We start from the raw sequence: 121,896 nt of genomic DNA, 5'->3' as shown, positions 1-121,896 counted from the left end.
GCAGCCGCCCCCTGGCAATGGAATACATTGCATAAAACCGCAGGAAATTGGTTCACACACATTGCAGAGCACCCATTTCAGCAGGCAGACATTCTGGAATATTTGCATGTTGCCACACAAATTAGCGAGAACTAATTGAAAACTGTTTTAGCCCCATCAGGCATATTGTACATCATGTGCTGCAGATGGGCTCTGTGCTTCTCGTGCTTCTGCTCCTAAAAATGAACATCAGTCAAACACATGCTCACTCCCGAGTGACACCTACATCCATTTCAGTGAGCTGAAACTAGCAAGCAATAATGAGATGCTACCTGTGCTGTCCCTTTTTCCCCTGTGTAAAACAAATATCCTTGGTGAAACAGGAAGCCAAGGCCTATTTAAGCCAATGAAAAGGGCCAGATCTTACTCCGGAGGGGTTTATTATGGTACTGTTGGGCTAACTGAGGTGATTGATTGTCCCCATTTCCCCCTGTTTCGTTTTCAAACAGTAACATGGCTTGCTTTAAAAGTACGAGGGAGTGTATGCAGCATTTTGTATATGTGATGGGTTGCCAGCACTTGTCTGGGAGATTTGGGAGTGGACACTGGGAAGGGCAGGGTTTGCAGAGGGGAGAGATCCTCAAGGGGAGGGTACAATCTCATTCGGTTGAGTCCACTCTCCCACCAAAGCATCTATTTTCTCCAGGGAAACTGATCTCTGTAGTCTATAGTTGTGATTTCAGGAGAACTCCAGCCCCTACTTGGTGTTTGGCAATCCAAGGGGAAAAGTCTTGATCAGGATAACCGTGTAAGTCATCCTGAACGAATAAAAATGTATATATGACTGTAAAGCAATCATTTACTCACAGGCTCTGATAGACTCAAATAGAGTTGATAACCCAGACAATAACTACAGTCTAAACATTTCACCATCATATTAAGGTACATTGTATACAGCAGTGGTCCCCCCGGTCTGGGGACTGTTACTGGTCCGTGGATCATTCGGTACCGGGCTGCAGCTCTTCTTTGTCCTCCTCCCTGGCTGCTGCCTCGGGGGCTGCCCTGCCACTCTGCCGCCAGCTCACCTTTGGTGCTCTCCAGCAGCTGCCATGGCTGGGGCTCCCCCTCGGCATGACACTGCGCAGCTGCTGCTGGGAGTGTCCCCCAGTGGGCGGCGGGAAGTCAGGGGCACCGGTGGGAAAGCAAGCAGAGCAAGGGCTCAGGCAGCAGTGGCAACAACCCTCGGCAAAAGACTACCTTCCCTCCCCAGGTCTCAGTAAAATTGTCAAGCGTTGACCGGTCCCTGGTGATAAAAAGGTTAGGGACCACTGCTATACAGGATGTAGCTGGAGTCTTTAATGATCCCCACCGGCTCTCCCACAAATATCTGCAAAATGTTATCTCATTTGTATTGAATCATAGAATCATAGAATCATAGAACCATAGAGTTGGAAGGGGCCATACAGGCCATCTAGTCCAACCCCCTGCTCAACGCAGGATCAGCTGAAAGCATCCTAAAGCATCCAAGAAAAGTGTGTATCCAACCTTTGCTTGAAGACTGCCAGTCTTGCTTTGTTCATGAAATATATTACTCTGCTGCACTGTTTCTCACATTTTGCAATCCAGTTTTTGTTCCATTTTTTTGTTGCTGAGTGCATTATGCTGTTTTGATTGTGTGTCGTATATTGTGTGTCTAGTGCACTGGCCTCTCATTTTGTAACCCTGTTTTATTGCATCGTTGGTTATCTGTATTATACAGCTGTGACTGAATTGTTTTTAATTGTGTATTCTGCCTCGAGTTTCAACGTGAATGGCTGACTATAAATGAAGTAAGTCAATAACATCTTTCTCCTGCACTGTGCAATTCAGCTCAACGCTTCCCAGAAATGTGAATTAAAAATATTGAATGGTTAATCTCGACTGTTTCATCAACGCAACACAGTTGTTCAGGCTAAAAGGGAATTACCTCATATTGGTATAATTTATAGGTAGGCACTATTCCATTTTCCCTGTTGGATCGAGGTGACCTTAAAGAAAACATGACCATAGTCTTTATTGCAGGGGATCGCTTGGAGATGTACAGCTCTGGAGAAGAAGAGGAACATACAGGAGTCAGATTTGAAAAAAAAATTCCTGCATGGTATAAGGATGCTTTGTGTTCAGGTGAGGTTTACATGGAACTCATCACTTTGCAAATAATGCAACCTTTGACAATCAGCATTGTATAGTCTGTGTTAACTGTCCTGTGAGATAGATCTCTGTGCCAGGCAAGCTTTAGACTGGGTGATTTCTGCTAGGGTTCATGTGTGGTTCCTGAAAGCCATTTGAGTTGTTAACAACTCTGGCTTGAAAAACTCCTGGAAATTTGGGGTGATTGTCGGGGAAGGTGGAGTTTAGGGATGGAAGGGAACTTGGAGAGGATGTGATGTCCTAGAGCCAGCCCTCCAAAGCTGCCATTTCCTCGAGGGGGCTGATAGGGGTTGAGGACATGGGGGTGCTGATGTCACATGCAGTGAAACAGGAAAAAACAGATGGCAACTCATTCTAGGAATCACTGGAAACTCCATTGGTGCAGCCATAGAGTGTCTGGTGATTCCTAGAGTGGCATGATGTTATTACTGGATTTTCCCAGGAAATGACATCAAGGTACACAAGAGGTTTTAAATATGTTTTCTCCCACTGCCTGAAGGTGAAACCATAGGGTTTCTGGAGATTCCTAGAGTGCCATGACATCTCTTCTAGGAGGGGCTGGAAGTGACATGATATAGCATGTGATGATGCTGGCATTTAATTCCCCCCCTCCTGCCACCAAAAGAAACAGCAGCAGGAAGAGCAGCTTGTCGGCTATGGCAGGAGACATGGCCACCCTGGGAGCTGACCAGCTGTAATTCCAGAACTGGTTGCCTCACTTGCAGGTTGGCAATTCTACCTGGACCCTCCCCCCCCCTCCCAAAAAACCTCTCATGATCATTCTCCTGCTGAAGTCCAAGACTGTGCAAGTGGACTGCGCTCTTTGGCAACAGAGGTCTTAAAAAGAAAATCTTGACAGTGGCCTAATTTGAAAACCGTAGGTGAGATATTCCCTCCTATTTTGCAAGCCCTCAGTCAGAAAAGGTAGTTAGCTATGAGCTACTGGGACTCTTTGGAAGAAGGTCAACTGAGAAAGGAAGGCAAGCACCTACCAGTCTACAGAATGACCCTTTCTGCAGTGTCTTAACATGGGTGGAACTGAAGAGCATTAAGAAAGACAGTGCAGAGCTTGAGACCAGAATATACTCTTCTGCTATGTTGGGGTGGGGCATGGCAGAGAGAGCCAGGTAAGGGGGAATAGCAAACAAGCGTCATGAGGAATTATGATTTAGCATCCATACCTCTATTAAGAGAACTCCATAGCTATGAGATTAGTAACTAAGAGATTTCTACTTGTACCATGGAAAGTTGCCAGGTGCCCTTGGACCAGTCACAGTCTGTCAGCTTAACATCTCACAGGGTTCTTGTGAGGATAGAATGGAGGAGCAAAGCATTGGGTTCCCTTTGGGGAGAAAGGTGGAGTACCCCTCTATAATTGAAGCACTTTTTTGGGGGGTAATTAAGTTTAAACCCTGGGTGCAGATTTCCCCATGCTCAGTATACTCCCATTGGTTTTGGACAATGGTGCTCTCTCTGCATGAATCTGCCCCACTGATTTGTGATGATGCTAAATCGCCTAAACCTCCCCTCCACCCCCGAGTGCTTTTGGGAAGGCAGATTCTCCATCCCTCCTGAAATCTGGTCACAGAATTACTCTCACCCAAGTGGTCCGATCTGGGGCACTCAAGAGGGCTTCTAGGTTAAGAATGTTTAAAATTAGCATTGAACGCTTTTATATTTATTTGTATATGTATTTTATTGATGTTAGCCACCCCGAGCCTATTCTAGGGAGGGGAAGTCAAGAAATCCAATAAATCAATCAATGATAAATATGATCTATTTCATTTTTTTTTAAAAGCCAACAATACCAGCTTTGAGTGGGTGTCTGTTGATGATACGAGTGGAAATAATGTTCTATGCTTCAGCCAAAAAGCTTTTGGCTGAACTTACTGTTAGGAACAGATGGTGGAGATCTGGAACAGGTGCCATGAAATCTTGATCAGGGGAGGTCTGAAGAGCAGGTTGGACCGGCATTTCTGAGATTAATTGAGGTAGACTCGGTCTATGCAGCAGGATGAGCTCTTGGGAAGTCATTCACATCTCATATATTTATATCCTGCACTTCTTCAGAACCACTTACCCGGAATCCTCCCAGTTTAAAAGGCCGTACATACTTAGCTTCAGCAGGAAATGTTGCATTATGTAGACTCTGACCATTCTCTGGGCAAATAATGTCCATCACCAGAAGCATGAGTAGGGTGGAGTTTTGTGTGTGCATGACAAAAATGGTTTAGGTAGGAATCCTGCTTGTAGGGCATTGGGCAAAACATTTCCTAATTTTACCTATATATCAATGGGTTCTGAGCAGCCAGGTGAAAGATATCCTGTGCAATACTATGCAATGTATGCAGGCAAAGCAAAGTTATTCACGAAGTTACTTGGACAAATGATTAGGGGGATGGTCTGTAACGTGCGTCGTTTGCTGTAATCTGGATCCTGCTATGTAATTTTGCATCATTTAATGTGTCCATGTTGGTTCTATGACCCAAATCGTAGTTCATTATTTATTGAATGCTCCATCTGGTTGATTGTTTTGACTCACACCATGTAAATTGCTTTGAATCCCAGTGAGCAAGGCGGACTGTAATACAGTATATAATAAGTTCTTTTTACCCTGTCTCAGAAAGGCTATTGCAGAAGTGCAGAATGTTTAAGTCTTTTCAGTTTGGGAGGGGGGAAAAGGTGGGACATGACAGAGATTTATCAAAATTACACATCAGGGGAACTATAGAGGAACCCCCCACCCCCATTATCATACTAGAACTTGGGGGTGCCCATTGAAATTGAAGGGAAGTAATTTCTGGATAGACAAACGGAAGTTTCGTCAGACTGGAGGGAGGTGAATAGCGGGGTACCTCAGGACTCGGTGCTCAGTCCGGTACTTTTTAACATATTTATTAATGATCTAGATGAGGGGGTGGAAGGACTACTCATCAAGTCTGCAGATGACAGCAAATTGGGAGGACTAGCAAATACTCCAGAAGATAGAGACAGAGTTCAACGAGATCTGAACACAATGGAAAAATGGGCAAATGAGAACAAGATGCAATTTAATAAAGACTAGTAGTAGAGCCCGCTGAAACCAAAATTCAGCGGGCGCTAGGGGCCTGGGGAGCTTTTTTCTCCCCCCCCAATCTGGGAAAAAGCTCCCCCCCGATCTTGAAAAAAGGCGGAGCGCCTTCCCCGGGGCCTGGGGAGCTTTTTTCTTTCCCCCCCATCTTCAAAACGGTTCCCAGGCCCCGGGGAAGGCGCTGAGCAGGTCAGCGAGCCGGCCAGCAGCCTCCCCGGGGTCTGGGGAGCCGTTGCCGGTTAGAAGGCAGGGGCCAGAGAGCATACCTTTGCTCTCGGCGGCCAGCAGAGCAATGGCCGCTGGAGCGAAGGTAAGCTCTGGTGGGGGGTAGGGCGGGTTGGGAGGTGCTTCGCACCTCCCAATTGGTTGTAGTCTGGCTGCTGATTGGCAGTTTGGGGCTGGACTGACAAGCAGAGGGCCCAATCGGGAGGCGCTTTGCGCCTCCCAATTGGGCCCTCTGCTTGTCAGTCCAGGCGAAGGGGCCTATCGGCACCCTTCCTCATCCCGGACAGGGCCTGCCCTCGGGGCCCTTACTGTTTCTTCCGCTCCGCCAGGAGCGATTAAAGATAAGTCTAAAGTTCTGCATCTGGGTCAGAAAAATGAAAAGCATGCCTACTGAATGGGGGATACGCTTCTAGGTAACACTGTGTGTAGGGGTAAAAGTAAGCTGGCGTAGACTTGTACACTATACTGGTATAAAAATGGCTGAACTGGGACATCTTTTGTTTCCAGAATATCAACAGTAGTGGTACGAATTGAATTAACTTGAACCATTGGTTGTGGTCCTTCTGGTTGGCTACTGTGGGAAACAGGATGCTGGACAAGATGGAATTTTGAGCACCTGGGCTGTGGTTCTTCTGAGATTCTTAGAGATCTGTTTTGATTCAGAAAGTCTTTGCATATTGCAGCAAGTAATAGAAATTAGAAGTACATGTAAGCCATTTACGTGTTGATGTTTCACGCGATATGCCAAAAATTTCCTCAGACAAATTATGATCTCACCAAACTAATGTAGAAACATGTGATAAAATCCTGACAGTGATTCTTCTCTTCCATGTAACTATTCCTTCTTTCTACAACAGCCACCCTGTGAGGTAGGTGGGGCTGAGAGAGCTCTGACAGAACCGCTGTGATAACAGCTCTAACAGGCCTGTGACCAGCTCAAGGTCACTGAGCTGCCTGCATGTGGAGGAGTGTGGAATCAAACCCAATTCTTTCAATTAGAGGCCACCACTCTTAACCACTACAGTTTAGGCTCAATGCTTGCTTGTTTTTTAAGTTTTCAGATGTTTCAGCAATCCTAGGGCTTTTTTTTCAAGTTTGTAGAAAGATCCATCTTGTCTTTCCATGCCTCCAGTCTCCAGATTTAAGTAACCACAGATGGGGACATATTGAGAGTTAGATAAATTGATACTCAAATGTATTTACAGCCTAGTCTTCTTCATGTTGATTATCTCCCATGGTGCTTTCTGTGACTAATTCCTTTGTGATTAAATGCATTCTTCATGGATACATGGAAGAGCTGGTGAAGTATGTTAGCAACATGACATAAATCTGCTTATCAACTGGTTTAGTCATTAGAGCAAATTTCTCTCTCTTTTTCTCTGAACCCCCCACATACACACACACACAAAAACCCAGAGCCATTTCTATTAGATCTGGCCGGGAAACAAAACAACACCAACAAAAAGGGGAGAGAACAATATTTCAGGGGATTTGTTGCACTTTGATGAGCAATGAAGGGTGGATTCAGACAATCATGTTATTCTTGGGATGCTATAAGCATTTCCCCCCTTTATAGTAGCCTGGATTTCTTCCTATATACGGTGAAAACTCCCTTTAAGTAGTGACTCAGTAGGATCTGTCTCTGGATGGGTGAAAGAGCTATGAAAAGCAATTTCAGGTCCTGGAACTGTCGCGCTATTTGGCATAGATCCTGGAGCAAGAGGGGCTGGCTGGAGTCTGCTAACTTGTGCTTAGGACGAGGTAAAAGACCCAGGCATGATGTACAAAGGGATTTATTTAGTCATGTGTTTGAAGTTGTAACCTACAACTCCAGATATTTACAACATACAACGATACCCCGCCAACATAAAGAGTATTCCCAAACCCCATTTCTGGCTGAAATACTGTTCATGCTTATTGTACTTACTATTGTTCTATCCTTGCCATTCCAGAACCAGTCAGAAAAACTTTTTCTTTGAGGAAGAGCTTTAAACCCCTGCAACATGTCAATGTATTCTGGAGATTTCTGCATTTCCTTTTGACAGATGGTGAAAGCCCTAAAATTCTGCACTAACGATTATTCAGCTGTCCACCCATCCCAGTGCACCCAAAAAAGCAGTGTTTCTAAAAAGATTGTGTAAATATTGTGAAAGACTTATGGGGGGGGGGAGGAAATTGGCATGTGTTTGTATTCCTGTTGTTGGGGGGCTTCTACAGACCATTGTTCAGTCTGTCTCCCCTCCCCATCATTTGGAGACAGCCACCAAAGATCACTGTATAATCTGGTCCAAAGGAGACACTATGTTAAGAGTGCAGTTCTAAGCCAGGTTGTTCTGTTCTATATATATAGAATGAGGTTGCTCTGACTTGGATGGGCCAGGCTAGCCTGATGTCATAAGACCTTGGAAGCTAAGCAGGGCTGGTCGTGGTTAGACCTTAGATGGGAGAACACCAAAGAAGTCCAGGGTTGCTACACAGATGTAGGGAATGGCAAATCATCTCTTGTCTAGAAAACCCAATTGGGTTGTTATAAGTCAGCTGGAACAGGGCATTTTCCACTCCTGAAAAGAGAGTGCAGAAAAAAAAGAACAGTAATATAGTGACTCAGCTGTTTACAATTTGTTTGTATAGCATCTCTCTTTCACACACCTATGCATATGAATTCCACAGGGGTATTGCTCACCTATTGCAATGAGATATGGAAGCTTAGTGGCACCTGAAGGATTAACAAAAAGTATCCCAGCAGAATTTTACAAGAGTCGGATCTGAAGAGGTGAGGTCCAGCTCATAAATGTTTATGCGGGTATCAATTTTTTTTAGTCTAAAATGCCACTAATTTTCCATATCGTATATGTCTGCCTAGTGAGGCACATTTGACATCCATCTGACAAAGTTGGCCGCATTCCGTCACCTCCAGTTTCACGGACTTCAGTTTAATAGCAGGGCTCTCCAGATGTCCATGGACTACAATTCCCACGAGCCCCTGCCAGCATTTGCTGGTTGACTATCCCTGCCAGGTTGACTATCCCTGCCATAGGTTGACCATCCCTGCCATAGACTGAACTCTAAAATTTCAGAAACCTGATAGGATTTGCCATAAGAATTTGTTCCACATAGATGCTCTATCCACAACCACCAAACTGATCTTCCTTTGAGACAAAGCTTCATATGGCAGATGCTGAAGCATTAACAGTGATCTTTGCTTGTCCTATGGGAATTAATAGATTAGATTGGGAAGGGCAGTGACTCAGTGGGAGAGCATCAGGGGTAGTCAACCTGTGGTCCTCCAGATGTTCATGGACTACAATTCCCATGAGCCCCTGCCAGCAAACTCGTGGGAATTGTAGTCCATGGACATCTGGAGGACCACAGGTTGATACCCCTGGACTAGTTGACTTGCAGCAAGACCCAGTTTGGCCACCCCTGATGTATGGTATATTCTTTGATGCTGGATTTGAGTTCAGTAGCATGTCAGAGACCAATGACGTTTTTTGGGTGTAAGTTTTTGAGGCAAACTTCCTTTGTCAGAGATTTGACTCCCTCAAAAGGTATGCCCCTAAAATCTTCCTGGTCTCTCAGATGCCACTGGAGTTGAAACTAGCTGTTCCCCTGCTGACCAAGTTGGCTGCCCTCTGAAACTGTATTATTTCCAGTTCATGAAGTAGGGCCTCCCCTCTCCCCCCATCTTTGTGCCTACTAAATCTTCTTTTCTCCGTTCACTCCTCCCTTCTCGGAGACATATGGGCCTACAAAAGTGATGCTAGAACATGTGAAAATTCCGCACAGTGTCTTAAAATATCTGTTGCTGAAAAGCCAAGGCTGGTGCCTGGGAATCTCAAATATATCCTTTCAGTTTTGCACAGCTCCCTGTGTTGTCAGCCAACCCTGCCTTCTGTCGACATGCTGGTGACTGAAGTGGGGAATCCAAAGAGCACCCAGCCTCAACTCACTGACAGGAAGCAAAATGGTCCACAAAGTTCACTTTAATGGTAGTTTGCCCTCAAAACCTTGGGGCTGGAGGAGGCATGTCCTCTTCTGTGGCCTTTTAGACTGCCTATACTATTCCCTCCCCTGTTATTCCCCACCCAACTGGAAAATGCACCAAATCTTAAAATTGGCAACCCTTCCTTTGTTATTTCACATAGCAGACTCTGGTTCCTTCTCCCGCCATTTAAATATTGGTTTTGATTCCGACTAGGGTTGTCAGGTTCCCACAGCCCACCAGTGTGTGTGTGTGTGTGTGTGTGGGGGGGGGGGGATGGTGTCAGGACTGTGAGATCCTGGCTGGGAAACAAGGAGAAATTTGGGGATGAAGCCCAGGGAGGACTGAGACCACAGTGGGGTACAGTGCCATAGAGTCCACCCTCCAAAGCATGTGGTCTGGCAATGAGCTGTAATTCCAGGGGATCCCCAGGACCCCCCTGGAGGTTGGCATCCTTAATTCTGACCTTCCTGGAGAACAGGAATTTGGCTTCTGATTCCCAGTCCCAAAGAGAAGCAAGATGAGCGGCAGGCACCTTAAGACACCTGAAGTCTACTCAAGGCTCCCCTCCAAAAGGCACTGGGGGCTTGGGGTGCAGGCCAGGCCTACCACCTACCTTTTACTTGGCCCCGCCCCTTTCCCCTCCCAGCCCCCTCCCCCCCCCGCTTAGCTTCTCCTCTCCCCTCACCTGTCTCCTGCCACTCCCCCGCCAATTCTGCCCCCCTCCCATTCCTTGGGTCCAGCCCACCTCTTTAGCTCCTCCTCCTCCTCCTTTCCCGTTAGGCTGTCCCCCCCCCCTCACCCTTAGCCAGCCGGCGCCCCCAGCCCTCCCGGAGCCCACCCACCCCTGGCTCTGTTCCCCCCTCCCGCCCCCCAGCGGCGGAATCTCAGGGCTCCGATTGGCTGCTCGGCCCGGCGGGAGGAGACGGCGCGGCACGCGGCGGAGTGGCGGCGTCTGCGAGCGGGGCGGCTGGGAGACGCCGAAGGGGAGCCGCGCGTCGGGGGGCAGCGAGGGAGGCCGCCTGGGAGGACCAGCCAGGCAGCCACCAGCCATGCCTGCGGGCAGCGACGAGCCCGACTGCCTCCTCAGCTACCAGGTAAACGCCGGGCAGGTCGCTTCCCGGCGGAGCGGGCTGGGCGCCCAGGGGACGTCGGGCGGGCTGGCGGGCTGGCGGGCGAGGGGGCCGCCGCAATGTCACCTTCACGTGGGCTGAGCCCCGGGCGGGGGCGAGGCTCGGGATGCTGCGGCGGCGGCGGCGGCTGCTGGGACTGGGGTTGCTGCAGCCTGCTCGGGGAAGGCAGACGGCGGCTCAATGCGGCACAGCCATTTGCCTGGCGCCGAGCGAGAAGGGGAAGGGGGCGGCGGGGTGCCTGCCGCGGGGGATGCGCGCCTTCCTCCTCCCCTCCTCCGCCCGCTTTTGGGATGGAGGCGCTCCTAGTGGGTGGCTGCGGGGGAGGGGGCGATCTGGCCGCCTCCCCCTCGGGAGAAGCGCGCAACCCCCCCCCCCCGCCCAAATTACACCTGCCCAGGAAACTGGCGTCTTGCGCGCTCAGCTTGCCGTAGTCGCCCTCTGGGGAAAGGAGCCGGTTGTTTTCCAGCTGGCATCCCAGATAGTTCAGATCGGACCCGCGTGAGATGCGACCGGCTGGGCCAGGCGGAGGAGTGAGCGTCCCTTTCTGTGGTTCTTGACATCCTTCTGCAGTCGGGATCCGTAATCTCCGGGATTGGAGATCTCACCTTCGGAGCTTTCTGTGCGAGGTTTAGATTGAGTGCGGTGACCAAGGGGGTTTCCAGGGTTCAGTGAGCCAGCATCATCTTCTGGGGATGGTCCTCTGTCATTGCGCCTTGCAGCGCCTTCTGAAGGGAGCTGATGTGGTGTTCCGTTTAAATCTGGAAAACAGACTCCCCACTTGGGTAACCAGAACTGGATCGTGAACCCATTGCAGATGATGCTGTAAGAGGAAAAGAGGCCAGCCCAGGTGCAAGAACTTACCTGTTGAGATATTTCCCCCCCTCTCTGCCTGTGCCACCATATAGAACGTTGTCTCTGTACAGTTTTGTTTGTCTGAAAAATGGACTTGTGGGAGATGTAGCTTTGTTTAAGATGGTTTGTAGAAAACTCCAGAGGAATCTGAGTGCTTGTGTTCAGTGCTAGAAATAAAAAGTCAGTGCTGCTTTTTAGACCTGCTGTTTGGATCGCTTCTAGGGTATATCTTTTCCTTGTTTAATTTCTGATCTACATATCTACACTTTGTTAGAATATAGCATTTATAATAGCGTTATTTCCAGATGTTTCAAATGTTCAAAGCATTTCCTATATGCCTAACAGCCCGGTTAGACATTCCAGTATTATTACTCCTGTATTAAAGGGGGGGGGGGGAGAGAGAGAGATCATCGTAGAAAGAAAAGAAGAAAGCTTTATTTACCTGCTGAGTTCATGCCTGAGATTAATTGTCCTCTAGACACATCCCAGGTATTAGACTTCAGAGGTGATGCTTAATTTTGAATTCCCCCCCTTGCGATGCATGTATGAGACAGATACGTGGTTTAAAAAGGTGTTCATATCTGTTTTTAATTTGATCGATGGGACATGCGAACAAGGGATATTTCTATTCACTTCATTTACACCCTTCTTTCTTCCACACTGGAGACTCGAGCGTGGCTTACGTCATTCTTCCGTCCTTTGATTTATCCTCACCACAACATGATGAGGTAGCTTAGGCTGAGAAAGCGTGACAGGCCCAAGGTCATTCAGCAAGCATCTACGACAGAGTGGGGAGTTGAACCCAGGTCTCCTAGGTGTGTCTGACATTTCTAACTCTAGATTTGAATCTGAGACTGCTGACCCATACACCATATTTCTACGATGGTACCATCCCTTGGTGTCCTCTGTGACCTGTAGTTTATATGCAACAAAGTTTTAGTCCTTGGCTCTCTATTCCCCCCAACCTCCAGTGGTATACATGTGGGAATGGCTTCACATTATAGCGTGCCATCCCTTTACCGATCTGTATTGGGAGGGGGGTAGTGGAACAGAGGGAGCACTGACTCTTTCCCAAAAAAAACGAAGGGGGAGAATGTCCTTCATGACAACATATCTCTGCTCTCTGCTCTTCTGAAAAGATTGGGGAAGCCATTGCAATTTTACGAATGCTAGGAAAACTTCAATGATCTACTGTTCCAAAGGGAGAAGTGGTAATGGGGCAATAGTGACAGATACACAAGAACTCTTCAGTTTTTAAGAGACTGTTGTCAGGACTTTGTTCTGAGATGAAGCAGAACAGGGGCTGGTGAAGAAAACAGTGTTGGAGTAGTCCGGGAAGATATTTGGGGACAGCATCAGAGATTGTTTGCAGGGCAGGAGGGTTGTGATGTTAGTGGTGGTGTAGTGGTTAAGAGCAGCAGCTTCTAATACAACAAGCTTGGTTTGATTCCCTGCTTCTCCACATGCAGTCAACTGGATGGCCATGGGCTCCTCATAGTCCTGATTGTGTTGTTCTCACAGAGCAGTCCTGTCAAAGTTCTCTCAGCCTCACCTCCCTCACTTGGTGTCTGTTGTGGGGAGAGGAAAGAGAAGGCAGTGATATCAGGGCTCTCTCAGTCTCACCTCCCTCACAGGGTGTCTGTTGTGGGGAGAGGAAAGGGAAGGAAGTGATATCAGGGCTCTCTCAGTCTCACCTCCCTCACAGGGTGTCTGTTGTGGGGAGAGGAAAGGGAAGGCAGTGATATCAGGGCTCTCTCAGTCTCACCTCCCTCACAGGGTGTCTGTTGTGGGGAGAGGAAAGGGAAGGCAGTGATATCAGGGCTCTCTCAGCCTCACCTCCCTCACAGGGTGTCTGTTGTGGGGAGAGGAAAGGGAAGGCAGTGATATCAGGGCTCTCTCAGCCTCACCTCCCTCACAGGGTGTCTGTTGTGGGGAGAGGAAAGGGAAGGCAGTGATATCAGGGCTCTCTCAGCCTCACCTCCCTCACAGGGTGTCTGTTGTGGGGAGAGGAAAGGGAAGGCAGTGATATCAGGGCTCTCTCAGCCTCACCTCCCTCACAGGGTGTCTGTTGTGGGGAGAGGAAAGGGAAGGCAGTGATATCAGGGCTCTCTCAGCCTCACCTCCCTCACAGGGTGTCTGTTGTGGGGAGAGGAAAGGGAAGGCAGTGATATCAGGGCTCTCTCAGCCTCACCTCCCTCACAGGGTGTCTGTTGTGGGGAGAGGAAAGGGAAGGCAGTAATATCAGGGCTCTCTCAGCCTCCCCTCCCTCACAGGGTGTCTGTTGTGGGGAGAGGAAAGGGAAGGCAGTGATATCAGGGTTCTCTCAGCCTCCCCCACCTCACAGGGTGTCTGTTGTGGGGAGAGGAAAGGGAAGGCGACTGTAAGCCGCTTTGAGCCTCCTTCGGGTAGGGGAAAGCGGCATATAAGAACCAACTCTTCTTCTTCTTCCGGCAGAGTTGTTGTTAGGACAAATAAAATGCTTACCAAGAAATGGCATTTTTCATACTTTATTTGCAGCACAAGCAACTTGAGAGGGGAAGGGGGTTCCAATGTAATAGAGTTACCTCTGAAATTGGTGTTAGGAGTGGTGCACATTTACACTCACCATTGGGATGCCATCAAAAGTATTATGGGTTGGATTATGTAACATGTCAGCATTGTTTACCGTTATCAAACATTTAGCATGTTGAATCATTGCATCATGTGCTTTAACTTTCTTATCTTGTTCATCCACGAAGCTATTATTTTAGAAGTGTGGGTGGGGAAGTGAGACTGAAATATGGGCAAGATTAGCAGATGCCTCCAAAAAGTGGGTGTGCCAAACCACTCCGACCAAACTAGTCATTCTGCAGGCCATTCTTGCCTGTAGCTTACTGCCATTCTGGCCTTTGTAGCTATTTGAGGATGTGACTTTCCATGAACGTTTCAATTTGTTGATCTGGTTTCTTATGCTTCCCTTAGAAGGAGGAGGAGGCAGTACTGAGTGTCTTCAGTAATAAAGACTCCGGAGACTTGTTACTAAAAATTGTATGAGAGAGTCTCAGAGCTCTGTTGCAGCAGCCCCCTGCAAAACCAAGAAGGTGGAATTAATTGTCCAGGAAAAACGCAAGAAAAATTCGAGGATGAATGCAAGTGGGCTGCAAAATGACCTGTTGAAGATCACGTGAATGGCTGAACCACATAAAACGTTTCTGGTTTCAGCATAAGACAACGATGCTTGATAAAATAAATAAGCAAAGTTATTTTGGCTGCAGCTAGAATAGGACGTGTGGATTCATCTTGCACAGGAAGAATGAAAAAAAAAAAAAAAGGGAGGAAAGATGAGCCGGGAAACTACAGACCAGTGAGTCTGACCTCTGTTGTGGGGAAGATAATGGAGCAGATATTAAAGGGAGCGATCTGCAAACATCTGGAGGACAATTTGGTGATCCAAGGAAGTCAGCATGGATTTGTCTCCAACAGGTCCTGTCAGACCAACCTGGTTTCTTTTTTTGACCAAGTAACAGGTTTGTTGGATCGTGGAAATTCGGTTGATGTTGTTTACTTGGATTTTTGATAAAGTTCCCCATGATGTTCTGATGGATAAATTGAAGGGCTGCAATCTGGATTTTCAGGTAGTTAGGTAGATAGGGAATTGGTTAGAGAATTGCACTCAAAGAGTCGTTGTCAATGGTGTTTCATCAGACTGGAGAGAGGTGAGTAGCGGGGTACCTCAGGGCTCGGTGCTCGGTCCGGTACTTTTTAACATATTTATTAATGATCTAGATGAGGGGGTGGAGGGACTACTCATCAAGTTTGCAGATGACACCAAATTGGGAGGACTGGCAAATACTCCAGAACAGACCAACCTTTTTATCACCGGGGACCACTCAATGCTTGACAATTTTACTGAGGCCCAGTGGGGGGGGGGTAGTTTACTCTCAACCACTGCCCTAATGCTCTCTGATCGCTATGGTAATGTTTAAACATCCCTTCAAAATAAGATACAGACACGCCACAACAATGAACATAAGGAACATTTTATTTTCATGGAAATTTTGGCTCATGACAATGACAAATCAATGGGAACCCTGAACTTGTTTCTCTGCAACGAGATAGTCCCATCTGGGAGTGATGGGAAACAATGACACCCGAACAATGACACCCGAAGTAAAGGGCCGGGGGGGGGGGAGAAGGCGTCCTTTGCTGCCCACCTCCAATTAGTCGATGGACCACATGTGGTCTGCGGCCCACAGGTTGGGATTCGCTACTCCAGAAGATAGAGAGAGAGTTCAACGAGATCTGAACACAATAGAAAAATGGGCAAATGAGAACAAGATGCAATTTAATAAAGATAAGTGTAAAGTTCTGCATCTGGGTCAGAAAAATGAAAAACATGCCTACTGAATGGGGGATATGCTTCTGGGTAACACTGTGTGTGAACGAGACCTTGGGGTACTTGTGGATTGTAAACTAAACATGAGCAGGCAGTGTGATGCAGCGGTAAAAAAGGCGAATGCCATTTTGGGCTGTATCAACAGGGGCATCACATCAAAATCACAAGATGTCATAGTCCCATTGTATATGGCACTGGTCAGACCACCCCTGAGTACTGTGTGCAGTTCTGGAGGCCTCACTTCAAGAAGGATGTAGATAAAATTGAAAGGGCACAGAGGAGAGCGACGAGGATGATCTAGGGCCAAGGGACCAAGCCCTATGAAGATAGGTTGAGGGACTTGGGAATGTTCAGCCTGGAGAAAAGGAGGTTGAGAGGGGACATGATAGCCCTATTTAAATATTTGAAAGGTTGTCATTTGGAGGAGGGTGGGATGCTGTTCCCATTGGCTGCAGAGGAAAGGACACGCAGTAATGGGTTTAAACCAGTGGTCCCCAACCTTTTTATCACAGGGGACCGGTCAACGCTTAACAATTTTACTGAGACCCGGGGGAGGGTAGTCTTTTGCCGAGGGACGTTGCTGCTGCCACCTGAGCCCCTGCTCCATGTGCTTTCCCACTGGTGCCCCTGACTTCCTGCTTCCCACTGGGGGGGCGCTGCCAGCAGCAGCTGCACAGTGCCTAGCCATGGTGACCACTGGAGAGCACCAAAGGTGAGCCGGCAGCAGAGTGGCAGGGCAGCCCCTGAGGCAGCAGGTGGGGAAGAGCCGTGGACCGGTACTGACTGATCTCTGACCAGTACCGGTCCCCGGACCGGAGGTTGGGAACCACTGGTTTAAACTACAAGTACAACGATATAGGCTAGATGTCAGGAAAAAAAATTTCACAGTCAGAGTAGTTCAGCAGTGGAATAGGCTGCCTAAGGAGGTGGTGTGCTTCCCCTCACTGGCAGTCTTCAAGCAAAGGTTGGATACACACTTTTCTTGGATGCTTTAGGATGCTTAGGGCTGATCCTGTATTGAGCAGAGGGTTGGACTAGATGGCCTGTATGGCCCCTTCCAACTCTATGATTCTATGATTCTAAGAAAAGGCCTCCAGAGCTACACAGAAGCAACAGCAAGGAGGCCCAGGTAACAGCACCAGTCCATTGAGAGGACTTTGGAGAGAAGAGGCAGCAATGGGAGCAGCCAAGGCTACTGATTCAGTAGCCCATTGGCATTGCTGGCCATGCATATATCATCTGCATGATGCCAAGAGGCCAGGAGGTGAACAGGTTCTAGGGAGGTAAATAGCGATACTAAAATCTTTGCGATACTTGTGGCTCCACTGGCACGGTGAATATTATGGACTCTCTTGGGGATTGGGGATAGCACTACTTCATTCGGTGACAGCCTTGAAAAACAATCCCTGACATACTGCCTATTTCTTTGTGGGCCTCTTTCTTTTCTCCTTGCACGGATTTTCCTTGCCATATTGCATTCCTTTTAAAACCTCAAAAGAATTGTGTTCTGTTGCTTCTTCTTACATTTGCTCCTTGATTTCTCTTCGTGGTGCATTTAGATATCCATCTTTTTACTTAGGACAAAGATTATATGTTATGATCTTTCTACAACCCAATCCCCACTTGCGATTTGAAGAACATTTCAAGTCATTAGTTTCAGGTTTTCCAATGAAGGCTGATATTTCAATTTAGGATGTTTCTTTCAGTGCCCTTCCTGAATCCATTTCTCCTCAATGTTTACTTAGTTGTAAGCAGGTAGGATTTTGTTGTTTTGAATTGTTTTTACATCAACTTAAAAAAAAACATAACAATAATAAAAAACAACAGAACAGCAGCAGCAGCAACAATAACAACCATAATAGCTCCCTATATAGATTGACATTCTCACTGACACTTGAGGAGGATTGCAAAATTATGCCGTTGCTCCGTTGCTAATAGAGAGCCAATGTGGCATAAGGGTCAGGGCATTTCCGCACATCGTTAAAAATAACGTCATGCCAGCTGAGTGGCGTAACGTTACATATAATTGTGCCTCCCAGCCCCTCCTCACCTTTTTTGCTGTCTTGCTTCCTATTCTCTGCCACCATTTCACCCTTCTCCCCCTCTACAAGAGCTGCTGGAAATGGCAGAAGAGAGCAATGAGATTTATACGTGACTCTCTTCCACCTGTCAATCAAGCCAGGCAGCCAGTCTCCTTTCTCCATGCTTTAAAGCAGTGGTTCGCAACCTTTTTCAGGTTGTGGCCCTTTGCCAAGGGGTGGGGGGGAGAGGGCGATCCAGGGCCCTGCGCATGCTCAGCCATCAGGCACAAGCGCACATGCATGGCAGGACAGCTCATGCACGTTTGCGCTGCCAGTATGCCAGCAGCTGCACTTCCCTCCCCCCCCCCCTCCTGCAGCAAGAAGCTTGCTGGGCTGCAAGCTAATCAGCTGCTTCGATGGTCGATTTGCTCGTTGCTGATTTGCTCGCTTCTCGCTTGGGGGAGGGGTGCAGAGAGGGAGCTGTGGCCTGTTGCGGAAGCTCTCGCGGCCTGTCACTGGGCCGCAGACCAGGGGTTGGAGACCACTGATTTAAAGGGCCCCTGATGCCCGTTAAATTTTTAAAAATCAATAGTTCTCCATTGAAATGTCTATGCATAGAGCTTTTTTATTTCCACCACTTATGGAATCACGAGTCTTGCTTCTTTTAAAAATAAATCTCATTCCTGATTTTTTTTTGGCGGGGGAAGCTTAGAGTGGCATGCTTTGTGCTACAACTTTGGGGGAATTTTCTTTTTTGCCTTTGCATATATGATTGGATGCCTATTCGTTGCTCCAGGTAGTTCACTTAAAAACAAACAAACAAACTCCTGTCCCCAGGAGTGCTTTCTCCTGGCGACCGAGCAAATGTACCCTCACAAACTTCCTCTCAGGATTCCCTTGTTACACGTCCGTGCTGTGTTACTTCTCTTTTAAAAAATTCAGCATCCTCTCCTTCCAACAAGAAAAATTATTTTGAAATGCTCACAACAGTACTTTGTTCTGGACTGAGTCCATTTGCTTCTGCTTTGGCAAGCTTATAATCTATCCCTTTCAGCAATAGCTGCATGACTTCCAGGTTTTTGGAGGAGTTCTGAGCCAACTGGGCTTTTAAACTTTTGGCAAGAACTCAAAGCCAGGCTGGATTACTCCCCCCCTCCCCCTTTAGGCTCCAGTTTAAAGGCTGAATTTCCGAAAGCACTGAGCCACCAGTGAGCTTCTGTTGTATTCTGTCTGGCCACATGATGAGAAGACGTCAGTTTACTGCATGAAAAATGTTAAAAACTCAAAACATAATGAGCCGCAAGGTCGGAACTGCTTTAAGAAGCTCGCTTTTAAAGTTGAGGGTGGTCTTTGCAAAGATTATACTGGACTAGTGTGAGGAAGAAGCCCAATAAGTAGAAAGACACACACATAAAAATTAAGCAGTTGGTAAAAGAACCCTGACCACATTGACATATGAATCACTTATTGGGTTGCAATCTTTTTTTCCTTCTGCTACTGCTCTCGTCAGCCAGGGATGAAAAAATCAGCAGGGGGATTACCTCTCAAGACTGCCTTCATGCAAAAAAAGAGGGGAAAGCAAATAGCAACCAACTCCTGCAACCAACAGTGCAATCCTAAAAAGAGTTGTGTCTTTCTGAGCTGACGTAGAGTGGTGAGCTTAGAATGATGTTACTTTGCTTGGGACTGCACTGTTAGTTTCTTTGTGTTAGGCTGCTGCTAAGGTCACAGGAACAGCCATAGAACTGAAGAGGTGATGGGCTAATCAAGAATCCTATAGTGGGTAAACACTTGTCTCTCTGTTGTCCTATATTGCTCTAGACAACAGGTATCAGCTATGACGTAGTTATTTCTTATCCTCCCACCATTTTTCCAACCACAGCCCCTTCTACTGTCTATTTGCTTAGTAAACAGAGACTGCAATGAAAAAAAAAATCTATTGATGAAAGAACCAAGTTTCCACTTCCTCCTTCTGCTACACAACAGGATACAAAGGGAGGGAACATTAATTTTTGCCTATAGTAACAGCAGGCCCTATGGCCTTGATGAGTACTGTTTAGGAGGCTAGGCTATCGGCTTACCTATTCCCATGCACCAGCATTTGCTTGACGGAGCAGTCGGAGGAAAAAATAGAGTGGGGGATGAAAGCATGAATATCATTTCTGATTGAGGGACCAAAAGTGATGTCACACTGTTGGCGATGCTCTAAGACAGTGGTTCTCAACCTTGGGGTCCCGACCCCAATTGGGGTCGCCAGGTTGGTGGCTGCCATGGTGGCGGTGGCGGGCGGCAGGTGGCAATAGCGGCAGGCGGAGGCGGGTGGTTGTGGCGGAGCCATGGCATTGGCTGCCTCCATGCCACCTCCAGATTGTTGTGCGCCTGTGCACAATCGCCTGCCCGCCGCCCGTGCACAAGTGGGCGCCGCTGCCACCGCCCCAGTTGGGGTCGCAGCGTGATGGCAGTTGAGAACCGCTGCTCTAGGAGGTTCTCAAATCTCTTTGGTATTTAACAAAGATATTGGGGAATGCCTAAAATGCCATGGACAATATGACTTTATTTCTGGCGAGGTTTACTTTTGAGCTGCTGGGGATGGAAGATCACCCATCCCCAGCATTGGTTGCTGGTCAGTGTTGTGGCAGTCGGTTGGATAAGTTTTTTTTTTTTTAATTGCTATTAACATGATGTTGTGATGTCACTTCTGGGGAAAACCTGGAAGTGATGTCATACCATTCTAGAAATCACTGGTACCCCTAGGGTTTTATGGTAGAGGTCCTAGCATGTCATGATATCACTTCCAGGTTTTCTTCAAAAGAGATGTAACCTCATGGTGTCAATGGTACCTCCTGTGTTCCTGCCCACCAGACTCCTCCCAGGTGCCAGCTGCTGGCCACCAACACTACTTCCAGCAGCAAAGAGAGCCAGTTTGGTGTAGTGGTTAGGAGTGCGGACTTCTAATCTGGCATGCCAGGTTCGATTCTGCACTTCCCCACATGCAACCAGCTGGGTGACCTTGGGCTCGCCACGGCACTGATAAAACTGTTCTGACTGAGCAGTGATATCAGCGCTCTCTCAGCCTCACTCACCCCACAGGGTGTCTGTTGTGGGGAGAGGAATGGGAAGGCGACTGTAAGCCACTTTGAGCCTCCTTTGGATAGGGAAAAGCGGCATATAAGAACCAACCTTCTTCCTCAAAACCAGAAGTGATGTCACAGAGTGTCCTGCAAAGTACAGAGGGTTGGACTAGATGACCCAGGAGGTCCCTTCCAACTATTATTCTATGATGCGCCCCTCCCCCCACTCTTCCCTGAAGCACTCCCAGGGACAGCTGTCAATCCAACTGGGCTGCCTGGAGCTAGAGCTTTTGCTCCTGCTTTAGAACTTCTTGGAGATTGGAGATATGGGGGCGGAGCTTGGGGAGGGAGCACAACAGCAGAACTGGGGAGGATCTGTTCTTAGAGTGTCATATAGTGAAATCATTGAGGGACTGCACTGGTACCCCCACCCAGTACTTTTATGTTCTCATTGCTGAGAACTCTCCTTCTCTTCCTCCCCCCCTTGACTTCATTTCCTTTCATAAGCACCCCCCCCCCCAGGTCTCGGTATCATTTCTCGCACAGTCAACATTCACTAAAGCAGGGGTAGTCAACCTGTGGTCCTCCAGATGTCCATGGACTACAATTCCCATGAGCCCCTGCCAGCATTTGCTGGTAGGGGCTCATGGGAATTGTAGTCCATGGACATCTGGAGGGCCACAGGTTGACTACCCCTGCACTAAAGTACAGTTCAGAAGTCCTGGAAAAAAATTGAGTTTGTTTATGATGAATGAACTTGTAAGTTGCCAACTTCTCTTTGCTAACTCTTGTATTTGCATGCTGATTTGACAGCCATTCACAAGATTCTGATCAATTTGCCTCAATTTGCCTCAATTTGCTATCCCAGTTAATTATGCATTTGAAGTCTTCCTGGCAATTAACCCTTCCCCAGCATGTATACCTATAAGTATGGCTGAGGAAATTCTGTTTCATTATATCCAAAGAAGTGTACTTGCAGACAAAAGCATGCATCTTGAATAAAGCTGGGTTGGTTTTAAAGGTTCCATTGAATGAGCAGTATACTAAAGGAGCTTGTTTGGTTTTAGGGATGCCTACCCTGTCTCTTTAATAGAGGCTTAATGGTTGGAAGTGGACAGCTGAAGGATTTTGTGGCAGGAAGGTAAAACAAAGCTCTATTAAAGGAATAAGACATCCCCCCACCCACCCCAGCCCTGTTGGCAACCTGAGCTAGTTAACAGTAAGCTGCTGTCTGCTGTTTCTAATTTAAGAGATTAAAAGGGAGTAATCCTTTTAGGTAGTAGCTCCTGACTGTAGAATTCCCTCCACAGATATATTTTAACCCAGACTCTCTAGTTTTAAAGATAGTTTTGTTGGCCTTAGTGTTTTAAGTGAGGATATAATTCTGTTATTCTAGAGCTTTTTGCTCTTCCTTTGTTTTAAGTGGGTTTTTAAAAAATGATTTTATCTTGTGTTAAAAGCCACATCGGAGATCTTACTAAGGGCATGTAAATATTTTAGACAGCCAAAATAGCAACCCCAAGCAGAGCTACAGCCTTCTGAATACATTGAAATGTGGGCTTAGAAGGGTATTGCTCAGCGTTGCACTGTAGAAGAAGAAATGCTGTATTTGGGCCTTGCAAAGAAATTGTTAAATATTTGCTTCTTATTAAAGATTCAGATTTATTTATTTTATTTATTATTTGGATTTATATCCCGCCACTTCCCAGCAGGCTTGTGGCGGGTCACAGTAGTCTAAAATCCCATTAAAAACTCCCCAATAAAAGACTCTAAAACATATAACATGGCGGACAACAGCCCACTCCCACCCCTACAACCAAAGGCGTTGAGAAAGCGGAGCAAAGATGTTAACCACTGTATGTCCCGGTGGGGGAGGGGTGGCAATAGATCTACTGCCTAGCCCTAGACCTGGTGGAAGAGCTCCGTTTTACAGGCCCTGCAGAACGTTGCCAAATCCTGCAGGGCCCGCGGTTCACCCGGGAACTCATTCCACCAGGTAGGGGCCAGGACAGAAAAAGCCCTGGCCCTGGCCCTGGTTGAGGCTAGGCGCGCTTCCCTGGGGCCGGGAACGACCAATAGCTTTCCCCCTGCAGAGCGTAAAGTCCTGCGGGGGACATAGGGCGATAGGCGGTCCCGCAGGTATGTGGGTCCCAATCCGCATACCCATGTGGTCCAAATAACTGCGTGTCTGATTACCAACAAATATTTAAGTTAGTTGTTTGGGCTAAATGGGTAGCCTGTATTTTTTAAAAAGAAGCAAATAATTTATAAGTTACAAAAGCTTTCTTGCCTATTCGTAGCCTGAATTTTAAAAAGGAAGCAAATATTTTAAAATCTGCAAAAACTTTCTCGCCTGTTTGGTTAGAGATGACGTCCCCCTTGCCACAGGTATCTAAATGAGTGTCTGTATATGACTGGGTGGAGCGAGCCTCTTGTGGCGCAGAGTGGTAAGGCAGTGACATGCTGTCTGAAGCTGTCTGCCCATGAGGTTGGGAGTTCGATCCCAGCAGCCGGCTCGTTGACTCAGCCTTCCATCCTTCTGAGGTCGGTAAAATGAGTACCCAGCTTGCTGCTGGGGGGTAAACGGTAATGACTGGGGAAGGCACTGGCAAACCACCCCGTATTGAGTCTGCCATGAAAACGCTAGAGGGCGTCACCCCAAGGGTCAGACATGACTCGGTGCTTGCACAGGGGATACCTTTACCTTTATATGACTGGGTATAGCCATTCACAAAATGAGAAAAACAAATGCTCAAAGATTTAATTATTTTAAGCCCGTTCATAGGGCCTTTCTGTTTGTTTGACCAGCTTTTGTATCATGCTTAGAGGTAGGTGCAATACCTAAAAAGTTGTGATTCTCCTATTTCTTCAGTCTCAATTTCACCTGCATTTTTGCACTTCAGCTGAATTTCTCCCCAGATATTTATACTGCCCTCCTTTTGAATCTTAAGATTTATAGTGTTTTTCCCCCTCCTTAGATTAGCTTGAGAGGACTTTTATAACTTTTACTGTAATGTGCTTAATGGTAAAATGCTGATGCTTCGTATGCTGAAGCAGGCCCAGAGATATAATTAATTTTTGTGTATATATATGCCACAAGTAACACAGTAATATGTCATATGGCAGAATAATAATTGCGTCAGGGAGAATAGCTATGAAAACACAATGTGCATTTTGATTGTGTGCGTGTAACTCATGCTATGATAATTGGGGTTTTCTGTTAGACAGTGATTATTTATTTGTATCCCGATGAGAATTTTGATGTGCAAAAGGGAGGGGGTGATTTTTGCTCATTCCCCTCCTACAGGAGAACTCTGATCCCTCCCAAAGTATTTCTGGGGGTCCCTCATCCCCTGGGAGCAGCCTTTGGAGGGCATTTTGGGCTGCCAAGGGATGGAAGAATTAATGAAAATTACTTATACATATGGAAATTCTAGGTGGGATTCAAGACATTATTTATTTATTTATATTTATATTTTTATACCGCCCTTCCCTACGGCTCTGGGCGGTTTACATAAAACATTTTTGAACATTCACATAGAACATTATCAAAATCAATATCAAAAATCAATATAACAATATAACAATAACAACAACATATCAACTGGAACAATTAGAACGGCACTTCAACAATAACTTGACAATCCCACAATAACTTGACAATCCCTATTTCTAATCAGACTTTCTGTTGGAAGACTGAGATGGGTGACAATTAAAGCCACAGTAAAAAAAAAACCCTACCCCAATAATAATACTAACATTCTAGATAAGAATAAGTCCCTGTTTCATATTATGGGTCTCCATAATACACAAAAGATTGCAGCCTTCATGTATGTTAGCCATCCCATTAATACACCTTCTTGTACCACACACATACAATAACTGGAAAGGGATAAGGGTATGGATTTGTCAGAGTACATTACTAGCCTATGCTTGCAGGTGGAGAAGAGGTTCTCTGGTGAATTCGGAATTCCTTGGCTCCATCACCCACCCAGCTTGGTGTAGTGGTTAAAGTGGTGGGTTTTAAAGTAGAGAGCTGGTTTTGATTCCCTGCTCCTCCACATGCAGCCAGCTGAGTGACCTTGGGCTCGTCATAGCCCTCATAGTGCAGTTCTGACCAAGCAGTCCTGTCAGAGCTAAATCAGCCTCACCTGTCTTTTCTGGGGAGATGAAGGGGAAAGTGATTGTAAGCCACTTTTGAGACTCCTTCCGGCAGTGAAAAGCGGAGTATAAAACCCAAGTCTTCTTCAAAAGGGAGATGCAACTAAGAAGGAGAGCGAGACTGGGAAGGGCAGCCATGAAGACACAGAAGATTCTTAAGAGTCAAGATCAAGATAATCCATGCTATAATATTTCCATTACTATGTATGGGCGTAAAAGTTGGACAACGAGGAAAGTGACAGGAAGATGGATGATTCATTTGAAGTGTGTTGGAGGAGAGCTTTATGGAAAGCATCGAAAGGAAAGCTAGCAAGGCTAACACCATTTTTGCACACCAAAAAATTCCATTATTTAATCATGTTGGAATAAACAAGTATCAGCACAGCAAGTATTTCTGGTCAATATGCACAACAAGCATAACTAAAGGACAGGATGTGGTAAAAGTGGGACAGAAAGGCCAGACCAAGCAAGAGGACTTATGGCAAGGACAAAGTTATTTCTGCTGAGGATCTATTTGAAGAGCCTGGAAAGTCCTTTCTGCCGAACTAATGATCAAAAAGTGATTACCATATAGATATAGACCTGACTGCTTGATGAAGATAGGTCTGTGAGCTGAAGAGACACCTTAATAGGCATGAGAGATGCTGGACAATTGAGTCATAGAGGACATCTGAGTATGTCCATGATTGCTTTGCTTGAGTGTATGAAAAACAAATGGCAACATGAGTCTGGTAGACTTATGGTTTCTCTGTAACCCAAAGTCCTGTTTATTCAAATAAAGTTCTGCCTGCTTCTAGAATCTCCCTGTTGTGTCCTTCATTACACAACAGGCAATAGACCCCATTTGAGTGACACCATTGACTGCCCAAAAGATGAATAAGTGGTTTCGAGATCAAATCAAATCTGAACCCCCAGTAGAAGCTATTGCAATTTGGTCACATTCTGAGAAGACAAGAGTCACTGGAAATGACAATAAGGCTAGGAAAATTTGAAGGCAGCAGGAAAAGAGGAAGACCCAACATGAGGTGGATTGATGCAATCAAGGAAGCCCTGAACCTCAGTTCGTAAGACCTGAGCAAGGCTGTTAACAACAGGATGTTTTGGAGGACATTAATTTATAAGATCACCATAAATTGGAAGCAACTTGATCGTATTTAATGTGCGTGCACGCACACCCTCACCCACTTCTATCCGTACTGCGGTGCTTTCCCATGGTTTCTTTCTGTTGCTTTGTCAGATCCATCCTCAAGTCAATGGAGAAGGTGGAAGCTGGCCAAGCTTCCCAAGCAGGATGCCCTGACAGTGAGCTGGCTCTGGGAAGACTGCAACAGCAGTGGGATTATGTTTTAGTGCAGATCTGGGCATGCGTGTTTGCTCGGGGGCTGCTGCGCATGCGCAGGGCCCTGGGTCACCCTCCCCCCCACCCCTTGGTAGTGGTCCGTGATGGAAAAAAGGTTGCGGACCGCAGCCCTACAGAATGCAGGGAACTCGCAACCACCCACAGTAACCCCAGTTCCATGTGCAGATGATGCCCCCCTCAAACCAGAATCCCTGGTCAGTCTGGGCATGCAAGAAAGGGCACAATCCCTTCTGCCCACCCACTCACAATCTGCCTAAATACACAGAATGCTGTTTTAATGATTTCATTGTATTGCTGTTACTTTGTGAGCCTCCTCTGCTAGGTCCCTTGAAAGAGAGAGATGGCATATAAATCTCTAAATAAAAAGAAAGCTAATTTAAGAGTTTAGGTGTTTTATTATATCTTGCACAATTGTTAGAAAAGTAAATAACAGCAGCAGCAAAGAAAGTATCTTCCCCAACTTGCACTTAAGCGTGGAAATTGGTCCCCTTTTTAGATTGTGTTGATCTGACAGGAAAAATCTATGCTTTTGTAGCTGCTGAATTGATTTGGAAGCTTCAATAATACAGAATATGGCAGCTCACTGCTTGATGAGAACCCTAGGCCTGAACAGAAGCAGGCAGGCGGGCAGGCGAGCAGGGGCTTCCTGGCGGCTGCCTCAGCAACTTCCTGGTGGTGCTTCTGGGCTGGTGGGCGCGGCGCCGCTTCACTTAATTCAAAGTGAGCGAGTCTTAACGTCCTCCTCGCATGAGGGCAGAAGAACTGGCTCACCAGGTCAACCAGGCCTCCTCCCTGATGGCAGCTGCGCCGAAAGAAGCGCCCCCCAAGTATAGCCAGAGGCACTGAATAGCCAGCCAGTCAGCCAGCTCTTCCTTTCCCTCCAGACGAGCATCCCCGTCTTCCTCTCCAGTTGAGGCTCTAGGTGCCTGGCAGGTGGGTATCCGGCAGGTTCTGCTGCCCCCCTCCTTGCTCCCATGCTGCTCTCTCTACCCCCCCCCCGTGCCTGCCATCACCGCCGCCCAGTTGGAGGGAGGGGGGGGGGCTGCTGCCGCAACCGTGGTGACGGCTTGTCCGCCTTCCCTCCCTTCAAATCTGGTCACCTTACACTTGGCAAGCCTATCTCAGACACATGATTGGATGAGATTATAATGGTTGGACTATGCCAGACCGGTAGTGTGCATAATTCAAAAACATTTTGAACAGGGGGCATCATAGGAGATTTAACATATTTAGAGTAGCAACTTCTTGACATTTTTCAATTTATCTCCTCCTGTGCCCTGATTGCCTCATTTGGAGACTTCCTGCTATTTGAGCATTCTTCCTCCCTGCTCGCCTCCACAATCGACGGATTGAATGCAGAACAGAACAGTTAGGCTGCTAGAGCCCTCTCTCTCCTCTGTCTCTTTACAAATTTGTTTCTATTTTTAATAAAGCTGCTTATTCTTTAAGCAACTTGTTTTTTCACTTCTTTGCATGTTTAAACTCTGTTAAGAATATTTACCTTGGACTATTATTTGTTTAAAAGTCAGTAGTCTTTTTCAGGCATAGCAAAATAGTCACTTGATCACTTAGCAGCAGGAGACCCTCGCTGGAGATGGACCTCTCGCATTCTAATGGGCAGAATATTTCATGGAGTCTGCAAAACAAGACAGGGCTGAATGACCTATAAATGGAAAGCGTCTTTGGCAGTGGTCACCAACCCCCGGTCCGGAGACTGGTATCAGTCCGTAGGTGAGTAGGTACTGGGCCGTGGCTCCTCCTCGTCCTCCTCCCCGGCTGCTGCCTTGGGGGCTGCCCTGCCACTGGCTCACCTTTGGTGCTCTCCAGCGGCCACCATGGCTGAGGCTCCCCCTCGGGATGGCACTGCGCAGCTGCTGGCATCGCCCCCCAGTGTGCCGCGGGAAGTCAGGGGCGCCAGTGGGAAAGCAAGTGGAGCAGAGGCTCAGCTAGCGGCCGTGACATCACTTGGCAAAAGACTACCCCCCCCCTGGGCCTCAGTAAAATTGTCAAGTGTTGACCGGTCCCTGGTGATAAAAAGGTTGGGGACCACTGCTCTTTGGTCACCTCCAGCGCCACCTTGCGGAGGCTTGCACAATGTTTGTGTGCCTCTGGCTGCCTTGCATGAAAAATATATCAGAATCAGAATAATAAAAAAGGAGCTGAGTTTGAAATTAAAGGTAAAGATATCCTGAAGCATTTTTTTAAATTCTTTCCACATTCCTGAGCTCTGCCCAAATCTGACTCCCAGTTAAAATTGGAGTTGAACACTCCCATCCCTCCAGAAAAGAAACAAGGGTAGAACTAGGTTGAATCTAGCCTTCAGAAACGGCAATGTATCCATCAATCCACTGGAAACAAAACACTGATGGTTCATTCATTCGTTCATTTGTTCATTCGTTCGTTCATTCTATTTCTGTACCACCCTTCCTTGCGGCTCAGGGCGGTTTTCACAGTACAGTACAGTTCATAACATCAGGTAAACAACAATAACTCTGTTTTTCATAACTGAAGATATGATTGTTACCCCCACTCTGCAGTCCTCCTTGACCCTGGGAAAGTTTATTCCTGGGATAGAATCATAGAATCATAGAGTTGGAAGGGACCTCCTGGGTCATCTAGTCCAACCCCTTGCACTATGCAGGACACTCACAACCCTATCGCTTATCCACCATCACCTGCCACCCCCTTGAACTTTCACAGAATGAGCCTCTCTGTCAGATTGCTATCCAGCCTCTGTTTAAAAATTTCTAAAGATGGAGAATCCACCACCTCCCGAGGATTATAGGACTTGAGTCTATTAACAGCCATGAAGGTCAGCCGGTTAAAGTAGTGAAGGGGACAAACTGATCATTTCTGCCATCAGCACAGGACTGATGTTGGAAGAGGAAGAAAAGCATGCTCTGTTTCCCTTCCCTGTTACAGACAAACAGTCTTTATGGCTTTAATAAATGTGTGTCTCACTGTGAATAAACTTCCCTAGGGTTAGAAGGGACTGCTTGGGTGTGTGTAGGAAAGATCCATGTCCCCTATATCTGTGGATTGCTGGATCTAACCCAGTGGTCCCCAACCTTTTTATCACTGGGGACCGGTCAACGCTTGACAATTTTACTGAGGCCTGGGGAGGAGGTAGTCTTTTGCCGAGGGACTTCGCCACGGCCGCCTGAGCCTCTGCTTCACTTGCTTTTCCGCCGGCACCCCTGACTTCCCGCCGCCCGCTGGGGGTGCTGCCAGCAGCAGCTGCGCAGTGCCACGCTGAGGGGGAGCCCCAGCCATGGCGGCCGCTGGAGAGCACCAGAATCAGAATCAGAGTAACTTTATTGGAGAGCACCAAAGGTGAGCTGGTGGCAAAGAGGCAGGGCAGCCCCCAAGGCAGCAGCCGGGGAGGAGGACGAGGAGGAGCTAATCCACGGACCGGTCCCGGTCCCTGGACCAGGTGTTGGGGACCACTGATCGAACCCACTATGAGGAAGGAGGTGTCCCACAGAGAAAACCCCCCATCAAACTAATTTGTAGATCAAACTTAGATTAAAACCTGGAACCTGTGCCCTATAACAGAAAGTTTCTGACACCTAAAAATTACAATAAGCAACACGATTCTTAAAACTTGAAATCATTCATGCATTAGTCTGACCTAGCACATGAGAACAAAGCACAATTTCCTCAGGGATTGAAGCCTGCCACGCTCACCAGTGTGCAGGAGGAGTTGTTACAAATGCCTGTATGTAAATGAAAGAAAAAATGTTATTCAAATAATAAAATGTGAGGAAACGCTGGCTCCAGATGGTTTCCCCCATTGATGGCAACAAAGAACTTGGCAGATTCTATCTTTCCCACTCATTTTGTCTATTCTGATGCCCTGAAAATGAATAAACTGCCTCCTACAATGTATGATGCACTCATTTTCGCAATCCTGAAGCTTAATATGGACACACAGCCATGTGTGTTACAAACAGATATCTCATTAATTTAGATTCCAAAAACTTACTAGCAGACGTAGCGGATAACCATGTAAATTATGTGTCACGAGAGCCAGCTTGGTGTAGTGATTAAGAACGTGGCCTCTAATCTGGAGAACTGAGTTTGATTCCACAATCCTCCACATGTAGCCAGCTGGGTGACCTGGGCCACTCACAATTCTCTCAGAGCTCTCTTAGTCAGAAGAAGAGCCGACAGTATATGCTCACTGATGATCTGGGTTTAATGCAGTATGAATCCGACCCTGCCATAAACGTGGAAAAGGCCTTTGATAAAGTCCAGTGGCATAGTTTTTCCAAGGCAGTCTTTTAGCCCTTGGACACCTAGAACACAGTGGGAAAAAATTAGGCAGGCAACCCCTTAAATGAAGGAAACAACATAATGAATGGCTACATATACTTACAATGGATGAGAGACACGCCTGAAGAGTTACCAACAGGCCTGGGGGAAAATGTCCTGCCCCTTTAGGAAAGGCTTAATAGGGTGTTATTTACCAATTTCCATACAGGAGAAAGGAGGAGGATGACTTTCTCTTCCCAGTAATTAATTATTCCTTGCTTGTGTAGCTTCACTACTGCCAATGACACAGATTCAGTCGGAAGTGAAATATAAGTTGGTGCAGGGAAGAATGGGTGGATAATGGCTTATTCACCATGAAAATATATGTTCTCTCATCATATGTAGCCATATGTCTGCTTCATCTCTGCTCTAGGCTGTCCCACGCCTGACGCCCGTTTCTTGTCTTTACCAGCTGGAAGTAATTCGCTTGTGGAAAGGAGGGGTGGCCATTGCTCAGAGATACAAAGGGAGGCCATAAAGCACTGCAGTGGGTGACTTTGGGAACTTAGATGGAGGGAGGTTGTGGAGAATTGGCTCGATCCACTGGTAGAAGGTTTTGTAAGTGAGGTGTACGAGGTAGTGTAGAAAAAGGTGTAACGCCAAGCCATCATTTTGTAACCGATCCCATTCACTTTGTCTCTGGATCTACTCACTTAGTTGCCTTTTCATGACTGGATGCTCCCAAGGTTCCTGGGGGAAAAAAACCCATAGCTTAAAGTTTGCCTTTCTGTGTTCTCGGGTGTATTCTCAATGACTATACATTGTGACCCAGAATTCTCTATAATGCAAAGAAGTTCTCTTGACAAATGCAGAGGTGGTTCCGGGCAGGTGAATCTATGTAGGCAAAGCCCCAAGAAGGCAGAATGGTTTAAAAAGTATGTGGTACGGAAATCTGTATTTTCACTGTGAGGAACTTTGTCTCATGCCAGAAACACTATGCTGTAATTTCCCGGTAACAACTTCTGCTGACTGAGTCAACGTAGCCTAGAATATATTTGGAAGGCTGAAAATGAAGCCCTTTTACAGCCCCAGTAAGCGATTAGAGGACTAGAAAGGAAGACAATTACGAGAGTTTTCATTGAAAATAATTAAGTGGTTTATTAAGAGGAAACTACTATAAGGAGGCATAGGAAGAAATTAGGACAGGGACAAAAAGGATGCTGTGACACAGAAACACAACTGAATGTAATGTACAGAGGTTCTGTCAAGTCACAACCGCTTGGTGATCCCAGAAACAGGTTTTCAAGGCAAGTGAGAAGCAGAGGTGGTTTGCCACTGCCTTCCTCCAGAGTAGCCTTTTTAGCCTTTGGATTGCGGAGGTACACCAGAGATATTTTTCAGGCTTCAAGGTACCAAAGACCTGTCCCCAACCTCCCTTTTTAAATCCATGGAAACTAGTGGCCATCACTGCATCTTGTGCCAGGCAGTCTTACTGGTTCCTTGCCCTTGTTCTTCTGCAGTTAACAAAATCGAAATAAAGTTTGCAAAGGGAAGGAAATGCGCCTTTGCAGTTTGAATCCTGCAGTATTTGGCTGTTCCAAACAGATTTTGGACTGGACAGGTGCAGGATTTCCAAAAAGGCCAGATTCAAATGCCAGGCAAAGGCATGCCTCGCATCCCGTTCTGCCTGGCTGCTTCCTGTGCAAAGGTCGCACTTGCATGGAGATGCTGTGCTGTCAATGCAAAACCAGTCCCAGAGGAGAGTGCACTCAGCTTGCTCTCGCTTAAGAACAGCAGAGGCTGGGGCTGCAGAGATGATTTGGGGCTGCAATGGGCCATTCCCATGACTGTGCCTGTTCTGCTGGGCAAACCCCCCCCCCCAATAACTTGGGCGGCAGGGATGGCAAGGGCCATGACCAGGAGGTCCGGTGCAGAGAACATGCCGGGAGGGGAGGTTGAGCAGACATTGGTGTTGATGGGGGGCAGCACTGCAGTGGTGGTGGCTGCCAGCTTCGTGCAGCCACCATTTTGGATTCCCCACGCCAAGGTACATCTGAGGCCATCTAGCCACATACTGGTTGAAAATCCCTGCTGCAGAGGCTTGTTTGGTTGTCTCCCATCCAAGAACTGACCCTGGTTAGCTTCTGAGATTAGACCAGAATGTATGAATGCAGGCTGCCTTCCCTGCACAAATTGGACTTACATCTTTCTTTTTTGCCTCCATACATAACCTCCAGCCTATTCTAACTTAAAACTATGTTTCTAAATCATCGAAGGTTTATAAGTATAGCTATCTGTAGTTCCCTATTTAGAGATGTCAGTGGGGGAGGCTAAGGGCTTCAAGATGACTTATGTGGATGACATCATTGAAGGGCCATATTGCAAGAAGCTAGCTGGATAGGGTTCCTCATGAGGATATTGGTTCTCTTAGCCCCTGGGGATTTATACTAGAATCGCATGAGCCCAGGATTGTGCGCATCCAAGTGAGACTGGCAAAAGGAAGTGTTCACATTTGGTTCAAACTGCAGGCGGGCTGGATAGCTGCCTTATAAACAGGCTCCAGGTGCACCTTTAAGAATAGCAAACATTTATTCAAGGTGTGAGCTTTCGAGTGCAAGCACTCTTCCTCAGACTATGAACTCCCTTCATGATAGTGGGAATATATAAGCAATAGTTAATCTTGTTAAATTAGTAAACTGGGTCACAACATCCAGATAGTGCTTGCACTCGAAAGCTCACGCCTTGAATAAATCTTTGTTGGTCTTAAAGGCGCCACTGGACTCTGATTTTGTTTTGTTGTGCTGCTTCAGACCAACACGGCTACTCACTTGAATCTATCTGTATATACAGGCTGTGTGATTACAATGAGAGATTAGCATTAAATTGCTAAACGGAGTCATCTTATTTATTTTATTATATTTTTATACCGCCCTCCCTTTTGGCTAAGAGCGGTTTACATGGTACAGGAAGAAATACTTATAACTACCCCAATATGGTGTAGCCTGTAGTGGTTAGCGAGTTGAACTAAGACCTTGAATACAGGGATGCCAGCAGGCATGAAGAAAAAGGCCCTGCCTTTGACTAGTAGCTTCATATTTGGTAATTGGGGTAGACATGCTGTCAGGTAGCTTCTGCCTTATGGTGACCTTATGGATTAATGTCTTCCAGAACATCCTGTCTGTAACAGTCTTCTGATTCTAAAAATGTTTGGATTTTTTAAAAAACGTCTCTATGAAATTCAGAGCTTGGTGTAGTGGTTAGGAGTGGCAGCTTCTAATCTGGTGAGCTGGTTTGGATTCCCCACTCCTCCACATGCAGCCAGCTGGGTGACCTTCGACTGGTCAGAGCCTTGTCCTCACAAAGCAGTCTCTCTCAGCTTCACCTCCCTCACAGGGTCTCTGTTGTGGGGAGAGGGAAGGGAAGGCAGTAATATCAGGGCTCTCTCAGCCTCCCCTCCCCCACAAGGTCTCTGTTGTGGGGAGAGGAAAGGGAAGGCAGGAATATCAGGGCTCTCTCAGCCTCCCCTCCCTCGCAGGGTGTCTGTTGTGGGGAGAGGAAAGGGAAGGCAGTAATATCAGGACTCTCTCAGCTTCACCTCCCCCACAAGGTCTCTGTTGTGGGGAGAGGAAAGGGAAGGCAGGAATATCAGGGCTCTCTCAGCCTCCCCTCCCTCGCAGGGTGTCTGTTGTGGGGAGAGGAAAGGGAAGGCAGGAATATCAGGGCTATCTCAGCTTCACCTCCCTCACAGGGTGTCTGTTGTGGGGAGAGGAAAGGGAAGGCAGTAATATCAGGGCTCTCTCAGCTTCACCTCCCTCACAGGGTGTCTGTTGTGGGGAGAGGAAAGGGAAGGCAGGAATATCAGGGCTCTCTCAGCCTCAGCTCCCTCACAGGGTGTCTGTTGTGGGGAGAGGAAAGGGAAGGCAGGAATATCAGGGCTCTCTCAGCCTCCCCTCCCTCGCAGGGTGTCTGTTGTGGGGAGAGGAAAGGGAAGGCAGTAATATCAGGACTCTCTCAGCTTCACCTCCCCCACAAGGTCTCTGTTGTGGGGAGAGGAAAGGGAAGGCAGGAATATCAGGGCTCTCTCAGCCTCCCCTCCCTCGCAGGGTGTCTGTTGTGGGGAGAGGAAAGGGAAGGCAGGAATATCAGGGCTATCTCAGCTTCACCTCCCTCACAGGGTGTCTGTTGTGGGGAGAGGAAAGGGAAGGCAGTAATATCAGGGCTCTCTCAGCTTCACCTCCCTCACAGGGTGTCTGTTGTGGGGAGAGGAAAGGGAAGGCAGTAATATCAGGGCTCTCTCAGCTTCACCTCCCTCACAGGGTGTCTGTTGTGGGGAGAGGAAAGGGAAGGCAGGAATATCAGGGCTCTCTCAGCCTCCCCTCCCTCACAGGGTGTCTGTTGTGGGGAGAGGAAAGGGAAGGCAGTAATATCAGGGCTCTCTCAGCTTCACCTCCCTCACAGGGTGTCTGTTGTGGGGAGAGGAAAGGGAAGGCGAATGTAAGCCTCTTTGAGCCTCCTTCGGGTAGAGAAAAATGGCATATAAGAACCAACTCTTCTTCTTCTTAAAAGAATCCTTCATATTATCTATAGTATTTATTCATTCATTTCATTTATGACCCACTTTTCTCCCTAGGGGAGATCCAAAGTCAACAAAACATTTTCTCTTTTTCAATTTCAGCCTCACAACAACTCTGTGAGGTATGTTAGGCTTAGATCATGTGAGGTATTTGTAAGCCACTTTGGGACTCCTTAGATATTGAAAAGTGGGGTATAAAAACAGCTCTTCTTCTTTCCTGATTCTTTGCAAGTTATTGAAAATCATGATTGAAACAGAGGAGTAACTATTGCTGCTCAGGACTTAGTTTTAACTCCAGACTGCAACATGGGACACATGTTTGATTGTTGTTGATTGTGTTGTTCTGTTTCCCCCCCCCCCCCTCTGTTCCCTCATTATCTCATTATCTTTCTGTTTCTATTGGCAACACCAAGAACAAAGACAAAAGAAAAAGGCTGGTGGGGCACCTGGAGAGATCTACCTAACCTTGAGCTATGACATAGTTCTGGGGCCACACCCACCTGTTGAAGATCAGTGGTCTGGAAGGAACACACTGATTTAGACCGAAATGACAGCTCCACAATTCCTACAGCTATATCAGTTCAGAATGCAGGCAAGAGATCACATGGCTGAATTATTTTTTCTGTGCAGGGAGGGCTTCTTTTAATGTGGGGGAGTAGTCGAACATGGTCTTCCACCTGGGTTCTATGGTGATGTGTTACAGGTAGGCTGTATCATTTGCCTGTTCCAAGCAGGTCTATCAGCTGTAGGTCAAAATTGTGCCCAAATGCATTTTTTTGTGTTTTTGTTTTTTCTTTTGCATTTTCTTTTGGGACAAATAATTCTGCTTCTCCAGCTGTTAGTTTCTGTGAAAAAATGAAATAGCCACAGGGTCGCAGAGTTAAGATCACTCTCTCATTGTAACAGATTAACCCTCAGTGAGGCTAATTTTGCTCTTGGATATCATATTGCACCAAGAATCACATTTCATGTAAAGCTTGCTTGCTAACTGGTATTATTGTTACGAAAGCTAGTCTGTTACAAGAGAGGGAATTTTCAACATAGAGCACATTCAGGTAGGAAAATAAAACCCAAGCAGCCAAGTGGGAATTTACAAATTGCAATTAATATATTGCCTAGGTAGCGTGGGCATCACAGCAGTGAATAAAGGAGTATGAAGGTCAATTCATCTTACGCTTGCCAGTGTTGTGTATAGCTGTGTGTACATGTGTGCGTGGTTCTAGAATGTCATTGCAGCAGTGTATAATGGGTTCCCAGAGAGCGGATGACATTATTTTGATTTCATGAGACTTGTTGTTGTTTTTGTTAGGTGCGAAGTTGTGTCCAACCCATCGCGACCTCATGGACAATGATCCTCCAGGCCTTCCTGTCCTCTACCATTCCCCGGTGTCCATTGGAGTTCATGAGACTTAGCTGGTTAATTAGCTGAGAGACAGCATAGTAGTGGTTAGAGTCAGGTTAAGATTTTGGAACCCCCAGCTCAAATTCCCACTCTCCCATGAAATTTGCTAGAGTTACCAACAATCTGGAGTGGAAAAATAGAAGCTTTATGGAATTTTATTTACCTCTTTAATAGAAGTTTAATGGGATATTTACCTCTATAACATGAAAAGCAGCAACTGGCCATTTCTACATGTTAAAGGGACAGGACTTTTCCCCCCTCTCCAGATTGCTGGTAACCTTAAAGCAGGGGTAGTCAAACTGCGGCCCTCCAGATGTCCCTGGACTACAGTTCCCATGAGCGCCTGCCAGAGAGCCAGTTTGGTGTAGTGGTTAGGAGTGCGGACTTCTAATCTGGCATGCCGGGTTCGATTCTGCGCTCCCCCACATGCAGCCAGCTGGGTGACCTTGGGCTTGCCACAGCACTGATAAAACTGTTCTCACCGAGCAGTGATATCAGTGCTCTCTCAGCCTCACCCCCCCCACAGGGTGTCTGTTGTGGGGAGAGGAATGGGAAGGCGACTGTAAGCCGCTTTGAGCCTCCTTCGGGTAGGGAAAAGCGGCATATAAGAACCAACTCTTCTTCTTCTTCTTCTAAAGCTTGCTGGGTTGACTTTTGGGCTGGTCATTCTTTTTCATCCTAATATCCCTCAGAGGGTTATTGTGAGGATTGTGTATGTGATCATGTTGTAAGCCACTCTCCTAATAATCTTGCTGAACATTGTGGAGGGAGGAAGAGAGGGGCTGTTAAATTATTGTGACTGCTTTCTGTCCCAAGACAGGAACCCTGCTATAGAATGATAGCTGAGAGGAGGGAGGGAGGCTGGAGTAACCCTGAGGCTGCCTGCATGGAGCACTCAAGGTCTTAGTTGTGCTTATGACTTAGTTCCTCACTTCCCGCTAGATTCAGGTCTGTAATTATGTTGGTCTGAAGCAGCAGAACAAAGTTTGAGTCCAGCGATATCTTTAAGACCAGTGAAGTTTTATTCGAGCATTCATGTTCATGCAAACTTTGTCAGATGCAGTGAAACAATATCCCCAACTATTAAACATAGGTAGAGAGAGGGCAGGAAGTTTAATTGCCAGGAAGGGCTGGCTAGAGCGATAATAGCTGAGATTGGATTAAGGCAGTAATCAGGATCTGTGAAATGCTGTCAATAAACATAAACAAGAGTTCGCAGACATGAGAAGCCATTTGAGTCCAAAGTCAGCCCAAACTTTGACACTGGACTCAATGCCTTCACTTGTCTGTTAACTCTTGTATTTATATGGTAATTAACAGAAGTTCACAGATCTAGGTAAAGGTATCCCCTGTGCAAGCACCAGGTCATGTCTGACCCTTGGGATGATGCCCTCTAGCGTTTTCATGGCAGATTCAATACGGGGTGGTTTGCCATTGCCTTCCCCAGTCATTACCGTTTACCCCCCAGCAAGCTGGGTACTCATTTTACCGACCTCGGAAGGATGGAAGGCTGAGTCAACCTTGAGCCGGCTGCTGGGATTGAACTCCCAGCCTCATGGGCAAAGCTTTCAGACGGCTGCCTTACCACTCTGCGCCACAAGAGGCTCTCTTCACAGATCTAGATTACTGCCTTAATCCAATCTCAGCTAGCTATTACTTTTTATGCATCTTGATTCTAGAGAGCCCTTCCTGGCAATTCAACCCCGCCCGCCACCCTTTCTCTACCTATTTGTAATGGCTGAGGATATTCTGCTTCACTGCACCTGAAGAAGTATGCATGCACTTAAACGTTGCCTTGAGTAAAACCTTGTTGGCCTTAAGGGTGCCACTGGACTCCAATTTTGTTTCACCCCCAGCTAGTAAGTCACACTGACAGCCATAAAGCTGGGAAGTTTAAAGAAGGAAAATTCTTCCATTGAAACAGGAAGGCCATTCCAAGGAGTTGGGGAGATATTATAAAACCTCTGGACATGGGAGAGAATGTTGTAGTTTTTGGGCAACTCGTCAGATTAGCACAAGCTATGATGGACTAAGCCAGGGCTGGCCAGTTGGTAGGGGCTCATGGGTATTGTAGTCCATGGACATCTGGAGAGACATAGTTTGGCCACCCTTGGACCAAGCCTTCAGCAGTGCACTCCCATCTTGTCAGCAAGGCAGGGGTCAATAGAGAAGAGTCCCAATCTAGAGGAAAATTTACAAGTCTCAATCAGCCATCATTTTGAAAGTACTTAGAGAAGGGAAAGATGCCTGGGTGTTTCCACCTTTTCTTTGTTCTTTTGCTAATAGGGAACTTCAAGGATAGGTTCATGGGTAAGGTGACCAGATTGTCCCACTTTTGGAGGGACATCTGGGGGCACCTGGCAAATTGTACTTATGTTGAAATTAAAAATATATATATTACAATACTATTTTTGTGTTCTATGCGTTCTATGAAAATTTTTGTTGCTCCATATAGACCAAATTTTTAATCAAGAACCGCCCCGAAAATGGTGTCCCGCTTTACCAATGTTAAAATCTGGTCACCTTATTCATGGGGGAGGGGCTTAGCATTGTGCATGCCACAGTGTCATGTCCTGGCAAAACCTGGAAGTCGTGTTGGGTAACTGTAGGAATAATTGGATTCCTAGTTTCTTAGAGAGGATTTTTTTCCTGGAAGTGACATTGTGGTGACATGGTTTTTACAGTATTTCTCCTGCCACTGCTTAGAGTGCTAGCAGGCAATAAAATCTGTTGGCGGGTATTCATAGCAAGATGCCTAGGAGACCTTCTTGCTAAGCCTTGAAAGCTTTTGTTCATATATTATTAAACTTCCTTATATTTTCAACTCTCAAAGCCCGATCTCCAGAAACTCACTATATCTATTCAATCTAGCTATCTGAAGTTGTGATAGAGTCTCCGCATGCTTGCATGTAGAAAGGTAGCAGGAGGTGCAGCAACTAGGTTGGGAATACAGGTAAAGAATGTTAGATGTATGACTTCATTCTGCAGAAGATGCTCCTAAGCATCATTGGTGTCAGTTGGTAGTTATCCAGGTTATAATTGCCTCCCTTGGGAAGCAGAGGTTTGGGGCAGCCACAGAATTATTCTAAATTTCTGAGGGGGTCCAGTCAGAAGCAACAGGGATGGGCTTGCAAGCTGGTTCCTTCACACATCGTGAAAGCTGTTCATTTAAACCCAGCGTTAGACACCATAGCCTCCAACTGCTTAAAATAAATTAAGAACAAAAACAATTTCTAGACGAAAAAAGTAGAGCACAAGAATAGCATTTAAAATCGGCTGGCAAGCCTCAGAGGGATGGGTAGTCCACAGTGGAGGTGCCACCATTTTGTTCTCTGGCAGTAGAGAATCACGGCACTGGTCATGCTGACAGACATATTGTAGTTTAGTTCAATTTGTGACTCCACAATGCAGCACAGAAACCTGCGTTGTCCCCTGTTTCTGGAATGAGGTCACTGATGATTGTTAATGTTTGTGTGTTTGTGTGTGTGTGTGTGTGGGGGGGATTTAGTTTGATGTTTCTCCATTTCCATTACTGGTTCTCCCATCAAAGTTTTATTTTATTTTAAAACCCCTCTTTTTTACATATTGGCTTTCTTGGAACATTCTTGTTTTAGGAGTGTTGTTTTCTTCCCAGTTCTAACCACCTTGAATGTGGAGGCTTATAAGGAAACACATCTGTTACAAACCCATGTAAAAATGGCCAGTTAATTGAACCACACTTAGAAACCAGACTGTGTGTTTTTTTTTTAATTACAAAAGGGAAAGCAGCCTTTCTTCATGGCTATCGTATACATGGGTCGAGGTTTCTGACATCTTCTTTGTCCAAAAACTAAGGAGTAGGAGAGGTATTTCTAAAAACGGATGCTGAGAAGGTATAATGCAAAGGCAGGCCGTTCCACTACCACAGAAGAAAGCTTTTGACTGTGACCTCATGGACCACTTAAGTTTATTTAAAAAACCATCAGTAGGGTTAATTCTTGGTTACTGTTCATATGGCCTTCTCTCCCAGCGACCTCAAATCAATTCCTATTATGTGTTTGTATGCCACTTGTTCTGTGCTTTGCAGCAACAAACAAAAGAATGTGAACGAATACAGCAATGTGGTAGGAAGGGCTTAAGAAGGAGGTTAGGGCCCCTCAAAGGAGGCCTTTGCAGGAAGGGCCCGTTTCATGGTTGGACAGTGGGGAAAAGTAATAATATTTCTCCACAATATATGAGGCAAGAGTGCCAAACTACACTACTCATGGGTTAGATGAGTCTGTTATCAGGCAGGCCGGCCAAAATCTATAATATGCACTGAACCTGGGCTTGCTGGATAGTTTTGAGAGAACAGTAATCCAGCAAGAACGGCAGGGTTGACACATCTGAGGAGGCCAAGAAAGGCTTGGGAATAAGCTAATGAAAGCGAAGAAAGAGATTTAGTTATTTATAATTGTATTTATTAACTGCTCTAGCTCCCGAGACTCAGGGCGGTTTTCAGTAAAGGTAAACATAACATTAGTACACAAATAGAGGTTTGAATAAATACATTAAATTATAATGTTAAAACAGATATGAAACAATTGCCCGTTCTCCTATCATGGGAGAGAAAGAAAGTCTGTTAAGTTGGTGGGCTGGTTCTGACAGGGGGGGGCCTGTAGATCACTTGGTTTTAGGCCTCAGTCCTAGGCCTGGTGGGATAGCTGTGATTTACAAGCCCCGAGGAATTGGCTGAGATCCTGCAGGGCTCTGAGCTCAGTTGACAGAGCATTCCACTAGGCCAGGGCTGAAGAGGCCCTGCCTCTGTTTGAGGCCAACCTGATCTCTTTGGGGCTGGGAATCCTGACCAGAGGCTGCTGGCTAGATTTTAATGCTCTCTGAGAGACAATAGTGGGAAGGGCAGTCCCATAGGTATGTGGGTCTCAGACCGGTTAGGGCACGGGTGGTCAAACTGCGGCCCTCCAGATGTCCATGGACTACAATTCCCATGAGCCCCTGCCAGCGTGGTAATTGTAGTCCATGGACATCTGGAGAGCCACAGCTTGGCCTCCCCTGTAGGGCTTTAACAGTTCCTTAGAGTGCCTTAGAGACACTAAGCAGTTATATCCTTCTGAGCCCAATGAATGGGATCAGAGGAGTGTAACTCGGTTTAGGATTGCAGTGTAAATCGAAGACAGATTCTCAGATATTCATATAAAGGTTGCAGAAGGTCACCAACCAAAAGGGGGTGGTGGTATTGGAGTAAAGGAACTTCTGAACCATATGCCTTCCAGAAATGTGGCACGCATGGTTATTCTTAGCTATGCTAATAATTATGGACAGTGCTGCTATTTTTTTGTTAAAAATAAATAAATTCCAGTATTGGTGTATAAAGTTGTGCCCACTTTCAGTCATCCTCCTCACCCCTACAGGTCCCTACTAGGCTATTCCCAGGGGTCTGCCCTCTTTTTTCTCTGGCTGAGCGGGGCAGGTTGGCAGAGCCCCCTTCTCTGGGTGTTGGTACTCTTTACAGGTGAGTGCCATGAGAGAAAGGGCCCTAGTTATACAAAAGAAGGAAATGGGAAGTAGAAAGTAGGCAATTTGGCTTAGGCCTTCTACTGATTGCTGTGACAGTTGTGCCTGTTTAAGATATATAATAATCCTATTTTGGGACTTAAATTGTACTCAATTGTGAAATGTAGTGATCCGGGCAGTGAGGTAGGAAGCCCTTCCATTTCCCAGAGTTACGCTCTTCTAAAGAGTTGACAAAGAGAAATCTTCCTCCCTCTCCCACAATACTGGAATATAAGGGCATCCAATGAAGATGATGGGCAAGTAGGTTCAGGACAGACAAAACAAAATTCTTTTTAATGCAGAGAGTGATTAAAATGGGGACTGAGCCACAGGCAAGGACAGTTTTAAAAGGGGATTCAAAAGATTCATGAAGGATATGAGCCACGGTGACCAAGGAGAACCCTCTGAATCTTGGTGCCAGGAATTAATATCAGGGGAAGGCCTCATCCTTTGTGTCTTGTTGGACCTCCAGAGGAACAGAAGAACTGTGTGAGACAGGATGCTGGAGTTGATGAACCACTGTACTTTTGGCAGCCCCAAAATTCAGGAACCAGAGTAGCTTTTCAGCATTCGAGATTTTGTTTTAATCTTTTCTGATGATTGCTGCTACAAGGCCTAGTCTTAACCTGTGCAGTTTCTTGTGATTTTATTAAAATGAAGACAAGTGTTGTAATATATACACAAATGCAGGAGTAACCCTGGTTGTTATCCTTACAACAAATACTAACCCTAGCCTAAGTTTTTCCCAATTTTTCATCATTCCATTATTGGCTTAATATCTCCCTTTAATTTCATATTGGAGCCAGTAAATCGCAGCAGCAAGAACGCTTTGGAGGGCAGCTAAATTTGAATCTAGTAGAACCTTGAAACTGACAAAATTACATCCCCAAATTCTTGTCTGTCTCTAAGGTGCTAGGGTAGCCAGACTGTGGCTCTCCAGTTGTCCATGGACTACAATTCCCATGAGTCTCTGCCAGTCTGCATTGGCAGGGGCTCATGGCAATTGTAGTCCATGGACATCTGGAGAGTCATAGTTTGGCCACCCCCAGATCTAGCAGCAACAAGAAAGTTGCTGAAAGCCTCAAAAGTTCTTTGGGGCTTTGTTCAATTAAAACCCAACAAATCCTGAGAGAAGGAGGGGGACCTCTTCCAGTCTGTTTGGAATGTTCACATGGATCCGGGTTCTAATGACATCATTCCCTTTCTGCTGTGTTTTGTGCTGCCATAGTAATGGCGGTCCTGAAGCTCTTGGCAGGCCTTCGTGAAGGACTGTAGCCGTAGTAGCATCTTAAATTTAAAAAATAGCCCTCCTTTTTAGCTGTAGCAGCTTTTAATTTTTTCTAAAAGATATGCTTAAGAACGACTGAGGTCTAACATTGGTGTCTGTTGGGGTGGCCATAGAATGGGTGCTTGGAACAGACTCCGGGTGCCGTCGGTTTGTACCGGCTTACATCGGAAGAGGACTTAACCCAAGATCTGGTAGGAAGGCTCCTCCTTTCTAGCCCTGCGCTGCTGCCAAAGACAACCATGACGTCTTTTGCAAATTTACAGGTAACAGCCCTGCTGAGTTGCTTCCGGAAAGGCCACTTTCTTTCTTTTCTTTTTTTGAAGTGTTGGAAATAACAGTACAATGTTTAAAGCCTTTTGTTATTGCCTTAAATATTCAAAATGTGCTAGCCGCTCGACGGGAGTGAGGGAGAAAAAACTCAAAAGAATGATGTCTCAAGGGAAGGAAAGTTGTCAGGAACATTTCCAAGGCGACCGAAGTGCTGCAAAAAAGCAATGAGATAGTTCTGAAAACCCATGTGGCTATAAGGACAGGCCAGGGTTTAAAAAATTTAACATGGTTTGAGGCAAATGAATGGCATAATAAATGGTGAGATGCTTTGTAACGTCATGTTGTTGACATATAAGCTGTATGGAGCAAGGTAAATCTGGCTCGGTTTGTGTGTCAGTGCATTCATAATACGTATTTTTGAAGAAACAAGCCAACGCCTCTGATTTTGTTAAATTGTTTCACTGTCAAGAAGCTACCAATTTATGTGGATTTTGTATGGCTACAGATCTTTTGGGGGAATAGGGGGTAAATCTTCAGAACGATGCGTTGTTGAGCTGTTGTTTGTTTGCATAAGGATTGTGCAGACCTCAATATGGGCCTTTCTGTAGCTTCGATGGAGCCTGTTGTGGCGCAGGGGGGTAAGGCAGCCGACATGCTGTCTGAAGCTCTGACCATGAGGCTGGGAGCTCGATCCCAGCATCCGGCTCAAGGTCGACTCAGCCTTCCATCCTTCCGAGGTCGGTAAAATGAGTACCCAGCTTGGTGGGGAGTAATTGGTAATGACTGGGGAAGAGAATGGCAAGACCACCCTGTATTGAGTCTGCCAAGAAAACGCTAGAGGGCATCACCCCAAGGATCAGACATGACTCGGTGCTTGCACAGGGGATACCTTTACCTTTGTGGCTTCGATATCTGGACAAGACCCAAATGAAAAATGAGAATTACTTTATAAGGTAGTAGGATTCAGTGCCTGTTGTCTTTCAGCAAAACTGATTAATTTTATCAAAATAAGTTAAGATGCAAACAAAATCATTTGGGGATGTAACCGCATAATGCCAGTTCTTCACACCGAATTCAGAAGCTGCATTTGTTCATCTTAGAATAGATATCATGGCTCTCAATCTAGTTTAATTTTTGTGCTGATTGCCCATCACCAAAATGCAATTTCCATTTAGTGTCTTCAGAGTTGCAGTTCTTTGCTCATTGCCTAATTTTGATGTGAGAATTTGATGGTTGCTAAATATCCGAAAGGGGGTGGGGAACAGGCATCTTTTACGTTTAACATCTTGCTAGAGTGGATGAGTCATCAGTAGAAGCTGTGAGAGCCCAGGAATAGTTAAATCCTTAGTGCCTGTGCTGGTATTTTGTATTGATTTAAACAATGACAAAAACCTGGGAGTGTAAGTAACCATAGCTACCTAGAGCACTGGCTAAAACAATTTAAGCATCCTTTTAGCACTTTCCTTGCTGTTGTGAAGAGCAAATAGCACCATGGTAGAACTGCTTACTCATCACCTGTAAAAATCCCATGCAAATTTTGAGTAACACCGTAAGTACTACAACTGTAACTTTGGAGTAAAGGTTACTATGAGCCACTTGAGGGTCAACAGCTGAATTTGGTACAGCTGAACTGGGGTCTCCACTTTTTTTTTTACTTGCACGTCTACCATTTATATTTAGTTGATCTGCAGGTGATAATTGTGAAAAAGCTTCCCTTGCTGATTTCCGCACAGTACACTGCTCAATTCCTGGCAAATAGACAGGGAAGAAATGGAGGTAGTGACAGATTTTATTCTCCTGGGCTCCAAGATCACTGCAGATGGGCACTGCAGCAAAGAAATTAAAAGATGCCTGCTCCTGGGGAGGAAAGCTATGGCAAATCTAGACAGTATCCTAAAAAGCAGAGACATCACCCTGCCAACAAAAGTGCGTCTAGTCAAGGCTATGGTCTTCCCAGTTGCAATGTATGGCTGCGAAAGTTGGACCATAAGGAAGGCCAAGCGTCAAAGAATTGAGGCTTTTGAACTCTGGTGCTGGAGAAGACTCTTGCGAGTCCCTTGGACTGCAAGGCGAACAAACCGGTCAGTCCTAGAGGAGATCAGCCCTGACTGCGCCTTAGAAGGCCAGATCCTGAAGATGAAACTCAAATACTTTGGCCACCTCATGAGAAGGAAGGATTCCCCGGAGAAGAGCCTAATGCTGGGAGCGATCGAGGGCAAAAGAAGAAGGGGACGACAGAGAATGAGGTGGCTGGATGGAGTCACTGAAGCAGTAGGTGCAAACTTAAATGGACTCCAGGGAATGGTAGAGGACAGGAAGGCCTGGAGGATCATTGTCCATGGGGTCGCGATGGGTCGGTCATGACTTTGCACCTAACAACAACAAAATATTTTGAACTCTCAAAGTCCGATCTCTAGAAACTCGCTATATCTACTCAATCTAGCTATCTGAAGTAGTGATAGAGTCTCCGTATGCTTGCATGTAGGAAGGTAGCAGGAGGTGCAGCAACTAGGTGGGAATACAGGTAAAGAATGTTAGATGTATGACTTCGTTCTGCTTTATGGGACAGGAGGGCCTGGGGGACAGGAGGGCCTGGAGGATCATTGTCCATGGGGTCGCGATGGGTCGGATACGACTTTGCAACTAACAACAACAAAACTGCTATTAAAGTAAAAGGATCAGACAAGCAGGTTGTGATTTCCCCCTGATAAGTTGACAAGCTGAAATGTAAGCTACAGAGCTGCAGCCTGCTCCTGGAATGGGCAACAACCTAAAGTCCTGAAGAGGAGTTCAAGGGGTGATAGGATAGTTGGGTTTAACAATGTTCAAGGTATGCGTGTTGAAGTGGGAGCCAACTTGTTTACTGCAGGTTTAGAGACAAGGACCAGGAGCAGTGGATTCAGATTACGGGAAAAGAGGTTCCGACAATAAGGGCTGTTTGTAGATGGAAAATGCTGCCCTGCAGGGTGGTGAAGTCTCCTTCGTTGGAAGATTTTAGGAGGCGATTGGATGAGCACCTGTCAGGATTGTGTTATTTTTACGTCCCCAAGGAAGTGGGGGTCTGGATTGGATGGCCCTTTGTGGTCTCTTCCAGCTGTGTGCGATTCTGGTTCCTAATCCCCCCAAAGATTCTCCTATGTCTCTGCTTCCTCATCCCATGGCTTTTCTACAGAAAACAAATGCCGTATAACAAATCTTTTTTCAACATCCCTGTTCAGTCAGACTCTGAAAGCCAGATCTTCTGCCGCAGGATCAGAAAAATATTTTGAAATTAAATAAACCTGTTCCCAAGTAACGCAGGTTGTGTACTTAATGCTTATTTATAGTGGAAGATCAAAGGTGTCAACACGTTGGTTTGGTTTATACTGCACTGGTTACCAGGCATGGATGATAGGATGATTAAAAAAAATCTTTTTTGATATCACCATGGGGACTGTTCAGTGCAGCCTGTGGGTTAATGAGCAAAGCATTGAGCAAAGGAACATGGCAGCAAAAATCCCAAATCCTTGGCTGACTGGGAGATCTATTAACCTACAGTTTTGTGGTCATTGCTCAGTGGTCAGAAATTAAGTCATATTTTTTATTGCATGCATCCCTTATGAGGTAGAGAGAAACTGGTCATTCTGACTCCTCCATGAAGTTAGTTTCAGGTGGGTAGCAATGTCAGTCTGCAGTAGAAGAGTAAGATTTCAGTCACTCCTTAAAAACCAACAAGATTTCCAGGATATGGAAGCTTAAACTCTGAGCTGGTTTTATAGCCCACTTTTCACTACCCAAAAGAGCCTCAAAGTGGCTTACAATCACATTCCCTTCCTCTCCTCACAACAAACACCCTGTGAAGTAGGTGGGGCTGAGTGAGCTCTAACAGGACTGCTCTGTGAGAACAGCACTATCAAGACTGCGACTAGCTCAAGGCCCCCCTGTTGGCAGCATGTGGAGGAGTGGGGAATCTATCCTGACTCTCCAGATTAGAAGCTGGCTCTCTTTCAACAAAAAACATAGACTTGAATGGGAAGGAAGGTCATTGAGGGACTCTCTAATACTGCCTGTCCAGTTGCTGTGTTGAGCTGCATATGTGTGTGTGTGTGTGTTGGGGGGGGGGAAGGTTTGGGTCCATCCTAGTTCCTTAATTTGCCCCAGTTTTAGCTTAATTTTTTTTAAAAAGTATTCCAGGCTATTTGTTTTTGTCATGCTGCCGATAACAGCCATATGCAAAGCAGGGAAAATTTTTCTCTGCTTTTCGCAGGTGGGTAGAAGTGTTGGAAGAGTGTCTGTGCTGCCATCTGGACTTTGAATTGGTTAAGGAAAGTTTTATTTAGGAACTTACAAACTGGATAGGAAACAGAAAAGATAAACCTGATCGCTGAACGAGGTGCGTGAGAGTTCATGACTATTGTCAAAGAAAAGGCACAGACTAGCATTCTGCAGACAGGGAGTAGTTTACTGTCTTGTCTAGCTAGAGTTTGCTGCCCCCTGCAGGTTGTTTTTTCTCTTTTTGTACACAGGACATTATATTCCAGCAAGAAGGAATTTCTGCAGGTACAGCTTGCCTTACCTGTTTATATATTTATTTACATTCACCCCATTGCTGTGAGTCTTTAGATGTACTTGCAAGGCACAGAGCTAATACATTAATGGAAGCTCTGCTGTGCCTAGAAATGATGATATTTCTTTTGGCAGATGTATTCCCTCCTGTTCCCTTAATGGTTACTAAGTTTTTAAGCTTTCTTTAAATTATTATTATCCATAATTATGATTATTATTATCCATAATTCTTAGGGAAAGTTTTGTCTCCGGTATGGCTGAGGAATCCTCATTGTACCCTATGTGTAATTCTTCTTTCATCTTCCTTTATTTCTTTCGATTTGTGATAGTAACTTTTTAACTATATTTTATAACTTCATTTTCACTGTGCATTGTGGACAAAGAGAGACTGGTTATTTGTTACTTAGAGTGATGTATATATTATGCTATTGGTGATGTATAGCAATATTATGCTATTGGTGATATGTATTATGCTATTGGTGATGTATATATTATGCTTTTGGTTGGTTGGATGTTATGGCTTCAGCTTCAACAACAAACCTATTGATATTAATTCCTTCAAATTTCCGCTCCCTGATATTTTGGGTGCGTGTGTGGAACTGGACCATCCTTTTGTCTCTAGCTAAACCAGCTTTTCTCAGCTTTTTTACCATTGAGAAATCCCTGAAACCTTCACTTTGAGAAACCTGAGAAGGGGCGCAATCTTGTAGAATACGACTGGGAGACATAGCTGTGGACACACCCACCTTGGGCCCCTCCCCTTCCCACCCCCAGGCCCATGATTGACCTTGGGGGAGGGCAGGGCAGGATGACCATGTATGGTCATATTGCCTGATAAACGTTTAACAAATTTTAAAAACATATCAACATTAATTAGCTCCCACCCATTTGGGATACCGTTCCAGGGCTGTCAAGAAACCCTTGCTGAAAAAGCCTGATCTAATACATGTATCTAAGCCAGGGGTCGTCAACCTGTGGTCCTCCAGATATCCATGGACTACAATTCCCATGAGCCCCTGCCAGCAAACACTGACTACCCCTGATCTAAGTTATCCACCCATCATATTTCCTTTATTAAACACTTCATTTTCTCTTAAATAAACCTCCTATCTGTCTTTTCTGTCATGTCAAAAAATCTAAGGAGCAGGAGTCTCTATTTACCTCAAATTTAAGTATAGCCTTAGTCTAGCAGGTTTCCAGATAAGAGACTCTGAGGGAGCACCGAGCTTGCACGCTACCAATCTTGATTTTAAACCTTGCCAGCACGTCATCTGCGCAAGTCTGTGCCGGGCTAGGCCCTGTTGGCCCCCGAAGCAGCTAAGGGAACGTGGAAAATATCCACGTTCCCTTAAATCAGGGTAACGGGCCTAAAGCGCTCCAGGCCTGAGAGAGGCGACAGAAGTGGGGATTAGCCCCATTGCCATATGACTGCCCTCCTGGCCTTTTTACCTTATGTAGAATCATAGAATCATAGAATCATAGAATCATAGAATCATAGAGTTGGAAGGGGCCATACAGGCCATCTAGTCCAACCCCCTGCTCAACGCAGGATCAGCCCTAAGCATCCTAAAGCATCCAAGAAAAGTGTGTATCCAACCTTTGCTTGAAGACTGCCAGTGAGGGGGAGCTCACCACCTCCTTAGACAGCCTATTCCACTGCTGAACTACTCTGACTGTGAAATACCTTTTCCTGATATCTAGCCTATATCGTTGTACTTGAAGTTTAAACCCCGTTACTGCGTGTCCTCTCCTCTGCAGCCAGCAGAAACAGCATCCTGCCCTCCTCCAAGTGACAACCTTTCAAATACTTAAAGAGGGCTATCATGTCCCCTCTCAACCTCCTTTTCTCCAGGCTGAACATTCCCAAGTCCCTCAACCTATCTTCATAGGGCTTGGTCCCTTGGCCCCAGATCTTCTTTGTCGGTCTCCTCTGTACCCTTTCAATTTTATCGACGTCCTTCTTGAAGTGAGGCCTCCAGAACTGCACACAGTACTCCAAGTGTGGTCTGACCAGTGCCGTATACAATGGGACTATGACATCTTGTGATTTTGATGTAGAGACAGTCTTTGAGACTCTTCAGAATATTCTTTCAGGCCTAGACTGCTTTGTTTATCATATATTTGGAAACTGTCTCTGCCTCCTTTCCAGAGACTTGCTTGAGGTGGCTCATAAGTCGGTTTCAGCAGAAACAGAGAATTAAGAAGTAACCCAACAATGAAGCCAGGGAAATTTTGGATAAAATACAGATGTCTCTTGTTTCTCTGAGACAGCCCATTGTTAAACATAATTTCTGTCTGTGTTGTGTCTCTGAACTCCAGCTCTGTTTTTGTGCTGTCTGTCTGTCTCTCTTTATTCTTCCCGAGCTGAATTGTTGCAGATGGTGTACCTGTTTATCATCTCTGTCATCTCTATTTTTCATTCAGTTACCCTGCTGGAAATTGGTGGCAGAGTTTAAATTTGCGAAGAGGGGTAGATCACTTGGATGCTTAAAACAATGAGATGTTTTTATTATGAAGAGAAACAACTTTGTATAGAAAGAAGAGAGTGGAAGGCCCTAGCAGTTTATCTGTTGTTCTGTGTTCAGTCCATTTTATAGCCAAGCAAGGAGGAAGAATGCTCAAAGGATCAGGGAGTCTCTAAAGAATCAATCAGGACACCAGAGAAGATTATTTTTTAAAAATCAGGAAGTTCCTAACCTAACTATGCTAAATATGCATCTCCTCTGATGCCCCCTGCAGGACATTCTAAACATGTTTCTGAATCATGTACAGTACACTACAGATCTTGCATATCCCAACAAGAAAATTCCCATCACAACCTTCTGACCCTGCTGCATTCTCATTGGTTTTTGCCACTTTTGCATTCCTTACACATGTTTCATGCTTATTTTTAGATCTCTGACCTTTTCCTACTTATTCTGTCTTTTTGCAGTAGTTCTCATTTCCTTTATGCTGCTGGTTCCAGTTTTCACCTCTCTTCTTCTTTCCCATACCTGTTACTATTCTGCTGCAACCTCTTAAGAAATTTCCCTTCCTCTCATCATTTATATTTCTACATCTACATTTTAAAAACCATCCCTTCTTTCCTTTTGGGTAATCTACATTATTCCATCCTGCCCCTGCTTCCCCTACCTTCTGATAGCCTTTTATTTTCTGCTCTCCGTTCTCCTCCTCCCCCTTCCTGCCTTAAATTCTTCATGGGTCATGTTGTCTTTAGATTTGCAGGACTGTAGGTGTGAATTATATCTAGTTCTTTGTCCTATGTTCAGAACCTGTAGGTCAAGGCTCCCCAGGCATTTTGAATCACTTGGCACCCTTGGAATTTTGAGTGGGGTTGATACAGCTACAAAATGGTTGCTGCAGGAGGAGTCAGCCGCAAAATGGCTGTCAGCACTTACCTTCAGTCACACATTAAAGACCTTATAGAGTGGACACTCCTGCCTCCAAAGCAACAACAACAAAAAGTCTTCAAAGCCAATCTAATCTTCAGTGGCCAGTTGGTCACTTTGGGGACCTCTGATGTAGGTGCTTGATTTATTGGAGGAAGGTCCATGGCTCAGTGGCAGAACATCTGCTGGACATGCAGAAGGCCCCAGATTCAATCCTTGGCATTTCCAGTTAATAGTAGGCGGTGTCCGGTAGTAGGCGATGTCGAAGACCTCTGCCTGATATCATGGAAAGCCAAAGCCATGTAGACAGTATTGACCCTGATAGCTTAATGGTCTGACTCAGTAGAACAGCTTTTTTTAACCTTCTGACTGTGGAGGAACCCTTGAAGTTGTCTTCAGACTTCGTGGAACCTCCAAAGTGGTGTCATGCCCCTTCAGAGAAGTGGGTGCAGAAGTAAGATGCGGGAGCCAGCTGACCAATCAACCAATAATTTACCATTTCCCTTGTGGAGAAAGAGACTAGACTTGTGGAGCAATGGGGAAGTGGGCTCCAGTAACGTCTAGTGATGTCAGTGGCCATCCAAACGTCTAGGAAAGGTTGCATAACCCCTGGGGAGCTCTTGTGGTATCCCAGGGTTGGGAATCCCTGCAGTGGAAGGCAGTTTCATGTGTTTATTTATTGGTATTAATATCCCAGCAGTGCTGTCCTAAGCAGAGTCATGTAGACCAGCTGTCCCCATCCCCCGGTCCAGGGACCCGTACCGGTCCGTGGCTCCTTCTTGTCCTCCTCCCCAGCTGCTGCCTCAGGGGCTGCCCTGCCACTCTGCCGCCAGCTCACCTTTGGTGCTCTCCGGCAGCTGCCATGGCTGGAGCTCCCCCTCGGCGTGGCACTGCGCAGCTGCTGCTGGCAGCACCCACCCCAGTGGGCTGCGGGAAGTCAGGGGCGCTGGCAGGAAAGCAAGTGGAGCAGGGGCTCAGGCGGTGGCGGTGATGGTGACGTCCCTCAGCAAAAGACTACCCCCCCCCCGGGCCTCAGTAAAATTATCAAGCATTGACCAGTCCCCGGTGATAAAAAGGTTGGGGACCACTGATGTAGATACATAGACAGTGCAAAGAAGGCTCAGCAAAGAGTATCGCTGCCAGATGATCTGCCAAAATCAGTCCCCACCCCCCACCCCAAACTTCTATTCAATTTTGTTGGAAAACCTTGTCTGAACTTGTGTATAGAGGGATTGTTGGCTGCGGCTTCTTTTTTCATGGTCCTTTTTTTTTTTTGATCTTGTAATTTGGTTGAGGCTTATCGTTGGTGGAGGGGGAAAAAAAAACCTCTGGCTTTCTTTGGGAAATTTTTTGCTTTCAGCAGAGCTGTGAAAATTTAATTTGCACAGTGGAGGGAAGAAGGAAGAAATGGCTGCGGTTGATGGTTGCTCTTAGTGAAGTGTCTTCTTTTCTCTTTGAAGGACTATTAAGAATTTAATCAATGAAACGAAGTGTGAAGGGTTTATGGTGGTGAGGAGTTATTGGGTTATACCGGAAGGGGCTTTATCAGTCTACGGTTAGTGCCTCAAGTCTGTAACACATCCAGTTTCTATGTCTTTGATCAGAGAGAAATAATCCCTTTTTCTAACCAGCGTCCATGACTGGACAGTATATCTCTCTCAGTTCTCACAGCTAAGCTTTGATAGTCTTAATTTTCTTTAGGAATTGAAAACAGGGATTTATGCATGTTTTGAATCTTAAATATGCCCTCCCTCCCCACTCTAAGTTTGAATTGCAAGTCCTTCAGGCAAAAAGGACTGTTCTGTTTTTTATAATACTGCTTCACCTCTCTGTGAGTCTGACTTTGGCTTTTCTGCAGCTGAACAGCTTTGCTTAATATGAACAGAAACTATTTCAGTGGAAAGCTGAGAGGGCTGGGAAAGTAATACACTCTAATTGGGGTACCAGCAAGGTTTTGCGTGAGAGAGATCTTCCAAAATCCCTCTTTCTCTTGGAAACTCTGTAAAGGAATAGCAAAGGTTTCCCTTTGCTTTAGAATTTCTGTTGTGGAACACATCTTCTGGCGTGCCCCCTGGGACGGAAATGGGTATGAACATGATATCTGTAGTCCCGCCCCAGGGAGCACACCAGAAGAGGCAGAGAGGCGGCTGGCGGAGGCAGAGTACTGGGTGCGAGGCCTCTGGGGGTCAGAGTGCCAGCTGGTATGCTGGCGCAGGCTGAGATGGCACCCACAAGGCCTCTGGGTGCTGAACTGCTGCCCAAGAAGCCTCCGTGGGCTGGGTGCCGGCCACAATTCCAGCACAGGCTGAGGCAGCATCCTCAAGACTGGAGGAAGCCACAAGATATAAGAGGGGAGGAGGGAGTAGGGAAGTAGTCTTTGTTTGCATCTTTGTGTGTGTGTGTGTGTGTGTGTGTATGTGTGTCTGAGGGGGGGAGGGACCAGGGAGGAGACTGTGGAAGGAAGGAGGGAGAGGGGAAGGGGAAATGGGAGGGAAGTAGTCTGTGTGTGTATGTGTATGTGTGTATGTGTGTATGTGTGTGTGAAACAGAGAGAGAGAGAGGGTGGGAGGGAGGTGGAGGACCAAGGAGCCCTGGAGCAGGTAAGTGTTCCACGTACATGTGAGAGTCTGGCTGTCACTACTTTTTAAAAATGACATTAGGATAAGTGATACCTGTCCCACACAATTATAAATCAACTTTGTCTGGCGAGATGAGTGTGACAACACATTCTTATTTGATTATACCAGACTTTGCTGTCTTTCTGGTCATCTATTTCAAGGGTGGCCAAACTGTGGCTTTCCCGGTGTTGTTGGATTACAGTTACCATGAGCCCCTGCACTACCATGGGGGCTCATGGTAAGTGTAGTCCATGAACATCTGGAGAGCCACAGTTTGGCCACCCCTGAACTAGCGGAAGGAGAAGGAATAGTATGTTTTAGTGCTAACAATTAAATGCAAGAAAGCTTGATTAATCCTCCACAATTCGACTTGGCATATATCATTGGAAAGACCTATAGGTTTTATTTTAGGTGAATAGTGAAATGTTCTTCAGAGTGGACTCTTAAAGTGGTTAGCTAAAGTTTCTCTTGGTCACAGTGTCTTTGCATCCAATGTTTCTATTTATTCACCTGTATCCCTTTCATGATTACCATGACTCATAGGGCTGAGAGAGGCTCAAACAGTGTGCTTTATCATGGGAAATGGAGTGGAAAAGGTGATCAGAGGCCAAGCCATTCAGGGTTTTTTAAAATAGAATCTCAGCTTTCCCTTCTAACAAAGGGTACCATTAAACCGTATTGACTTCCACAGAACTCTTGAATGAATAACGGTGTGCCCTTATTTCAGTAAGAAACATGGCTAGGCATTCTTATTGTGGATGCAACTTTTCAAGCAAGAGAATGAGCCAAACTGACATAGCTCAGCGGAGTCAGACTTGCCCAAAGCCAGTAGGAACTGTAGAGCAAGGTGTGCATGTCCCCTCAGTCCTTCTAAATGGTGAAGCTGATTTTTCTATTAATTCATTATCAATGCAACCTCTTCCCAACATAATAACTGCAACAGTGGAATAGGCTGCCTAAGGAGGTGGTGAGCTCCCCCTCACTGGCAGTCTTCAAGCAAAGGTTGGATACACACTTTTCTTGGATGCTTTAGGATGCTTTGGGCTGATCCTGCGTTGAGCAGGGGGTTGGACTAGATGGCCTGTATGATTCTATGATTCATGATTGTTTGAGACAATGGGTTGAATCCAACCAGGTTTTCTGCTAGTGAAAACAGTGAACGTGTAGGATGGGGTATGGGTGTGTTTATAAACAAAAGAGGATTTGAGCAAGATTGAGCCAAGCATGGTACTGATATAACTCTGTATTTCCAGACAGAGATTCTTAATTTATACCCTGGTACTAGAGAATACTAAAATGTATAGAGCGCTAATTTCACAGATAACCGAGATTGGCCAGGATGGAAACTGGGCACAATTGTGAATATATCTTCATTTTGTGCATGTCAGTTTAATAGAAGAGAGAGCAGATTTATAGGGCCTGAGGTATGTAAGTCCTTGGAACATAATTCCTCATAGAGCCATCAAGTTGTTTAATCTGGTTCTAGGTGTAGATAAATGGCGGGAGACCAGTTCAGTCTAACGTAAGGTGACCAGATTGTCCCACTTTTGGAGGGACATCTGGAGGTACCTGGCAAATTGTACTTATGTTGAAATTTAAAAATATATATTACAATACTATTTTTGCGTTCTATGCATTCTATGAAACGTTTTGTTGCTCCATATAGAACACATTTTAAATCAAGAACAACCCCCCCCCCCCGGTCAATGGTGTCCCGCTTTACCAATGTTAAAATCTGGTCACCTTAGTCTAACGTACCCTCCTTATTTTCCAACAGAGACCTGAAGATGAAGCTGTTGTGGATCAAGGAGGCACCAGCAATGTTGTCAATATTCATTATGAGCCAGAAGAGCTGGAAGGTGAGACTGTTCCTTGTGCGTGGTTTCTTTCTCTGTCTGTGTTTTCCTGACAGGCCATTCTTCATCATTAATTACTTGAGAACTGATGTAAGGTTCCAGATGCCATGAAGGGTATTCTGGGCATTAATTAACTAGGACTGCTCCTGTTCCGTGCAACATAAAAATACTCAAATTGTTTTCTGAGAGAACTCAAATTTTGAATGCAAAATTGGAAGTTGGAGCACTTTGCATGATGGTTCCTGAAACCATTTCAAAGCCAGCAAATAATATGTTTGACCACTTCTATATATTTGGGTCTTGATAAGTGGGTGAAGAAGGAAAGGTGGGCCCAAAGTTATGCAGACCTATGATACCTAAAGCAGGAAGTTTTTGATCTTGGCATAGTGGATGCAAGAACGAGAAGGGAGAGAGAGCAGACCTGAACATATATCAGGTTTGTGATGTCTGAACCAAGACTTTTAAATCTAGAATCTTCAGACCTTTCAAGGAAGTCAGAGGAAGTTGTTGGGAGAACTTTATGTATAACTTTATACCCTCTGCTGACTTGAGAGCCAGGTTGGTGTAGAGCCAGGTTGGTGTAGACCTGGGGGTTGGGACCCCTTTGGGGGTCGAATGACCCTTTCACAGGGGTTGTGGCAGGGCAAGCAGCTTGGCCGTGAGGGTGCAATCCACACAACAGCCTTGCAGGGTAGTCCGAGGTAAAGCGTTTGTCTGTTTGGAGCAGCGGAAAAGAGCGAGATTGGCCTGGTGGGACAAGAGGCAGAACTGAACTGAGAAACCCTGGGAAAAAAATGTATATACAATCATGAACAGTGGATCTTGATGCCATTGGTCAGTTTCCATTTAATTTCTATGAAAGAACACTTGCATAATTTATGGTTGGAGGTTACCACAACATGAGTAACTGTATTAAAGGGTCGTGACATTAGGAAGGTTGAGAACCACTGGTGTAGAGGTTAAGAGCGTTGGTCTCTCATCTGGGAAGCCAGGTCTGATTCCTCACTTGTCCTCCACATGCAGCCAGCTGGATGACCTGGGTTCGTCACAGTCCTGTTAGAGCTGTTCTTGCAGAGCAGTTCTGTCATAACTCTCTCAGCCTCACCTACCGCACAGAGTGCCTGCTGTGGGGAGAGAAAGGAAAGGCGATCATAAGCTGTTTTAAGACTCCTTTAGGCAGCGAAAAGAGGAATATAAAATATCAGTTCAAAATAGCTTGCACACACAAAAATCCACAAGAATCATAAAACAATCAGATCAAGTTGACCTGATAGCCTATCTCGTTTTATGCTTGCATTAATCCTGAGCTATCGCTGTACCGCTATTACACTGCTCATATAAATAGATTGTGCTTATGTGGTTATTTTGCATAAGCAGAGAATTCTAAGATTGTGCTTGGAGAGCTAAGAATGCGTTCCCCTGGTGCAGCCAAGAGCTGGCTTCTTTTAGAAAGTTCCACAAATGTTTCTGAGGCTGCTTCGGTAGTGGTACCTTCACCCTGTAGCACTTGCTTAACCCAAAGGCTATAGGAGAACCTGAGTTTAAAAGAAAAAAAAAATTGAGTTGCTGCTCAATTGACTTCTTACTTCCCCCTGTAGTGAATGGTTAGAGTAAGAAAACGGAAGACCTGTCCTGGGATGTGTTTTCTCCCTGGAATATAATATGTAAAGAAGCTCCTTCCCTTTCCTCTCCCCACAACAGACACCCTGTGAGGGAGGTGAGGCTGAGAAAGCCCTGATATCATTGCTTGATCAGAACAGCTTTATCAGGGCTGTGGGGAGACCAAGGTCACCCAGCTGGCTGCATGTGGGGGAGTGCAGAATCGAACTCGGCACGCCAGATTAGAAGTCCGCACTCCTAACCATTACACCGAACTGGCTCTTTACACCAAACCTTTACACCAAACAAGACATCACTGGCAGTCTTCAAGCAAAGGTTGGATACACACTTTTCTTGGATGCTTTAGGATGCTAGGGCTAATCCTGCGTTGAGCAGGGGGTTGGACTAGATGGCCTGTATGGCCCCTTCCAACTCTATGATTCTATGATAACCTTGTTTTCCATCCCACTATTGGGGGAAGTGCTGAAGTTGAAAAAGCCAAATTTTGAACTTACTGTTGTTTCACAAGTTGATATGAGTATTTGTAGCCTGGAGAACCGTCCAGAAAAAACAGGTGGATTTGATTACTGCCTGATGTATAAATTTTTAACTTGAGTTCTGGCCCAGCACTGATCCTCAAGGTGACTTGCAGCAATAATCTGCTCAGTGGGATTCAGAGATCAATGGTGTCTCTCATGTCCTTCTAGTCTTTATCTAATCCCACAGAAAGCAAGCGGGGTGTCCATTGCTATGAATAATTCCTTTTGTACCAAGGGTAAGTCATCCTCAAAAGGAAGACCATCTTGGTGAAAAACATTTTTTGTAGCTCCTTCCTCTGCTTTGTTCTCTTCTCTTTTTCTGGAATTACGTAGTCTGACTCAAGGTACTTAAATTAGTAATAAAGAGTAGAGCAGCAAAATGTCACCGTTCTCCCAATTTTACAAGGGACAAAGACCTCAAATATGTGAAACCGGAACCTGTTTTCATTATCAGGAATGGTTCCACGACAAACTCACAATTGACTTATTAATTCCATTTTATACCGGAAACGTACTTATCACCAAACATATTAACTTGCCTCCAGTTACCATCCTAAACACACCAAGTAATCCCTTTTCTGCAGCTAAGCGCTTATGCCAGGGGTAATCAAATTGCGGCCCTCCAGATGTCCATGGACTACAATTCCCAGGAGCCCCTGCCAGCAAATGCTGGCAGGGGCTTCTGGGAATTGTAGTCCATGGACATCTGGAGGGCTGCAGTTTGACTACCCCTGGCTTATGCTATAGGCACATCTGTTCCAGTTCCTTTGACAGAGCTTCTTTCCTGAGGAATTGGCAAAGACATTTTTGGAATTGATACCCACCGAATGGTGCCTAGGATAAACTGCTACAAGAGGGACCCAAATGAAACAACAGAAACACCACTGGTGGTCACTTACAACTCACAACCTGCTTCAGCGCATCCTTAAGGACCTACAGTCTATGCTGGATAATGATATTCTTCTCTCATAGGTATTGGGAGGCAGTCCTTTTCATGCCCACAGACAGCCACCCAATCGTACATGGTTTTTCATTTACAATATCGTAATACCTAAATGGACATGGACTCTGGGACCGAGGCCTGTAATAAACCAGCTATGCCAACTTTGTCCCTATATGGACTCGAACAACCTGGTTATGGACTTGAACGACTAACAGCACCAGCCATACCATTTCAAGTTCAGTCCCTTGATCATTTTATTTTATTGAATAAATTCATAAAATTAAAAACATTTATAGGCTGCCTTTCAACCTAATACAGGGCCTCCCAGGTAGTGGACATTTCAGACATCAAAATAGCATTTAAAATACACAAATATGTAATATTTAAGTATTAAAATATTTAAAAACAAATAAACTATTAAAAACAGAGGCAGAGAAACAGGGAGAAGAGCTACTAAGGGTTAATGAGGGAAGGCCAACAAAATCAAAAAAGTCTTCATCCACTGGTGGAAGACCATGCTAGAGGGAGATGGATGGATCTCCTTGGGTGTTCCAGGGTTTCTGTGCCATGCCTGAGAAGGCCCTTTCTAGGGGTGACACCCATCTAATTCCAAATGGAAAGGGCACCCAAAACATAGCACTCCAAAAGAGGACCAGAGTGGTTGGGTAGGAAGGATTCCTTGGAGAAGAGCCTAATGCTGGGAGCGATTGAGGGCAAAAGAAGAAGGGGACGACAGAGAATGAGGTGGCTGGATGGAGTCACCGAACCAGTCAATGCGAGCTTAAATGGACTCCAGGGAATGGTAGAGGACAGGAAGGCCTGGAGGATCACTGTTCATGGGGTTGCGATGGGTCGGACATGACTTCACACCTAACAACAACAACAACAGGTGGTACTTCAGGTATGCTGGCCACAGACCATATAGGACTTTAAAGGTCCTATCAGCACCTTGAATTGGGGCTGGAAGCAAATAGGGAGCCAATGTAGATGGAACAAGTGGGTATAGCCCCTTCAGTCTACTCCTGTTAACATTCTGGCTGCAGCATTCTGTACCAACTGTGGCTTCCAGGCCAGCACCCCTGACTTCCCGCTGGCCGCTGAGGGGCGCTGCCAGCAGCAGCTGCGCAGTGCAACGCCGAGGGGGAGCCCCAGCCATGGTGGCTGCCGGAGAGCACCAAAGATGAGCCGGTGGCTGAGTGGCAGGGCAGCAGCTGGGGAGGAGGAGCCGCGGCCTAGTACCGATGGCCCGGTACCGGTCTCCGGCACGGGGGTTGGGGACCACTGCCATCAAGTGATAACAAGGCTCTTCTCTGTACATTGGAGAAACAGGCCAGTTCCTATGCAAAATAATAATTAGCATAATTCTGACATTCAGTCACGGTGCTCAGAAACCAGCGGGAGAATGTGTGAATCATCAAGGACATTCCACTGCTGATCTAAGAGTGGCAGTTTTCTTATACAAAAACTTCAAAGGGAGATTACAACATAAGATTGTCATGCTCAAGTTCTTTAACAAAGTCAAGAAACTGGACTTTCAGGGCTAAATTGGGACACAAGATTCTTAGCTCATTACAGATGCTAATTTTCTGCATTTCCCCGTCTCTGTGCATATCTCCTAGCTGTAATTAATCTGATTACAATTTGGATGGTACCTCTGCATCCTGAGCTTTGGCTCTTTTTTTTAAACAGCCCTCCCACCTTCTGACCTGGATATTAGGGCTGGTGTATCTGCATTCCAGAGCCTCTTGTGGCGCAGAGTGGTAAGGCATCAGAAATGTTGTCTGAAAGCTCTGCCCATGAGGCTGGGAGTTCAATCCCAGCAGCCAGCTCAAGGTTGACTCAGTCTTCCATCTTTCAGAGGTTGGTAAAATGAGTACCCAGCTTGCTGGGGGGTAAACGGTAATGACTGGGGAAAGCACTGGCAAACCACCCCGTATTGAGTCTGCCATGAAAACGCTAGAGGGCGTCACCCCAAGGGTCAGACATGACTCGGTGCTTGCACAGGGGATACCTTTACCTTTATCTGCATTCCACTTGTTTTTGACAGTCAGAATTGTGAAAGCTTTTGCTCTGGAAATTTGTTGTTCTTTTAGATGCTACCAGACTCAAATTTTGCACATTTCAAGACCCCCCCCCTTTTAAATGTGAGTTTTCAAAGATAAGATTGTTTTAAAAAATAACGTTTTATGTTGAAGTTACACAGGGCTTGAAGAGTCATGAAGCTGGGAATTGTCAGGTTGTAAAGAATTGTCAGGTTCCTAGCTTATCCTTTTAGAATTGAAAAAAAAATTGTGAGACCTGTAGTTTACAGCAGTGGTCCCCAACCTTTATTAGGCTGGGGACCGGCAGGGCATCGGGCCGCGCCCACGGGGACCGCGCCCGGGCAGGCCACGCCCACGCTTCTGGCCGCGCCCGCGGACCGCGCCTGCGCATCAAGCCGTGCCCGGCCGCGCCCGCGGATCGGGCCGCGCCCGGAAGCCGCGCCCGCGGATCGGGCCGCGCCCGCGAGCCACGCCCGCGGATCGGGCCGCACCCACGGGCCGCGCCTGCGGATCGGGCCGCACGGGCGCAGCCCGGCCCCGATTCCTTCTCCCCGCCCTCCCGCAGTAAGTAGCTTCCCGGGCTACAAGCTTGCGGCCTGGGAAGTTTTTTACTGCGGGGGGGGGGGGGCGGGGAGAGGGAGCTGCGGCCCGGCGCCATGGCCTTCGCGGCCCGGCGCCAGGCCGTGGCCCGCAGGTTGGGGACCACTGGTTTACAGAATTAAAGGTAAAGGTAAAGGTATCCCCTGTGCAAGCACCGAGTCATGTCTGACCCCTGGGGTGACGCCCTCCAGCGTTTTCATGGCAGACTCAATACGGGGTGGTTTGCCAGTGCCTTCCCCAGTCATTACCGTTTTACCCCCCAGCAAGCTGGGTACTCATTTTACCGACCTCGGAAGGATGGAAGGCTGAGTCAACCTTGAGCCGGCTGCTGGGATTGAACTCCCAGCCTCATGGGCAAAGCTTTCAGACGGCTGCCTTACCACTCTGCGCCACAAGAGGCTCTATTACAGAATTGGGGAATGCCAAAATAAGGAGTAACTGCAATATTCATGGAAATGAGATGGTCGGAAGAGACAATTAAAAAAAAAAGCAGCCAACAACCCAGGAAACCCAGAATCTTTCAGGATTCTAAGTGATAAACCCAGTTCTTTTGCACAATCATTGTTTGTCCAAACAAGGAAGAATGTGAAAAAGTGAGAGAGACCAAGGAACCTTTTAGAGCAGCAGATTTCCTTCTCAATAATTTAACGTATAAAAGCCTTCTAGCTGGAATATGTCAGCACATTTTCAGAAAGGATGAAGAAGTGGCACAGTGTAAGGGTGAGTGCTAGTGAAACGAAAGTACATCGGCTGTTCCTGGAAAAGCCACTTTGGAAATTCATTAGATGTACAGAGGTTCCATCAGGTATTTCAAAAACCTTTAAAAATAAAATAATGGTGTGCAAAAATAACCTTAAAGCCATTGTGGTATCAATTGGGCCTGATTTTGAATCCTTACTTTGCCATGAAAGGGTGCTGGGTAATCCTGGGCTGGTCACGCTCTGTCAGCCTAACCTGCCTTATGGAACAAAAGAGTGCTTGCACTCAAAAGCTCACGCCCTGAACAAATCTTTGTTGGTCATAAAGATGCCACTGGACTCTGATTTTGTTTTGTTGTGCTGCTTCAGACCAACACGGCGACCCAGGTGTTGAATCTACCCTATGGAGTGGTTGTTACAAGGATTGTAACTTGCTTTGGGTTCCCCATGGGGAATAAAAGTTGGGGATGAGTAGCTAATAAAGAAATAAACAATAATGCAATAAATACACTTGACCCGATCTTGTTCTTTATTATGAATTTGCCATTTTTTAAGGACAAAAAAACCCATACATGTTTTCTGAAGAATAGCTACATCTCCCTATTCTTTGAAAACCTCCCCTCCTTAGTGACTTATTCATTTTATTAGTGACATTCATTTTATATTAAACAGATACATGTGTCAAAGACTGGTATTTTACTAGCTACTGTTTACATTTTGTAGCTACTATTTTTCACAGTCAAAATCCCCTTTTAGAAATCTGGAAAATAGTGGTCATAAACATTAGGCATATTTCTGATGCCTGGTCCACAAGAAGCTGAGCCAGATGGAAGTGAGAATTGGCCAGCTCCGTGAAGCAGGTAATTCAGCTTCTGCAGAAGGCTGGATTGCTAGGCCTTATGCTGTGTCAGGAGGTGTCCTGATGGGCTGCCAGCTTTGAGTTGGGAAATATCTGGAGTGGGAAGGATTTGGGGGAGACGAACCTTAGTGGAGTATAATGCTATAGAATCCACCCTTCAAAGTAGCCATTTTCACCTGGAGATGAGCTGTAAAACTGGGGGGGGGGTGTCCCCAGGTCCCACCTGGGGATGGACATCCCTGCATCCTGCCAAATTCTGTGGGTCGTCACTTCTGAGCACCACCCCCAAGTGTCATTGGATAGCTGTGGGAATCACTGGAAACTCTATTTTGCGTATTTGACTCTGTATAAGTTTTGCAATGGAGACAGTAGCGGCTTTGCAGGGCAATTTGGGGACAATAGGGTCAGGCTGAACCTGCGTTGTGTCAGATATTTAGGATACACAAAACTCCCACTACATACCTCCTATCTGACACAAGTACACTAGGAGCCCTTGTCCTACTTGCACGGCGACCCTGAATATCCAAGACCACCCATCCCTATTGCTGTCCTAGAACAATGTTATTACCTGCAAGGTGCAGTTGATTGCTCCACTGGTTTCGGGGAACTCTCGCCAGACTTTCATTCCAGTATGAGATCTTGGCCATGTCATCATGGTTTAAAGCAGGGGTAGTCAAACTGCGTCCCTCCAGATGTCCATGGACTACAATCCCCATGAGCCCCTGCCAGCCTTCGCTGGCAGGGGCTCATGGCGAAGGCTGGCAGGGGCTCATGGGGATTGTAGTCCATGGACATCTGGAGGGACGCAGTTTGACTACCCAGCCTTTAAAGCCACTGAAGACCCATCAGAGTGGTGCTTAGAGTGCTGGGTTGTTATTTCCCTGCTGATACAGAATAGCAGATGGTAGGAACATGGGTGACCAAGGAGCAATTCTGCAGCCATATTGCTGCAATCACTTCTTGCGTTCAGATGGGCAGCTAATGGTGTTCGTTGGAACACGAGTGTCTGGAAAGTCCGAAAGAGATGCCTCATTTTCCAGAAGGAAAACTGACATACCCGTGTAAGTGTCTGGTGGTGGCAGCGGTAAAGGGTTTATGTTTTTGAGGCAGTCTACAACATTTAATTAAAACAATAAAAATAGGAGTCCTATAAAAACCCTGTAAACCTACAACGACTGGTCAAAACCTGGCCCAAATCAGAAAGCAAATCCGGAGTAGGTGAACCCTAAAATCAGGAAGCATCGATGGTACCTTAGGCTCACTTTAAAAAAAACATAAAATCATTTATTGCTGAAGAAATCTGGCAACATAGGGACAATAGAAAACAGAAACACATACAGACTAAGATAACAGCCTACCACATGCCTGGGAGCATAAACATTCTGTCTTTCATATTTGGACCCTATTAGGACGAAGGGTAATCTGATGCTGAAGATAGATTAAAATGGGTAGCCATGTTGGTCTGCAGTAGCACAATCAAATCAGAGCTTGCACTTGAAAGCTCACACCTTGAATAAATCTTTGTTGGTCTTAAAGGTGCTACGGGACTCTATGATGGTGAAGAGTCAGCTGTGGCTAATTTAGGGGGTACATTGTGGCTGAACGGTGATGGCTATATTGTTGAATGATGAAATTCCCTGCTACAGTGCCAGCAAAACACAAGATGTCTGCTTTCCCCCCCAGGACACAGGACATTGTATGTTGGGGTGCGGATGCCTTTGGTGAAACAGGGCCACAGACATCACAGACCTCATGGCAGGAAACACAGGATACGAGAGCGGGTGAAGGAGAGCGCCCAAGAAGACAATGAGTCTCGTGGTACGTATGCAGTGCATGTTGCTTTGATGGGAATGTGGTGTGTACAGCTGGCCTTATCCCCTCTGAACAATAACCATGTCATTCTCTAGGAACACTCAGTGTGTCAAAGCAGTTCGGTGCTCACCCAAGATGTCATTTTGAAGATATTGGAGGAAAGTTAATGGCTCTCCTCCTATGGGTTCAAACTTTGAGCAAGGTTCTGAGACCCATGCGAGGAAATAGCTGTGCAAGTCCATAAGCCGGAGTGGTGGGAGAAGGGAATTGTCGTCTTTGCTCAGCAGAGCTGCACTGGGGGAAGAGGAAGGAGTGATATCACCCTTGTACTTTCCCTTGTGTTTCATTACTCCACCCTCCCCAACCTGCTCCTCTGGCTGGATCTTGCTTTCCAAGGGTTGGTCTTCCAGGGTTGGAAGGGGCTGCAGGAATGGGGAGGAACAAAAGAAAGCTCCGCGTTCTGTTCACAGAAAAGTTGGATACAAGAAGCACAGAGGAGGACGGGGAACAGCAGCTGCATGCTTGTTTTCAGTGCTCTTTTTGGACGCTGGTGACTATTGTCTCAGAGTGGGAGAGTGTAAGCAAGTGGATGGAGGTATTGCAGTAAGTGAAGAAGATCCTGCAAAAAGCATCTTTCCTGAGGATTGAAGGCCACCGCCCACCACAAAATGCACCCTCACACACCCATGCAGAGCAGAATTGTGAGGTGTAGCTGAGCTGAAAGAGCATAGTTGGGGGAGTTGTGTGTGTGTGTGTCTGCTTGTGTGTTTTACTAGTCACCTGCTCAGGCCCCTCCACTCCTTGCTGTTTAATACAAAAGGGATTTGTAGAGTGATTCATCAAGCTAGTTACGGGCCATGCTTCCTGCCTTAATCGGGGGCTTGAGATAGGTCAGAGAAATGGTTCATCCACTTCTGTGGCACTGTTCTTGTGGTGGGCAACGAATACAAAGGTGAGTTTTACAATGTAGGGAATGAACCGAGAGCCATTGTTATACTTTCAGTTGACAGTGGCCTTCTGCCTTTGATGCTGCAGAAATGTAATTGTTGCCTAAAGAACAAAAGGCCTCTTCTTAGGGACCTCTTCTCTCGAACCACGCAGAGGAGAAATGTTGAGGTCCACCTCACTGTTCAGCTTTTGTATCTTGGAACTGGGCGGGGGCAAATTATCTAGCTTCCCTGGACCAGGATGAGGGTCAGTCACTAAATGCACTCAGGCAGGAGGAGATTGTATGGGAGCAAAGCTCACTGGTTCATTAATCAGTGGAGAGTCAAACTGTGAACAGGTGTGCATTGTGCTTCGCCAACAGCAACCCCAAAGGAAGAGGAGGGGGACCCTCAGTGCTGCTTTGCTGGGATTTAATGGTTCCCCTCATGCTGTTCTCTCAATATCATTGACCCTAGAGCTACTGTTTGCACTAGTCCTTTCCCCCAATACTGGGGGCTGAAAGCAGATCTGGGACAAGGAGGTGCATAGGAAAAGGGTTTCTTTCTTCCCCAATCCCAGCACTGTGACTGTGCCCTGCTTATCAAGAATCCAATTGTAGTTCTCCTAACTGGTGTGCAGTTTTGACCTTGAGGCATGCTTGGGCAAAGAGCCTAGTATACAATTATGGTCAAAGCAGATGGGGCCTTCTGGGATTCAGGATTGGATCTTATCAGCATCTTTTAAAGCTTAATAGCATCTGTCTGGAGCTCTGTGTCAATCCAGCCCAATGATATAAGGAAGGGAGGCTCGATCCTTCCAACCCCATATGAGTTTCCCTTTCAAAATTCCAAAATCATCATCAGTGCTGCTGTTGGATGGAGAAAAATATAGGCATCTTCATGTGCATGGATTCTTTTTTTGGGGGAAAGGGCTGGTTAGAAGGCTTAAACCTCCCTCGCTGAAATTTAACTGGGGACATCCAATCAGGGCTGTTCCAGTTTCTGAGCTGTTTTGACCTTAATTAATTGCATTCATGGCTCAATCCAAAGGATGGGTTGTAATGCAAAATAGTGCCAACTGCAATTCTTCTCCATATTCTCTGGATCTTCTCTCTGTGTCCCCCCCCCCCCCCCCGATAGCAGAACCCTGCAGAAAAGTTATTGTCTTGGTGCACCTTCGTTATCTGTTGACTCTTTGTATTATCCTTGGGTTTCTATGGTGAAAGGCTGCTCCTCCGTGTTTGTGCTGTGCCTAAAAACATCACAGGGCTTCCACTGCTTTAGCAGGACATTAAAAAAGTAATTCTTCATGTTGCCAGGACTCCCCCTATACCCTCCCCTGATGCAAGGGCAGTATAGAGATTAAATAAAATAAAATGCTTTGTTCTTCTTTTGTTAGATACCCCATCTCAGCGAGTGCAGTTTATCCTTGGGATGGAGGAGGACGAGGAGCATGTCCCCCATGATTTGTTCACAGAAATGGATGAAATCTGTATGAAAGAGGGCGAAGATGCAGAATGGAAGGAAACGGCAAGGTAAAAGCAGCAAGGTAGCAGTGATGTACACTGGCTTCTTGTGCAGTCCGTTTACTTCTGTATCGCTAAACTGGAAACATAATTAGCATTCTAGGGCTTTTCCACATAGCTTCTTCCCATCAGTTCTGGCCCCTTGGTGCTTTGGCTTATCCCTGGATTTCAACATGCATATGTGTGCGTGGGCACGTGGACAGAATTTTTTTTTCTGTACTTTTCAGATTCAGCCCACATTGATTTGGACTAACCCAAATCACGTGCATCGGTGCTTTGATACAGGGATTTTTCTTTGGATTGTTCAGATTTGGTTGAATTAATTAGGTGTCCAAACTGATTGGGCCAAAACCACTGGACAGCTGTTGTCTGAGGATCAGCTGTCTAGCTGCTCTGGACGCATTCAAGAGACTCGTATCCCTTTAAAGTGTCTTCAAAGCTGCCAAATGGACCAGCTGTTTCGGGGCTCCCCCACTCCCATTCTTCCCTAGCAGTGAAAAGCTGGTTATCTGCTGCCCGAGAAGCCTGGAAAGGGAGGCATTTAAACAGCTGCCATGCATCTGATCATGACAGATCAGCTGTTTGGTGTCTCTTCCCCCTCCCAGAGCCTTCACAGGCAATGGAAAGCTGTCTCTCTGCTGCCTTGGAAGGCTCGGCTGCCTGCTGTCTGCTGAAGTTCCAAACTGGTGCCCATCACACTTTGAGCAGAGTTTGATGATGTCCCCAGTTTAGAACTGCATTAAACACACTTTGAAACTGATTCAGAATATCGGAGTAGATGTATCCTAAGCAGAAAGTGTCACCTGCCAAACCAGAGCATACACACAGTATAGGGTTATCAGATCTTGGAAGCTAAGCTGGGTTTGTACTTGGATAAGAGACTGGTGAGGAAGACTCTGCTGACAGAGGCAATGGCAAACCACCTCTGCTTCTCACTTACCTTGAAAGACCTTTGCTGGAATCCCCATAAGACAACTGCGACATGACTGTGCTTTGTACACTCTAAGCCGAGCTGTCGTCATCCCAGTTGCTTAGTTTCCTGCTGCTGTGGCTTTTCCTTGTTGTTGAAGGATGCCATCTACTGGCAAGATGTTGTGGGCCACTAATGCTGAATACAGCATTGGCAGCCTGCTACATTGGTGGCTTTTGCAGAGCAAACGTAAAGGCATTGGCATGTTCTCCTATCATAGAATCCTGGAGTTGGAAGGGGCCATACAGGCCATCTAGTCTGACCCCCTGCTCAATGCAGGATCAGCCTAAAACATCCATAATGAGTATCTGCCCAGCTGCTGCTTAAAGTCCACCAGTGAAGGGGAGCTCACCACCTCCCTAGGCAGCCGAATAGGCTGGACTACTCAGTGCTGAAGTACCTCGGACATTGTATCTGAGGAAATCTGCACACACACGAAGGCTCATAGAACTTTGTTGGTCTTCAAGGTGTCACTGGACTCTAAATTTTTTCTGCTGCTTCAGACCAACATGGCAACCCACTTGAATCTAACTGACAGTTCGTGTTTCATTGCCCGAGGAAGTGTGCGCGCTCACCAAAGCTCAACCCTAGAGTAAAAATGTGTTGGTCTTAAAGTTGTCACCGGACTTCAGATTTGTTCTGCTCTGACTGTGAAAATTGTTTCCCTGATCTCTAGCTGGTACCGTTCTACACGTAGTTTAAACCAATCATTGCTGGTCCTGTCCGCTGCTGCCAACAGGAACCTTTTGTTTGTGACACTGGTTGGACTAAGACAAATGATCTGCTCAGAACAGGATTGGGTGAAACTGAGATTACACCAAACCTCTGCAACGGCTTAATTGTCATGAACCTCGATTCATGCCCTCAGATTGCCTGGCATTCCGACATTCCTGATGCCCTCTTGAACCCAGGCTGCAACGTATTTCACATGCACTCTGAGCCTGTCACCATGAAGCCTTCATGCCTCTCCTGTCTCCTGTCTAGTGTCCTATCTTGCATCCCCCTGATGTTCTCAGCAGGGCGCTCTTATCTCTTCCGCCCTAAAACGTCCTTGTAGAATGCAGAGACGAAACAGAGTTGTTGCACTTTGGATCAAAGGTGGGCCATCTGGCTCAGCCTGAGAAACTTCCCATCCTTTCCTGATCCTCACTCTTCCGCCATAATTCCAAATCCCCTATAGTGTGGCTCCTATATATGTAACTGATGTGCCTATGACAATTGTATGCCAAGAAGTTTGCTCAATGCTTCTTGGCCGCTTTCAGTCTTTAGTATTGCCTACTCAATAAACCTTTTCTTTGGATTTCACCTGGAGATCTCGGATGCTTACTTTGAGAGGACTTTACTAGCTGAACTCCGCCCTGTTCATGACATTAATCTCCCTGAATCGGTATAAATGAAGACTGGCAGTGCATTGTCCAAGCAACCACTGTGGTGTAGCAATTAGAGTCCTGGACTAGGATCCTGCAGACCCAGGTTCAAAACCTGAGCATGCCGTGAAAACCCCCCAGGTGGCCCTGGGCCGGTCACTCTCTCTCAGCCCCGTCTCCCACACAGCATGGTGGTTGTGAGGATACAATAGAAGACAGGAGAATGATGCTTTCTTCCATTGAGAAGAAAAACAGGGTGAAAGTATCTCAATAAATAAACTGGATAAAATGCAGGGGGTCTTAAAGAATTAGCTCATGAAAAGCCAACAGTTGCCTCAATGACGTGCTAGTATTGTAGCGCTGGGTCGGCATGCAGGGTGCCTCTCTCTCTTCCTCCCGCTTCATTGCTTGGATAGAAATGCTTATGGTCAGCTATTATCCCCAGTAGGGGAGGAAACCCAGCCACCTGCCATTTCCTCTGTAATGGAACTAGTAAACACTTCCATGGTGCAAGGGGGGGGGGTGCATTGGAGAAATGGCATGCTGGAAAAGAGGTTACCCTTTCTGTCCCAGCAGGTTAGCAGCCATTCAGGTTAGGATTGGATCTTTGCCCCCACACCGACTGTGGCTGCTTTTAAATGAAATGCAATGCCAGAGGGTCATGGACTAGTTGAGTCCTTAATGTCAAGTCTGCCCAGGGATGTGGGGGTGTCTTCAACTGGGACACCTGCTGCTTTCAGAACAGATGTTTTTTTGTTTATTTATTTATTACATTTATATACCGCCCTCCCCTAAGGCTCAGGGTAGTTCACATGGAACAAAACCAAAGAACAGTACATCGGACTCTGTTCTATGTTCTACAGGAGCAGCAGTGTTGTAACAGGTTGAGCCAGAGTCTAATGGCCCCTTAAAGACAAACACAATTTATTCTGTTGTCAGCTTCCAGATGTGTCCTCCATGAGGTACATAGCAGTGTACATTCATAAGAGATACGCAACAGCTGTATGCCCCTTGGAGCTATGGTGGCTCCTCAAGGGCAATTGCTGAATGCCTCCCCACTCCCCCCCCCCCCCAGTATCAGGCCTCTATCCACCTCCACTGTGAGGTCCAGGACTGCTTTTCCTTGCCTATATTTAGATTCCCAATCAATATGAAAGCCTTGCTGCAGCGACCGCTTATCTGGGCTTGTTTCTTATCCGTGCTTTGCCTGATCCTCCTTCCTCAGTCTTATACCCAGTTTCTCTTTCTCCCTTGCCCATGAGCATTTTACTGTGGCTTAGCAGCGCATGGCAGATTGCTTTGGCATTGAGTAGAAGCTCGAGTGCAAAAGTTCCCCTCTTCAGCCTCTCCTAACCTGTGTGCTCGTCCTGCTGTTGACAGTCAGGAACTTGTCCTTTGTCAATGAACAGGGGAATGTTTAAAGGAAGAGAGATGGCAGCAGGGGACTCAGTAGTGCTGTGTTCATTGGCAACAAGCATCCCTTAAGGGCTGCTTGTCACATAGCCTTTTGCTTTCCGTTCCGCAGTAGTCGTTTGCTCCGCAGCATTCAAACATTCAACCATTGCTGTTACTTTAAAAAATCCTTCATATTATCTATAGTATTTATTCATTCATTTCATTTATTGCCCACTTTTCTCCCTAGGAGAGATCCAAAATCAACAAAACATTTTCTGTTTTTCAATTTTATCCTCACAACAATCCTGTGAGGTATGTTAGGCTTAGAGCATGGGACTAGCCCAAGGTCACCCAGTAAACTACCATGGCTGAGTGGGGATTCAAACTTGGCTCTCCGAAATCCTGGTCTGATTATGCCGGCTCTGTTACGGTAAATTATAATAAGGTCAGTGTCCCCTTTTTAGGGCAAAGTAGATGGCAAGTTTTGTATGCAGAACTAGTTCATGGGATCGTTTTATTAATAGTCACAGTATGCAGAACCCGAGATACTGAGGCTTATGAGGAATTAGCACATATAGATTCTTTTGCCCTATCTAAATGGCAACTAGAGCCTCTTGTGGCACAGAGTGGTAAGGCAGCAGACATGCAGGCTGAAAGCTCTGCCCATGAGGCTGGGAGTTCAATCCCAGCAGCTGGCTCAAGGTTGACTCAGCCTTCCATCCTTCCGAGGTCGGTAAAATGAGTACCCAGCTTGCTGGGGGGTAAACAGTAATGACTGGGGAAAGCACTGGCAAACCACCCCGTATTGAGTCTGCCATGAAAATGCTAGAGGGCGTCACCCCAAGGGTCAGACATGACTCGGTGCTTGCACAGGGGATACCTTTACCTTTAAATGGCAACTATAGCTGGTTAATGTTTAACATAAAATGTTCCTCAATTTGTCTTGTTAAAAATAATGAAACCATTGCAATCCCTAATGTAGCAGAGCCCTTGGAAGCATTCTGGAAAAGTATGGATCATGGTGGTACCCCTTAGGCAATGTTCTTCTCCCCTTAATTTCTTTGTATCTCACCGTGCATCCCCTGCAGGTGGCTGAAGTTTGAAGAAGACGTCGAAGATGGAGGGGAACGCTGGAGCAAACCATATGTAGCTACTCTCTCTTTGCACAGTGTCTTTGAGCTGAGGAGCTGCATCATCAATGGGATTGTTCTTCTGGATATGTGTGCAAACAGCATAGAAGAAATTGCAGGTGCTGGCTTGGGATGACTTGAAAAGCAAAGGGAGGGGGGAAGAGAAGAAAGCGAATGGTAAAGATTAGATATTTTGATGCAATGTAGAAAATCCAAGTAGCCCTTGTTCATCAACCGCCCTGAGCTTAAGGGGAGGGCGGGATATAAATGTAAGTAAGAAAGGCTATCGTCTTCCCAGTTGCAATGTATGGCTTTGAAAGTTGGACCATAAGGAAGGCTGAGCGTCAAAGAATTGAGGCTTTTGGTGCTGGAGAAGACTCTTGTGAGTCCCTTGGACTGCAAGGCGAACAAACCGGTCAGTCCTAGAGGAGATCAGCCCTGCCTGCTCCTTAGTAGGCCAGATCCTGAAGATGAAACTCAAATACTTTGGCCACCTCATGAGAAGGAAGGACTCCCTGGAGAAGAGCCTAATGCTGGGAGCGATCGAGGGCAAAAGAAGAAGGGGACGACAGAGAATGAGGTGGCTGGATGGAGTCACTGAAGCAGTCGGTGCAAACTTAAATGGACTCCAGGGAATGGTAGAGGACAGGAAGGCCTGGAGGATCATTGTCCATGGGGTTGCGATGGGTCAGACGCGACTTCGCACCTGACAACAACAACAAAGAAAGTAAATAAGCAAGTAAGCAAGCGAGCAAGTAAATAAACAATTAAATAAATAGTGTCTCTGCTACTATAGCTGATCTCCAAATGTCCAAGCTCAGTTCTCCTGCCTGCTTTGGCTCCTCTGCAAGAATGCCCTGCTGAGGTCCTTCCCCTCCCCAGACTTCGCCCTCCTGAGATCTGCTCCCCAAATCTATACTGCACTGGAGTGTAAAAGTGCAGAAGTGAACTAAATAATTAGTAGCTTCTTGCCCTGTATTTCTGCCACATAATCTGTTGGCTAAAGTGGGCTACACAGAGGCAGGCAATGGGAAGCCATCTCTGTTCATCTCTTGTCTTGAAAACTCTTCCGGGTCCCCATAAGGGGGCTTAACTTGACTGCACTTTCCAACATTGGTCCATCTGTAGCTTTCAGAGAGCCATGTTTATTACAACCAACCAAAAGAGACACCAGACCACTGCACCACTCCAACACACGTACCCACAAGGCAGAACTGTGACTCCCAAATATACAACCATAACCTTTTAAATTATCAGAGTTTCTCAGCACATGTAGGATGTCCACACCCACACACACACCACAACTGTTGAACCTTGGCTAGCCTTTGTGTCTCCGGAGAGAAGGCTTTCCCCTCTGCCAACTTGCTCTTTCTCAGTATGAGGCACAGGGACTGAGATGAGCAAATGAGATTGCCAAGGTGCCCAAGAGGAGACCAAGCTGGCTAAGAAGCAGGAGAAGCTCAGTCATCACCACCCCATTGTAGCCAGCTTGCTCTTTTCCTGGCAGGCTCTTGCCCCTTCTCTGCACAAGTGGCATGCTTCCCCCCTCCTGTGCAAAATCATGGGGGGGGGGCTTGCCTAGCTTGTATTCTCATAAATATAGCTGAGAGATTTGCAGAGTCATAGAATCACTTTTACGGTAAGAACTTGCTCCCCACCCCAGTAAGATAAAAGGTGGCATCTTTCAATTGTTGGCCTTGCAAGCCCCACCCATGAATGGGTTCAACAAGGGATCAGTGGACCCGATCCCTCTCTTTGGGAAGCACCACCTTGGCCAGAGAAGCAAAATGTAATTGAAGATCACCTCCTGAGGTGTAAAATCCCCATCACTTGATCAGCAGAAGCTGTGATTTGCCTTGATTAAAAGCTAATTGAGCAAGCACGAAGTCTAATTGGAATCAGCCGTCTTCATGCTGGGAGAGGAAAGGGAAGGCGAGTGTAAGCCGCTTTGAGACTCCTTTAGGTAGAGAAAAGCGGCATATAAGAACCAACTCTTCTTCTTCTACTTCTCAGAGGCGAATCATTTCTTTTGCCTGATAACCGAAGCAATGCATTTCTGTAGAGGAGATCATAGAGCTTGGCCCCTGGCTCCTTGCAGGAAAGCAGCTTGTAGGAAAGGGTTCTTGATTGGCAAGATACCCTTCCAGCCTTTGGGCATCTAATGATGCCAGTCCCATTCGTACCACATTTCTTTCCTGTGAGGGTCCCCGATAACAGTCAGCCAGCCAAGACTTTTCAGTGACACACTGTGTTGCAGATTGCTTTATAAATTTGATTAGATGTGCAATGAGATAAAAGTGACTCAAGGTCGTGGAAGCAAACTGCATTAACTAGAATGGGGTTGCAGGCATGTTATTTAATCATGTCAGTGAGGCCAGTGAGGTCTGCTTTCCCGGAACAGACAGAGGGATTGTTTACCTTGTGGTTTTCGGCAATACAGGCTGGCTCCGTGCTGGTTTACGTGGCACGTGCCCTATCACTGTTGCGTCTGGCTTTTTATTTTCAAACACAGTTGCTGAATTAAATGCAGCACCTTACGTTAAGGCTAACGGGGGGCAAATCATGGTCCTTTAGTTGATTCTCTGGGTTTTTCGGTGTGAGTATTCCCCCACCCCCAAGGATTTTGTTGGGGAGAAGACATTTGCCCCCCTTAGATGGTGAAAGCAGATATGGAGGTATATCCCTCTGCGGAGTCTGGCTGTGAGCTAAAGCAATATGTTACTGCGCTCCTGGAAATTCAGACCAGGATACAGTCATGTCAAACTTATTTGACTGGATGGGCAAGGAAGGGAGTTTCTCTACTCCGTTGGAACTGTGACATTCTTCTTAAAAGATTCAGCAGCTAACTGACAGGGAATTTTAAAAGTTGCCCTGTTATCTCCACAGGTGTTCCACAACTGTATTGCCCAATATGTTATCTGACTCTAAAAAGACAGGCATAGGGGGGAAGAGAAATAAGGACCAGGGCTATGTTTTTGGAGAAGGGGCAGCTTTTACTTTTCGTGTCTGCCAGGACCCTAATAAAAATGGCCATAGTAATTTTTTTTAAAAAAACTGGCAATTCAGAAATGCTTATGTGTTTTGTCTAGTGGGGCTTAAAGTAGCTGGGAGAAGGACCAGCTTGGTGTAGTGGTTAGAAGTGGTGGCTTCTGATCTGCTGAGCTGGGTTTCATTCCCCGCTCCTCCTCCACACATAGCCAGCTGAGTGACCTTGGGCTTGCCACAGCACTGATAAAACTGTTCTGACCCAGCAGTGATATCAGGGCTCTCTCAGCCTCACCCACCTCACAGGGTGTCTGTTGTGGGGAGAGGAATGGGAAGGCGACTGTAAGTTGCTTTGAGACTCCTTCAGGTAGAGAAAGGCGGCATATAAGAACCAATCTTCTCTCAAACAGAGCTAAAAAAGATTTCTGTTTAGGACCATGGAGAGCTACTGCTAGCAAGAGTTGATATGTACTGGGTATAAGGAGATGTGGTTAGAGGAATACCAGGCAGTTCGTTTTCTTTTTGTCCTTAAAAGTTAAGAGGATGCCCCCACTATATGTATAGAGATCTGAGTGTTCTGGATGGGCTACCCCAGTAATAGATTAGGCCATGAAGACTTGAGTTATGAAGTTTCATTATTTGGGCAAGCTTTGGTTTACAACTAAAGTGTTTCTCAAGAGCTGTATTAGGATATATGGTTTTGTAAGGGTAAAATGGAGAAAAGACATTCTTAACCAATCAGAAAGATCTTTAGCAGCAGTTCTCCACAAATACATAAACAAAGGGCTGAAGATCTTCCTTCCTTCCTTCCTTCCTTCCTTCCTTCCTTCCTTCCTTCCTTCCTTCCTTCCTTCCTTCCTTCCTTCCTTCCTTCCTTCCTTCCTTCCTTCCTTCCTTCCTTCCTTCCTTCCTTCCTCCCTCCCTCCCTTCCTTCCTTCCTTCCATATACTGCCCTCTCCTGTGACTCAGGTCAGTTTATACAGAATATAGAAGAACATAAGGATAGTACAGTGTAATTCAGTAGTCATTAACTAAGCATCAAATAAACAATAATCAGCAGTAATAACATATAACAGTGGTTTCCTAGCATTCCATAACTGGTGGTAGCAATGTTAGCCATATACCTGTGATCCCAAAGATTGGTTGGCTCAGGATAGAGGTCAGGGATGGGGTTCTGGGGGGCTCAGTAGATGGCCTTGGTTCGGACGACCTCAACCAAATGCCTGGCAGAAGAGCTCCATTTTGCAGGCCCTGCGGAATTGCAGGACATGGGAACTACAAGGTTGATGGCATGGGTTGACAACTCAGATGGGCTTCGAGATTTTGCGCTGAGATGGTAGCTAAAAATCAGATTTGAACCGGGCAGACCTGAAGCAGCCCATAAGCAGCTATTAAGTATTGTTTAAACTATTGATTAAGCCGTTAGTTAAACATCGATTATGCTTGGTTTGCTCACTGTTTTTTTTAATTAGTGCATTAGCATTTAGATTAAGAACCTGTGATTAAACAATTAATAACTTAGATTAATTCAGTACTGTTTCTGTAATCAGGTGCCAGCTGTAGACGGTACATTACTAGATGCTGTTTGGCTTTATATTAATTTGATGATCAAAAGCTAGCACAAATCCAGCAGATACCTGGAGGAGAGGCGTTAAAAGAAGCCCAATATGTACAATAACATTTATTTGTTTATTTGTTTATTTATTTTTTATACCACCCTTCCCTACAGCTCTGGGCGGTTTACATAAAACATTTTGGAACATTTACATAGAACACTCTCAAAATCAATATAACAATATAACAATAACAATAACATATCAACTAGAACAGTATTTCAACAATAACTTTGACACTCCCTCAGTAGGTTTGATCTCTCAGTCTGGTCATTCTATAGAAAATAGGAAATCTGGGGTACCTCACTACAGGATGGTTATAATTTGACTGTCCTGCTCTTTAGCTTACATATTTTTATATTTTTATTAGTGTGGTCAGTCAAGTCCTACACACTTTTCTTGGATGCTTTAGGATGCTTTGGGTTGATCCTGCGTTGAGCAGAGGGTTGGACTAGATAGCCTGTGTAGCCCCTGCCAACTCTATGATTCTATCATTCTATAGCCATAGACCTGTTCATTAGTTAAAAAGTTTGCGTTTGTGTGTGTGTGTGTGTGTGTGAGAGAGAGAGAGAGAGAGAGAGAGAGAGAGAGAATTAGCACATCATGGACATACCAGTGTTTAACAACTACAGCCAGGGATGGTGTTTAATCAGTGTGACTAAAGACGTCTCCATTTTCAGACATGGTACTGGATCAGCATGAACCTTCCAGTGATCTGAATGAGGTCACCCGTAAGAAAGTCCGGGAAGCTCTTCTGAAAAAGCATCATCATCAGAACGAGAAGAAGAAAACCAACCTGCTCCCAATTGTTCGCTCTTTCGCGGAGGTTGGCCAGAAAAAGTCAGATCCTCACTCAATGGATAAGACAGGTGAGGATTCTTGGGCTCTGGACCCTCTGGGTGAGACTACAAGATGGCTTATGTACCATCTACGAGATAGTCAGAGGTCTTGGCATGCCTGTATCAGTTGATGCAAAACAGAGCAATTGAGGAAAGCGTGCTTTACTTTTGAACTGTTCATGTCCTCTTTCTCTGAGCTGAAGATCATATTCATTGGGCTCCTCCGAAGATATCCTGAAGTTTTCTTTTTATTATTATGATACTTAATTTCCAGCCCACCACTCCCAGACAAGCTGGCTTGTGGCAGGTAACATGATAAAATCCCCACAATAAAACACCAATAAAACAGAAAGAAAATTCACCTTCCTTCTGGCAGTGAAAACTAACCTCCCCCTCCCCCCACCCCCACTGCTCAGGGGGTTTCCAGCTCCTTGTTCCTCAGGAGAATAGATTGGGGGGGGGGGGTAGGCTGTTGTTCTGGCCATTTCAGGAAGGGGCCCTGTATCTTAACTGCCCTGGCCTCAACCAAAGAACCTGCTTTCTTAGAGCAGTTGTGGTTCTCTCCCTGATGGGCAACTTTGGAAGGAAGAGGACATAGGTAAAGGTAAAGGTATCCCCTGTGCAAGCACCGAGTCATGTCTGACCCTTGGGGTGACGCCCTCTAGCGTTTTCATGGCAGACTCAATACGGGGTGGTTTGCCAGTGCCTTCCCCAGTCATCACCGTCATCACCGAAGAGGACATAGCTGTAGTAATAATCATACTATGAATTCACACTGCCAGCATACTTGCTGCTCTGATTGAAAGAGTGCTAGCACTACGGGTGGCCTCCATGTGTGCAGAGTGTGTAGAGTGTGTGTGGAGGAGGAACAGGACTGAGCACTCTGGTCCTGCCATTACTTGCAACCGAGCAACTGATCCTGATGACACCCGCCATGCACCCCCACCCCCACCCCTTTGTATACATTGACTTCATATAGCATGATACTTGTGGAGGTACGAACTGTGCATGGGCTGCATTCTGGCAATCAGGCATTTGGCTTTTCAAACATTCCTTAATCCAAGGGGATGGCACTTGCACATGTACAGTTTAGATGCGGGTTATGAAGAGCCAGCGTGCTGTAGTGGTTAAAAGTGTTTGGCTAGTATCTGGAAAGCATAGGTTCAAATCCCCACTGATGCCATGGAAGCTTACTGGTAATCGTGGGCCAGTCACTCTCTCAGCCTAGCCTACCTCACAGGGTTGTTGTGAGATTAAAATGGAGAAGAGAAGAATGATATCTTTATTGTATTGGGAGACAGCCATCTGCGTCGTATACTCACAGCACTATGTGTACGCGGTTTCTGTTCCTTTCTTTCTCACAGAAGGAATAGTACATGTTAAATGCTCATTAATATGAAGTAAGGCTCATTAATATGAAGTAGTATATGAAGTGAGCCTCTTGTGGTGCAGGGTGGTAAGGCAGCCAACATGCTGTCTGAAAGCTCTGCCCATGAGGCTGGGAGTTCGATCCCAGCAGCTGGCTCAAGGCGGACTCAGCCTTCCATCCTTCCGAGGTAGGTAAAATGAGTACTCAGCTTGCTGGGGGGATAAAACGGTAATGACTGGGGAAGGCACTGGCAAACCACCCCATACTGAGTCTGCCAGGAAAACGCTAGAGGGCGTCACCCCAAGGGTCAGACATGACTCGGTGCTTGCACAGGGGATACCTTTACCTTTAGTATATGAAGTAATATAAAGTAATATGATGGTGGCCTCAGAAGTTGTCGTGTCCCTTTCCTGCTCCTCACTCCTCATCCCTCTCTTGTCTTCACGTGCCAAAGCCATCCAGGTGGGTAGTCATGTTGGTCTGAAGCAGCAGAACAAACCTGTGACATCTTTAAGACCAACAAAGTTTAATTCAAGGTATAAACTGCCATGTCCTTGCACAGTTCTTCAGATCCCTAATTATGCCATAGATTTTTGTACTAACCACAGGCTTTCCTGTGGTTTGGGAGTTTTATCACACCCTTGATTTCCCTCTTTCCATGTGTTCTGTGTTTTGCTTGTCATTTTCCCATCCTTTGTCAATGATGACCAAACCATGGAAATTCAGCAAATGGGAGACGAGGCTGTGAGGACACTTGGGGGCCAGGGAGGGAGCTGTGCAGTTCAGCACCCAAGCAGCAGAAAAACCTCTGGGTGAAAAGACCCAAAGAAGCAAGCACAAGTTCTCACACAAGTTCTTGGTGAAGAAGAACCCCTAAGATAAAAGTGCCGTGAACGTGTCCCTTTCCTCTAAAATTCTTTCGTGTTTCTTTGGTAGGAATGAACACGCTGACTCTCCAGCCTCCGTCCAATAACCTAGAAGTGAGAAATGGATCCAGCCACGATACTACTCCGACAGACCTTAGCAAGGTGGGACTCCATCCATCCATTCATTTTATATGCCACTTTTTTGCCCTTCAGTGCACTAAAGTTGGCTAACACCACACGCAGTCATTGCAAGAGACCAACCAGCAGCAAAAATAAGAAGCCAGAGATGCCACTAGCTTGGTTTTAAACAGCTTGAGATCACTAAATCAGGCTTTAGTTAAACTGGAACAAGCAATATCCTCAAAATGTCTTTGTTTCCAAAAAAAGTTGAAATCCAGAATTGTGAAGGTCAGTGATGGAGTTCAGTTGTCAAGAGTGATTAGCACAAAGAATATTTTTGAGGGGGCACACTGTGCATTTAAGATACCAGGTAGCCCCGACTAGTTTGATCTTATCAGTGCTCAGAAGCTCTGCAGGGCTGGCCATAGCTAGTATTTGGACAGGAGATCAAGAGTCAGCACAAAGATCTAGACAAGGGCAGACCTCCTCGGCTCATTTCTTATCTTTAAAGCTTCATATAGGGTTGCCGTTATGGTCTTAACTTAATGACTTATTTTACTTTTATACTGTGCATTGTCTCCCCACCACCACCAAAATGGCCAGAGATAGAAATCCCCCTCCCCAAGATCTTTTTAAAAGAGAGGGTAAAGGTAGCTGGGAACGAATTGTTAAGGAATTGTGCCCACACAAACGTACCTTTCCAACCGAGTCCCGGAAATGAAGCCCTGTTCTTTGGAATTAGGCAGAGCTTCACTTCATGAAGAAGATCCCCATTGGAGCGGAAGCCTCCAACGTCCTTGTGGGAGAGCTGGATTGTCTCACGCGACCCATTGTCGCCTTCGTGCGCTTAACACCAGCAGTTCTGCTGTCAGGCATGACAGAGGTTCCCATCCCTACCAGGTAAGAGGTTATGGTGACGAGGAATTAAATAGCAATTGGAAAATACACCTATGAGATTTTATCAGTAGTTTAGGGCAGTGGTCCGCAAGCTTCCGGTTGCCACGGACCGCTGCTCCGGAGTGGCGGGAGAGGGCGGCCCGGGGCCCTGCGCATGCGCGGCAGCCACAGCACAAACGCACATGCGCGGACTGCCGCGCACGCGCGTTTGCGCCGCCGCTATGCCAGCGGCTGCGGCTCCCTCTCTTGGCCCCTCCGGGCCGCCAGCAAATCGGCCGCCAAAGCGGCCGATTAGCTTGCGGCTCAGCAAGCTTCTCTTCCCCCCCTCCCGAAACAAGAAGCTTGCTTCGGCGGCCGATTTGCTCATGGCCTGGCAAGCTTCTCACTTCGGGGGGGGGGGAAGAGGGAGCTGCGGCCCGACGCCAAGGCCTTCGCGGCCCGTCACCAGGCCACGGCCCGCGGGTTGGGGACCACTGGTTTAGGGTTTTGTTGTTGATTTGCAGAACTTGGGGATGTTGTCTCTGGTAGTTTTGCTGTTTAGGAAAGAAAGTCTGGTGGCAAATGAAGAAGAATTGTAGGGTGGCAGGCAGACTCAGATGAGGACCAGTAATTTATAACTATGGGTTGGAGAAAAATCTGATTCTCTTGACCAAGAGATCAAGTTGCCCAAGCTCACTTCTGTTAGCAGAAATTGCCAGTCGTTTTGGATGCAGCAAATGAATCTCTGGGAATGGAAATCGGAGGCAATTATTGCTGTTTCCTCCTCTGTTCCCCCCCCCACTGTTCCTGGGTAACTTCCATGGTCCATAAGCAGGATTCCAGAGGGCATTTGGGGCTGCAGTGGGAGGTGGGGAAGTGGCACTCTCCAGATAAAAATCCCCAGTGGATTCAAAGCATCATCTTTGCATTGAATATACTTGCAACATCCAACAGCCTGTGCAGCGGCATACCACCCTGAGCCCTCGGGGAGGGCAGCATATAAATATAATAAATAAATACCATTTCTGCCAAGCACTTCCACATGCTGGTGGAGACTCTGGTTAGTTCCATGGTTTAAGTGAGCAGTGTTTCCCATGGCAGACTCATGGATGCTATATACATGTGCACATGAGCCCATGAATACATATGTATGCATATTCAGGAGCCCTGATTGTACCATGGTCCTCAGAAACATGTCAACAAATATTTAAACATGCAAGTACACATCCATATATTGTTGCGATATAAATGTGAAGCAGATACGTTTTGCAGGAGTGAGTGTATTTAAAACTAATGTTTACAAATCCTTTAAAACTGCTTTAGTCTGTTGTACAATAAATCGTTTGTGTTCCTTACCGCCTTCTCTCCTTTTCTTTCCTCTGTTTTTTGGCTAGGTTTCTGTTTTTCTTACTGGGCCCAGTAGGGAAAGCACAACAGTACCATGAAATTGGAAGATCAATGGCGACACTCATGACGGATGAGGTGCAGTGAAATATAAAACAATGATTTGCTTCTTTGAGTGGCGGTGGTGGGGCGAAAGCAGAGTATAAATTACTTCAAGTAAACTGAGTGTCAGAGTTAAGTTTATTGTGTGTAGCCAAAGGCCGTTGCATACCTCACAACCAATTCTTACATAGCTATGCAAACTATACAGCAGCGGTTCTCAACTTGGTGACCCCCACTGTGGCGGGGTCAGTGTACGCATGTGCGCAGGTAGCGTGCGCATGTGAGCATGCGAGCACGCAGGCACACAACAGTCAAGGGTGGTGTGGAGGCGGCCATTACCATGGTGCCACTGCCCACCGCCGCTGTTGCTGCCCACCACCACTTGCAGCCACCTGCTGCCGCTTGCAACTGCCCACTGCCGCCACTAACCACTGTGGCGGCAGCAACCAACCTGGGGACCCCACAGAAGGGGCCAGGCGACCCCAAATGGGGTTGGGAGCCCAGGGTTGAGAACCACCGCTATGCAGCTTCAAAACACAATCTAAAATTCATTATTACTAAATAACTCTTAAATTTAACCAAATCAAATAAGAGAAGTGAACCTCTTCTCAAGAAAGTTCATATTGAATTAAACATTGGTCTTTGAGGTGCTAAGTAGACTTTTGTTTTATTCTGTCTCTTTGAGCCATTGCACATTCAATGTATTGTTATTTTATAGTCCTTATTTATAGTCACATTTATAGACCACCCCTGTCGGCCCTGCCATTTCAGGGTGGTTCACAGCATATAAATGGAATTGTTCTATTCCTAGGAAATTGCAGTGTACCTAGTGGAAGATATTACTGAACCAGTTTCGTAAATGCGGATTTCAAATGACTTTTCGTTAGCTGTGGTTGTCATTTCAAGACTGAAGTAGCAGCTGAGGTTGTTCTCTTGCGCTCCCATCTATAGATTTTTCATGATGTCGCTTACAAAGCAAAGGACCGAACTGACATTTTGGCTGGGATTGATGAGTTTCTCGATCAGGTGACAGTGCTTCCACCTGGAGAATGGGATCCATCAATTAGAATTGAACCACCCAAAAATCTCCCCTCCCAGGTAATTCATAAAATTCTTCGCTAGCGGGACAGAACTTGTACATATGAAGTAGATGCCTAAATTACAGACAGTATTATAGAATAATCAAGATGTCTATTTCATAGCTCTCTGCCTGACCCTGTAAGTGACCCTGGAAGGGGGCCTTGTTTGCCCCATACTTGGACAAATGGCAAGAGCCGCTCTACCCCCTGGTCCATGGTCCAAGTAGAATCAGTTCCCTGTGGATTCTTAAAAGTCAGCTACTCGTAGCTCATGTGAATGCAGGGAATATGAATCCCCAGGAAAGGACCCATTAAAACTTGCAACTCCTTGTCTCAGTCTTGGCCTTCACAAACTCAACCATGAGAAAAAAAAACAGGCTAATAAAGCTGTATGTGCACACCTATGAAAGTGCACACTTCAAAAAGGATGTGGACAAAATGGAGAGGGCTGCAGGGGAGAGTGACAAGGATGATCTGGGGCCTGAGGACCAAACCGTATGAGGAAAAACATGATCTTTGTCTTTAAATATCTGAAAGATGTCACTTGCTGGAGGGCAGGGAGCAGGTCATTAGGTTATTGTCAGGACTTGAGATTCAATCAAGGTGAATGAGTGTAGCCTTCCTTCCAGCAACGCCACGAGGTTCCCAGTGTGGATCTTGCTTTGATATCATTTTGAGGAGGCAACATCAAAGGATGGCTTTGGGCTCTATGCCCTGTCATCCCCCCCTAGTGATAGGCTGGCCATTAATAATAGTAATAATAATACTAATAAACTTTATTTCTCCGTCCCTTGTATGGATTGTATCCCAGTTATTTGTACCCGTTGATTTAACAATTTATGGCATCCAGGCATAGAACCAACCAAAATCAATTAGGTTCTTCCTACATAATGTTTCCATGTTGTCAGGAGAAGAGAAAGATGCCTGGAACCCCAGGAGTCCCCAATGGACATGCTTGCCTTGTTGAACCAGAAGATCACAGTGGGCCAGAACTTCAGCGGACAGGGAGGTAAGTTCTGTGTGCCTCAAAACGATCTCTCTAAAACTGAAAATGTTTTCTGCCAGCACAGCTAGCGGTATGAAGTCCTTGTGAATCCTGAGTCTGGCTGACATGGAAAAATGGTGGCAGATTCCTTCTGTGAGGCCATTGGTCTATCAAGGTCAGCACTTGGCAGTGTGTGGATGGGTGTGCTGTGTAAAATGCCATTAAGTCACAGCAGCTTATGGAAAACCTATAAATTAATAACCTTAAAAACAGTCTATCCTTAACAGCCTTGCTCAGGTCTTCCAACTGAGGACTAGGGTTTCCTTGATTGAGTCAAGCCATGTCATGTTGGTTCTTCTGCTTTTCCTGCTGCAACTTTTCCTGGCATTATTGTCTTTTCCACTGACTGTCATCTCATAATGTGACCATAGTACTCAGTTTGGAAATTTTAGCTTTTAAGGAGAGTTCAGGCTTTATTTGAACTAGAACTCACTTATTTGTCTTTTTGGCAGCCCATGGTATCCATAACACTCTCCTCCACCACCACATTTCAAATGAATCAACTTTCCACTCCTTTCTTCATTGTCTGACTTTTACCCTATACATAGCAGTGGGGAACACTATTGTGTGAATTATCTTGGTCTCTAGGAACACATTCTTACACTTACGGATCTTTTCTAATTCCTTCATGAGTGTTCAATTCCCAGTCTCAATTCCCTTTCCTGGTTGCAGTCTCTCTTTTGGTTGATGATTGAGCCAAGGAAAAGAAACTCATTAACAATCTCAGTTTCTTTGTCATCAGCCCTAAAGTTGTGTACTTCCTGCTACTTTCCCTTTAAACTGAAGATAAGGGGGGACTGAACCTAGGACCTTCTGCATGCCAAGCCAGTGCTCTGCCACCGAGCCACAGCCTTTCCCAAGTGTATGAGCACAGTTGTATGAAGAAAGTAATGTAGGGTTGCTTACTGGTAGCATTTCAGATGGATGATATGGAGAAAAATATGCCACAATACTCATATGAATGATGGTTGGGTATCAGAATGCTCATGGTAACAGTTGCTCTACCACATTTTTACCCCATTCTTTTCTGACAACCTCAGAGCAGTATTCATTGTTTTCCTGTTCTCTGTTGATCCTTATGACAATCCTGTGATGTAGGCCAGGCTGCAAGGTAAAGGACTATCTCAGTGTCACCAAATGCACTGCATGGGAGAGTGGAAATTTGAATACACCACACTGGTTCTCCTTGTTATTCTGTACCTCTTGCTGGTTGCTTATATAGTGGCTCTATGTTACAGTTAAAGAAACTTTAGTGATTCAGTCCATAGTGCAGCCTTTTGCCCTTGAGAAACCCCTGAAACATTCTCCAGGCTTCAAGAAACCACAGAAGTGGTCAGATGGTACAGAATATGGTTGGGAAGCATAGCTGTTTACACACCCACTTGGGGATCCTCTCCTTCCTATTCCCTCCAGCCCCATCATTGGCCATTGGGGGGAGACTGGGTCGACAACCATATATGGGCATATTGTCTGATAAATGTTTTAAAAAATTAAAAGAATATATAAAAAAATAGTTGACTCCCACCCATTCAGGAAACCCTTCCAGAGCCATCCAGACACCCCAGGGTTTCACAAAACACTAGTTGAGGAAGCCTGCCTTAGTAATTCCATGTTGGTATTGAGGCCTTTCTTTGTATTATTAAAAAAATATAGAGAGGCATTCAGTTTCAAATTGAAATTATTACCTACTAGAATTTAAGCCCGCTGTAGCCGAAATACAGTGGGTGCTAGAAGGCAGTGGCTGGGTGCAGGAGGCCCCTCCCCCTGGCCCCCTCCCACCCAAGTCTGGAACGTCTGGGATGGACCAAGGAGCCAATCAGGAGCCGTGTGCTGCGTGGCTCCCGATTGGCCCCTTGGCCCAGACTGACACTCAGAGGGGCCAATCGGGAGTCGTTTTGTGGCTCCCGATTGGTCCCTTTGAGTTTTTATCCCAGACTAACCCCATCCCTTTCTCCACCCACTTAGTCCTTAGGGCCAGTTTGGTGTAGTGGTTAGGAGTGCGGACTTCTAATCTGGCATGCTGGGTTCAATTCTGCACTCCCCCACATGCAGCCAGCTGGGTGACCTTGGGCTCGCCACGGCACTGATAAAACTGTTCTGACCGGGCAGTGATATCAGGGCTCTCTCAGCCTCAGCCACCCCACAGGGTGTCTGTTGTGGGGAGAGGAAAGGGAAGGCGACTGTAGGCCTCCTTCGGGTAGGGAAAAGCGGCATATAAGAACCAACTCCCCCTCCTCCTCCTCCTCCTCCTCCTCCTCCTTCTTCTTGCTCCTGGGTAGCGGTTTACAGATTTGGCAATTGGGGGGAGGGTGGATTGACAACCATATATGGGCATATTGTCTGATAAATGTTTAAAAAATTTAAAAGATATATATAAAATACCAGCAACAATACCATTTTTGCCTCTCTAAAAAAATTCTTTTTTACTGTGTGTCTTCATGCTTTTTCTGGTAGCTCCTTTGTGTCTAGCAATCATCCTCCTGTCTTTTTTGGGATTTTTTTGCAGGCTGTTTGGCGGATTGATCCTGGATGTGAAGCGGAAAGCTCCTTGGTACTGGAGTGACTACAAAGATGCTATAAGTTTGCAGTGTTTAGCTTCCTTCCTCTTCCTGTACTGTGCCTGCATGTCTCCTGTGATCACCTTTGGGGGGTTGCTTGGAGAAGCGACAGAGGGGCAAATAGTAAGGATGATTTCTCCCTCCTTTCATGTATTGTGAGTTATTGTCAAGTCAGACTTCAGGACAATAGAGTGGCCTGACAAAGAGCAGTGTGTATCTGATATCATTGTTTCTTTTTTACATTTGAGGTATGTGTGCTTCTTGAAATGAATGGATCTTGTATCTTTAGCTCTACTTGTGTGGCCAACATCCCGTGTTTGGTGCTTTGTAATTTTACATTTCCAAACGAACATGGACTTTCAGATACTTCCTCTTATGGAAGGCAGACTCTGTGCTGTCTCTCTTAGAACAGAAAATGGCGGGTGTTTATCTGAGTTCACTATACGTAAAGGTAAAGGTATCCCCTGTCCAAGCACCGAGTCATGTCTGACCCTTGGGGTGACGCCCTCCAGCGTTTTCATGGCAGACTCAATACGGGGTGGTTTGCCAGTGCCTTCCCCAGTCATGACCGTTTACCCCCCAGCAAGCAAGCTGGGTACTCATTTTACCGACCTCGGAAGGATGAAAGGCTGAGTCAACCTTGAGCTGGCTGCTGGGATTGAACTCCCAGCCTCATGGGCAAAGCTTTCAGATGGCTGCCTTACCACTCTGCGCCACAAGAGGCTCTTTTTAGTTCACTATAACTGGATTAATTGCCCCTTAGCATGTTTCAACTACCCTCACGATTGATGGATTTAATAAATGGACAACATTTTTTTAATTTGCTCAATTATGTTTAGGTGTATAGAATCCCAAATACATAAAGGTAAAGGTATCCCCTGTGCAAGCACCAGGTCATGTCTGACCCTTGGGGTGTGAGGCCCTCTAGCGTTTTCATGGCAGACTCAATACGGGGTGGTTGGCCAGTGCCTTCCCCAGTCATTACCGTTTACCCCCCAGCAAGCTGGGTACTCATTTAACCCATCTCGGAAGGATTGAAGGCTGAGTCAACTTTGAGCCGGCTGCTGGGATTGAACTCCCAGCCCCATGGGCAGAGCTTTCAGACTGCATGTCTGCTCCTTTTCCACTCTGCGCCACAAGAGGCTCTTCCGTAATACATATCATCCCTAATTTCATAGTCATGATTGTTGATATCCTTCTTTATAATAATACTAGGGGCCAAGCCCATTGCTTTCAGGAATCCAATGTGCGCTAGATTGGGGAGGTGGGGTGGAAGAACTCTGCAGACGGCCTTCCCCTCCCCCTCCCCCCAGGACCTGGAAAGGCTACAGGCAGCTATCATGGAACTCACTGGCAGAAGCAACACTCACATGGCAGGGACCTGCAGCCACCGGGCCTCAGAAGGATGTGGAAGGAGGAGGGGGTGGTCAGGAGGAGGGGACGGAAGGTGATTGGCTGGCTGCCGGACAGAGGCAAGAGTGGTTGTTAAGTGCTGCGTGGCACTTAAGCCATGAGACACGCTTCTCCTCCAAGCCCTTACTAGAAATATATTATGTGGAATAGATGGAACAGATGAGGAAACTTTCTACCCTGGGTGTTCTTTTTTGGCAGGATGTATACAGACGTGCTTGCACACTTTTGCCCTTTTAGGAGATTGTCATTTTCAAGCAAGTAAACGATGCCTTCAAAGTACGGAGACTAACCTCTCCAGTTTTCTTTCTGTAATCAGGCAAACAAAAATACAGGGCATAAAACAACTACACAGATCTGTTGATTTCATCATTATGGGGCTTTTTAGCCCCAGCCAGTATATAACTTACTGGGATAAAAAATATGTCCCATGAATTTTGCAAAGGAAAACTGATATCTAGGAAGCATTGATTTCAAGTGTTATATCTGGTCAGCACAAACAATGAACTTTTACCTTATCACAGCAATTACCTTATCACAGCGATCTGTTCTTGGGGCAGAAAAATAATCCCAAATGACAACAATATTAGCAATTAACTAATAGCATTTTCGCTTTACATTTTATGACTGTTTGGTTTATCAGAGTTTGGTTTGGGTCCAAAATCAGGTTCAACATTTCTGCTGCCACAAACATGCATTTTCTTGGGGGCAGCAGGAGTTTGATTCGGGATAGGGAATATACCTCTCAGATCTGTGTACATTTATCACAGTGCTGTCAAAGATGATATAAGCAGAGAAATTCTCTGAAATCCTCTACCCAGCTTCCCCATGAAATTGAACTTTTGGATCTCCCCCCCCCCACACACACACACACACACTTTAGGAATTTGAAGTCTGTTTCAAATCAACTCCATTTTTATCGAAGAAACCATTGAGAGGAAAGAGGAGCAGGAAGGGAGAAATTCTGCAAAATGTTTTGTAATGCTTAGAGTCAAGCAGCGTCTTCCCAAACCTTCTTGCCTTTCTGTATGGTCTAACAATTGTAAAGGCTGAAGTTACAATAGGATGCATTGTTTTTTTCTTCCTTGAGAAATTAAAATCCCACATTTAAACAAGAAAAAAAAGAGAATTACTTAAAAATAAAGAGTTAATTTTGGAAAAAGTAATATCCCCCCCCCCCCTTATAACACAACTAGATGGAAGCAATTGTGATTATGGAATTTAGGAGTGATCAAAATCTGGAAAGCACAATAAAAATTCTATTTGATGAAGTATTTTGCTGCTTTAGAAACTCAGGAACGAAGGCTTTTTCTCCCTGTATCCCAAATTTAAAAGTGGCTTTATGAAGAAAGTGGTTTTATGAAGAAAGCCTGTTGATCCATGTGACAGAATTGCTCTGTGAACGACAGGATTTAAAGCAGCCTTCATGTGGGGGCTGTTTTAGATGCAGGAGCCCCTCCTGAGAGAGTTCTAAGCTCAGCTGGCTCTGTAGAATGTTGAATTAGCTACGGTGAGGACAATGAGCTTCATGGACCATTGGGCTGGCCCAGTGCAGCACTCCTCTCATTGTTATGCCTTTCTTTATGTCTGCAGAGTGCAATGGAATCCTTGCTGGGGGCCTCCATGACAGGCGTGGTGTATTCCCTCTTTGCTGGCCAGCCGCTCACTATCTTGGGGAGTACCGGGCCGGTATTGGTCTTCGAGAAAATTTTGTTCAAGTTCTGCAAGTAAGGAGGCGCGCACTCCCCAAGGGCCTAAATAAATACACTGTTGATTTGGAAAAATGAAACGGGAGATTTAAAAAACAACAGCAACCACCCTGTTTCTTATTGCAACTAGAATCCAACACAGAGTTAAGAACGTCTAAGCCAGGGCTAGTCAAACTGCTGCCCTCCAGAACGCTGGCAGCAAACGCTGGCAGGGGCTCATGGGAATTGTAGTCCATGGTCATCTGGAGGGCCGCAGTTTGATTACCCCTGGTCCAAGCCACTTGATTTCAGTAGTTTCCACTCTCTCTAACTGTTTACTGCATTCTATTTTATTTTTATTTTCTCTTTGTTTTTCGCTTTTCTGTATGGTGTCATGTGACTAGAGTTATTTTCCTTAAAGATATGTATTCAGGTTAAAAAAAATATTGTTTAAAAAGTTGTATTCAAGTGGGTAGCTGTCTGAAGTAGCACCTTTAAGGCCAACAAAGATCTATTCGAAGTGTGAGTTTTCCAGTGCATGCACTCCAGTGCTTTGAACCAATCTTTGTTGGTCTTAAAGGTGCTGTTGGGCTCAAATGTTGTTTATAAAGCGTACTTAACTTTAAATGCAGAAGAGTGGCAAGGGTCCTTTCATTGTATGTAGGTTTCTAACAAAAGCCACAAATGTGTTATGGTGACTGCAGGCATACATATAGACACCACTGTCTTTGCATTAGGGGAGTGACATAGCTGCCACTCCGTCATGGGATTGCATAGGGCTAACAATGGTGGGAGGAATGGGAGGATTCTAGCTATGTGTCATTCTTGCACAATTGCAGTAATCACATGACAATAATACAATACAATAATCCCTTGTATCTGCTCCAGAAGCTTCAACTGGTCCACAGTGCAGCTGCATGGGTCCTCACAGGGACCTCTGCTGTCCCAGCTGCCCTGGCTCCAGATTGGGGACTGACTCCAATGCAAAATTTTGGTTCTCACCTTCAAATCCCTAAACAGTCTCGGACATTTGATTCTACAGGACCAACGAACATTATGCTATAGGAGAATCTGTATGCCAGGAGTAGGACTATATGGCTTTTAAAAAGCTATAATTTTGTTGCTCTCCGTTCAAGAACTCATTTTTAACCATAATCTCCTTTGCAGAGACTACGATCTCTCTTACCTTTCCCTGAGAACCTGTATTGGCTTGTGGACTGCTTTCATGTGCGTCCTTCTCGTGGCGACGGATGCCAGCTCTCTCGTCTGCTACATCACCCGCTTTACAGAAGAAGCTTTTGCCTCCTTGATCTGCATCATTTTCATCTACGAGTCTCTAGAAAAATTGCTCAGTCTGGGGCACACCTACCCGATTCATATGAACAGTGACCTGGACCACCTGAGCTTGTATTAGTGAGTTCCTGTTTTTTCCTCCCCCTCTTGTTGATTCATTTAATTTTATTTGGATTCATCCACTGATTTCTGCAAGTGTGCTGGTGGTGTACAAAGGTTTTTTTTTCCCCCCAGTGGATCTATGCAAACATTCAGCTGTCACACGCACTTGTATGTTCCAAAGCACATGTGTTTTTATAATAAGGGATGTTAACTACAGACATGATGCCATTTCCCCCATCCCACCACAATACAATGCATACATGTATGCTTGTTTTTGCACTGATGTAAACAAAGCTGTGTTTTTTGAAATGGTCTCAGCCTGCTTATTCATCTCCCCCCCCCCCTTCCTGGTGTTTGTTAGCTGCAGATGCATAGCCCCTGAGAATCCCAGCAATTCTACTTTGAGCTATTGGAATACCAGCAACATCATCCCTTCTGAAGTCCCATGGGCTAATCTCACAGTCTCTGTAAGTGTTTGCACTACTGCTTCTCCCCTGATCCCACCTTGTAGGTCTATGACCCAGCACTATCCATTAACTGGATCATTTCCAACATAAAAAAGAGTACCCTTAAAGATATACTGGATCTGTTGTAGAAGCAATTGCACAACTGAGTAACCCCCCCCCCTAAAAGAAAAAAAAAACATTTGAGATTTTGTAACTGAAACAAGAAAACCCACTCTATCGTTGTTAGGGAGGATCATTGTCAAGGCCTGTTTGATTCTGGGGATGGAAGAGCAAGGAGGCCCTCAGAAGTGAAGGGGGCTGCTATGTTGCACTCAGTAAACCCCTGTTTACAGGTACCACTCTGAATTACCACTAGGAAGGGGCTCAGCTTCTGCCTGCAGAACTGTCTCTTTGAGTTCCAAATTCTGCTTTTTTAAACCCACAGTGAATTGGGTTATCCAGAATGCTCTGTGATGACATAAAGGAGCCAGTGTGGTACAATGATCAGTCTGTCGGAGAATGACAGGGGCGAACCTGGTTCAAATTTCAGTGACAGCCAAAAGACGTGATTTATGTGGCATAAGTTGGGTCACAGCTGCCCAGCTTGACTGTAGTCACATGTATGATTGGGTAAAATGCATCTTCAGAACGTTCTGTTGCTCTGTTTGACTCCTGGGCAAAGCGAGGGGGGAGGATGGGCTACAGGCTTCTCTTCTTCCTGGTTTTCGCCAGCAGAAATGGCCAGTGGCAGGAGCCTGTTTATCCCTTCCGCAGGCTTGAAAACAGTGTGTGTGGGAATCTTGAAATCTGCCCCCCCCCTCCCGCAGTATTCCTGAGCAAAATGGAGCCATAGAATGCTTTGAAGGTTTGTTATTCTTATTCTTCAGTTTATTAACTGCCCCTCTCGGCAACCAGGTTTGGGGTGATGTACAACCTATATTACTACAATAGTGTTAAAATCCGAATATAAAAACTATAATAAAATGATAGTAAAAACTCTATCCCAATGCTCTGTCTCGGTATATCTGGGTGGCATGGGGGTGTCCTGGGGGCACCAGTACAGTTTGTCTGTGTGTCGTGGCTTCGACTGTATTGTCTGGTGCAATAGCTTTGTTTTGCAGGCCTTGCGGAATTTTGATAGTTCCATCAGGGCTACATCTCTGCCAGCAGTGCATGGCACCAGATTGGGGTCAGGGTCGAAAAAGCCCTGTCCTTGGTCAAGTCCAGGCACTTCTTTAGGGCCAGGCACCACCAGCATATTCACATTTGTAGATCTCAGAGTTCATTTGGGGATATACTGGAAGAGGTGGTCGCAGATACACAGGGACCAGACCGTGCAAGGTCTTAAAAGTTCTGATACCTTGAGTTTGATCCAGAATTCAACCAACAACCAATGCAACTGCTGGAGGACAGGTCAAATATGTGGATTCTGGAGATTTTTGGTGGGGGTGGGATCATCTGGGCATGAAATTGTGGTTACTGTGGGTAGACAGATAGTTGCGAGTTCCTGCATTATGCAGGGGGTCAGACTAGGTGACCCTGGAGGTCCTTTCCAACTCTAATTGGAAGAGCCAGCTTGGTGTAGTGGTTAGGAGTGCGGACTCCTAATCTGGCATGCCAGGTTCAATTCTGCGCTCCCCCACATGCAACCAGCTGGGTGACCTTGGGCTCGCCACAGCACTGATAAAGCTGTTCTGACCAAGCAGTGATATCAGGGCTCTCTTAGCCTCACCCACCCCACAGGGTGTCTGTTGTGGGGAGAGGAATGGGAAGGCGACTGTAAGCCTCTTTGAGCCTCCTTCGGGTATGGAAAAGCAGCATATAAGAACCAACTCTTCTTTTCCTCTTCTTCTAATTCTATGATTCTAAGTGACCTGTTGAGGACCTGTGCAGCTGCAGTTTCTGGGTCAAGGTCAGGGGTAGGTCCCTGTAGACTGAGTTATAGCCATCTAATCCAGAAGTGTTTTCCTGAATATAATGTGTGATTGACTGCAAATTGAGTCGGGCATTCGACTTGTATCATATGTCTCAAGTATTTTGGCCCTGAGCCATGAACCTTATTGATCTTGGCCCTACTAGTGTCAGCTGTCTCACAGTTTTGTTGTAAAGTGGGGGGGGGGCGAGGATGAAGAGAGAACAATGTTTGTTGTTCTGATCTCCTGTGAGGAAAGCGGTGATACAGTATTAGACATCTTGCATTACCTTGTTGCTTACTTCAGCTAGCTTCCTGCTGGCCTTTTCAGAGGAAAGGAACCAAATATAAACACTTCTTCACACAACAAGTGATTAAAATGTGGAATTTGCTGCCAGAAGATGTTTACCCTGTCTACAAGGATAGCCAGCTTTAAAAGGGATTGTACAGATTTATGGAGGCCAGGCTATTGGTGGCTATTAGCCATGGTGACTAAAGAGAAACTCCTCATTCAGAGGCAGTAAACCTCTGAATACTAGCTCCAGGAGGCAACATCAAGGGGAAGTCTTAGTCTGCCTGCCTTGCGTTGGTCTTCCAGAGTAACTGGTTGGCCACTGGATTAGATGGAAGAATATTTCTCTAGAGCTGGATTAATAGACACCATCTGTCAGACAGAGAGCTGTTCTAGATATGTTCCAGATGAAACAGCAGTGTCAGGGAGCAATCCTAAAATGCTCTTCACAGGCCAATTTAATTCAGCAGGACTTACTTCCAGAAAAGTGTTCTTAGGATTGTGCTTCAATTTTCTGTCTGTTTTTGTTAATTCTTGCAAGGTTTCCTTGTGTAACAGAAGTCATTTGCAATAAATATATTTGACTACTTAACTGAGGTTAATTGTTGTCACTGCATTTAATCAGCCATGATATAACCTGGAATGTTGCCACTGTAGAGCTTAAGAGTGTATTTTGATTTATATCTGCAGAAATGTAAGGAGTTGCACGGAGAATTTGTAGGAAATGCATGTGGACTCGATGGCCCTTTTACTCCTGATGTTCTTTTCTGGAGCTGCATCTTGTTTTTTACCACCTTTATCATGTCAAGCACACTGAAGCAATTCAAAACCAGCCGGTACTTCACAAAAAATGTACGTAAAATGTTAGCAAACCTATGTAGCAGATTTTAGCGCTTAACTAGAATGCATCATCTTATCGGCTTAATAATAACTAGGGATGGGCATGAATCAAGTGATGAACTCAAGTTCATTACGAACTTGGGCCTGTTTGGGGTTTGCAAACTGAAGTTTGGAGAATGAAGAACAGGGATGAACTACCTTGAATTTTGGTGTAATTCATGCCAGCACGTGACAGTTCATGAAGAGCAGAAAGCAGGGCTGAGCCATTTAAACTCTGTTTTCAGCTCCCCACAGGCTTTTCATGAGGAGCAGAAATCAGGGTTATTTAAATGGCCTTGCTTTCTGCTTTCTGGGAAAAGCTGCAGAGAACAGAAAGGAGGATTTAAATAGAAGGGGTAAAGTACTGAGGGCACTTCATTGTCATACAGAAAGGTGGGAGGGAAGTCCTTTCTTGGGAGATCTCCACATCTCTGCTTGCTGCATCTTCCCTCACCCCACCCCACCCTACCCCATTCTGCAGCCACTGCAGAAAGGGGATCTTCCCCACTATCTGTTGGCCTCTGCTTTTCAGGCTGTCTTCTGCAATCCTTTGAAAGTTTAAAGGGACTTGAAATAGCATGGTGGGGAGCAGTTATTTGAAATCCCTTTAAAACCCTTTCAGTGGGTTTTGCCAGGCCACGAACCTGTTCGGTTCATAAGTGAGCCCCCTGGTTCAGGGTTCAGTTTGAGGTTCAGCCACAAACCAAACCACATTAACACAAACACACACATATGTATATAGAAAAATCATTTGACAGATGGGAACCACAACAGAAAATATGTGCACATGTGCAGTTGCTGGTCTTTTCCATTTATTGGGTGGCATCCTCAGAAGCCTTGAGTTAGAGATTTACAGAGGAAAGAAGGTTGTATTCACAGTTTCAGGTTTCAGTAACTGGGAGAAGGCTTTCCCCCTACTTTGATGTTGCAAAAAATGTAGATTATTTGCTTGGGAGTGCATTTTTATAAAGCTTATACAAAACAGGACTATGATCTATGCCACAATGTATGCTCTATATGATTGATTTGTTGTATGTTCTATCATGCTCTTCCAGCATGATTTTTGGTTTTTTGTTATTCCGTTTTCTGCATTGCTTGACATAGCATAATTGTTACCTTCTTGGCGTTCTTGGCAAATTTTGGAAGCCTGGTCCTGTTGCATTTCTCATTAAATCTCAAACCCTGTTTGATTAAAATGTGCTATCCAAGGTAAACCACTTTGAGTCTCAAATAGAATATTGGTAAATAATTGGAAAATAACAAATGAAGCATAAATAATTCTGGGTTGATCATCACTGTACTCACTTGCGCCCCTCCCCCCCAATTTTCTGGCTATGGGCCTGAGTGGGTGGGTGAAGACCAGTGGCTTTCTAGCCCCCTTTCCTTTCCAGATCCTTGTCCATCCACTCTGACAACTAGCATGAAGCTCTCTGTGTTTTTTGATTACTGATATGCTCCCTGCTGAGTCCACTCCCCCCCCCTTGGTCTTTTACTCCAGGTACGAGCCACAATAAGTGATTTTGCGGTATTCATTACCATCTTGATTCTGGTGTTGATCGACTTTTTAATTAGAATCCCATCACCGAAGTTGAAAGTCCCCAGTGCCTTCAAGGTATGTTCATCTTTTGCAAAAAAAAAACCCCAATGTATTTCATGTGGATGGATACGATCAGCTAGCATGGGGGCATGGAAAACATGGGTCTGGTTCCTGCAAACCCTGAATGGAGGGAGTTCACAGAATGGATCTTTCCACTTCCATGCTTCTGTTGCAGCTCGCAGTAAGCCTCTCCCTGCTTCTCCAGAAGGTCAGGCAAAGCCAGTGAAATGCTCAAGCAACCCAAGTGTCCACTTGGGGCGCCATATTTTGTTCAGAGCACCACTGCTTAGGCAGCCCAGATTATCCTGGGCCCTTTCTACAAATGTTGAATAATGCACTTCCAATGCACTTTTGCAGCTGGATTTTCCTGTGCAGAACAGGAAAATCTGCTTCTAAAGGGCCTTGAAAGTGCATCATCCAACATGTGCGGAATGGGCTCCGATCTCAGCATATCTCAGCAGCTAAGTTGTGTTGATCTTGGCTCGTATTTGGGTGGGAGACCACCAAGGAAGTCCAGGATCGTTATGTGGAGGGAGGCAATGGCAAATCACCTCTACTTCTTGCCTTGAAAACCCTACCATAACCTAGTGACAACTTGGCAGCACTTCCCATCACCTTCAGTGTAAGGCAGTGCTGATTGGTTTGTTTTTCTCCCAGCCAATGGTGGGACAACTCTGGGAAGCACATTGCCCAGGCCTGCCTGGTCACTGCTTAGGTGCAAAGTGAGCACCATTGGCAGTGTTAGCACTGCTGGGACTCATCTCCTCCTTGCCTCCACCTGGGTCTTCTCTCAGTTGGCAACAGGGTGTGTCACCTCCCACCCTGATTGGGACAGCACAGTACCTTGAGGTTGGTGGATTCTTGGGGCCAACATGGAAAGCAGCTTCGGGAGAATAGGAGGATATGTCATCCCCTCTTCCGAAAAGTCTGTTGCAAAACACATCCCACAAATACAAGAGATGTGTGTGTGGCGTTTCTGCCTCTCCCCCCTTCTTTCTGCACACCCCATTATGCAACCTCCGACTCTGTTCCTGCAGAAGAGAGGCTATTTTCCTAGTACGAGGGTTAGTTTAGTGTTTGATGGTCAAGTATGCCTAGATGAAAGAGGAGCTCTGGGTTAGTTATCCTGCTGCCCTACCTGCGGTCAGTACTGAGCACAGGCAGCAAAGGAAGAGAAAAGCCAAGTACGGGAGATGCTAGAAATTCATGGCTGAAGGCAAGTAGGAGCGTGTGAAAAAAGGAAGTCAGAAAATGGGTATTGGGGTAGAGGGAAACAAAGGAAAATAACACTCATCATGGAAATGCCAGCTGTAGGTGGTAGCTGGTTGCACAAAAGGAACACCCTAAAATTAGCGAAGGCTGCTTACAACCTTGCAGCAATAACAGTTATCATATGGAAAGGTGAATGACTGAAAGTAGTTTGCATGTGGTAATATTTCGTAACCTTGGGAAATGTGCCATGAATGAAAAACAATCTGCAAAAAGCAATCTACAAAAAACTCCCCCATCCCATCTCCTCATACAATACCGCAGCAGTCACCATCGCCCCAGGGGGTATTTACTGGTGATGTCTGCTGTAGGGGCCTATAGAGGGAGGGACCCGATCTTTCTAGCCTGACCTCAACCAAACACCTGGTAGAAGATTCTTACAGGCTTTGTGGTGTGCTGATAGCTCTATCAGGGTCCTCAGCTCCTCTGGGAGCTCATTCCACCAGGTGGGAGTCAGGACTGAGAAGCCCCAGGCCCTGGTCAAGGCCAGGCATGCCTCCTGGGGGCCAGGGAGAACCAGCAACCCTTGGGAGGGGGCATAAGGAAACAATGGTCCCTCAGATAAGTGGGACCCAGGCCATGGATGGACTTAAAGGTCAGAACCAAAACCTTGAACCTGATTCGGAACCCAACTGGTAGCCAATGCAGTTGCCTCAGCATAGTCTAGACATGGGTCCACCAAGATGACCTCATGAGGACCTTAGCAACCATGTTTTGCACCAATTGCAATTTCTGGGTCAGAGACAAGAGAAGACCCAAATAAAGCAAGTTACAGAAGTCTGGTCTGGAAGTGACAGTTGCATGGATCACCTTCTATTCTTGGGCAAGTGACCTTCTATTCTTGGCTGTCCGGGATTCAGTAAAAGGTCCTTTTCAGACTTAGCAGGTGATGACCATCACTCCATAATCCACAGTATGCCTTCCATTCTAGTGGGCTGCCAAAGCTCACTTTTAGCTCGGCATTGCCAGGAAAGATAAGCAACGGCAAACTAGCACTTTTTAGGCAGCTTGCTTGTCGCTGATGTTCTTTGCGTTGAAGAACCTCTGGCAAGGTTCTGAGAAATCCCAGGCTGCTGAAGAATGAGGAATGCAGACCTCAAGTAACCTTACAACTTGGTGGCTTCTGGGTTATTAGTCCATGAGTTATAGCACCAGGGCATTGCTGTTGCTTCCTCCTTACCCATGACTTCATCTTTCAGTGCTTTTTTGCTGTATTCCATAGAGAAAATGGGCCTCAGTTACGTCCCTGTACTGGCACGAGTATAAGATCTCTTGCAGATCTTGAGATCCTGATCCATTTAGTGCTTCAGCACAGTGAACTGTTAAGGTCATGTTAGATGCCTAGCACAAAGGGACATATTTAAATTCAGGATGGGAGGAAGTTAAAGGCCTTCGTCTGAGGCTGTCATGAGCATTTGACACTGAACATGTCTGTCTTTGTCTGCAGCCAACAAGAGATGACCGTGGGTGGCTCATCAACCCAATAGGTCCCAACCCCTGGTGGACAGTGTTAGCAGCCATTATCCCTGCTTTGCTTTGTACCATACTGATATTTATGGACCAACAAATCACGGCTGTTATTGTGAACAGAAAGGAACATAAACTGAAGGTAATAAGTGCAAAGACCTGTGGGGGGTTCCTGTGTTATTATTTTCTCGATTGTAACATGAGAAAGACTGTGAAGTTAGGTCATTACCTGCAAGGGCAGTAGCTGTCAGTTGCTTGAATTCAGAGGCTCTGATTCAACAGTCTTTGCAAGAACATTTATGATTTTTATTGACAAACATAGGCTGCGATTTCTATACCTGCTGAGCCTTTAAATAGATATGCACTTTTGTTGCACTAAGTGTTTTCATATCCCTTCTTTCTTCCAATACTGAAGACCCAAGGTACATAATAGCATCAAATACAATACATATCAATCATCTTTGTAAGTCTTTAAAGTAAGTCCTTAAAGCACAAAATTAAAGCAAGTGATTTTAAACAGAATGTTGAAACACATGAGCCAGGATCAGTTCTTGCTTATCCCATTTCTGTCTTGAAGAGAAGCTTTTTCTCCCCAAATGCTAGAATCCAATTAAGTTGAAGGGTGACAGGTTTGTGACAGACAGAATTGTTCTTTATTCAGGGTGTAATTATGGAATTCGCTGCCTGTGGACACGATGATGTCTACTAACTCAGAAGGTTTGAAAGGGGGTTAGATTCATGGAAGAGAGGTCCTTTAGTGCAGGGATAGTCAACCTGTGGTCCTCCAGATGTCCATGGACTACAATTCCCATGAGCTCCTGCCAGCATTTTCTGGCAAGGGCTCATGAGAATTGTAGTCCATGAACATCTGGAGGACCACAGGTTGACTACCTCTGCTTTAGTGGCTACTAGATGGGGTGACTGAATGAGTTTCCACATACAAAATCAATAAACTCAAGAGTACCAGTGCTAGGAGGCAACATCAGCAGATGGTCTTGGCATCTATCCCCAGTTTCTTGATCCCCTAGGGCATGGGTAGTCAACCTGTGCCAGCATTTGCTGGCAGGGCTCATGGGAATTGTAGTCAATGAACATCTGGAGGACCACAGGTTGACTACCCCTGGGTTACTGCTCTAGGGCAGATGATTGACCACTGCATGAAACAAGTTTCTGGATTAGATGGACCACTGGACTGATCCTGCAGGGCACTTATGTTATATCATAGGACTAGAGAGACATCAGAAAACATATACTAAAATATAAATCCATTGGAAGCAGAATAGAAACCACTATTGGTAAAAATGAAAGATTTGTCTGCAGTAGTTTTTGTTCCCTGAAATGCATTCCAAGGCATTCACTGGGAATAATGAGGACAACTAATGTAGTGGGCACCTCCTCCTTGCAGAGCTACAGTTCTGGATGTTTGTCCTGCAGAACTTAATAGTCCATTCTGAGTTACTTTTCCTGCCATTCTTCTCAGGATTTCAGAACAAGCGTAATCCCATCAGTCCTGTTAGTAGCTTTTACTTTCCATTCAGGTGGGGAGCCATGTTGGTCTGAAGTAACAGAACAAAGTTTGAGTCCAGTGGCATATTTAAGACCCACAAAACTTTATTCTGGGTATAAACTTTCATGTGTAGAAAGTTTATTCCCAGAATAAAAATTGGTGGGTCTTAAAAGCATCTCTGGACTCAAACTTTGGGGGGGGGGGGGGATTTGCTTTCCATTTCTAGCAAAACCTGGATTTATCAGTGAATTGATTTACCAGCTGCTATCGCCAGCTTTTCAGTCCAAGGGCACAGCCGCTGTGCTTATCACCGAGGAAATATTAATGTGTGTAAGCATGCCAGAGTGGCAGCTAGGTGACACTGCTGCTCATATTTTGGTTTACGGTTCTTGGTCTCTTTCATTATGCCTTGCTTCTTTGCTGCTCTCTGAAGGCAGTTGCTGCAAATGTGTAAAGATCCATGCAGGAGAAGAACTGGCCCAAGGCTGGCAGTGCAAGGAACAAAAGAAAAAGCAAAAGCAACAAAAAAAGATCCTGGCACAAACACACTCTGAAGAGACGTCAGTGTGGCCAGGAGACAGACCAAAGATGCTTCTGAAGCATGACAGCAGTCTCCTCTCCAGAATGTGTTAGTGTTTCATGGCTTTTGGGAAGGTACCGTTTTCCGGCCATGTCTGCTCTCTGCTAATCGATTGTGTTTCTACAGAAAGGATGCGGCTACCACCTGGACCTTCTCATGGTGGGCTTGATGCTTGGGGTCTGCTCAGTTATGGGACTGCCTTGGTTTGTTGCTGCCACTGTCCTTTCTATCAGTCACGTGAACAGTCTCAAGCTGGAATCCAGCTCGGCGGCACCGGGAGAGCAGCCTAAATTCCTGGGCATCCGGGAGCAAAGAGTCACTGGCCTCATGATCTTTGTGCTGATGGGCCTCTCTGTTTTCATGACCAGTGTATTACAGGTAAATGCATGGGGTTGGGGCTGTGTCTTTTCTAGATCCATGGACAGATTTGCTCATGATGTGATTTACAATGTCTATGCCAGCCTTTTTCAACTTTTTGACCATGGAGGTACTGCTGACATTTTTTCAGGCTTAGAAGTTCCAGGAAGTGATATCAGCTGGCCACGTGTCCCTGCCATGCTCCCCTGGAAGTGAGAGGAGCCTCGGGCAGCAAAGGTTTAAATGGCCGGGGTCCCTCCCCTTCTCCAGACCTATCACTGGCTATTTTGAGAGGAGGCAGGTCAATCTGTCCAAATAAGGATAGACCTTTTCTTTCTTTCTTTCTTTCTTTCTTTCTTTCTTTCTTTCTTTCTTTCTTTCTTTCTTTCTTTCTTTCTTTCTTTCTTTCTTTCTTCCTTCCTTCCTTCCTTCCTTCCTTCCTTCCTTCCTTCCTTCCTTCCTTCCTTCCTTCCTTCCTTCCTTCCTTCCTTTCTTTCTTTTCCGCCATAGGGTGGGAAGGTGCTCCTCAGCCACCCTGTTGAAACCCCCCAAACCGTGGCACCATTGAAGGGGCTCCATGGTTCTATCTGGTACCTCGGTACTGTGGCTGGGAAACCCTGGTCTACACTAAATCAAGAATTGCAGCTTTCATCTGAATAACCCAGCAAAAAGACGTTACAATTCCATTGGGTTTAAAGAAGTAGGACAGTAACATCAATAAAAGATGAGGGAGCCAACGCTATCGAGTACCGGAGGCCGTCTCCTCAGTTTCTGTTTTGCTGCTTTGTTGTTGACCAACAGCACGTCTGTTTTAGCTGGATTGAACTTCAGGTCACTGGTCATTATCCAGCCCATTACCTCCTCCAGATATTTATTGAGGGCATCCGCTGTCTCATCTGACTGAAGTGAAGAGTGGAAATGGAGTTGGATGTCACCAACTCACTGATTACACTTGGCTCTAAACTTTCAGACATCCTTACCCAATAGTTTCATGTAGGTGTTAATATACAGTATAGGAAATATAGGATGTTACCATGCGGTACTCCAGAGCACTAATGCTGCAGGGCAGGATGGCTGTCTCCAAGCAACACCTTTGGATAGGGATCAGATGGATAGGACTAGAAGTGCTGGAATACAGTAGCCTTGATATTCATCTCAGCCAATTAGGTCAGGAGGCTACCCTAAGAGATGGTATCAGAAGCTGCTGACAGGTCCAGGAGAATCAGCAAGGGCATATTCCCTCCAGTGCTCTCTCTGTCTCTCTGTCTCTCTGTCTCTGTCTTTCTGTGTCTCCCTGTCTGTCTCTCTCTGTCTCCCTGTCTGTTTCTCTCTGTCTCTCTGTCTCCCTGTCTGTCTCTCTCTGTCTCTCCCCCTTCCAGCAAAGGTTGTCCATCAAGGCAACTAGAGTGATGAAATTTAAAATTTAGAGATATTTAGATTCAAGTGCGTAGTCGTGTTGGTCTGAAGTAGCAGAACAAAATTAGAGTCCAACGGTACTTTTAAGATCAACAACTTTGGCCTCAATTGAATAAAACTTTGTTGGTCTTAAAGGCGCCACTGAATTCAAATTTTGCTCCCTTATATTTAAATCATGTTAAGGAATTGTTAATTTGTGGACCTGCCCTGAAGTCACACAAACAGCATCTATAACAAAGAGAATGCTGAGCAAGTTTTTATAGTGTCTCCTTATATTAAAAGTTTATATTTCAAGCCATTCCTTGTTCAGGTAGTCTTCATCTATGAACCCAGAAATATTGCAGTAACCCAGGCAGTTTCAGTTCTAAAATTCAGTCCCAAAACTGGATTGTGATAGTTCCAGATAAAGCCTGGAGTTGCCTGGCAACAGCACCAAACGTGGATGTTTGTTTATTTACTTCATTAATAGAATCATAGAATAATAGAGTTGGAAGGGTCATCTAGTCCAGGGGTCATCAACCCCCGGTCTGCGGCCCGGTGGCGGGCCGCAAAGGCCACGGTATCGGGCCTACGCCAGCCACGCCTGCCTTCCCCCGCTGGCAGCAAGAAGGAAGGGGCAGGCGCAGCCGCCAGCATGGCGGTGATGCAAACGCGCATGCGTGCTGTTGCCGCGCATGCGCGTTAGCGCCACCTGGTGGTGAAAACACGCATGCGCGGCAATTGCGCGTGCGCGTTTTCACAGCACCCGGGCCGTCGGCTCTTCCCTCACTCCGGAGGCGGTCCCTGACCTGAGAAAGGTTGGGGACCGCTAATCTAGTCCAACCCCCTGCACTATGCAGGACATACCCTTTCTTTCTTTCAAATTGAACCCAAAGTGGCTTAATACATTCTCCTGACCTCCATTTTAGCCTTGCAACAACCCCACGTGGCAAGTTAGATTGATAGTGTGTGACTAGCTCAAAGCCAACCAGAAAGCTTCCATGGCAGAATAGGAATTTGAACCTGAGGCTCCCGGATCCTAGTCTGACGACTACACCACATTGATTAAGGCCTCTTCAGTAGTGGTTTTATGATCATCTTCTTCCATGCAGTCATCACTATTTCATCGAAGCATTTGTTATTCCCTGGATCCAATTGGGCAGTCCCTTTTGCACCTTGTAACTGGTCACAAAGTGCTCTCTGGTCATGAAGTGCATGAGGTCAGGCCCTTGTGGGAGTGAGCACTGGCCTCCACTTGTCCACATTCTTTGGCAGCAATTACTGGAGCCAAAAAAAGTCATTGTGGCCAAGCAGAATTCTGATCACGTCCCACAACTGTCCCACTGAACTAGTAGGCTGGATTAATGAGCATTTAGAGGTACATGAGGACCGTATTTGCTTTGTATTTGGGACAAGTCTGTCGAAGTTAACAGGAACTAGACTTGGCTACAGAAATTAACGAGAAGATTTTGTTGCAGAAGTGCCCACATATATTACAGATACAAAATATATCCCCATGTAATGTCAGAGGAAAAGTAATGGCCTTTTTAAAATAAGAAAGACCCTCCTCAATAGTGTTTCCTAAGAATTGTCTGACAGTCCTAGTGACAACTAGTGTTCCTTGGAGGAATTACCACTCAAATCCTTGGAGGTTTCCCATCCAAATACTAGCCAAGTTGACCCTGTTTAGCTTCTGAGATCTGATGGGATCAGGCTTGCCTGGGCTATCAAGGCCAGGGCTTTCTTTTGATAATGAGCCTTCTTGTATTCAGTTGAAGTAATGAGTCCTCTTATATTCAAACTAGCTTCAAAGCCCGTTCCTAAAAACGGGCCTTGAAAGGGCCCCCTCCCCTGGCCCCTGGCCCCTGGCCCCTGGCCCCTGGCCCCTGGCCCCTGGCCCCTGGCCCCTGGCCCCTGGCCCCTGGCCCCTGGCCCCTGGCCCCTGGCCCCTGGCCCCTGGCCCCTGGCCCCTGGCCTGGCAGCTTAAGGTGGCCTTGGGCGGCAACTCGCAGCCAGATCACATGGGGCGGGTGGAGGCTGGGCAGCTCATTACAGAGCTCCTTAGCAGTCAGCTAGTCAGCTCCTTAGCAGTCCTTAAAGAGCAGTCAGCAGGCCGGGAGGCCCTCGTCAACAGGCCCAGCTTAGCAGGCCAAGAGGCCTTCGTTAGGAGGACCTCCACCACGACCCTTTGCCCTGGGCCCTCTCCCCTTACCTGCTGCTGGCTCCAGGCACTGAGGCGCCTGAGAGCAAAGAGGCTAGAGTCAAGGGATGGAGGGCAGGAGCTGCAGGGGCAGGGCCAATCAGAGCAAAGCTGGCTGCATCCTGATTGGCCCTATTCCAACTTGGACAGCCAGACATGTCCCACCCCCTAGGCTGTTTCATAAATATGTAGAGGAGCAACAATGGATGACAGATGCATATTTTCCCAATCTGCTCCTAGAGTAGCTGGCAGGCATCCTCTTTGTAGTTACAGAATAGTTTTTATTGCTTTATTCCCCTCTGCTAGTCATTTTGGGTTCAGTCATGTGGCCACGCTTTTGGAATACTAGTGATGCTTCAAGTATTCCAGTACACCTCTCATCTATAGCATGGTCTGCATCAGCAAATCCCAGCATGTCCTTCCTCCCTTGAGTTTATGTCACCACCTATGTATTGGCAGAGAAAGGGAAGAAGATCCAATGATTTTCAGAGTTGGTGAATGTGCCCAATATGATAGTAACATTTTTCAGATTGGCAGGAGCACATACTTTGCTTGCAGAAGCCGTACTTTCACACATGCACATTTTTGAGAAAACCGGATGTAAACCTGCTCAGGCTTCAGTGCTGTAGCTGAATAACTTGGTTCAATATTGCTGCACCATGTACCGTCAGACCATACCCTGGCTTAGAGATTTCTTTACCCACTTTACAGAATGCTCTGATATACTGGAGGCTTTGTGTCAGGCTGCAGGCTGGAGTTTGAGTCAGGGCAGGTTGCCCCACCTCTTCCTGCTCCCGCATGGGGGAGCATTTGGCCTGGTGTGCCTCATCTACCCCGGATTTGTGCTCCTGCATGGGAGCCGGGACAGTGAAGTTCCCAGTGCAGAAATGGTCATATTATGCTCTGGCATTCTGTAAAGCCATGCCTCCTCCCTAGAATGAAGATGGCATCCCAAGCCCTTTCCTTGGACACCCATCTGCAATATTTAGTATGATGAATACCGGAGCTAGCAATGTGCAACAGTCTTTGTGTAATTCATGCACTCATGACTTCTGCGGAGTAGCCTGCACATCCTTGGTGTAGTGGTTAAGAGCGGAGGCCTCTGATCTGGACAACCAGGTTTGATTCCCTGCTCCTCCCCATGCAGCCAGCTGGGTGACCTTGAGTGAGTCACAGTTTCTCTCAGAGCTCACCTACCTCACAAGGTGTCTTTTGTGGGGAGAGGAAGAGTACAGCTGCTTTGAGACTCCTTTGGGTAGTAAAAAGGGGGTTCAACTCCGCCCAGTTCTTCTTCTTTGTGTGATAATGTTTTCTCAAGGTTTTTGTTCATGTTGGATTTGGTGTTATAATGCACAGAATTCAGGTCTGTTCTTCCAAATGGGAAAAGTCAAACTTCTGTCCTGCAGCAGGGACCATCAGGGAAAATAAGGCCAATGCAAATGGAGTGGTGTGCCACAGAAACCCGGCTCAAAGTAGGACAGCATTTTAAGACCATGCTAATTATAGGTATTGTTGCTGCATATAAATGATAAGCTTTTATATCTTTTGCAATATGTCCTGTTTCTTTTCAGTTTATCCCCATGCCTGTCCTGTATGGAGTGTTCCTGTACATGGGTGTTTCTTCCCTGAGAGGAATTCAGGTACGCCTTTTTATTGGCTTCGGGACAGGGAGTCTAAACTTTTAGCAGGTCAGAGAAAGCTAGATCTAAGAATGCCAAGCTGTGGGATGCCATTCCTTGCACAGGCTCCATGATTTGCCTGTATTTGGGAGTATATGAGACCCTTGTAGAATAACAGTATTTACATACTGTGGTATTTCTTTTACTATTTCCTTCACTTGCACGCATGGTTCTAATCTGTTCCACTTATCTGTTCCATTTAATATTTCAGGTAAGGCCGAAGAGGAGGAGCTAGTCTCATGCCTTAAGTGCCACTCAGCACTTAACACCCATTCAGGGCAGTTGTCCCACCCCTGAGTGCCTCCTCCTCCAACCGGCTTGCCGGACTGTCCAGTAGCCAGCCAGTCACCTTCCGTCCCCCACCCCTTACCACCCCCTCCTCCTTCCACTTCCCTCCGAGGCACAGAGGCTGGAGATCCCTGCTGCATGAGAGATGCCTCTGCCGTTGAGTTCCCTGCCCGGGGGCTTCCAGCCTGCAGCCTTTCCAGGTCCTGGGGGGAGGGGGAGGCCATCTGCAGAGTTCTTCCATCTCTACCTCCCCCCCCCATCTAGCGCCCGTTGTATTCCTGAATGCAACAGGCTTGGCCCCTAGTAGCACATATAACACTTTGAAAGCATATAACGAGGTCTGTGTTATTCATAGCGGGTTGGATCCAGTGCAGCATCTCTCTCCTTGCAAGGGCTTCTGCGCAGGGAGTACAGCTTTCTCAGCTTTCCCATTCATATGGCCCCCTGAAATGCTCCTAAAATCCTGTTTCTCAGGGTTCCCTTTCCCCAGGAGGTGGATTTCCGGAGCATCTAGTCTAGTCAACATAAACGTTGAGATCAAGCAACAAGCACAGGGAACGTGAAAGAAAAGCCCTCTGCCTATGACTTTTGCATGATGTGTGGAAATGCTTACAGCTAAACGATAAGGTTTTGTAGGGTCGATTTATTTGTGGCGTCTTCCTCCTCCTCCATGATGAGTGCCTTCTTTCAGACGCATGCTCTCTTGTGTCCTCTGCCGCCCCCAGTTCTTTGACCGCTTGAAGCTGTTCGGCATGCCTCCTAAACATCAGCCGGACTTCATCTACCTGCGCCACGTGCCCTTGCGGAAAGTGCATCTCTTCACCGTAATCCAGCTGACCTGCCTCATCCTGCTCTGGGTTGTCAAGGCGACTCCTGCAGCTATCATCTTTCCTATGATGGTAAAAATATATATATATATATATATATATATATATATATATATATATATATATATATATATATATATATATATATATAATAGTGAAAAAAACAAACGGAACGCTAAGTCAGTTCGAGCCTTTTCTATCAGCAGCAGTTGTATGCTCGTAACAGAGTTATTCTCCAAAAGTCTGTTGTGTATTAGGGGTCATGAGGATGGGGCTAAATAACAGCAGAAGTGCCCAACAGTTAGAGCGGTTCCTCAGTGGAACAAGCTTCATAGAATCATAGAGTAGGAAGGTACCTCCTGGGTCATCTAGTCCAACCTCCTGCACTATGCAGGACACTCACATCCCTATCGCTCACCCACTGTCACCTGCCATCCCCTTAAGCCTTCACCTTGTGGGTTCCTGGTGGGTTCTCCTTCTTTGGAAGTTTTTAAGCAGAGGCTAGAGAGCCATCTGAAAGAAATGTGGATTCTGGGAACTGAGGCAGATTTTGAGGAGGTGGACAGAGGGGATTGTGTCAGTGCTTGGCTCTTGTGGCCATTTCTTGCATGCCCAGGGAAACTTGGCATCAGGAGGCAAATTTCTTCCTGGCCAAATTTCTTCCTGGTCCAGGGATTCTGTTTTTTTTTGTGGTGGGGCATCATCTGGGCATGGAATGGGGGATCACTGTGGTGGGCAGGTAGTTATGAATGTCCTGCATCCTGCAGAGGGTTGGACTAGATGGCTCTGGAGGTCCCTTCCAACTCTGTGATTCTGTGAACAGCAGCATCAGCATCAAAGATATGAGCATGGACTCTGCACTAGTGTGAGGGCAGCATAGGTCAGATAATAAGCAATGACACATGCCAGTTAACCGTGCGGCGAGAAGATGGTGCAGTGGTGTGGGTGGGGAATATATATTCTTGCTCTTCCTGCTCATCAGCTGATTGACACAGTTACCAGCCTGTAAACCAGAGTTCCACATAGGCATCCCTAGCAACTGCATCTTCTTTTGTTGTATTTCTTAACCCATGCACACACAATTGCTTATCCATCTTGGAGCACGTTCTCCCATGCCTACTTCCAAACTTGTATCGCCCAGCTGGATGAAGGTGGCTGCGTTTCATAAACACCAACAAGAAGAGAATTTTAAAAGGCCACCAAATTGTGTTTTCCTTCCCACACCTTCCCTAGAATCATAGAGTTGGGACCGCCAGGTTCGTCCCTTCAGCAGTCTTCAGAGTAGTCTACCAGGTGGAAGGTAATAGTAGAAAGAATCACTTGATGGTGCCCAGGCTTTCCCTAGTTCCTGTTAAAGAATGTTGGACCTTTAAGAAAAAACAAAAAACAAAACAAAACAGCAGTAGAATAGAATAGAATAGAACAGAATAGAATAGAATAGAATAGAATAGAATAGAATGGAATCATAGAGTTGGAAGGGGCCATACAGGCCATCTAGTCCAACCCCCTGCTCAACGCAGGATCAGCCCTAAGCATCCTAAAGCATCCAAGAGTAGTACACTTTTTGCTCTGTCAAGTTGACTCAGGATATTTTATTGTATTAAGCATGCCCCAAGCCATTCAGAATTAGACCACTTGATAAGGCTTTTAAACAGGTGGTTCCAGGTGGTGTGAATCCATCTTTCCCCTACCTGCATTGCTGCAAATGAGCTTTCTCTAGAGATTTTATTATAATCAATGGACTCATCGTTGCAATATTGGTTCTGGTTTTATAGCTCCACGAAAGAGAAGTACTCAATCCCTGCAGTGACAGTCTCTGCAGGGTGAGTGCTTTCATGATAACGTGAGATTTTCTTTTCTTATTCTCCCCTGAACATGCCAGGTTTTGGCACTGGTCTTCGTCCGGCAGGTCATGGATCTCTGTTTTTCAAAGAGGGAACTGAGCTGGCTTGATGATCTCATGCCAGAGAGCAAGAAGAAAAGACTGGAGGATGCCAAAAACAATGCAAAAGCGGAAGAGGTAAATATATAGTTATATGCGCGCTTCTGTTTCTACCATTACTGAGAGCCAGTTTGGTGTAGTGGTTAGGAGTGCGGACTTCTAATCTGGCATGCCAGGTTCGATTCTGCGCTCCCCCACATGCAACCATCTGGGTGACCTTGGGCTCGCCACAGCACAGATAAAGCTGTTCTGACCAAGCAGTGATATCAGGGCTCTCTCAGCCTCGCCTCCCTCACAGGGTGTCTGTTGTGGGGAGAGGAAAGACTGTAAGCCGCTTTGAGCCTCCTTCGGGTAGGGAAAAGTGGCATATAAGAACCAAGTCTTCTTCTTCTTCTTCTTCTATTTGTCAGAACTTGGTGACTTAAGTGCCAACTCTCCAATCCCCTTGTGCTGAACATACCAAGACTCACCTCTCCTCATTCAGTTCCTTGCTTTGAATCCTGCAGATAAGGGGTGAGAAGGAGAGGAGCAATTAAATGCATCTGAATGCAGCAGCAGGATGTTATGCTAAGATCTAGGCCGGTTGAGAGAATAGGCTGTAAAGATACCAGCAGTGAGACCTGCTAAGGGAAACTTGTAGGCATCCCTTGTTATACAAAAGCAAAAGCCGTTGGAAACACTGTGAGAACCAGCCTGTAGATGTTCACGGCCCCTGAGGCATTTTTGTGACATCAGATGGAAGAACACAAAATCTTGCTAATGTAAAATTTATACTTGTGATCTGTGTAGGAGGATTTTCCTTTTAAGATAGGAGCTAACGACTCAAGTGGCAAAGGAATTCCCTTTCACTACACCAGTGGATAAGAGTGGCGGACTCCAGTCTGGAGAACCGGGTTTGATCCCCCACTCCTCCACATGCAGCTAGTCACAGTTCTCTTAGAGCTGTTCTCTCAGAACAGTTCTCTCGGAGCTATCCCAGCCCCACCTACCTCACAAAGGTGTCTGTTATGCGGAGAGGTGTTTGCAAGTTGTTTTGGAATTGCAGAGTATAAGAAACCGACCTCTAATCCAAAGTACCTTCTGGAGAGGATGTTATGGGCATGAGAGACTGTTTCTGCATATTATGATTTCTTGTATCATACTGCAGCTATTTCCCAATGTTGTGTCTTTGTCCAATATCATGTTATTCTCAGGAAAGTAGCTTTTGCTGTGTGCTGTTTCATCCCTCTGCAAAGATGGGACTTGTTATTCAAGTAGACTGTCAAGGGGGGGGGGGACGGACTTCCTTGTAGTCCCCTACCTTGTCTTGCTGGTGGAAAGAGCTACCAAGTCAGAGCTGTCTTATAGCAAACCCGGTAGATTTTTCAAGGCAAGAGGCTCTCAGAGGCAGTTTGCCATTGGCCTGCCTTCATGTTATGACTCTGGCATACCTTGGACGTCCCCCATCCAAATGCTAGCCAGAACTGACCTTGCTTAGCTTCCAAGCTGTATTGGGTGCCATATGGAGGATGGAGCAGAACTGTTCTGTCTTTCTCCAGAGGGACAGACTAGAACAATTGGGATGAAATTAATTCAAAAGAAATTCTATCTAAACATCCGGAAGAAGTTCCTGACAGAGCGGTTTCTCAGTGAAACAGGCTTCCTCAGGAGGTGGTGGGTTTTCCATCTTTGGAAATTTTTAAACAGAGGCTAGATAGCCATCTAACAGAGAGGCTGATTCTGTGAAAGCTCAAGGGGGTGGCAGGTGACAGTGGATGACAGATTGGGATGTGAGTGTCCTGCATAGTGCAGGGGGTTGGACTAGGTGACCCATGAGGTCCCTTCCAACTCTATGATTCTATGATTCTATGTATTGAGGCTAGCCTAGGCCATCCAGGTCAGAGCCCACCCTGTCTTACCTATTGTTTATTTACTTCATTTATACTCAGCCTTGTTCTTCAACGAGGGACTGAATGCAGTGGACACTATTTTCCTATCTGCTGCTTCACAACAACCCTATGATGTAGATCAGGTTGAGAGTTACTGGCCCAAGATCACCCAGCAAGCTTCCCTAGTGGAGCGGGGATTCAAACCTGAGTTTCCCAGATCCTAGATGGACACTCGTAACTACTACACCATGCTGGTGTTCTGTTATGCAGACTGTGGCCTCCTTTGGGTGGGCACCAAGCTGATGCTAAATAAGATGAAATAATTGCAGGAATAATAGAATTTCCGGGATCTGGATAATAATTAAAAAGGTAACGGTATCCCATGTGCAGGCACCGAGTCATGTCTGACCCTTGGGGTGACGCCCTCTAGCGTTTTCATGGCAAACTCAATACGGGGTGGTTTGCCAGTGCCTTCCCCAGTCATTACCATTTACCCCCCAGCAAGCTGGGTACTCATTTTACCGACCTCGGAAGGATGGGAAGGCTGAGTCGACAGCCGGCTGTTGGGACCGAACTCCCAGCCTCATGGTCAGAGCTTCAGACAGCATGTCACTGCCTTACCACCCTGCGCCACAAGAGGCTCGGATAATAATTAGGGGTACATAAATGCAGCTTGAACTGTGTGGGCTATCTTCGTAAACAGGAAACTCGCTGAAGACTGTAACTTCTAATAAATATAATGAGCATAGTCTTGCAAAGGTTACCCATGACCAAGTCTCAATGAACTTGGTGAAAAAATGTCAGACTGAGTCATATTCCACTGACGTCCAGAGGACTTAATGGGGTGATAGTTTGTTGAAAATGCACAGAGAAAATAAATATGGTATATGATGTTCATCTTATTTCAACAAGTGTCCGTAAGAATGACCTGTTACATCTCAAATAGGAGTCCGAGAAGATGATGGAAAATGGTCAGACTGTGATTGAAATACCAGTAGTGAATACAAATTATCTGTCGGTGCCAGGAACCGAAGCAATGACACGCAATATTTCATCCAGAAATAACAACAGGTAAAAGCAACGATAGCACCTCCAAAGTAGCCTTTAGCCTTCACAACTTAGATGTGCTGGCGGTCAAGGCTTGGTGTCAATTTTTGGTGGATGATAGATGTTGTTAGGTGCGAAGTCGTGTATGACCCATCGTGACCCCATGGGCGATGATAGATAGGCTTGCCAATTTCATGTCTAAATTGAGACATTTCAAGAAGCTTCGCTTTAATTCAAGCAACTCTGGTTAGTTGTTTGAAGCCAGGACATTAGCTGTGGCAAATTAGGGTATATCAAACCAGAACTGGAAGCCATAATTTGAAGTTTTATTATCTGTAGTTTTGGTTAAATTACATATGTTTGTTCACTAAAAGACTCCGGGCTTCTTAAGGGAGACAGCTTGGTGTAGAGTTTAAGAGCTGTGGCCTCTAATCTGGAGAACTGTGTGTGTTTCGCCACTCCTCTGCATGCAGCCAGCTGGATGACCTGGGGCCAGTCACAGTTCTCTGAGAGCTCTCTCAGCCTCACCTACATCACATGGTGTCTGTTGTGGAGAAGGAAAGGGCTTGGCGATTTGTAAGCCGCTTGTGAGACTCCTTCAGGTAGTAAAAGATGGGGTATAAAAAACCCAGTTCTTCTTCTTAAACCAAATGTGTTTCACATGTCAATTGCAGAAAAATAATTTTAAAGATCAGAAGGATGGTGTTTTGGTTTGAACTGCTTTCCCTCCAAGCTATGTTCAGGCACTGAAATACCTGCCACCTGGAATTATTTACATACATTTGGAGCACAAGCAGCACTTCAAGCAGAAAAACACCCCCTCTGATCTTTAAACTGACTTTTCTGTGGCTGACCTCTGAGTGGGGAAGCAAGTTTTGTTGAGGAAACTGAGTCTTCTAGTGAACAAATGTTTCATGTTTTGTTTTTTTTAAAGATTTAATAGATGTGTTTTGATCTCTAGTCTTAACTATAGTTTCACATAAGGTATGAATGCAGATATTCTGGCTGGAAGCTAGTTTGCCCCCAACTAATGCTGGTTGCAGCACTGTCACGCTGCAGCGGGAGAGGGTGGTGCTGGGGAGCAAGCCAACTTCAAGCCAGGATGCCTGCATTCACACGTTATGCGGACGTATAGTTACAACGGAGAGTCAAAATGCACAGGAAACTTATTCCCTAGATAGATGAATTTGGGTTCTGCGAACCAGGATCTGAGCGATCATCGGCAAGCCGAATCCTGGTTTCACAGACTTGCCATAGTTAAAATAAACACTGGTTTTGCATTACCCAGCCACTGCTTCCCTTTATGCTGGTGTAGACACTCATGGCTGACATTGGTGAGATTTGAGCGGCTTTATGATGCTGAAAAATCAGGTATTTCCAAAAATTCAGTTTCTGTTTCTCCTGCCCTCATCCCATTTGTGCCTTCCCAGATACAGCCTGGGCATGGCCTGCTTAGGGCTGATCCTGCGTTGAGCAGGGGGTTGGACTAGATGGCCTGTATGGCCCCTTCCAACTCTATGATTCTATGATTCTGCCCAGCTGACCAGCTCCTGGTACCATGCTTTTGAAAAGCTTGCTCTCTCTCCCTCTCTCTCTCACACACACACGCATCCCCCCCCCAAAGAAAACCCTGTTTTCCCCATTGTATCCTAGCCTTTGAAGGGAGCTCAAAACAGCTTACATGGAATGATTCCATGCATCCACACAGCATGGCACCCTTTGAGATTAACGAATATTTCATCAAATACAATTCATCAATAGTTAAAAACGCCAGAAAATCCTTTAAATGTAGCTGATTAAAAAAGACATCATGGGGGGGGGGGTCGTATCTCACTGCATAACATATTACAGTCCTTTGGAAGTGTTCAGTGTACTGGCTTTGAACTAAAATGTTTATTTCAGGGCAGACCCAGCAGACATTAACATCTCAGATGAAATGTCTAAAACAACTGTGTGGAAGACAATCACCATGAATACAGAAAAACTCTAAATCCAAAGAGAAGAGGTATGGAGATTTTCCGTGGGAGTCGTCAATCCCCGTTCCGTAGCCAGTACCGGGCTGCGAAGGCCTCGGTACCGGGCTGCCAGCGGCTGCGCCTGCCTCCCCCCTCCCCGCAGCGACAAGCTTGTGGTCCGACTAGCTTCTCGCTGGGAGAGGGGGGGAAGAGGCAGGCGCGGCCGCAAACGCGCATGTACGGAGCTGCCGCGCATGCACATTACGCCCTGTTGGTGTAAATGCACATGCGCAACAACTCTGCGCATGCACGTTAGTGCCCCCTGCTGGCGTAAACGCACATGCACGGCATGCACCGGGGAGGGGGGGCAGGTTTCTTCCATGAATTCCCACCATTTATTGGAGCATTGATCATAACCTGCAGCAGATGGTTCACCCTTAACAACCTCCTGAGGAACAGGGGGATATCAGATATCAGGGGGATATGGCGGGGAAATGAATTTTGACTCTCGTCCTCTGAATTAATACATCACTATTTTCTTGGCCCACAGCTTTGCTTATTCAGGCCTTTTGGCTCTGGGCGAGGAGGAGGAGAAGCAGCAGCACATGAAGAGATGACTCAGGGAAGAGCAAAATGCGCAGACAAAGGCGGAAGAATACTTTTTGGAGTGGAGAAAGGCACAAGCTAACAAACTGCCCCGGGTGCTTTCTTCATACAAGTAACTGGGGTTCATATTAAAGCCATTCAGAAGTTTTTTTTTTTTTTTTTGATTGTGTGCTTCAGTGGGCATTCTAAATATCTTCAGACCAGCAAATCAAGACGCACACGCTGTTGTTGAAAGTTCCGTGTTAAAGCCTCCGTACCTGTGCGTGTGTGCGCGTGTGCGCGTGTGTGTGCGTGCGCGTTTGCTGTGTTGCAGTTTCTTAGTCGTAGAGGGACTGCTACTGCTGCGTATTTTGTTTTTAAAGTTAACCGTTTCTTTCCGATATAACCCTTGAATGTATCACAACAATAATAACAAGAACTATTTTAGGGTTTGTTTAATTTTTTTGTAATCTCCATACTGGCTTATTACGGGTTGGGTTAGGGGTTTCGGCTGGGCATCACAGGAGCAATTGGATCCACAAGGAAAAAAACGTCAATGTCAGCAAGCAGAACGGGGGGGAAAGCCCCTCTTAGATGGTGGTCCTCTCTGAATGCCTCCTTTTTAATTGTGTTTATTTTAACACAAGCGAGCTGTTTAAATTCTGTTCAGCTCTTTAATTTTATTGATTTTGCATCTGTTCTGGAGCCCGGACGTTCATAAATCCAAACATATAAAAGGATTTCTATCACAGTACAGACCTGGATCGAACATCAGCACAATGCATTGCCAGTATTTCTTCAGCAACAAGTTGAACCCGACAAAAACAAAGCATTAGCCATGGAAATGAGCTAGTAAGAGAGAGAAGGGTGATTGGTCCAGTGGCTGTCTGATGTCACACTTTGCATCATCCTGAAATGGGAGTGGCCTGCAGCCATGCTGGGAACTGCAATGGACAATCTAGGCCTGGCAATGTGATGCCATGTTTGGGGTCTAGGATTAGTTAAGGATTTTTTTTTTAAGGACCTTGTAGAAAAAAGATGCCAGAGTGATTTCCATAGGAGCTCGTCTGGGAATGAGCACAGGGATAGAACCCACTTTTTAAGTCTTACTCATAAAGTGGTCTTGTATTTCATTTCTGCACTCAGGAAGCCATGAGATCCTAAGACCTGTTCTCACACAATCCTATACTTAATGCCTCACTGTTTTAAAAAATTAGCACCAAGGGGTCATCTAAGGACAAGGAAGACCCAGAAGAATCTGAAAAAGTCAGTTTAACGCCTTGTTTCCCAATAATGCAGTTTTTTTTTCTAAAGGCCTTATATGTAAAAAGTTTTTGGCCAGGGTAGCACATGATCAAGAGGGCTGGAGTATATGTAGGGGTGTGCAAAGCAAGAGAGGAGAAAGCTGGGACCAGCACGAGGATGAGATTTCCTCTTCCCTTTGAGTCCTCACATGTCCTACTTGTCATTTTGTTCACACTTTTCTTTTGCATTAAAAACCCATTGTGTACACTTTGCTTTTGCACCCAACAACAACAACAAAAGTTTAATCTCATGAAGTCTCTGTTTTCACTTGCTCATGCATTGTATTTTTCCCCCAGTGCATTATCGGACAGCAGAATCCTATGTAGGTTTATTCCAGTCTAACTTAATTTCAGTGGGTTTAGACTAGGCTACCTTTGCATTGTAATTGAAAAAAACAAACAAACATATAGCATCCTCAGCGTGGAATGATTCCGTTGAAACCACTGCAAGAAGAGTTCCAGTATTATTGGTCAGGATGATTTATCACCAAAAGCCATTCCTGCAAAACTAATTCTACCCCTTGTGGGCAAAACACAAGATACTATCCCTAAAAAGAATCCCTTAACCGCACATCATATTCAATGTTGCCCTTAGTGTAATGTTCTTTTGAGAACTTGGCCTCGTCTTATCAAGTGAGGGAGTAACTCCACAGAAGGTCAAGTTCCTCCTCCTTGGTAAACACGCATGCATGTTGAGTCTTTTGGTCCAAGATAGAACAAAGAGTCTTGCAAATTCTCTGATGGTCAGAATAGGGATTGCTTCCATGTCCCAGGATAGGGACGTGGAGTCGTGATCCCTGAAAGTGGTAGTAATAAAATAGGTCCTTCAGTCTTTTCTGTTCTGCTAAACCTAATGGGCGCTCTCAGCCTCACCTCCCTCACGAGTGTCTGCTGTGGGGAGAGGAAAGGGAAGGCAAATGTAAGCCGCTTTGAGACTCCTTCAGGTAGAGAAAAGCGGCATATAAGGACCAACTCTACTTCTAATATACATGGGGATCTCAGGAGGTCTCTCATGGAGGTAGTAACCAGGGCCAACCTTGCTTAGTAGTATGGCTGCATTGCATTCCTTCCATCCTTACCTTGGCTCATTGTGTAAGATGTTTTTTCTGCTGCTGCTGCTGCTAAAAAAAATCGCTATTAGAACAGTACAGGGTTGAATCTGAATGACTGGTCTGCATTCATATCAGGTACCATACCCCTGGGCCCTCAGTTACTTGAACTAAAAGGGTGATCCTCAAAGGTGCTTTTTGCTGAAAGTGATGTGAAATGAAACTGCATGCCTTGTATAGATAGGCAGGTAGTTAGATAGACGCACAGGCACAGGGAGGGGGACTGAATAAAGGTGCTCACTGGCTCGTATTGAAATTGTAGTACCGCCATGAGAAACCTGGACTCTGCTACATCCTCTATCCCAAATGTCCTGATGAGTAGAAAAATTTGGAAATAGGAGATTTGTAAATCTCTTTGTCCCCTGAAATTACCTAATCTAACCACATTAAATCCAAGCTATTTTGACCAGAGATTTAAGCCTCCTCAGATGGCTCTCCGAACATTTCAAATCACTTTGAAGCCACTGGGATACGGTTCAGGGGACTCCTTTGAAATACCTACAGAGTCCATTCTTCGCCACATATACAATGAGATATTGAGCCATGGGAGTTCTATTCTTCCTTCCCACCCATTGGCTGTCTTTGAGGTTGGCAGTAGCCAAACACCACAATCCCTGAGGGCTTATAGTGGGTTGCATTATTGTGCCATCTAAAAATGTTTTTTTTGCGAGGGGACGGTAAGATCTATTAAGCTATGTTTTCTGTTCTTGTCTGTCCTTCAGGACAGAGAAAATTAAATGTTTCCTAGGAGCAGGAATTATTATAACCATATTGTTCACGTGCATCCATGGCATGAGGAAACCCTGCCTCACAAGGAAGTGGTTGGGAGTGTGGACTTCTAATCTGGCAAGCTGGGTTTGATTCCCCGCTCTCCCCACATGCAGCCAGCTGGGTGACCTTGGGCTCGCCACAGCAGTGATAAAGCTGTTCTGACCGAGCAGGAATCTCAGGGCTCTCTCAGCCTCACCCACCCCACAGGGTGTCTGTTGTGGAGAGAGGAAAGGGAAGGCGAATGTAAGCCGCTTTGAGACTCCTTCGGGTAGAGAAAAGCGGAATATAAGAACCAACTCGTCTTCGTTGTCTTCTGTTAGTATGCTGTTAGTATGCAGGCCTATGTACACTTTTTATGAAGATAAGGGTATCCTAGAAGCAACAAAAGCTACAGTGCAAAGCAAACATGATTCAACGGCTGTTTTTGTAGGTTCAGAACTAAGAAACGGGAATGTTGTTCATCTTCAGCCTTCTCGTGTAGCCCCACATTTGGACTACCCTTGCATGGGCCAGCTACGGGACATTTTCTTTCTAATTTTAAAACTCCAAAGAAGGGGCCAGGTTTCCCGTTCAGTGCACTGCATAGCCCATTGGCGGATGTCGCTTTCCCTCACTTCCTTTTTCACTGCCAAGACGATACGAAGTCTTCTAGTGCGCTCTGTTGATTTTTTATCGTCGTCATCGCTGTGAGGAAAGTTGAGGAGAAAAGGAGGTTGAGAGGGGACATGATAGCCCTCTTTAAGTATTTGAAAGGTTGTCACTTGGAGGAGGGCAGGATGCTGTTTCTGTTGGCTGCAGAGGAGAGGACACGCAGTAATGGGTTTAAACTTCAAGTACAACGATATAGGCTAGATATCAGGAAAAAGTTTTTCACAGTCAGAGTAGTTCATCAGTGGAATAGGCTGCCTAAGGAGGTGCTGAGCTCCCCCTCACTGGCAGTCTTCAAGCAAAGGTTGGATACACACTTTTCTTGGATGCTTTAGGATGCTTAGGGCTGATCCTGCGTTGAGCAGGGGGTTGGACTAGATGGCCTGTATGGCCCCTTCCATGATTCTATAATTCTATGAAAGTTCTCTTTTCGCTATAGAAGACTCATTTTGTACTCCTTGGAGCATCCATTTTGTGGGAGGCAAGCCCCATCATAAACCAGGCTCTCCTTGTTTGTTGTCCTTGTGGTCCCTCCCAATGGCATCCAAAGCACTATTTTATAAGTGTTCAAAATATGGAACAAAAATAACACACCACAACAAGCATGAGCTCTGCCTCCTGTGCTTAAGAGAGGCCCACCATGTCAGAGCTTGTTCAGTTTGCTAGTACTATACCCCAACAGCTTGGTCAGATGGAGCCTCTTGGCTGAAAGTTGCATGGTGGGAGAAGGCTTTTGCTCCTGTTCCTTCCAAGGTGGTTCTGAGTTTGGGCAGCCTTGGAGAACTGAAGGGAGTACGCTCTCTCCCTGGAACACGTGATCACGAGGCGGGAAATGGGTCCAGGTGGAGGGGTTCCTGATTATGTTGCTATGCTAGCGTGATATTTTTTGCAATGGTCTCCCATACGTGCCTGATAAGAATAATTCAATGAACAACAGTTACAGGTAAGTGCAACCCTGTTTCAGCGGCTGAGAACACAACAGAGGAAACGTCAGTGAGGGTGAGCATGATCAGAACAAAAACAAATTGAGGAAATCATTTCATAGCATGACTGGAGGAATGGACCTTAAGGTTAAAATTAAGTGCCCCCTATTCAGAGTGTGGGTATTTGTTGGTTTAGAAACACTGATAACTAAACATGGCGGGAACATTCCTTGCAGGAGAGACATAATTTTCCAGAAATGGAGTGCTGGCTTCTGAAGTTAGTGAAAGGAGTAGTGTGAGGTAGTAAAATGTCTTTTCCTCCTCATCTAACATATTAAGATGTTGCACAGTGGATCTGTGGGGCAAACGGGAAGTACAGCTCAGAAGTCTAGGAGCAGAACATTTGGCCTAAATGGACCAGCATAGCCTCTCGCTTCAAATGCTATATTGAATTGGCTGATGTTCTTGCATAACTTGTATTATGAGAATTTAGTTAATGGGCTGATTGGGACTGTTCAGAAGGAGAATAAGCCCATTCCACACACAACGGTTCATGCCCTTTAGAAGTGGATTTTCCTGTTCCGCACTGTAGATTTCCGTGTTCTCCAGCTGTAAAAGCACATTAAAGGTGCATTATCCTTCATGTGCAGAATGAACCTAAGTGAGCACACACTGGATTTTTTTTTTTTTTTGGTTTAGGGGCCAGTATTGTTGGAGGGAGAAAGTGGATGCAAAGTCAATTCCAGAGCCTAGAACATCTCTTTAGGGTCTGGATTCTGAGAAGCATCCTCTGAGCCCACCTGCTTTCAGGCAACTGAGCAGCCCAAGAAGGGGGCGTGGTTAATATTGTAGATGCAGCAGCATCACTTCCTGTCTCCATGGCCATAACACCCTAGAAATTCCCCCAATTTTCTTTGGTCTTCTTCACTGTACAGATTGGGGAAATTCCTAGAGCATTTCTGCTGACACAGTTACTTTGCTTACAGATAATAGCCGAAAATGATAGTGCTGCATCAGCCATGCCTCCCCTCCCAAGGATCCTCCCCCCACAAAGATTCCAGGAAGTTGCTGACACAATAGAAGAGGTGTAAATAATAGAAGGCACTTCCGTTTTTGATTTCCAAGAGTTCTAGTGAGCGGAAATCAGTGCAAGCTCACGACGACTGAGAACAAGGATGGAAAGATTCATTCGGACTATTTGGTAGAAA

General features: G+C 46.0%; 1 protein-coding gene across 1 annotated transcript; it reads left to right on the top strand.

Annotated features, from left to right (window-relative positions):
* The first annotated feature begins 10,284 nt into the window (after window positions 1–10,284).
* On the top strand, window positions 10,285–116,380 carry SLC4A8 (solute carrier family 4 member 8). The gene is made up of 25 exons (XM_077328913.1): window positions 10,285–10,543; window positions 56,068–56,149; window positions 65,110–65,244; window positions 67,564–67,699; window positions 72,511–72,671; window positions 77,831–78,019; window positions 80,295–80,386; window positions 81,087–81,244; window positions 82,615–82,702; window positions 83,618–83,764; window positions 84,654–84,754; window positions 87,297–87,471; window positions 90,352–90,485; window positions 91,614–91,859; window positions 92,203–92,308; window positions 95,182–95,343; window positions 96,869–96,982; window positions 99,684–99,845; window positions 101,917–102,168; window positions 107,314–107,382; window positions 108,435–108,608; window positions 110,419–110,556; window positions 113,293–113,417; window positions 115,296–115,398; window positions 115,899–116,380. Exons 1-24 carry the CDS (start codon window positions 10,499–10,501, stop codon window positions 115,381–115,383), a joined length of 3,279 nt encoding a protein of 1,092 aa, XP_077185028.1. The 5' UTR covers window positions 10,285–10,498; the 3' UTR covers window positions 115,384–115,398; window positions 115,899–116,380.
* The last annotated feature ends 5,516 nt before the right edge of the window (window positions 116,381–121,896 follow it).

This window comes from Paroedura picta, chromosome 3 (genome assembly GCF_049243985.1).
Source record: "Paroedura picta isolate Pp20150507F chromosome 3, Ppicta_v3.0, whole genome shotgun sequence".
In the NCBI taxonomy this organism is placed as follows: domain Eukaryota; kingdom Metazoa; phylum Chordata; class Lepidosauria; order Squamata; family Gekkonidae; genus Paroedura; species Paroedura picta.
This window is presented reverse-complemented; position numbering and strand designations above follow the sequence as displayed.

Coding starts and splice junctions, on each gene's coding strand:
- SLC4A8 (XM_077328913.1), top strand. CDS start 10,499: ATGCCTGCGGGCAGCGACGAGCCCGACTGCCTCCTCAGCTACCAG. Junction 96,983..99,683: donor AAGTCCCCAGTGCCTTCAAG/GTATGTTCATCT, acceptor CTTTGTCTGCAG/CCAACAAGAGATGACCGTGG. Junction 107,383..108,434: donor CTTCCCTGAGAGGAATTCAG/GTACGCCTTTTT, acceptor TGCCGCCCCCAG/TTCTTTGACCGCTTGAAGCT.